Source organism: Papaver somniferum, chromosome 9 (genome assembly GCF_003573695.1).
Source record: "Papaver somniferum cultivar HN1 chromosome 9, ASM357369v1, whole genome shotgun sequence".
In the NCBI taxonomy this organism is placed as follows: Eukaryota; Viridiplantae; Streptophyta; class Magnoliopsida; order Ranunculales; family Papaveraceae; genus Papaver; species Papaver somniferum.
Window position 1 is genome coordinate 17,430,713 of NC_039366.1, and position 144,179 is coordinate 17,574,891.

At 36.3% G+C, this 144,179-nt stretch overlaps 8 protein-coding genes, 6 long non-coding RNA genes and 1 pseudogene across 17 annotated transcripts in view; 8 read left to right on the top strand and 7 right to left on the bottom strand.

Annotated features, from left to right (window-relative positions):
• The first annotated feature begins 44,050 nt into the window (after positions 1-44,050).
• Positions 44,051-45,154, top strand: LOC113310056. Its single transcript, XR_003340896.1, has 3 exons — positions 44,051-44,306; positions 44,434-44,597; positions 45,097-45,154. It is a non-coding gene; the product is annotated as an uncharacterized LOC113310056 (long non-coding RNA).
• Positions 45,155-46,284: 1,130 nt separating this feature from the next.
• Positions 46,285-48,904, top strand: LOC113311490 (annotated as a pseudogene).
• Positions 48,905-51,076: 2,172 nt separating this feature from the next.
• Positions 51,077-52,768, top strand: LOC113311491. The gene is made up of 4 exons (XM_026560324.1): positions 51,077-51,751; positions 52,001-52,106; positions 52,266-52,496; positions 52,584-52,768. Exons 1-4 carry the CDS (start codon positions 51,077-51,079, stop codon positions 52,766-52,768), a joined length of 1,197 nt encoding a protein of 398 aa, XP_026416109.1.
• A 13,138-nt stretch (positions 52,769-65,906) lies between these two features.
• Positions 65,907-66,864, bottom strand: LOC113311492 (glycine-rich cell wall structural protein 1-like). The gene is made up of 2 exons (XM_026560326.1): positions 66,842-66,864; positions 65,907-66,150 (listed from the first exon to the last, which is right to left on the bottom strand). Exons 1-2 carry the CDS (start codon positions 66,862-66,864, stop codon positions 65,907-65,909), a joined length of 267 nt encoding a protein of 88 aa, XP_026416111.1.
• A 47-nt stretch (positions 66,865-66,911) lies between these two features.
• LOC113308591 lies at positions 66,912-68,137 on the top strand. The gene is made up of 3 exons (XR_003339926.1): positions 66,912-67,173; positions 67,266-67,434; positions 67,822-68,137. It is a non-coding gene; the product is annotated as an uncharacterized LOC113308591 (long non-coding RNA).
• Positions 68,138-78,007: 9,870 nt separating this feature from the next.
• On the top strand, positions 78,008-83,182 carry LOC113309880. 2 transcript variants are annotated; one of them, XM_026558399.1, is made up of 4 exons: positions 78,008-78,322; positions 78,436-78,586; positions 79,143-79,948; positions 81,225-83,182. In XM_026558399.1, exon 4 carries the CDS (start codon positions 81,639-81,641, stop codon positions 82,875-82,877), a length of 1,239 nt encoding a protein of 412 aa, XP_026414184.1. In that variant the 5' UTR covers positions 78,008-78,322; positions 78,436-78,586; positions 79,143-79,948; positions 81,225-81,638; the 3' UTR covers positions 82,878-83,182. The 2 variants fall into 2 exon arrangements, with proteins under 2 accessions (XP_026414184.1, XP_026414185.1); XM_026558400.1 differs by lacking the exons at positions 78,008-78,322; positions 78,436-78,586; positions 79,143-79,948 and adding an exon at positions 80,333-80,427.
• A 371-nt stretch (positions 83,183-83,553) lies between these two features.
• On the bottom strand, positions 83,554-84,902 carry LOC113314084. Of its 2 annotated transcripts, XR_003342259.1 has the most exons (3): positions 84,767-84,902; positions 84,502-84,648; positions 83,554-84,083 (listed from the first exon to the last, which is right to left on the bottom strand). It is a non-coding gene; the product is annotated as an uncharacterized LOC113314084 (long non-coding RNA). The 2 variants fall into 2 exon arrangements; XR_003342258.1 differs by having other exon boundaries at positions 83,554-84,648.
• Positions 84,903-90,989: 6,087 nt separating this feature from the next.
• LOC113307612 lies at positions 90,990-91,892 on the top strand. Its single transcript, XR_003339212.1, has 3 exons — positions 90,990-91,150; positions 91,269-91,415; positions 91,834-91,892. It is a non-coding gene; the product is annotated as an uncharacterized LOC113307612 (long non-coding RNA).
• A 1,450-nt stretch (positions 91,893-93,342) lies between these two features.
• LOC113311493 lies at positions 93,343-94,280 on the bottom strand. Its single transcript, XM_026560327.1, has 2 exons — positions 94,160-94,280; positions 93,343-94,070 (listed from the first exon to the last, which is right to left on the bottom strand). Exons 1-2 carry the CDS (start codon positions 94,278-94,280, stop codon positions 93,343-93,345), a joined length of 849 nt encoding a protein of 282 aa, XP_026416112.1.
• A 345-nt stretch (positions 94,281-94,625) lies between these two features.
• On the bottom strand, positions 94,626-96,123 carry LOC113313453. Its single transcript, XR_003341891.1, has 3 exons — positions 95,986-96,123; positions 95,503-95,596; positions 94,626-94,695 (listed from the first exon to the last, which is right to left on the bottom strand). It is a non-coding gene; the product is annotated as an uncharacterized LOC113313453 (long non-coding RNA).
• Positions 96,124-105,106: 8,983 nt separating this feature from the next.
• LOC113314345 lies at positions 105,107-107,725 on the top strand. Of its 2 annotated transcripts, XR_003342375.1 has the most exons (5): positions 105,107-105,652; positions 106,316-106,465; positions 106,767-106,895; positions 107,243-107,301; positions 107,424-107,725. It is a non-coding gene; the product is annotated as an uncharacterized LOC113314345 (long non-coding RNA). The 2 variants fall into 2 exon arrangements; XR_003342374.1 differs by lacking the exon at positions 106,767-106,895 and having other exon boundaries at positions 105,124-105,652.
• Positions 107,726-108,804: 1,079 nt separating this feature from the next.
• On the bottom strand, positions 108,805-109,440 carry LOC113311494. Its single transcript, XM_026560328.1, has one exon. The coding sequence runs from the start codon at positions 109,438-109,440 to the stop codon at positions 108,805-108,807; it is 636 nt and encodes a 211-aa protein (XP_026416113.1).
• A 5,699-nt stretch (positions 109,441-115,139) lies between these two features.
• Positions 115,140-117,215, bottom strand: LOC113308838 (purple acid phosphatase 22-like). Its single transcript, XM_026557285.1, has 4 exons — positions 116,753-117,215; positions 115,766-116,337; positions 115,554-115,642; positions 115,140-115,437 (listed from the first exon to the last, which is right to left on the bottom strand). The coding sequence occupies exons 1-4, from the start codon at positions 117,213-117,215 to the stop codon at positions 115,185-115,187; spliced, it is 1,377 nt and encodes a 458-aa protein (XP_026413070.1). The 3' UTR covers positions 115,140-115,184.
• Positions 117,216-117,651: 436 nt separating this feature from the next.
• On the bottom strand, positions 117,652-120,675 carry LOC113311495 (hexokinase-2, chloroplastic-like). The gene is made up of 10 exons (XM_026560329.1): positions 120,601-120,675; positions 120,008-120,222; positions 119,500-119,644; positions 119,209-119,391; positions 119,047-119,124; positions 118,854-118,942; positions 118,596-118,708; positions 118,387-118,526; positions 118,071-118,178; positions 117,652-117,957 (listed from the first exon to the last, which is right to left on the bottom strand). The coding sequence occupies exons 1-10, from the start codon at positions 120,673-120,675 to the stop codon at positions 117,652-117,654; spliced, it is 1,452 nt and encodes a 483-aa protein (XP_026416114.1).
• Positions 120,676-143,755: 23,080 nt separating this feature from the next.
• The window catches only part of LOC113311496 (serine/threonine-protein kinase prpf4B-like), a 603-nt gene continuing 179 nt past the window's right edge, over positions 143,756-144,179 (top strand). The window contains exon 1 of the mRNA XM_026560330.1: positions 143,756-144,179. This exon is cut by the window's right edge and continues 179 nt beyond it. Within this exon, the coding sequence (XP_026416115.1) occupies positions 143,756-144,179 (424 nt within the window).

Consider the following 144,179-nt stretch of genomic DNA (forward strand, 5'->3'; position numbering starts at 1 on the left):
TGTTTTACACCCCGGAGAAATGTACCGTAGGCACCCCATAAATGCACCGGAAGCGTCCCAGAAATGTCCCGGAGGAACCCAGAAAATTACTATTTCCACCCCAATTGATATTCGCACCCCAGCACTCTGGATAAGGGGCACCTTCATCAACAATTTGAATTTGTGTTTTTGGCGGGAAATGAAGTTTTCAACTGGCAGAATTTTGATTGTCAAAATGAATGGGTTAGAGTGCGATTCAATCGCTGAAAATTGGCAGAAAGATGTGATTTGGCATAAGGAACAAAGTTTGGGGGTGGTTTCGATCAAATTTGGCTGGAATACGTGTTTTGATTCTCGAGTTCAAAACAGGGAAAGCATGCACTGGAGGATGATAATCACGCGTCATAGAGAGTTATGGACGTGTTCTGATGATGTGGAATGGCTCGAGCATCACTTTGGGTCGTGAAGAATCGATTTGGAGCGTGGAGGGAGGAAGTTTACGCAAGAAATTCCAAGTTTGGTAAGAAAATATTCGGAAAATATTGTTATTCACTGCCCGCATAATGAAGAATTATATTGGAGTTATTGGCGAGATTTGGAGCTGTTGTTGGGTATAAATAGGCTCTTTGGGTATACTAGAGAGGGTGTTGAGAGTTTTGGGAGCTAGGGAGAGCTAGAGAAGACGAAATCAGAGTTTAACAAAACTCTGTTTCTGCTGCTGCATGAAGATGAACTCGAAGAACAATAGACTGTAAGAGACTGTCGTTCTTCAACAGTGACAGCGACAGTGGAGTGTGGGTCGTAGTTTCCCAAAGACTACAGCATTTCATATGTATCGTTCTTGTGTGACGCTTCGTGTGGGTCGCATATTAGTTGTTTACACCATTTTCTCTTCTTCTCATCATTTATAAACCATTTTTGAGCCATAATAAATTATTTTGAGAGCATTTATACTATGATGAGATAATTCCCTCGTAACCAAGGCAATGGAGGAAGCTATTCACGCAACATAAATGGGTAACTATTTCATTTAATTATATAATTCACCTAATCGCTGCTTTTGCAGAGTTTTAAATTGTTTGAATGATTGTCTTAATTATTTGTTATTCAGTTTGATAGGTTATGCTTGGTTTAATCACTTGATAATCTATGCTTAAGGTTTACAAATAATGTTTGAGAATCTGTATGATTGATAGTGAATTAAAGATAAAAGAGGACTTAAGAATTGAATAGAGTTTTGAAATATTTATCATTCAATTTTGCATAATAGTGGAATCTAGTGTCTTGGTTACCTCTCGCACCCATTCTTAATAATTTTTTATATAATTTTATTAAATCTTTAAATTTAATCTTCACAAGTCCGAGAGTTTGAACCTCATTAATACAACCCACGAAAAATCATAAATCATAAATCAAAGCTTAATGCTAAAAGTGAAGAAAAAAAGACAAAGCAAAAAACAAAAAAAAAAGAGAGAAAAAGAAAAAAAAGAGAGAATTATTTTTTTTAAGAGACTTTCCATTTTTTTGTAATTATTATTATTATTATTTTTTATTTATTTATTTATTTATTTATTTTCTTTTCTTTGGACTGGACAATCGGGACATTATTTTTTTTTTTTTAACCCTACGGAAGGGTACCCTTAAATACAAACTGTTTGCAGGGAAGGACGACGATTACTATATCGTCTCGGCCCCTCGGGTTCGTACATGACATAAGAGTCGTGGCCCGAGTCGACTTCAACGGTTCATCCCCCGTCTGGTACGGGAGGTAAGTCCATCGAAACACTCGCGAATCTCCTGTAAGCGAGTTACTGTATTCCTTAAGGTGATTCATTGATTGAGGACGAATTTGGACTGTTTTTAAATTCCTAGTAAAGGGCAAGGCCTGGCCAATACAAGATAAGGGTTCGGATTTCATCAACACTCCCTTCTTGCCCGCCTTAGGAAAACGAAACCTAACGCGAACCCAAGCTTAAAATTTGATTAGAACGAGACTGATAGGGTAACGAGCTTAATAGGAAACTCGTTCGAAAAATATTGGTTGCTCTTTAAGCACACTTCAAAGTTCATGATGGTTTCTGTGAGTTGAATGCGTGACTGTGCCGCCTTCTAATGCGGTGAGGCCTTGGGTATCAAAGCTCCACTGAGCTTCTCTCGCCTCGATTCAACTTACATTAGCTCGGATTGATTCCAGAGGGGTGTGCTCAAATTGTAACGAATTCCTTTTCGAAGGAATAGAAGATGGTCTAGAAAACAATCTAAGTGGAGCCATCATGCTTTTTGTTTTCTAGATTCTATAAGTTTGATTTGGTCGAGTCAGCCTTGTTTGTGATTGTGTAGATTTCCCTTGCAATTAAGAATGTCGAACTGGTATGACAGAAGACAATACAATGAGTATCGACCTGAATTTGAATATGGACATCATCATTTTTATGATCATAGTGTGAATAGTGGTTGGGAACGCCAAACTTTTGAAAGTTATAGTCCATACCATGGTGAGCCCAATTACTATCCACATGCGCACAGGTCATACGAGCAAAATAATCCTCCTATTTCTTTATAAGAGTCTCTCAAGAGTTTTAATGAGTCAACACAGAACTTATTTTTGAAAGGGACTTATAATATTCCGCTTCCAGAAGAGTCCGTAGAGCGGTCAACTAAGATATCTCTAGAAGAGACCCTCAAGAAATTTACTGAGAATACAAATAGGATTGTGGAAAAACTTGCTCAGGATAGTCTTAATTTCCAGTGTAGTTTCCCCAATACCACCCTCGAAAATAAGGATAGTTTTTATTCACATAATCAAGATGACGAGGTTAGAATTGGTAACAATACTTGTTTTGATGAGGTTCAATCATCTTCGTACTATTATGATGAGGATAATAGTAATGAAGAATCTGAAATGTGTAGGCATAGTGATCAGGAATCTATTAATCCAATTGAGCTTTATAATGATTCTAGTTCAAATCCAAATAATTTTTATGATTATTAACCTATTCAAAAGGACGAGGATTTGATTAGGGATACCACCGTTTTAGACGATGTAGTTTTTCCTTTTGATTACGAAGCCGATAATGCTTTAGAGGAACGTGTTTATTCCGAAAATGCTGTTTTAGAGTCTAGCGACTTAGAAACAATAGTCTTAGACGAAGAAAATGAACTCGTAGAGCTATTAAATATGAGTAAGGATGCGTCGCTTGAGTATAACCTCGAAGGAGCAATTGACTATTTTCAGGATTCCAATGATCTAGAAATTAGGGAGATTGTAACTAGTCTATCTAGAGACACTGAAAACTCTAAGTTTGGGGGTGATTATCACCTTTCTAGTGCCTTACCTTTAACTCTCAGAAAGTCCCTTCACTTAGGACTTGATATCTCTGCCTCGACAATTTTACAAGATTACCTTCATACTTGTTTTCCCGAACCTAATGATGTCCAGGAAGAAGTTCAGTCGTTAGAAACCCATCCTCTGGTTGATGTGGTTTGCCCAGGCTATGATCCCCAGATTGACTTTGTTTTCCTACGAAATAGTTTTCTTCCAACTGTGGGAACGTTTATATTCCAAATGTGTCGAATATTAAGTTGTGAGACTAAACCTAAATGCTTTAGGAAATTAGAAACGACACATTTGCTTAAGAATGACCACTACTCTCATTGTGGTCAATTATGTAAGTCAAATCTTATTGACTTAGAGGATCCTCAGTTATTTAGGTTATTATTGTGCGCTTCTAAGATCATATTTGAGTTTTTCCAGACTCTAGGACCTAATGATTCGGATCCCACCTATGAAGAAACGCAGCCGATGAAAATTTTCTATTTAGACCCTTTCTTAGAACCTGAACCTGAACCACAATTAGATATAAATTTCTTAATCAGGAAACTAAGTAAGGGCATGCTAGTCTTGTTCACTTTATTGGTTCATTGCAGTTTTCTTTGGCCATCTCAATTTAGTTTTGAAGACCCACAGTTATTTCGACTGTTACTTTATGGTTCGAGTTGACTAACCCTTTCCTAAGTCTGGCTGAAGACTTTAAACTTAGCACTTCTTGGGAGGTATCCCATGCTCATGCAACACGGTAATATCTTTCCTTAACTCTTTCGCTTCAAATGGTAACAGTTTCTCCTTGTTCGTGCTTTTAGTTTCATCTTTAGAACACTGAGGACAATGTTAGATTTAAGTTTGGGGGTATGGGAGAAACTTTTTAGTTGCAATTAATAAACTCCAGAGCCTAGAAATTTATGCGTATTCAGGATGGCACTAACTAATCTAAGTGGATGGAAGCATCTTGGTTGTAGGAGTTGAGGAACCAATTTGATTAGATGGAAACATATATAGAGTCTATTCATAAAAGCACAGAGCTCAGGTGTTAGAAATAACATGATAGTTGCACCATATCTCGTTGAGTCCTTTTCATTTCTTTTTTTCATTTTATTTTTTCATTTTAAACTATGTTTCTCTATGTGATTAGGTGGGGCACACGATTCAAGTTGTTACCACTGCTAGGGTGAATTAGAGTGACTGAGTTACTAAAAAAAAAGAAAAAAAAGAAGAGACCGGACCAGTTATACCAATCGGAATAAGTATTAACACTTGGATAGCAATATGCGTGTGTTCTCCCTGTTTCCGTCGCCTAAGCAAGCGTGGAATGCAGGACCCGTGGGAACTATCGTGTAATCTGCTGACAAGAAGCATGCGCTTGGATCAAAAAGATCTATTCATGCTGTTAAGTTAACAAAAAAAAATGGTTATTGTTCTGTGTAGTCAACTGCTGGTTCCCTTGTATATGCCAGTTGTGTTGACCTAGAGTTAGGATTATTGACCACTGGTTCCCTTGTATATGTCAGTGCGTTGATATTAGTCAGACCGGTATCTCAGTCATTTAGGTTAGGCTCATCTTGGCAGAGGCCTTCAGACAGATATGGGAAACACCTTTCACTTTTCAACCATCTACATTTTTCTTTTTCCATCTTCTTGATATTTTCATGTGATTAGTTTGACTCCGAGTATGATGTCCATAGTGAAACTATCTTAGTAGAGCTCTATCACTTATATGAATTTTAGTATGCTTGAGTGCAAACTCGTGTACAACAATTGGAATTTCGCATCAGGGTTCTTCCTCCCATAAGCAATAAGTATGCCAACCAATGAGGTTCTTTAGTGCCTTCCAAGGTTCTGCGTAGATAGCTAGGGTCTGGAGTAAAGGTTTTGCGGGTAAACCTCTGGTAAACCTTCCCGAGATTAAGGGTCACTATTTTATTTTGTAGTTTTGATTTGCTCGGGACTAGCAAATAATAAGTTTGGGGGTATTTGATAGACGCATTTATGTGTCTATTTTGTTCTCAATGTTCTGTATTGTTAGACTCGATTAAGTACTTATTGTGTTATTTTGTGTTCTTGCAGGAAATTTTAGAGAAATAAGCCCTTGCGATGAAATGGGCTCAAAAAGCAGTGTTTTACACCCCGGAGAAATGTACCGTAGGCACCCCATAAATGCACCGGAAGCGTCCCAGAAATGTCCCGGAGGAACCCAGAAAATTACTATTTCCACCCCAATTGATATTCGCACCCCAGCACTCTGGATAAGGGGCACCTTCATCAACAATTTGAATTTGTGTTTTTGGCGGGAAATGAAGTTTTCAACTGGCAGAATTTTGATTGTCAAAATGAATGGGTTAGAGTGCGATTCAATCGCTGAAAATTGGCAGAAAGATGTGATTTGGCATAAGGAACAAAGTTTGGGGGTGGTTTCGATCAAATTTGGCTGGAATACGTGTTTTGATTCTCGAGTTCAAAACAGGGAAAGCATGCACTGGAGGATGATAATCACGCGTCATAGAGAGTTATGGACGTGTTCTGATGATGTGGAATGGCTCGAGCATCACTTTGGGTCGTGAAGAATCGATTTGGAGCGTGGAGGGAGGAAGTTTACGCAAGAAATTCCAAGTTTGGTAAGAAAATATTCGGAAAATATTGTTATTCACTGCCCGCATAATGAAGAATTATATTGGAGTTATTGGCGAGATTTGGAGCTGTTGTTGGGTATAAATAGGCTCTTTGGGTATACTAGAGAGGGTGTTGAGAGTTTTGGGAGCTAGGGAGAGCTAGAGAAGACGAAATCAGAGTTTAACAAAACTCTGTTTCTGCTGCTGCATGAAGATGAACTCGAAGAACAATAGACTGTAAGAGACTGTCGTTCTTCAACAGTGACAGCGACAGTGGAGTGTGGGTCGTAGTTTCCCAAAGACTACAGCATTTCATATGTATCGTTCTTGTGTGACGCTTCGTGTGGGTCGCATATTAGTTGTTTACACCATTTTCTCTTCTTCTCATCATTTATAAACCATTTTTGAGCCATAATAAATTATTTTGAGAGCATTTATACTATGATGAGATAATTCCCTCGTAACCAAGGCAATGGAGGAAGCTATTCACGCAACATAAATGGGTAACTATTTCATTTAATTATATAATTCACCTAATCGCTGCTTTTGCAGAGTTTTAAATTGTTTGAATGATTGTCTTAATTATTTGTTATTCAGTTTGATAGGTTATGCTTGGTTTAATCACTTGATAATCTATGCTTAAGGTTTACAAATAATGTTTGAGAATCTGTATGATTGATAGTGAATTAAAGATAAAAGAGGACTTAAGAATTGAATAGAGTTTTGAAATATTTATCATTCAATTTTGCATAATAGTGGAATCTAGTGTCTTGGTTACCTCTCGCACCCATTCTTAATAATTTTTTATATAATTTTATTAAATCTTTAAATTTAATCTTCACAAGTCCGAGAGTTTGAACCTCATTAATACAACCCACGAAAAATCATAAATCATAAATCAAAGCTTAATGCTAAAAGTGAAGAAAAAAAGACAAAGCAAAAAACAAAAAAAAAGAGAGAAAAAGAAAAAAAGAGAGAATTATTTTTTTTAAGAGACTTTCCATTTTTTTGTAATTATTATTATTATTATTTTTTATTTATTTATTTATTTATTTATTTTCTTTTCTTTGGACTGGACAATCGGGACATTATTTTTTTTTTTTTAACCCTACGGAAGGGTACCCTTAAATACAAACTGTTTGCAGGGAAGGACGACGATTACTATATCGTCTCGGCCCCTCGGGTTCGTACATGACATAAGAGTCGTGGCCCGAGTCGACTTCAACGGTTCATCCCCCGTCTGGTACGGGAGGTAAGTCCATCGAAACACTCGCGAATCTCCTGTAAGCGAGTTACTGTATTCCTTAAGGTGATTCATTGATTGAGGACGAATTTGGACTGTTTTTAAATTCCTAGTAAAGGGCAAGGCCTGGCCAATACAAGATAAGGGTTCGGATTTCATCAACACTCCCTTCTTGCCCGCCTTAGGAAAACGAAACCTAACGCGAACCCAAGCTTAAAATTTGATTAGAACGAGACTGATAGGGTAACGAGCTTAATAGGAAACTCGTTCGAAAAATATTGGTTGCTCTTTAAGCACACTTCAAAGTTCATGATGGTTTCTGTGAGTTGAATGCGTGACTGTGCCGCCTTCTAATGCGGTGAGGCCTTGGGTATCAAAGCTCCACTGAGCTTCTCTCGCCTCGATTCAACTTACATTAGCTCGGATTGATTCCAGAGGGGTGTGCTCAAATTGTAACGAATTCCTTTTCGAAGGAATAGAAGATGGTCTAGAAAACAATCTAAGTGGAGCCATCATGCTTTTTGTTTTCTAGATTCTATAAGTTTGATTTGGTCGAGTCAGCCTTGTTTGTGATTGTGTAGATTTCCCTTGCAATTAAGAATGTCGAACTGGTATGACAGAAGACAATACAATGAGTATCGACCTGAATTTGAATATGGACATCATCATTTTTATGATCATAGTGTGAATAGTGGTTGGGAACGCCAAACTTTTGAAAGTTATAGTCCATACCATGGTGAGCCCAATTACTATCCACATGCGCACAGGTCATACGAGCAAAATAATCCTCCTATTTCTTTATAAGAGTCTCTCAAGAGTTTTAATGAGTCAACACAGAACTTATTTTTGAAAGGGACTTATAATATTCCGCTTCCAGAAGAGTCCGTAGAGCGGTCAACTAAGATATCTCTAGAAGAGACCCTCAAGAAATTTACTGAGAATACAAATAGGATTGTGGAAAAACTTGCTCAGGATAGTCTTAATTTCCAGTGTAGTTTCCCCAATACCACCCTCGAAAATAAGGATAGTTTTTATTCACATAATCAAGATGACGAGGTTAGAATTGGTAACAATACTTGTTTTGATGAGGTTCAATCATCTTCGTACTATTATGATGAGGATAATAGTAATGAAGAATCTGAAATGTGTAGGCATAGTGATCAGGAATCTATTAATCCAATTGAGCTTTATAATGATTCTAGTTCAAATCCAAATAATTTTTATGATTATTAACCTATTCAAAAGGACGAGGATTTGATTAGGGATACCACCGTTTTAGACGATGTAGTTTTTCCTTTTGATTACGAAGCCGATAATGCTTTAGAGGAACGTGTTTATTCCGAAAATGCTGTTTTAGAGTCTAGCGACTTAGAAACAATAGTCTTAGACGAAGAAAATGAACTCGTAGAGCTATTAAATATGAGTAAGGATGCGTCGCTTGAGTATAACCTCGAAGGAGCAATTGACTATTTTCAGGATTCCAATGATCTAGAAATTAGGGAGATTGTAACTAGTCTATCTAGAGACACTGAAAACTCTAAGTTTGGGGGTGATTATCACCTTTCTAGTGCCTTACCTTTAACTCTCAGAAAGTCCCTTCACTTAGGACTTGATATCTCTGCCTCGACAATTTTACAAGATTACCTTCATACTTGTTTTCCCGAACCTAATGATGTCCAGGAAGAAGTTCAGTCGTTAGAAACCCATCCTCTGGTTGATGTGGTTTGCCCAGGCTATGATCCCCAGATTGACTTTGTTTTCCTACGAAATAGTTTTCTTCCAACTGTGGGAACGTTTATATTCCAAATGTGTCGAATATTAAGTTGTGAGACTAAACCTAAATGCTTTAGGAAATTAGAAACGACACATTTGCTTAAGAATGACCACTACTCTCATTGTGGTCAATTATGTAAGTCAAATCTTATTGACTTAGAGGATCCTCAGTTATTTAGGTTATTATTGTGCGCTTCTAAGATCATATTTGAGTTTTTCCAGACTCTAGGACCTAATGATTCGGATCCCACCTATGAAGAAACGCAGCCGATGAAAATTTTCTATTTAGACCCTTTCTTAGAACCTGAACCTGAACCACAATTAGATATAAATTTCTTAATCAGGAAACTAAGTAAGGGCATGCTAGTCTTGTTCACTTTATTGGTTCATTGCAGTTTTCTTTGGCCATCTCAATTTAGTTTTGAAGACCCACAGTTATTTCGACTGTTACTTTATGGTTCGAGTTGACTAACCCTTTCCTAAGTCTGGCTGAAGACTTTAAACTTAGCACTTCTTGGGAGGTATCCCATGCTCATGCAACACGGTAATATCTTTCCTTAACTCTTTCGCTTCAAATGGTAACAGTTTCTCCTTGTTCGTGCTTTTAGTTTCATCTTTAGAACACTGAGGACAATGTTAGATTTAAGTTTGGGGGTATGGGAGAAACTTTTTAGTTGCAATTAATAAACTCCAGAGCCTAGAAATTTATGCGTATTCAGGATGGCACTAACTAATCTAAGTGGATGGAAGCATCTTGGTTGTAGGAGTTGAGGAACCAATTTGATTAGATGGAAACATATATAGAGTCTATTCATAAAAGCACAGAGCTCAGGTGTTAGAAATAACATGATAGTTGCACCATATCTCGTTGAGTCCTTTTCATTTCTTTTTTTCATTTTATTTTTTCATTTTAAACTATGTTTCTCTAAGTGATTAGGTGGGGCACACGATTCAAGTTGTTACCACTGCTAGGGTGAATTAGAGTGACTGAGTTACTAAAAAAAAAAAGAAAAAAAAGAAGAGACCGGACCAGTTATACCAATCGGAATAAGTATTAACACTTGGATAGCAATATGCGTGTGTTCTCCCTGTTTCCATCGCCTAAGCAAGCGTGGAATGCAGGACCCGTGGGAACTATCGTGTAATCTGCTGACAAGAAGCATGCGCTTGGATCAAAAAGATCTATTCATGCTGTTAAGTTAACAAAAAAAAATGGTTATTGTTCTGTGTAGTCAACTGCTGGTTCCCTTGTATATGCCAGTTGTGTTGACCTAGAGTTAGGATTATTGACCACTGGTTCCCTTGTATATGTCAGTGCGTTGATATTAGTCAGACCGGTATCTCAGTCATTTAGGTTAGGCTCATCTTGGCAGAGGCCTTCAGACAGATATGGGAAACACCTTTCACTTTTCAACCATCTACATTTTTCTTTTTCCATCTTCTTGATCTTTTCATGTGATTATTTTGACTCCGAGTATGATGTCCATAGTGAAACTATCTTAGTAGAGCTCTATCACTTATATGAATTTTAGTATGCTTGAGTGCAAACTCGTGTACAACAATTGGAATTTCGCATCAGGGTTCTTCCTCCCATAAGCAATAAGTATGCCAACCAATGAGGTTCTTTAGTGCCTTCCAAGGTTCTGCGTAGATAGCTAGGGTCTGGAGTAAAGGTTTTGCGGGTAAACCTCTGGTAAACCTTCCCGAGATTAAGGGTCACTATTTTATTTGGTAGTTTTGATTTGCTCGGGACTAGCAAATAATAAGTTTGGGGGTATTTGATAGACGCATTTATGTGTCTATTTTGTTCTCAATGTTCTGTATTGTTAGACTCGATTAAGTACTTATTGTGTTATTTTGTGTTCTTGCAGGAAATTTTAGAGAAATAAGCCCTTGCGATGAAATGGGCTCAAAAAGCAGTGTTTTACACCCCGGAGAAATGTACCGTAGGCACCCCATAAATGCACCGGAAGCGTCCCAGAAATGTCCCGGAGGAACCCAGAAAATTACTATTTCCACCCCAATTGATATTCGCACCCCAGCACTCTGGATAAGGGGCACCTTCATCAACAATTTGAATTTGTGTTTTTGGCGGGAAATGAAGTTTTCAACTGGCAGAATTTTGATTGTCAAAATGAATGGGTTAGAGTGCGATTCAATCGCTGAAAATTGGCAGAAAGATGTGATTTGGCATAAGGAACAAAGTTTGGGGGTGGTTTCGATCAAATTTGGCTGGAATACGTGTTTTGATTCTCGAGTTCAAAACAGGGAAAGCATGCACTGGAGGATGATAATCACGCGTCATAGAGAGTTATGGACGTGTTCTGATGATGTGGAATGGCTCGAGCATCACTTTGGGTCGTGAAGAATCGATTTGGAGCGTGGAGGGAGGAAGTTTACGCAAGAAATTCCAAGTTTGGTAAGAAAATATTCGGAAAATATTGTTATTCACTGCCCGCATAATGAAGAATTATATTGGAGTTATTGGCGAGATTTGGAGCTGTTGTTGGGTATAAATAGGCTCTTTGGGTATACTAGAGAGGGTGTTGAGAGTTTTGGGAGCTAGGGAGAGCTAGAGAAGACGAAATCAGAGTTTAACAAAACTCTGTTTCTGCTGCTGCATGAAGATGAACTCGAAGAACAATAGACTGTAAGAGACTATCGTTCTTCAACAGTGACAGCGACAGTGGAGTGTGGGTCGTAGTTTCCCAAAGACTACAACATTTCATATGTATCGTTCTTGTGTGACGCTTCGTGTGGGTCGCATATTAGTTGTTTACACCATTTTCTCTTCTTCTCATCATTTATAAACCATTTTTGAGCCATAATAAATTATTTTGAGAGCATTTATACTATGATGAGCTAATTCCCTCGTAACCAAGGCAATGGAGGAAGCTATTCACGCAACATAAATGGGTAACTATTTCATTTAATTATATAATTCACCTAATCGCTGCTTTTGCAGAGTTTTAAATTGTTTGAATGATTGTCTTAATTATTTGTTATTCAGTTTGATAGGTTATGCTTGGTTTAATCACTTGATAATCTATGCTTAAGGTTTACAAATAATGTTTGAGAATCTGTATGATTGATAGTGAATTAAAGATAAAAGAGGACTTAAGAATTGAATAGAGTTTTGAAATATTTATCATTCAATTTTGCATAATAGTGGAATCTAGTGTCTTGGTTACCTCTCGCACCCATTCTTAATAATTTTTTATATAATTTTATTAAATCTTTAAATTTAATCTTCACAAGTCCGAGAGTTTGAACCTCATTAATACAACCCACGAAAAATCATAAATCATAAATCAAAGCTTAATGCTAAAAGTGAAGAAAAAAAGACAAAGCAAAAAACAAAAAAAAAGAGAGAAAAAGAAAAAAAGAGAGAATTATTTTTTTTAAGAGACTTTCCATTTTTTTGTAATTATTATTATTATTATTTTTTATTTATTTATTTATTTATTTATTTTCTTTTCTTTGGACTGGACAATCGGGACATTATTTTTTTTTTTTTAACCCTACGGAAGGGTACCCTTAAATACAAACTGTTTGCAGGGAAGGACGACGATTACTATATCGTCTCGGCCCCTCGGGTTCGTACATGACATAAGAGTCGTGGCCCGAGTCGACTTCAACGGTTCATCCCCCGTCTGGTACGGGAGGTAAGTCCATCGAAACACTCGCGAATCTCCTGTAAGCGAGTTACTGTATTCCTTAAGGTGATTCATTGATTGAGGACGAATTTGGACTGTTTTTAAATTCCTAGTAAAGGGCAAGGCCTGGCCAATACAAGATAAGGGTTCGGATTTCATCAACACTCCCTTCTTGCCCGCCTTAGGAAAACGAAACCTAACGCGAACCCAAGCTTAAAATTTGATTAGAACGAGACTGATAGGGTAACGAGCTTAATAGGAAACTCGTTCGAAAAATATTGGTTGCTCTTTAAGCACACTTCAAAGTTCATGATGGTTTCTGTGAGTTGAATGCGTGACTGTGCCGCCTTCTAATGCGGTGAGGCCTTGGGTATCAAAGCTCCACTGAGCTTCTCTCGCCTCGATTCAACTTACATTAGCTCGGATTGATTCCAGAGGGGTGTGCTCAAATTGTAACGAATTCCTTTTCGAAGGAATAGAAGATGGTCTAGAAAACAATCTAAGTGGAGCCATCATGCTTTTTGTTTTCTAGATTCTATAAGTTTGATTTGGTCGAGTCAGCCTTGTTTGTGATTGTGTAGATTTCCCTTGCAATTAAGAATGTCGAACTGGTATGACAGAAGACAATACAATGAGTATCGACCTGAATTTGAATATGGACATCATCATTTTTATGATCATAGTGTGAATAGTGGTTGGGAACGCCAAACTTTTGAAAGTTATAGTCCATACCATGGTGAGCCCAATTACTATCCACATGCGCACAGGTCATACGAGCAAAATAATCCTCCTATTTCTTTATAAGAGTCTCTCAAGAGTTTTAATGAGTCAACACAGAACTTATTTTTGAAAGGGACTTATAATATTCCGCTTCCAGAAGAGTCCGTAGAGCGGTCAACTAAGATATCTCTAGAAGACCCTCAAGAAATTTACTGAGAATACAAATAGGATTGTGGAAAAACTTGCTCAGGATAGTCTTAATTTCCAGTGTAGTTTCCCCAATACCACCCTCGAAAATAAGGATAGTTTTTATTCACATAATCAAGATGACGAGGTTAGAATTGGTAACAATACTTGTTTTGATGAGGTTCAATCATCTTCGTACTATTATGATGAGGATAATAGTAATGAAGAATCTGAAATGTGTAGGCATAGTGATCAGGAATCTATTAATCCAATTGAGCTTTATAATGATTCTAGTTCAAATCCAAATAATTTTTATGATTATTAACCTATTCAAAAGGACGAGGATTTGATTAGGGATACCACCGTTTTAGACGATGTAGTTTTTCCTTTTGATTACGAAGCCGATAATGCTTTAGAGGAACGTGTTTATTCCGAAAATGCTGTTTTAGAGTCTAGCGACTTAGAAACAATAGTCTTAGACGAAGAAAATGAACTCGTAGAGCTATTAAATATGAGTAAGGATGCGTCGCTTGAGTATAACCTCGAAGGAGCAATTGACTATTTTCAGGATTCCAATGATCTAGAAATTAGGGAGATTGTAACTAGTCTATCTAGAGACACTGAAAACTCTAAGTTTGGGGGTGATTATCACCTTTCTAGTGCCTTACCTTTAACTCTCAGAAAGTCCCTTCACTTAGGACTTGATATCTCTGCCTCGACAATTTTACAAGATTACCTTCATACTTGTTTTCCCGAACCTAATGATGTCCAGGAAGAAGTTCAGTCGTTAGAAACCCATCCTCTGGTTGATGTGGTTTGCCCAGGCTATGATCCCCAGATTGACTTTGTTTTCCTACCAAATAGTTTTCTTCCAACTGTGGGAACGTTTATATTCCAAATGTGTCGAATATTAAGTTGTGAGACTAAACCTAAATGCTTTAGGAAATTAGAAACGACACATTTGCTTAAGAATGACCACTACTTTCATTGTGGTCAATTATGTAAGTCAAATCTTATTGACTTAGAGGATCCTCAGTTAGTTAGGTTATTATTGTGCGCTTCTAAGATCATATTTGAGTTTTTCCAGACTCTAGGACCTAATGATTCGGATCCCACCTATGAAGAAACGCAGCCGATGAAAATTTTCTATTTAGACCCTTTCTTAGAACCTGAACCTGAACCACAATTAGATATAAATTTCTTAATCAGGAAACTAAGTAAGGGCATGCTAGTCTTGTTCACTTTATTGGTTCATTGCAGTTTTCTTTGGCCATCTCAATTTAGTTTTGAAGACCCACAGTTATTTCGACTGTTACTTTATGGTTCGAGTTGACTAACCCTTTCCTAAGTCTGGCTGAAGACTTTAAACTTAGCACTTCTTGGGAGGTATCCCATGCTCATGCAACACGGTAATATCTTTCCTTAACTCTTTCGCTTCAAATGGTAACAGTTTCTCCTTGTTCGTGCTTTTAGTTTCATCTTTAGAACACTGAGGACAATGTTAGATTTAAGTTTGGGGGTATGGGAGAAACTTTTTAGTTGCAATTAATAAACTCCAGAGCCTAGAAATTTATGCGTATTCAGGATGGCACTAACTAATCTAAGTGGATGGAAGCATCTTGGTTGTAGGAGTTGAGGAACCAATTTGATTAGATGGAAACATATATAGAGTCTATTCATAAAAGCACAGAGCTCAGGTGTTAGATATAACATGATAGTTGCACCATATCTCGTTGAGTCCTTTTCATTTCTTTTTTTCATTTTATTTTTTCATTTTAAACTATGTTTCTCTAAGTGATTAGGTGGGGCACACGATTCAAGTTGTTACCACTGCTAGGGTGAATTAGAGTGACTGAGTTACTAAAAAAAAAAAGAAAAAAGAGAGAGACCAGACCAGTTATACCAATCGGAATAAGTATTAACACTTGGATAGCAATATGCGTGTGTTCTCCCTGTTTCCGTCGCCTAAGCAAGCGTGGAATGCAGGACCCGTGGGAACTATCGTGTAATCTGCTGACAAGAAGCATGCGCTTGGATCAAAAAGATCTATTCATGCTGTTAAGTTAACAAAAAAAAATGGTTATTGTTCTGTGTAGTCAACTGCTGGTTCCCTTGTATATGCCAGTTGTGTTGACCTAGAGTTCGGATTATTGACCACTGGTTCCCTTGTATATGTCAGTGCGTTGATATTAGTCAGACCGGTATCTCAGTCATTTAGGTTAGGCTCATCTTGGCAGAGGCCTTCAGACAGATATGGGAAACACCTTTCACTTTTCAACCATCTACATTTTTCTTTTTCCATCTTCTTGATCTTTTCATGTGATTAGTTTGACTCCGAGTATGATGTCCATAGTGAAACTATCTTAGTAGAGCTCTGTCACTTATATGAATTTTAGTATGCTTGAGTGCAAACTCGTGTACAACAATTGGAATTTCGCATCAGGGTTCTTCCCCAAAGCAATAAGTATGCCAACCAATGAGGTTCTTTAGTGCCTTCCAAGGTTCTGCGTAGATAGCTAGGGTCTGGAGTAAAGGTTTTGTGGGTAAACCTCTGGTAAACCTTCCCGAGATTAAGGGTCACTATTTATTTTGTAGTTTTGATTTGCTCGGGACTAGCAAATAATAAGTTTGGGGGTATTTGATAGACGCATTTATGTGTCTATTTTGTTCTCAATGTTCTGTATTGTTAGACTCGATTAAGTACTTATTGTGTTATTTTGTGTGTCTTGAAGGAAATTTTAGAGAAATAAGCCCTTGCGGTGAAATGGGCTCAAAAAGCAGTGTTTTACACCCCGGAGAAATGTACCGTAGGCACCCCAGAAATGCACCGGAAGCGTCCCAGAAATGTCCCGGAGGAACCCAGAAAAATTACTATTTCCACCCCAATTGATATTCGCACCCCAGCACTCTGGATAAGGGGCACCTTCATCAACAATTTGAATTTGTGTTTTTGGCGGGAAATGAAGTTTTCAACTGGCAGAATTTTGATTGTCAAAATGAATGGGTTAGAGTGCGATTCAATCGCTGAAAATTGGCAGAAAGATGTGATTTGGCATAAGGAACAAAGTTTGGGGGTGGTTTCGATCAAATTTGGCTGGAATATGTGTTTTGATTCTCGAGTTCAAAACAGGGAAAGCATGCACTGGAGGATGATAATCACGCGTCATAGAGAGTTATGGACGTGTTCTGATGATGTGGAATGGCTCGAGCATCACTTTGGGTCGTGAAGAATCGATTTGGAGCGTGGAGGGAGGAAGTTTACGCAATAAATTCCAAGTTTGGTAAGAAAATATTCGGAAAATATTGTTATTCACTGCCCGCATAATGAAGAATTATATTGGAGTTATTGGCGAGATTTGGAGCTGTTGTTGGGTATAAATAGGCTCTTTGGGTATACTAGAGAGGTGTTGAGAGTTTTGGGAGCTAGGGAGAGCTAGAGAAGACGAAATCAGAGTTTAACAAAACTCTGTTTCTGCTGCTGCATGAAGATGAACTCGAAGAACAATAGACTGTAAGAGACTGTCGTTCTTCAACAGTGACAGCGACAGTGGAGTGTGGGTCGTAGTTTCCCAAAGACTACAACATTTCATATGTATCGTTCTTGTGTGACGCTTCGTGTGGGTCGCATATTAGTTGTTTACACCATTTTCTCTTCTTCTCATCATTTATAAACCATTTTTGAGCCATAATAAATTATTTTGAGAGCATTTATACTATGATGAGCTAATTCCCTCGTAACCAAGGCAATGGAGGAAGCTATTCACGCAACATAAATGGGTAACTATTTCATTTAATTATATAATTCACCTAATCGCTGCTTTTGCAGAGTTTTAAATTGTTTGAATGATTGTCTTAATTATTTGTTATTCAGTTTGATAGGTTATGCTTGGTTTAATCACTTGATAATCTATGCTTAAGGTTTACAAATAATGTTTGAGAATCTGTATGATTGATAGTGAATTAAAGATAAAAGAGGACTTAAGAATTGAATAGAGTTTTGAAATATTTATCATTCAATTTTGCATAATAGTGGAATCTAGTGTCTTGGTTACCTCTCGCACCCATTCTTAATAATTTTTATATAATTTTATTAAATCTTTAAATTTAATCTTCACAAGTCCGAGAGTTTGAACCTCATTAATACAACCCACGAAAAATCATAAATCATAAATCAAAGCTTAATGCTAAAAGTGAAGAAAAAAAGACAAAGCAAAAAAAAAAAAAAGAGAGAAAAAGAAAAAAAGAGAGAATTATTTTTTTTAAGAGACTTTCCATTTTTTGTAATTATTATTATTATTTTTTATTTATTTATTTATTTATTTATTTTCTTTTTTGGACTGGACAATCGGGACATTATTTTTTTTTTTAACCCTACGGAAGGGTACCCTTAAATACAAACTGTTTGCAGGGAAGGACGACGATTACTATATCGTCTCGGCCCCGGGTTCGTACATGACATAAGAGTCGTGGCCCGAGTCGACTTCAACGGTTCATCCCCCGTGGTACGGGGTAAGTCCATCGAAACACTCGCGAATCTCCTGTAAGCGAGTTACTGTATTCCTTAAGGTGATTCATTGAGGAGACGAATTTGGACTGTTTTTAAATTCCTAGTAAAGGGCAAGGCCTGGCCAATACAAGATAAGGGTTCGGATTTCATCAACACTCCCTTCTTGCCCGCCTTAGGAAAACGAAACCTAACGCGAACCCAAGCTTAAAATTTGATTAGAACGAGACTGATAGGGTAACGAGCTTAATAGGAAACTCGTTCGAAAAATATTGGTTGCTCTTTAAGCACACTTCAAAGTTCATGATGGTTTCTGTGAGTTGAATGCGTGACTGTGCCGCCTTCTAATGCGGTGAGGCCTTGGGTATCAAAGCTCCACTGAGCTTCTCTCGCCTCGATTCAACTTACATTAGCTCGGATTGATTCCAGAGGGGTGTGCTCAAATTGTAACGAATTCCTTTTCGAAGGAATAGAAGATGGTCTAGAAAACAATCTAAGTGGAGCCATCATGCTTTTTGTTTTCTAGATTCTATAAGTTTGATTTGGTCGAGTCAGCCTTGTTTGTGATTGTGTAGATTTCCCTTGCAATTAAGAATGTCGAACTGGTATGACAGAAGACAATACAATGAGTATCGACCTGAATTTGAATATGGACATCATCATTTTTATGATCATAGTGTGAATAGTGGTTGGGAACGCCAAACTTTTGAAAGTTATAGTCCATACCATGGTGAGCCCAATTACTATCCACATGCGCACAGGTCATACGAGCAAAATAATCCTCCTATTTCTTTATAAGAGTCTCTCAAGAGTTTTAATGAGTCAACACAGAACTTATTTTTGAAAGGGACTTATAATATTCCGCTTCCAGAAGAGTCCGTAGAGCGGTCAACTAAGATATCTCTAGAAGAGACCCTCAAGAAATTTACTGAGAATACAAATAGGATTGTGGAAAAACTTGCTCAGGATAGTCTTAATTTCCAGTGTAGTTTCCCCAATACCACCCTCGAAAATAAGGATAGTTTTTATTCACATAATCAAGATGACGAGGTTAGAATTGGTAACAATACTTGTTTTGATGAGGTTCAATCATCTTCGTACTATTATGATGAGGATAATAGTAATGAAGAATCTGAAATGTGTAGGCATAGTGATCAGGAATCTATTAATCCAATTGAGCTTTATAATGATTCTAGTTCAAATCCAAATAATTTTTATGATTATTAACCTATTCAAAAGGACGAGGATTTGATTAGGGATACCACCGTTTTAGACGATGTAGTTTTTCCTTTTGATTACGAAGCCGATAATGCTTTAGAGGAACGTGTTTATTCCGAAAATGCTGTTTTAGAGTCTAGCGACTTAGAAACAATAGTCTTAGACGAAGAAAATGAACTCGTAGAGCTATTAAATATGAGTAAGGATGCGTCGCTTGAGTATAACCTCGAAGGAGCAATTGACTATTTTCAGGATTCCAATGATCTAGAAATTAGGGAGATTGTAACTAGTCTATCTAGAGACACTGAAAACTCTAAGTTTGGGGGTGATTATCACCTTTCTAGTGCCTTACCTTTAACTCTCAGAAAGTCCCTTCACTTAGGACTTGATATCTCTGCCTCGCCTCGACAATTTTACAAGATTACCTTCATACTTGTTTTCCCGAACCTAATGATGTCCAGGAAGAAGTTCAGTCGTTAGAAACCCATCCTCTGGTTGATGTGGTTTGCCCAGGCTATGATCCCCAGATTGACTTTGTTTTCCTACCAAATAGTTTTCTTCCAACTGTGGGAACGTTTATATTCCAAATGTGTCGAATATTAAGTTGTGAGACTAAACCTAAATGCTTTAGGAAATTAGAAACGACACATTTGCTTAAGAATGACCACTACTCTCATTGTGGTCAATTATGTAAGTCAAATCTTATTGACTTAGAGGATCCTCAGTTATTTAGGTTATTATTGTGCGCTTCTAAGATCATATTTGAGTTTTTCCAGACTCTAGGACCTAATGATTCGGATCCCACCTATGAAGAAACGCAGCCGATGAAAATTTTCTATTTAGACCCTTTCTTAGAACCTGAACCTGAACCACAATTAGATATAAATTTCTTAATCAGGAAACTAAGTAAGGGCATGCTAGTCTTGTTCACTTTATTGGTTCATTGCAGTTTCTTTGGCCATCTCATTTAGTTTTGAAGACCCACAGTTATTTCGACTGTTACTTTATGGTTCGAGTTGACTAACCCTTTCCTAAGTCTGGCTGAAGACTTTAAACTTAGCACTTCTTGGGAGGTATCCCATGCTCATGCAACACGGTAATATCTTTCCTTAACTCTTTCGCTTCAAATGGTAACAGTTTCTCCTTGTTCGTGCTTTTAGTTTCATCTTTAGAACATGAGGACAATGTTAGATTTAAGTTTGGGGGTATGGGAGAAACTTTTTAGTTGCAATTAATAAACTCCAGAGCCTAGAAATTTATGCGTATTCAGGATGGCACTAACTAATCTAAGTGGATGGAAGCATCTTGGTTGTAGGAGTTGAGGAACCAATTGATTAGATGGAAACATATATAGAGTCTATTCATAAAAGCACAGAGCTCAGGTGTTAGAAATAACATGATAGTTGCACCATATCTCGTTGAGTCCTTTTCATTTCTTTTTTTCATTTTATTTTTCATTTTAAACTATGTTTCTCTAAGTGATTAGGTGGGGCACACGATTCAAGTTGTTACCACTGCTAGGGTGAATTAGAGTGACTGAGTTACTAAAAAAAAAAAAAAAAGAGACCGGACCAGTTATACCAATCGGAATAAGTATTAACACTTGGATAGCAATATGCGTGTGTTCTCCCTGTTTCCGTCGCCTAAGCAAGCGTGGAATGCAGGACCCGTGGGAACTATCGTGTAATCTGCTGACAAGAAGCATGCGCTTGGATCAAAAAGATCTATTCATGCCGTTAAGTTAAAAAAAAAAATGGTTATTGTTCTGTGTAGTCAACTGCTGGTTCCCTTGTATTGCCAGTTTGTTGACTAGAGTTGGATTATTGACCACTGGTTCCCTTGTATATGCAGTGCGTTGATATTAGTCAGACCGGTATCTCAGTCATTAGGTTAGGCATCTTGGCAGGCCTTCAGACAGATATGGGAAACACCTTTCACTTTAACATCATCTACATTTTTCTTTTTCCATCTTCTTGATCTTTTCATGTGATTAGTTTGACTCCGAGTATGATGTCCATAGTGAAACTATCTTAGTAGAGCTCTGTCACTTATATGAATTTTAGTATGCTTGAGTGCAAACTCGTGTACAACAATTGGAATTTCGCATCAGGGTTCTTCCTCCCAAAAGCAATAAGTACGCCAACCAATGAGGTTCTTTAGTGCCTTCCAAGGTTCTGCGTAGATAGCTAGGGTCTGGAGTAAAGGTTTTGTGGGTAAACCTCTGGTAAACCTTCCCGAGATTAAGGGTCACTATTTTATTTTGTAGTTTTGATTTGCTCGGGACTAGCAAATAATAAGTTTGGGGGTATTTGATAGACGCATTTATGTGTCTATTTTGTTCTCAATGTTCTGTATTGTTAGACTCGATTAAGTACTTATTGTGTTATTTTGTGTTCTTGAAGGAAATTTTAGAGAAATAAGCCCTTGCGGTGAAATGGGCTCAAAAAGCAGTGTTTTACACCCCGGAGAAATGTACCGTAGGCACCCCAGAAATGCACCGGAAGCGTCCCAGAAATGTCCCGGAGGAACCCAGAAAAATTACTATTTCCACCCCAATTGATATTCGCACCCCAGCACTCTGGATAAGGGGCACCTTCATCAACAATTTGAATTTGTGTTTTTGGCGGGAAATGAAGTTTTCAACTGGCAGAATTTTGATTGTCAAAATGAATGGGTTAGAGTGCGATTCAATCGCTGAAAATTGGCAGAAAGATGTGATTTGGCATAAGGAACAAAGTTTGGGGGTGGTTTCTATCAAATTTGGCTGGAATATGTGTTTTGATTCTCGAGTTCAAAACAGGGAAAGCATGCACTGGAGGATGATAATCACGCGTCATAGAGAGTTATGGACGTGTTCTGATGATGTGGAATGGCTCGAGCATCACTTTGGGTCGTGAAGAATCGATTTGGAGCGTGGAGGGAGGAAGTTTACGCAATAAATTCCAAGTTTGGTAAGAAAATATTCGGAAAATATTGTTATTCACTGCCCGCATAATGAAGAATTATATTGGAGTTATTGGCGAGATTTGGAGCTGTTGTTGGGTATAAATAGGCTCTTTGGGTATACTAGAGAGGGTGTTGAGAGTTTTGGGAGCTAGGGAGAGCTAGAGAAGACGAAATTAGAGTTTAACAAAACTCTGTTTCTGCTGCTGCATGAAGATGAACTCGAAGAACAATAGACTGTAAGAGACTGTCGTTCTTCAACAGTGACAACGACAGTGGAGTGTGGGTCGTAGTTTCCCAAAGACTACAACATTTCATATGTATCGTTCTTGTGTGACGCTTCGGGTGGGTCGCATATTAGTTGTTTACACCATTTTCTCTTCTTCTCATCATTTGTAAACCATTTTTGAGCCATAATAAATTATTTTGAGAGCATTTATACTATGATGAGCTAATTCCCTCGTAACCAAGGCAATGGAGGAAGCTATTCACGCAACATAAATGGGTAACTATTTCATTTAATTATATAATTCACCTAATCGCTGCTTTTGCAGAGTTTTAAATTGTTTGAATGATTGTCTTAATTATTTGTTATTCAGTTTGATAGGTTATGCTTGGTTTAATCTCTTGATAATCTATGCTTAAGGTTTACAAATAATGTTTGAGAATCTGTATGATTGATAGTGAATTAAAGATAAAAGAGGACTTAAGAATTGAATAGAGTTTTGAAATATTTATCATTCAATTTTGCATAATAGTGGAATCTAGTGTCTTGGTTACCCCTCGCACCCATTGTTAATCATTTTGTATATAATTTTATTAAATCTTTAAATTTAATCTTCACAAGTCCGAGAGTTTGAACCTCATTACTACAACCCACGAAAAATCATAAATCACCTTTCATCTACCTTTTGGTGAGATGGCAATAACTCCGGATGATTTTTTTAGAATCACAGCCCTACCAATTACATGAACAAGTGTTCGAGATGGATACGATCCCTAGATGAGTTATGAAGTTCTTGAAAAACTAGTCGAAAGGTGTCTAGGATGGATCTTTAAAAAGGCACAATGTGGGTTTAGGCGAGCTAACAAAGAGCCTAAGGAAGGTGATGAGTATAATGAGTTTGAGGAAGACCGCACGTACAAGAAGAAGTTGAAAAAGATCAAGCTCAAAACCTTGTTTGATGAGTTTTCAGGGACGAGAGATTTGGTTGCTCAAGGAAAGTTGGTGATGACAGAGGAGAAGACTAAGCACCATGTGACTTCTTATTTGTTATATCAACTTGGAACCATCTTCTTCCCTGACACTTCAGGCCACGTGGTTAATGCTCATTACCTCCAGCTATTGGACCCCTTGGATGAGGTGAACAACTACCCTTGGGGCATTGCGGTTCTTTCATTCGTTCAAGTGGAACTCAGAAAAGGTTCGAGGCTTAGGAGTCTATATTTTGGAGGCTTATACACCCTTGTTCAGGTACCCCATTAAATTATCATTTGTGTGTTTGAATATATAAGTGAATGAATGTGTATCGTTAATAATCATATTGCGAATGTATTATTTTTTGCCTCTTCTCATAAGTTTGGGTGTACGACCACTTCCCTAAACTGCAATTGTCTCATGCTCGCACTCCTTGGCCTTTTGGGAAGCTTACAGCTGGTAAATATGAATTTTTGAACTCACAGGAAAAGAATAAGGAAAAAAAGGTGTTGGAGTTGAGGGAGACATTGGATAAGTTAACAGTGGAAGATGTGGTTTTCCATCCTTACAACATTGCATTAGATGAAGACGAGGAGGATGTTGATGTTATTAATTTCTCACCTGTTGCTGGGTTATAATGGACCGTTGTTTCATCATGGGGGTTGTACAATGTATAATCCTCGAAGAGTACTTAGACAACTTTCTTGTGTCCAAAGTGTCCCACAAGTGGAAAACTTCAACTTCAAGGTAAAGAAAGTCGGAACTAAGAACAACGAGAAGAATTTCATCCCCAAATACGATCCTGCTCCATAAGTGGACCACTGGAAGAACTTTGTGGATTATCTTGTTCCAGTCGAAGAGTTACAAGATTCGTTTGATGAGCCAAATGCCGCTGACGATGGATATATGGAATGGTATGAACATTTTTCTCATCCTCGTGTAATAAACAGTGTCCAACAAGCCCGTGCTGATAAAGCAAAAGCGACGGCAATGGAGAAAGAGGCTCAGAAGATTATGAAGCCTACCCCTATGTGTGGTGATGATGCCTTGATCTTGTGGAATTCGGCGCTAAGATATTTACTTTTATTTTTGTTTTTCAAAATGATATAAAGTATTGAAAAATAATAGTGACTTATGTTTTTGATGAGAAAAGGTGAAGGCAAGTGCTAAATTGTTGTAGAAATTGATGGCAAAAATCCGGAGTGGAGAGCCGATGGATACTCGTGAACAAACATACCTCTACTATCAAATAACTAATGTTTTTAATCCCGACCTTGTCGATACAAGCCAGGTTGATCCAAGCCAGACCATGCCATTGAAAAGGATTCGCCAACAAGGGGAAGGTTCAAGTCGGATGGTTCAACAACAAAGTAGTGGATATGACAGTCCTAGTGACGAAGGACCACCTAAAGCTCCTAAACGCAAGAGTAGAAAAGTTTCTCGTAGTAGTCGTGGTAAATGAATTTCATAATTTAGTTATGGATTTTGGTAGTTTGTTTTCTTATGTTTGCTTCCAACATTTGGTTATATGGATTATTAATGAATTTCATAATTTTGTTTTTAATTTGTGTTTTAAGGGATTAATTTGTCTATTTGACTCATATGTGTTTCGTTAAATTCAAATTTTTAAGAAATTATTTCAAAGTTACAACAACTCATATGTGATAAACAACAAGTTCGCTTGTTCCGCAGATTTAATCAACTAACCGAACTCATTAACAACAAATTTCAAAGTTACAGTGTAATATTCAGTTACCTGGTATTATTTCGCAGGTAACCGAAAACTATTGTTCTGTTACCTACGAAATAATACCAGGTAACCGAACTATGGAGCTCAAAAATCAGTGAAATTTTTCTAAGTTCGGTTACCTGCAAAAAATACCAGGTAACCGAACATTACACTGTAACTTTTGAAATATTGTTGTTTCTTAGTTCGGTTAGTTGACCAAATCTGCGAAACAACCGAACTTTTAGACTGCCCTGTTCGGTTTTGTTTATGCATTTCCTATGTAACCGAACTCTGTATTTTGAAATTTGAATGACACAAATTTCAAGTAACGACTATTTTTCTTGCTGTTATACACCTCTTTGGTTATAAGTATGTGTCTCATAGTTAACATTTTGTCTCAAAATCTTCTAAAAATGGCAGCTAATAGTGCTAAATTTACTCTAGATGAAGATCTCTCTCTTTGCAGAAACTACAAACTATACTATCCAAAGAGGGGTGAAGAACGAAGAATGAATGGTATTATGAGTCAAAGTTATTTGGGAAAATTCATGAGAAATTTTGCTCCGACACAGGAAACCCTCATAACCGTGATCATATAGCTTTGTTACTTCGATCTGATAAGATTAAAGAGAGAGTTGTGGAATTTATGGCTTTGTTTCGGATTGTAAGGCGGTATCGACTTAGGGGTGAAACAGGCGAGGAAATTCTTTTAACAACAAAGAATGAATGGCGAAGATTGAAGACAAAGAATTTCAAATATGAAGATCATTTCCGCATCCTTGTGCACTTTTTCGTAACGCGTTTCGGATATTAAATGTTATGCAATTTTAGCTTTAGTATCGCCCACAACTTTTGTTTGTTATTTTGGTGTTGTATTTTAATTAATTATTGAACTTTTAAGTACCCGAATTAGTGAAAATGCTCTGTCCATAAGAAGTTCGGTTTGTTCATTATTCTGCGGGATCAACCGACCTGCTAGTTCGGTAGTATCTCAAATATATGTATGCCACCGAACTATATGTTCGGTTACCACCATAAATTTGATAGGTAACAGAACCTATCACTGTAAACCAAGAGTGACTTTTTGTATAAAAGCAAATTATGCAAACACACTATAATACACCCAAATTCCAAGAAACACAATCTTTAATTCTTATGATGATGTTCAAAGCATACATATTCTAGCTAAGGGTACATTTAATCATCCCCAAGGGAAATTGAACCTTCGTGTATAATTTTGTCCGATTCCTCCAAAGCTTTCCACATCTCCATGTTATGTTCATACATAATGCACCAACCCAGCATTGTGTCGGGGTTAAATCCATTGCAATAAGAGCATCCGCATATCGGAGGCAATGAAAAATTATCTTCTAACCGAAGGCCTATAAAATGGTTTTGGTTAACAAGCGCAATCACCACTCTCATACGTCTAAGTTTCTCGACACATATGGTTGTTTTGGGAGTGTATGTGAAACTAGCACCTTTTGAGAAATAGTGAACCACGCAATTGAATGCGTCGGCGATTAAGTTCCCTCATATCGGCATGGCCATCCAATGATCACTTGTGATTGGATGGGCCCCGTGGAGACGCATTTAAAACCTAACAAATTGAATATTGAGACTAGCATCACCATCGGACAACATTGTCTTGTAAAATTCTGGTTTCTCCTTTAGCTTCATCAACATCCTTTGACGGACATAAGTGATTTGATTATCATCATATAGCTTGGCACCTTGAGTGAAAGGCCCTATTTGTTGTACGACTACATGGAAACCACAATTACCATACGAAGGGACGTCATGGGTGGATATGACATAATCTCTAATGTAAGGAGGTAGCTCTTCCAAGTACCTTTTATCATCAAGAGGTGGTGTATCAATTAGAGCCTTTAGATTCACGTCTCGTTGACTTGGTTGTATCGGTTTTGACGGAGTAGGTTGAGAATGTAACTTCGTTCTTTTTTTCTTCATATCCCTTTCACTTGACTCGCCTTTTTCAATAATTTTCCTTCCCCTTTTCTTAGAATATTCTTGGTACTTCGCCGCGGTATACTCATGCCCCGAAGGATCTCTAGTAAAAGGAGTAATTTCACTTTTCCTTTTAGCCAACACCTTTGCATATTCTCTAACTTGTTTTTTTGTTTCTTTGGTTTTTGGCCTACCTTTTCCCTTGCCTTTATCCGGTTCTTGCACATTCTCCGAAGTATGCGGAAAAACGATTGGCCGCATGTCATCCCAAAAGATTTGCCTTTCGAGTTTGTTCATGTTCCGGTACATTTCGATAACCGCTCTTCTCATTTCATTGTCACCAAACTCTTCACCGAGATCGCCCTTTGGAGGAGGGACAAAACTAAATTGTTGCCATTGTGGATCAATATCGTTTAAAGGGATTATGCCATGTTCATACTTAGCTATCATGTGGCGACAAGGGAGTCCCATAGACTTCATCATGTTGCAAACACACACCTTGTCCGGCTTGGTTCCCCATATGTCAATCAAATTCACCTCAACCATTAACCTCTTGATGCAAGCATGTGAAACATTATAGTGGAGTCCCTTAAAAAACCGAAGGTCCTCCATTTTCTTGATGTTGCCATCTTTGACTACAATCTTTGTGTACTTCATGATGCGGATTTTTTGGAACTTCTCTTTAATTCTCTCAATATCGCGTTTGAAGTAACTCTCCATTGCGTTAAACACAACCACAAAATTGTCGAAACATCCAAAGAGATTTTTCTTCAACCGGTGGTGAGTCGATTCTACCAAACTTGTCGCTTGATTCCAAAAGTGTTTATAGTTGTTGGTAAAAGCATAAACGAAGCGCTCTTTGTGCGGTTCCAACCATTGCTCCACCACATATGTTATTATATCCTCCGGATATTCGGGGCTAGACCAATGTTCTCTAAATTCGGAAAGATTTAGATAATACTCTTCTTCGGTGAGAAACCAAGTCAATGCCTCCCATTCCCCGGAGAAGGCAACCCATTTAGCGTGATTTATGGCGTATTGTTTATCAAATTCCTCTTTTGCATCCGCTTGTTCATCTTCCGGTAGCTTACTAATCTCCTCCAATCCTTTCCTCTTAGGTGGACAAAGTTGAGGCTTGCACCTATTCATCACATTGCACCATATATGAAATGTACAAATCATATTATGTGCTAATGGGAAGACTTTCTCTATTGCGTTCATCAATGCTACGTCATTGTCCGTCACGATAACCCCGGGGATCTCATCATCTCGGTATATCGCCTTCACTTGTTGTAGCGCCCAAGTGTAACTTGGTTCTTGCTCGTCCTTTAGAAAACAAAAAGCAAAGGTAAACGGTGACTTCGTCGACGTACAACCAACAATGTTCAACAATGGCATCTCGTATTTGTTTTTCTTGTAAGTGCAATCCATTATAAAAACTTCATGGAATGATTGTTCATTACGCCATCATAGAACGGCTCAAAGAAACGTCAGAAAGGACATGATTTAAGAGCTTTCAAATGCAGTTGCTTTTTTTTTTATCAACGCCTTAATTTTCACTTCTAGATCGCACAAATGATGCAATGAGCACCTGTATGGTTCCGTATCTCTTTTTTTACCTATTGTGAAACCAAAATTAAACCATAAGAGAATAATAAATAATAATGATGAAACCATAAGACATACACTTGTAATGATGAAACCATAAGCACGAACAAAGTGATGAAACCATAAGCATAATTGAACCTTGTATGAAACCATAAGATTACGTAACTTAGCGCCAATCTATACAGTTTGAATTCAAATCAACAGCCAATAACAACTCTAGAAGTAAACTAATAACTAAAAATGATGAAACCAATTTTGGGTTTCATCAAGAAACAGAAAATGAAATCTGGTTTCATCGCAAATCTGTTACATCATTCTTGCAAACCTAAACCTAACAAATGAAAAGTGATGAAACCAAAAATGGTTTCATCAAAAAGACCATATTATTATGATGTAACAGATTAACAATTGGTGGAACCAATTTACTAATTGGTTGTAAAATGATGAAACCCAGAATGGTTTCATAAAAAAAACAGATTATACTTTGGTTTCATCAAATAAACAACAAATGAAATATGGTTTCATCAAATAGAAAAAAAAAATCTGGTTGCATCAAATATACAAACAATTGAAATCTGTTTTCATTTGGTTACATCAAACAAACTGAAACCTAAACCTAAACCAAAGAAACGATGTAACCAAATGAAAATAGAACCTAACCTAAGAAATGAAACCTAAAAGTAAACAGAAAACCAACCCAGAAATCAAATGAAACCTAATAATCTTTTGAATTCAAACTCGAAATTAACTTGAAAGCAAATTCGATTTCTTACCTTTAGGAGATGGTTTCGCTATTTTCTATAGCTTTTCATCTTTCTTTTTCGCCCGTTGATTTTGTTTCTTCGCCATTTGGGGTTGAAAAATTAGGTCAGATTTTGTAGCAGTGGTTGAAGTACGCACCCATAGAATATTGAAGAAGGTAAAATCAAGAAGATGATGATGAATACAGATTGATTTTGAACGATTTTGGCTTAGGGATGAGCAGATCTGAGATTTCTGGGTTGATTTTTGAAGGAGTTATAGAGGAGCGAAGGTTTTAAGAAATTTTGTCTGTTATTCAGGTTGTAAAGTAATAAATTAGTGGGTCGTTTTTTTCTCAATTTCTTTTGGGTTGAATTAGGGAGGGTAGTTTAGACAGTTTATGATATTTGAGGTTTTTGTATCACTTTTGTTTGAATGGGTTATAACCCGCGGCCCGCAATGAGAATCACCTTCTTTCTTCATCAATCCCTCTAAAAATAACTCGGTCATGGCTGAATTATGGGGAGCAATGGACGCTTTCAGAACTGCACAAGCAGTATGAAATGAAAAATATATGGTATGAATGCTACTCTATACACGTTATTATGGCTCTTTTGAAGACTTTGTTGATTCCATGGAAAATTTTATCTCACTGGGAGATTTTGATCCAGTTTAGGTTCTTGTACATTTACAGAGAAGGGGATGGGATTTGTCGGGATCAGCCACATCAATGGTAAACTCAGCCGTCTTGAAGTGCGGCTGACTGTCTGAGTCGTAATTTCTTAAACCTAGTCTTGAACAGCCATATAAAGCCCTTGGATATGTTGGTTAAATCTAAGTTATCGTCAACCGTTGGATGTCCCTCTGGCCCTAAAAACACAGTATAAGATCTCTTTAAAGATAAACTCAGCCGCCAGTAAGCTTACAACTTTCATCTTTGCTCATTTTCTTCTTCCTTGCTCAGATTCAGATCTGAAAATTTTCTCTACAAAAATTGTTTCTGAATCATGAATTCTTCAAGAATAATGTTATCTCTTGGTAGTTTACGATGATGCAGGTAAGTCTTGGGGTGATAGACTATCCTCGCATCTTGAATGAAAGGGTTTTTAGTGTATAATTACTTGTTCTTTTTATCCAATATAGTTTGATTTTAGAGTTTCGTTAAACTTTGGTGGTACATATGCGCTTTATTAATGGATTGATGTTGATCTGGCCTATAATTTGTAGATCTTGTGCTTAAGATTAGTTTGTTATTTGATATATGTTTGGCAAGAAAAAATTATCTTTTACATTGGTTTTGGTTATTTAGTTTGGGTTCTGAATTGCATAATTTCGGGAAGGTTTTAAATTATTTAGTCTATTATATGGTATTGTGATCAAGATTTTCTTCCTTTATTCCTTTAAATTAAGAAACAATGTCTCTCAGTTCTTTCTTTAGCATCCTTGTATTTGTGAATTAGAGCGTAGTGGATTAGAGGGGAAAGATGCTGCTCGTTTCTTTGTGTTATTATGCACTGATTAGCTGAAGGGTGTGGTGTTTGATTAGTATTTTCTTCTTGACAAAACAAGTCTTACATTACATGGAATATCTTGAATTGAAGAACCTCAAGGGACGACCTTACACCAAAGCAACTTTCAGATGTCAGCAACAGTGACCGTGAGAACAAATGATTGAGTATGTTTACAGATTGATATGGAACTCTGAGCAACTTTTGAACCCCAGCTGACCAGCAGCAACTTTCGGACCTCAGTGTGGTTATGATCCAGACTCGTGAGACTATTACTTCCAATAACACGAATCCATGGGCTATGTATGCAAGAATTTAACGGATAAGGGGAATTAAACTCACGCTGTGATCAATAACCAAGGAGAAGATGGTTCTACTAAAACAGGAAGCCCTGAGTTTGGGAACCCATTGCTGAAACTATGTTGTATAGCTACAAGCGCCATAGACACGAGTAGGATTGTTGATGACAATGGGGTGAAACAATATACATTATGCGAGCACCCAAATGACAACATATTTTGGGATCATTATCACCCTGGACAGGCTGGTTGGCACGCAATTTCCTCAGCTTTGAAACATTCTTTTGAGGAGTTAATTATATACGACCAGTTAAACATCTATCCACGAAGTCCCTACCTCTCTGCCTCTGTGGCTACTTGTTAAATTTCGCTTTGCTCGTTGTAAGAGAGTGCTAGGCGTCAAATAAGTGTTTTTTGAGAACATTCTTTTAATTTTCACTAGCCAAATAAGGCCTCATCAGATTTTCATTAGCTTATGGTTCCATTTTTTCGATTATCACATTTTTAAATGTTTATATTAAGTTGGACCATGACTTGTGGGGTAAAGCCAACTGCAACCAGATGGGAGATTGGGCTAGTAAATAAAGAAACTATTAGATGCGAGGATAGTATGTATAATGCATGGAGAAGTTGAGGCCACAACTTAACCAATACAAATCATACAACACAACTGACAATTAATCTAGGAATGTGCAACAACCCCATTCAATTGGGTGCAGTGCACTCTAAACGGATGCACACAAGAAATCAAATGTCAATTTCTCAGTACTAGTTCCCTTCTTCTTCAACGTTTTCTCTTATTGATCCAAGTACTAGCTGTACTTCAAAATCATACCCTCACTATAATTTGCACTCTACTTTTCATTTATATTTTGGGGTGAACAGAACAGAAGTGTTACTGTGTTAGTATAAAGAAAATCAGAGACATAAATAATCACACATTCAAGAAAATCATTACGTTCTCTCAAATATTTTTATATTTCCGCTAGCTGAGAATTTTGCGTTATTCATTATAAGACTTAATCAGTTCATATTCCATGGGTAAGTGCAAAGACCTTCACCCAACATTGAGAACAAGGAGAATTCAGGCATGCAACCTTTCTCACAATCACAAAATTAACTGCTTCTGCAATAGGACTGCACCGTAACAAAGTCCAGGAAAAACAATCTTACATGTACCGTGGTAGTTATGGCTCTGAATTAGTACTTTGCACATACTTAGAATCACCGTGATACAAGGTGCTTCCTGCTAAATTTTCTCACCACTTTGGTTATTGTCAATAAGACTACTAAGTTTTAGGATCCCAAAACCAGTGGAGTGTGTTTTTAAGACTACTGGCATCCTCCAAGGGAAAACCTATTCCACAAACAACAGGCTTGGATAGAAATTTTAAGGCAGGTTCAAGGGGAAATATAAAAATTGACACTAATTTTGAATATGAAGAAAATCATTAGCCATTGCAGTGCTAAGAAACTATTAGAAACACTTTGCCCCAAAATAAAAACACACTTGGCCTCAAATAGCTTCATCTTTTTTTACTTCAGCTATAACAAGTACTATTATCTTTGCCTCCGGCAGTTGATCCGACGATGCCTCGAACAGAAAACCATACTTGTATCTCTGGAGACCAACTTCTAAACTCCATACACAAAAGTTATTGCCAAACCTCTATTGCTTATTTCAGCTTTACCTCTGCAGGATAAGAGACATCAATGATTCAAAATTGAGTTCTGTTTAAAAATTGCACATGAAGTTTTCAACCTTTGGCGTGGAAAAACATCCAGGATGACGAATAAGATCAGATGTATTGGCGTATCGCCTCCATAACATGAATCAACACAAAAGATATGTTTTATATCCAAAATATCATACTGGTTACTTATGCTAAGTTTAAATGAATAAATCTCATGATAATAAAATAAATCTAACAAAAATAAAATAACATTGTATCATAACATTATTGTATTATTAAATAGACAAATTATTTGAAAAAACAAGAAGAACATAATGAATCGAGAAATCATAATATTACCAGACAGATTTCGAAATCCGCAGCCCTAATGCTGGGTGATCCACGGCAAACAACGATGAAAGACCACCAAGAAAGACTAGTCTGAAAATTGATTTTACTTTTTTAAGAGGAGAAATCATTGTGCTGATCAAGATATTAAAATCGAGTATGAGAAGATAATCATAGATGATAGATCCGTTTATGGTATCGGATTCAGTATTCTCTTTCACTATGGACAATGGAGGCGACGGAGGAAAATGAAACTTTCCTATTTATAAGGCTTAGATATCTGCCCTTCACATTAGGGTTAGCTGTGTTCGTCGATTATATGGCTGACCTAAATTCTGACCGCTTATTTGTTTTAGACAGTTTCGATTGTGTGTTTCACACACCCGAAACATTTTAACAAAAATGCTAGTTTTATCGGGGATGTGTCATGCTCATGCGGTTTGTCCTGCATGACACAGTCCAAAAGACCTATGCCAGAGCCAACCCGGATTCTCACAAGGCCCTGTGCGAATTTGGTAATAGGGACTTTCCAGCAGTTCCTATGATAATGTTCAAACTCAAAATTTTGTTCAGCCACGTGGATGGTCAAAGGGGTTTCTCCACTATGGTAAAGCAGGGCAAAATGAACAGATTTGGTTTTTTAAGCCCCACTAGTATTTCTTTTTAATATAAAATACTTTGTAGGATAAAGTTGAAATATAAATATAATATTTTGGTGAGATAAAATAGGATAAAGTGAGAAAAATATTAGTAAAAAAACTGAATTTGCACTGGGCGTTCATACTAGTGACGCCAGAGACTGTGCTAGTGACGCCAGAGATTGTGCTGGTGACGCCCGCGTTTCTTCTTGGCTCGCGCGTTAGTAGGGATGTCGCGCGTCCTTGCAACAGACGCGCGTCTGATGGTGTGACTCGATGTTCAAATGAACAGATCTGTTCATTTGAACATCCATTTTCTTGGTTTGTTCATCCCATAGTGGGATCAAAATGAACAAACTCTAAGTTTGTTCATCCCATAAGAATTGCTCTTACAAGGTATATAAAAATACACCGATCTCGTAATAACGATGAACTGCATGACACATTCCCCAACTGATGGTCCTATTAGTTTTCCATGGAAGTTGTTCTGGGAATTGAATATCCCCAAAGAATTTTGTATTTTCTTTGGAACTGTGTTCATAGCTGCCTACTAGTTAGGGAAAGACTAGCAAGATATATGCATAATATTGATCCTAAATGCCCTTTATGCAACAGGGAAACTGAAACTCTGGATCACTTATTTTTGGAATGCCATGTGACCAAGGAGGTTTGGGATGCTATGGAAGTAACAAATAGGAACATAACTTGAGGCCAAAACATGTCGGACTGGATAAGTAGTTGGTTCAGTAGTGGTAGTGGTACTAATACAACTTTGTGTCATATATACCAAGTTAGTCTGTATTACTCATGTTTTGTGGCATGTTTGGAAAATGAGATGTGCAGTTGCTTTTGATAATTATTAGGTGCAGGTAAATGTTACAGTACAACAGATCAAGAAATCCATCTTGGAATGGAATGAAAATGTGGCTAAATTGGCTGCTAAACAGAGGCAAGCAATAAGGAATAGGCTTAATGTGCAATGGACAGTTCTAACTGTGGGATATCATAAAATTAATTTTGATGCTTCTTTTAACAAATAAAACAAATGTACGGGACCTGGACTAATTATGATAAATGATGCAAGTTTCTTCAAAGGGGCCTAGTGTATCCCAACAGTAGCAGAGGATGCAGAGCAAGCAGAAGCATTGGCATTATTGGAGGCAGTTCAAGTAGCAATACGAAGTGGAATCACAAATTTTCATCTGGAAGGAGACTGCACCCAATGTTATCGATGCACTGAATGGAAACATTGGAGCTGTTAAATGGACAAATAATGCAATCACTAGGGATTGTAGTGAGTTATTATTTTTTTTAATAATTGGGTGATTATTTATGTACCCAGAAAAATAAAATGTGCGACAGATTTGCTAGCAAAAGATGCAGTTTCAATGGCATCTAGTTCTGTTTGGATTAATGAAGTCCCTGAGTGGCTAAATTCTCTTATTACAGAGAAACTTAATTCTTAATGCAATCTATCTTCCCTATTAAAAAAAATAATTAATTATATGATGTAGGCATCACACAACAAGGATAAGCGTGTGAACCTGTGGTTTCTCTAAAAAATGCCTTATATTCAACAGATCCCGTGCAGCGCAACAGGTTCGTCCCTTCCCACCACCCAGGGGCGGAGCCAAGAATAATTGGAAGGGGGTTAAAAATTTACTATGGTGCAACCAAATTTTTAGGGGGTGCAGAAATGCAAAACACATGCTTGTTTGTAAATCAGAATTTCTTATATGGTCTAAAATGGGCTTTGGAGCCAACTGGGCAGGGAGTGCAAGTGCACCTCCTTGCAATGGCTGGCTCCTCCCCTCCCACCACCTACTAGTTTACAGGTTTTATGCATATTTTCAATTTCATCCATGATAAAAAATCATATCAAAATAGAAACCAATCCAAAAATCCAGCGATCACGATTATTTAATTTTATACGAATTGGTACATCTCAAGCAAGTACCAATTTTCCCGCTTAGCAATCTTGACTATATGGACTTAAATTAAATCAATATCAAAATTCAAAATCAAGGTTTACTTCAATATTTGTCTGTAAAGAAAAGTAACAAAATACTGACAAAAGCATCTAGTGACCTAAAGGTCAACGAAGGGTTATAATCCAAGAATAATATATATACTCAAAATCGTGTAATCTGAATCACCACACTCAAAGAGGTTACACGCAAAATCACCATTAGAACCATGGAGAAACACCATAAGAGATCAAAGAGAATCTTTACGTATGGGAGAAGACACAAGCAAATACGGAAAAATACCACAAGAGAAACCATAAAAAAAATATCTTCCAAAAGTAGCAGAGATCGGAGCAACAAGTTTAAACATAACTATACTAAAACTATCTGTTAACAAGGAATATTGAAGAAGAAAAAAAGATGCTCAAATCTGGCCCAATTAGAATTGTAGTAGCTTGACGCCGATAATGAGTTCTTTTAGGGTTTGGGGAGTGAAAGAAGGAGACAAAGTGTTCATTTGGTTATTTGATTAATATCTATATATTATTATGAAGCATATTAGGTCATTACATGTGCGAGGGTAAATTACCCGATGACCACGTGTTAACATCTCAAGGGATGGCATCATGATAAGATGATCAGATGGAAGCATCGAATCATACTCTATAAAGGTGATTTTGTCTGACTCGAGACACCTGCTATAACGTTACATGAATGACGCGTGTAAGGAGTGGTCTAATCGACTCTATAAAAGATGGAACACATTTAATGAAGGATCGGAAGAGGCGTGGATGAATCTGCATCGTACCAAAAGACTCGGGCGATTTATACTATATCCAAAGGTGATGCAGCACGAGGTTCCCCAAGGAAGAGCAACACGATGACATACGAAACGAGATGACTCGGAAGGAGAACCGGGAAGGCCATCACGAGGGATAGTATAGAATTCGTCCGAAGTAATGAAAAGATGCACAATAGCTCCACCAGCTCGGCGATACCAGGCCTTCACTAGTCTAATTTGTCTATAAATACCAGTCCATGTAGAAGGAAATTGACAAGTTATGTAATGTTAGATGGTCTTTCTACAGAGAATTCCTGAGAGAGATCTAGATAAAGAGAGAGAGAGTAAGAAATATAAGTGATATTTGTAGCTCTTTCAAGGGTAAGACCTGACAATCAATAAAGAAAACATCTTCTTTCCCCTGGACGTAGGTCTTCATGGCCGAACCACGTTATATGCTTGTCTCAATATTTACTTTCCATGTTCTTTATATCTTGTTTATCTTTGTCTATCTTTGAATCTTGAATGTTAGTAGTTTATAGCCTTTAGATTCACTTGGATGTAGTCATCAGAAAAGATGCAACTACATTTTGGCGCTAGAAACAGGGTGGTATGATGATCTATTCTACCTCCCTAGTAACAACTCTCTATCGTTTTCATAATCTCCTTGAGAGAAGTGGATTTCATATCAATATGTAGAATTCTGTTAAAATTTATGAGTAGAGCTCAGATTCATGACGATCCACACAAACTGTTAAGTCCTGAAGACCCACAGTTACAACAGATCTACATCTTTTTGCTGATTTTCTTTAAGATTTTCGTTCTTTTAAGATTTCTTATATCTTCCTCAAGATGCTCAGGAGAGTTGTAGAGCGGAGTGAAAATGGAGTTTTAAGCACTTCGACACTCAAACGATCTCCTCCATGAAAGATCTGAGAAGAAAGTTTGTTCAGTAGACTTCATAAGACAAAATATCATCTTATGAAAGTTGAAAAGATGATCATTTATCAAACTCAAAGATAATCATCTTTATGTTCTTCAGCTTTTTAGAAACTCAAGATAATCCATAATGTCCTTCTTAGAAATCTAACTCTAAGTCAAGGGGAAGGGTTAATGAGTACATGATCATTTATCAAACTCAAAGTTTGTTCAAGATCAAACGTTTAAAGATGATGAGAAATATTTCCTAAAATGGAAAAATATGCTCAATCGTTATAACTTGATTCTTTTCCAGTAAAGGTATGACGTGTGGAAGGAGGTATTTTTCTTGAAAAAAGAGACAAACAAAAAACCTTTTTCCCATCACTAAAACTTTATACAAGTAGGGAATGTTTTGACATCCCACATGTCTCCAAAATTTATTGCAAAGCCATCCTGTACTAAACTGTCCAGTCTGAGCTATGACTTACTAATTGCACATGACCTGCAAATTTAGGGTCCCACTTTTCTAGAAGGAAAGACAAATTAAATATTATTCTGTATATCGTAGGTAAGGCGATGATGACGAGATGATCAACTCGTGCGAGCCAAACTGGTGGAACGCAACAAGAAGGAATAGACGAAATTGATCTAGGCGAAACGATTCACAACGGTGTACTCCCAGGAGAGGGACAGCCCGATAATCAATATCGGGAGGGGTTAACAAATAACTCCAGCTCTGACGAAGAGGGAAACCTCTTCGAAGGACAGGGCGATATCCATCTAACTCAACCAGGAGGGTTGAATCATTTGCCAGGGAAGATAGTAAACAATTGGGAAGAGTAGCTCAGTAGGTTACAAGTTGGCTGAAACCTGAACAGAAAACTAGCTCAAACGTATGTTTGTAACTTAGCTCATATATTAACCCAAAATAAGGAAAACTAGTTGATCGGAATTTGTGTGGCTGGAAAGGAATGACATTTTGATTACTAAGAAACAAGTGAAAAAGCATTTAAAGTCTTTTGTTGTAGACATCAAAGTGTTGCTTCTTAGTTGGTCCATTAATGTTGAATCTTTTAGAAATGTAAAATTTTACGACTTCGTTTTTGATTGGGCAAGCTTGTTTAGAGAGTAGCTTTTTGTAAGCTCTCTAGGCGCTTTGCTAATCTCTTCTTGTATCTTTTGAAGGTGCTATCTCCGCACTCTTTCTTATTTATTTCTCTTTGCCTTTATCAAAAAAAAAAAAAAAATGCAAGAGAAATTCACTTATATGCAATTGGGAATAGTATCTCAGTAGGTTACAAGTTGGCTGCAACCTGAACAGAAAAATATCTCAAACGTATGTTTGAAACTTAGTTCATACTAAGCTAAAATAAGGACAACTAGTTGATTGGAATGAGAATTTACAAAAAAGAAAAGAAAAGGGTACTGCGTAGGTGATAAATTCAGCATGCGAATGCAAAGGGCTGAAGTATAAGTATAAGACCCCAACCATAAAATGTGCAAATACACAAGTGTAATTTCACTTTGGATTCACCAAATTTTTATTTTCATTCTGTTGCTGGAATAGACCAGAGAATGAAGCAAAGAGAGAACGTTCAAGCAGTTTGAAGTCAATGGAATTTCCTTGGTCCCAGAATATTTCTTACCTGAATGCATCACAATCCTCGTAGAAAGCCTTTGACCTGTTCAGAAGAAGCTGTACCTCCGGTGCATCGAGCCTTCAAGTGAATCAACTTCTTTAATTACAGACAATTGACATGCTTAGTTTGTCGTTGAGATGTATATGTACTTGGTTTAACTAGTCTTCTTGTGGTTTGAAATTTATATCAAACCACAAGTATCTTAAAGATGGTTTGATATGTATATGCCGGTTAAAACACCAAAATCTCATTTGTGTCTTAAAGATGCTTTTGTAGGTATCATATGTTGTAAAAATGTTAATGTTTAGGGTAAGCTCATTGTTACATATAAGCAAAGACACATACATGAAATCTAGTACCCCCAAGGGATATATTGACCGTTGGATGGCCTTCTTTTATATATGTATGCCCTAAAAACATTAGGTCAAATATAAATTATCTTCTAACCATTGGATGGTCCTCACATCTCTTATATATGTATGTCCTAAAAACATTAGGACTCTTCTCTTTAAAGATAAACTTAGCCGTCAGTATGCTCAAAACTTTCTCTTTGCTCATTTTCTACGTCCTTGCTCAGATCTGAAAATTTTCTCTCTACAGATTGTTTATGAATCATGGATTCTTAGAGAATAATGTTATCTCCGGGTAATCTGAACACCATTCTTACAACTACTACTATCATAATTCCTTTGAAACTACCAGAAAAAGAAGATGAAACCCTTGTTTTGGTTTTAATGAAGATCCACTCACACAATGATTTCTCCTCTCAAAACAAAGTTTTCAGCTTTGAACTCTTTAACTTTGGCTTCTGTTAGTTGCCATTAATATTCTGTAGTTGATGGAGGTAAACTCTTTAAATTTATGTTATTTTATTTTTCAAGGGTTTTCAGTTTTTTTTTACAATCGAATGCTTTAACTTATTGAACCTTACAATGATGCAGAAAATTGCTTATATGAGAAGGACGATCCTTTTCCCGTGAGGTAGAATACCCTCTCCTCCTTTTGGAAATGCTCATTTTTAGGGTTTTTAATGTATTTATTCAATTGTTTGATTTTGTTAATTTTGGCCTATAATTTGGAGATCTTGAGCTTAAGATTAGATAGTTATTTTATATATGTAGGAAAAAATTATTTATCACATGGTCCTGATATGTGAATTTCCGAAAATGATTAAATTATTCAAATTTAGTGTAATTGAAATGTTTGATTCTTGCATTCATTTTATTCAGACTTATCCCAGTCTAGCATCGTGACTTATTATGATATGATTCCTAGCCAAAATGTAGCAGCAGATGGAGGTATTTACTTTTGGTGGTGGAGAACAACTGATGCTACATTTGACTACTGATTCATTGCACTTGGAAACTTATTGACATCTGAATTTAGCGTTCATATTAAAACAGATAATCGATTTTTTAAAATCAAAACTTCATTTTATACTTTGATAATCTTCAATTCATATTTTGGAGTGCAGGAAAACAGCAAATTCGAACTAGCAAAATTTACTAACGTTACCCGCTCCTGAAATTCTTATGATTTACTTGTGTTGCATATATAACGGAGAGCCAGACGAACTTTTTTGATGCACCGATAACAAGACTGATTAGTACTCTAGTTAGTATGACCAATGACAAGCAGCTGCTTAACAAGTGAACACATGCATTTACAGGTCACACCTCATGAAATGATCCCATACAAATTTCAGGTTCCATTTCAACCATCCCAGTTATTAACGAAAAGTTGATTCCTTTTAATTCCAGCGTTACTTCATTTGACAACTTCACCTTAGGTGACACAGATGATTCCTCTTCAATAAATCTTCTCTTCTTATCAAAAAAAAAAAAGACACAGTTGATTCCTTTTTTTAAAAATATATATTTTAGTGTATATGTATGGAGTAGAATGAGTGTTAGTTTTATTTCATGTTTAATAACACATAATCGATTTATGTTGATGTCCATATAAACCGATTCCAGATAAAAGCAAATTTCGAAAAAAGTTGTATATTTTTGAAGTTACTTTTTGAAGTTACAATCCGTTGATATACCAATGTCAACATAAACCATTCTTGGTTGGTGTTCTTAAAGAAGATTCAAAATTTTAATTATTTTTATGTTTTGATGATTCATTAACACAATATTTTTACGACTAATCAACTAAATTAATCCTAATTAATCAGGGACAAATTAGTCATTAACTAAAATAGTTAGATAAGTGGTTTTAAGACATTACTTTTTAATGACTTTTTTTTGTTTTTTAGTACTATGACCCAAATAATCACACTAGACCACAAACTAATTAACTAGGTTTTTTTTTAAGAGTAAATGACTTATCCACGAATTTTCCGAATTTCGAACAGATTCACGATCTAAATGCACTACATTACAATCATCACCATTTTATATTCTATTACAATCAAGATACCACTCTATTTACCCCTCAAAAAAAGAGTGACGTAGTGAGGAAATCATGTTTAGAACTATGTATCAATGCTGAATTTTAGATGCCGAAACAGTATATGCACTAATCAGTAATCACTTGCTTGTGCATTGCATTCTTTTGAATTTTGCATATTTCCCTGAATTTGCTTTTTATATTTGTGCACTTTTTTTTTTTTTAAAACCACCAATTTTACAGTTCACCGAATTGCTTCAAAAAACTTTATGTAGGTCAGTTTCAAATATATCCAACCCGTTGGATAAATATCTAGCATACTTTAAAAGCATATGGTTACCCTATAAATTATACTCAGCCGTCTATAAACTTCAACTTTCTCTTTGCTCATTTTCTTTTTCCTTGCTCATATCTGAAAATTTTCTCTCCACCAAATTGTTTCTAAACAATAGATGCTTCAAGAATAATGCTATCTCTTGGTAATCTGAACACCATTCTTCCGGAAGAAGAAGATGAAACCTTTGTCTTGTTCTTTGATGAAGCAAAATGATTTCTCGTCTCAACAAAGTTATCAGCCATATGGAAGTCAGTCGGCAGCATCTATTGATTTTCAACAACTTCTGTTGATTTCGGCAAACTCTTAATTTACCGGTATGGAAGCCGGCAGCATCTATTTATTTTCAACTTCTGTTGCTTCGTACGGAAGTCGGCAGCATCTATTGATTTTCAACAACTTCTGTTGATTCCACTTAATTTTTGTAATTCTTTTTAGGGTTTTTAATCTTTATTACTTGTCTGTTGTTTGATTCTCGGCTCGTTTTAAGTTTTTTGTGCTAAAAGTAGAATCTAATGGTTAGCTGAAAATTTTCTCTATTTTCCTCATCTTTATTGGAAATTTACAATCAAATCCACGCTTATCTAGATCAAAGTGGTAATGAAAGTGGGAATCTGTGTATGCTGCTTCATCTATGAAATAGCATCAACCAGTAGCAAGGTAATTACTTGTTGTAGTCATTCAATTGTTTGGTTTTAGAGTTTGGTCAAATTTTGGTAGTGCTTATGCGCTTTAATAATGAAATGATGTTAATCTGGCCTATAATTTGATGATCTTGATCTTAAGATTAGGTTGTTACGTGATGCTATGTTGGTATTTAACAGGAAATGACTTTTTACGTAGCTTTTGGTTATTTAAATTGGATTCTGATATGCTTTATTTCAAAAAGGTTCCAGGTAATTTAGTCTGTTATGATATTGTGATTGTCTTTCAACTTCTAGATTAAGAAACAATTTCACTTATGCCTCTTTCTTTAGGATGCTTGTTTTGTAAATCAGAATGCGTAAATCAGAGACGCAAAATGCTGCTCATTTCTTAGTGTTTTTATGCACTGATTAGTTTAGATTTGTTGTTTAAGAGTATGCTGTTTGATTACTCTTTTTTCCTTGAAAAATTAAGCCTAACATCATCTGGAACTGTTGAATTGTAGAACCTGAAATGACGATGTACCCAAGGGAAACTTCTGGATGTCAATAACAAGGAGCGTGAGAACATATCACGGAGTATGTTTACGGACTGATGTGGAACTCTGACCAATTTTTGTAACCTCTGCAGCAACTTTCCAGACCTCAATGGGTTATGATCCGGACTTGTGAGACTATTACTTTCAAGTCAGTCTTGCTAGCTCTGGAGTTGGGAGATGCTGAATTGGAACTGCAGCCTTGAAGTGATCATACATCTTTGATCTGTGGATTTTGCAAACTAACTTAAACAACAAATCTTGCATTTTCATGTTCTTATGCAGTGGCTTATGAATTGTAAGTTTCTGGGTTCTATAATTTTTGGAGATTCTTTCTTTTTACTTGAGACATCTTTTCTGGTTTTAGTTTTAATTTGTGCAAACAAATAATTCAGACTTTTCGGAGTCAGTGAATCATTTTATATTTGGGAAAATTGGGAAAATGCCCCGATATGAGGTGCAATGTTGGAAATCTGTCCCAATGCTAAAAAAAAGTTGGAAAAATGCCCCATTCCATTAACTTTGACATCTAACCCAGTTAAGTCACGTGTGTAAGGCCACGATCACCACCAGAAACACTACAAAAACCACCGTCGCCACCATCTGAACCTTGAACCCTAAACCTGAATCTTGAATTTTAAACCCTGAAACTTGAATTCTAAAGGGGTTTTCTTAGCATGTGAGAGCTTACACATGTGACTTAACTGAGTTTTCGACGAAATTAGATATTTTTCCAAATTTTTAAATATTGGAACAGATTTCCAACATTGCCCTTAAAAAAGCTTACCCTATGATGATCAAATCTCAATTATCATCTAACCGTTGGATGGCCCTTCCCTCTCTTATATTATATATATGTATGCCCTAAAAAGATTAGGTCTCCTCTCTTTAAAGATAATTCAGCCGTCAATAAGCTTAAAACTTTCTCTTTCTCATTTTCCTCTTCCTTACTCGGATCTGAAAATTTTCATTCTACAAAATTGTTTCTGAATAATGGATTCTCCAAGAATGATGTTATCTCTTGGTAAACTGAACATCGTTCTTACTACTACTACTACTCTCATAATTCCTATGAAACTGCCGGAAGAAGAAGATGAAATCCCTGTCTTGTTTTTGATGAAGATCTAAAAACACAATGATTTCTCCTCTCAAAACAAAGTTTTCTTGTTTCAACATTGTTGCAGAAAATTCTTCTGCTGCTTCTGTTTCTTGAGGTGCTCTCTTCATTCTTTTTTTTTTTTAATTTTTTTAGGTGCTTTAGTTTTTGGTGCCTGTCTGTTGTTAGATAGTGTAATCGAATGGTTAGCTGACCTTAACTCGTTGAATTTTAAAATGATGCAGATTATTTCTTGTGTGGTAGAGAATGCCCTCTCATCGTTTTGGGAATGGATGACCGAATCCAGCAGCAGTCTAAAATGAAAGACTTGTCTCCTTGGACCAACCTAATTTTCTAGCCCTTGCACGGCTAGAAACATCATTGTTCAGGCGAGTAAACCTGTAGCAAGGTAAACTATTCTTTCTCCAGATTTTTTTTAGTTTACAATTAGTTCTATTTATTCAATTGTTTCATTTTAGACTGTCAAATTTTCGTAGTGCTTATGTGCTTTATTGATGCATCGGTGTTAATCTGGCCAACAATTTGAAGATCTTTAGCGTAAGATTAGGTTGTTATGTGATGCTATGTGGGTACTTAGCAGAAAAAATAATTCTTTTATTTTGTACGTTGTCTTTTGATATGCATAATTTTGGATTAAGATTGTGAGATTTTATGCCATTCGATTAAGAAACAGTGTCTCTCTTTTTTTCCCTTAATATCGTCCTTGCTTTGTAAATCAGACTGTATGCACTGATTAGTTTACAGCCACGAGATGCTGCTTATTTGTTTGCGTTTTCATGCACTGATTAATTTAGAATAAATGCTGAACGGTATGCTGTTTAACTAGTCTTTTCTTCTTGACAAAACAAGTCTAACATTTTTATTATCTGGAATATTTTGAAGTGCAGAACCTTAAGCGACGACCTTACACCAAAGCAACTTTCAGATGTCAGCAACAGTGAGCGCGAGAGAAAATTATGGAGTATGTTTATGGATCGATGTAGAACTCTGAGAAATTTTGATACCTCTATAGAATAACTCTGAGGAATTACTCGTAAACCGTCACTATTTTCTTCATTTAAGCTGAAGGAACTACGATACAAAAATAAGAACACGGTCACAATCACAGCTTAAAACTCAACAAAAAGTAGGAAGTTCTGATTTGGAGCTAGCTAGCAAAATACAAAAAGCTGACTCACTATGTAGTTGAAGGAAATCCCACAACTACAACCTTTGAATAATCTATAAACAAAACTATGAAATCATGATGAAGAACACTTATAAGAATTTTATTAAGTTTAGAAATCAATACAAAGAAATAAGATAAAACCCTAACTTGGGGAACAAATAATTTTCTCTCTCCTAACGTTCTACCTTATAGTAGATTAAGGTGCTACCATCATCTTACAAACAAAACCAACACCTGCAGAACCAGCTCATGTCTCAATATCATACCAACTTGTATCTCCACTACAGTCTCTGTATCACTCTCTTAGTCTTATTTTTACATTGTTGCAATTACATAATATTGATATCTTGTAAACACCCCCTGCAACTCATTTCCATTTCAGTGCAACTAACAAACACTATCAATCCCTTACTATCAAGTGTTGATGCAAAGGCAATTCATTATCAATTCCAAAACTCAAAACTCAATTCTTGTTTCATTTCAAATATGTACCAATCCCTTGAATTCACAAACTTAACTACAACTTCATTAACAATTCATGTGAACTCAGAACTGAATATATATAACTTACTCAGTTAACCAACAAAAACCATTACCTCAAAGTAGTTCCACTCAAGAAACTGATATCAATTGCTCATTCACTTTGATTCAAATCAGCTACCCATCTCAAGACCATCAACAATTTCCCATTTCAATTCAACCAACACCTAATAAATTCTTCATCGCCATCACTGATTCTCAGAAACCTTAATATACAACCCTAAATTCTCTTTTTCCTTGCCCGAGTTCAAATCTCAATTCAGGTCTTCAAATCATGCAAACCCATCCTTTAATTTCTCAATATCCAATCCCTAGTTGAATTTCTAATTAATTTTGAAAACCCTAATTCACTGATTCATCGCTGAAAATGGAGAATCAGTTGCTACTTCAGTTTAAAGTTGTGTTGGTTGGCCTGGTATCAGTACTGTTACTTGATGAAAATGCTACATTCTCCAAGAAAGAAGAGTTCGATGGAAGAAGAAAGATCGAGAATGGAGAGAGGAAAGAAAAATCGATTTGGAACACACTGAAATTGAACAAATTAGTTCACTCTGTTCCTCAATACTAATTGTGGATGGTAATGGTGATAGTGGTGGAGATGGAGATGGTGGACTGAAGAATAAATAAGACAGAGCAGTTTCGATATGAACTTGAAGAAGATAAACGAAAAAAAAAAACTAAAAACTTTGAGGTGCGCCAGATATGAACACACGACCTTTAGTTCATTTTGATAAAAAATCCAGCCACAACAGGGGCATTCTTGGTTTTTCAGCATGGACCATTCTCAAGCCTTTTTAGGTAATTGATCACTTAGATTTGACAAAAAAGTGTCCATATAAGGTCTTCCCTCACTTCGCTCGGTCGGCCCAAATATGTTTGGATCGAGATGTAAAAAAAAAGAGGAGAGCCGAAGTGGAAGTTCAAGAGAAACTTTTTTATTTTGATGAACACCAATGACGAAATAAACGGGAGTACGTTCCTTTCGGTGATGGTTCAGTTTTAAGAAGTTTCTAGTTCTGATTGCAAGCCGTTAGATCTTCTTTATCAGCCAACCAAAATGCTCATTCATCCACCCACAGATCCTAAAACTGAATGGGTGAAAGTTTGAGAGCGGGGGCAAATAGACACGAGAATAAACTACATATTCTTTCCGTTATTTATCACATACAAAATATTTGACAAATCTCAATTGTAAAATATTGAACCACTGAAAATATATGTCCTTTGTCCCACGCCCAAAGTGTCCTAAAACCATATTTTGGACTAGTGCATTGTATCTTTTTTGGTTCTAATCATGTTTCCTGGTCATCCAAGAAACAACCAACTATCTTTAGAAGCTCCACAGAAGCTGAATACAGGTCATTAGCAAAAAATGCAGCAGAAGTGCTTTGGATTTGTCAGGTTCTAAAAGATTTACATGTCTTTTTATCTATTCCTCCTATTATTGCTTGTAATAACAAAGGATCTATTGCTCTATCTTCAAATCCTGTTTTTCACAGCAGGATGAAACACTTAGCTATAGATTTTCACTTTGTTAGGGAATTAGTTCAGTCAAAACACTTGCATGTTACTTATGTCTCATCTCTTCATCAAGTTGCTGATATATTTACTAAGGGACTCTCTGCACCAAGATTTTCCTTTCTCAGAGAAAAGATGGAGATTCTGCATCCTCTCCAGCTTGAGGGGGGCTAGTGAAATGAAAGATAGTTATTTCTGTTATAACTGTTCAGACTTCCTATAATGTAAAACCTGTGTGCCTTTAGTGTTTTATGTTAGTACAAACTATAAGCTGTCTTTGACAGTCTAAGGCTTAATTTAGTAATGTTGTGGCTTTTGTAGGAGCGCTTTTCTGTTGTGCTGTGTAAAAAAACAGTTAGGTGTTTGGTAAACTATATACTAAAAGCTAAAGCTGATTAAAAAAGTTATCAAATTGTGTTTGGTAAAATATTACTTCAGTTATTGAATTTGTAGCAAATGACTAAAATAGACATTACATTTTAATGTGAAACCACCTTACGGAATAAAGAAAAATCAAATTAAGATCAAACAATTATTTAATATTGTCTCTTATTTTTATGTTTGATTAATTTTTTTTATTAATTTCACCACATATATATTTTCTTTTAAGCTCCCATTAAACTTTTAGCGATTTCATCTCTCAATTTTTCGTTGTTGAAAGAGATGAAGGCCTAGCAATCAATACAGTCGGTATATATACACATGAAAGTGTAAAACGGATATTAGAATATATGGAAATCATTTATGAAGATAAATTAGAATTTTGTATTGAAATGGTATAGTAAATATAATTTGAAATTGAAAATAATAATTTTTAAAGAGCATGATATAGACTGAAAATAACAATCTTTAAGAAATATGATATGTAGAATAAGATATTGATTGTAAAAGATCTAAGGGAAGTTTTGGTCATTTATAAAATAAAGTAGGGATATAAAAGAAAAATCAAGTCTTAAAATTAGGTTTTTTCTGCTAGGAATGATGGTGGTTGGGAGACGACTAAGATTGATCAAGCACACCCTGTGTGTGTAACTTCAGTTTCTTGGGCTCCAGCGACAGCTCATGGAGCTCTAGTGGGATCTGCTGCTCTTGATCCGGTTCAGAAGCTTGTTTACGGTGGTTGTGATAATACTATCAAGGTCTGGAAACGTTATAATGAAACATGGAAGATGGATTTCTTCCCGGCTCTTCAGATGCACAGGGACTGGGCGAGGGGTGTGTCTTGGGCCCCTAATCTAGGAATCAACTATTGCAAGTTGTTCACAGGATGGAACTGTTATTATATGGACTGTTGCAAAGGAAGGAGGCCAGTGGGAAGGTAAAGTTTTGCAGGATTTTAATACTCATGTATGGAGGGTTTCGTGGTCTCTTACTGGTAATATTTTGGTCGTGGTAACAACAATGTTACCCTGTGGAAAGAAGCAGTGAATGAAGATTGGCGGCAGGTGACAACAGTAGAACCCCACTAATTCACGTTCCAAATTTTCATTGGGATCTTATTATATATCGTCTTGGGCTGTGTTTTTTACGTCTTTCTTCTTCTTACCCTTTTGTAGAACTTCTATTCTTGTTATTTTTCTCCAGTGATCATAGATTCCTGAATAGTGTTGTTCAATTTGAAACTCCAAATTTTCAAGGGTTTTATAGAATTGAAGTTGATGAACTAAAAAGAATAATAAATAAATATAGTGATTGAAATGTTTGATTCTTGGGTTCATTTTATTCAGACTTATCCGAGTCTAGTGTAGGAGTAAAATATCACACACGTTAACAATCAAGCGAAGTAAAGAATACAACCTAAGAGAATAGCATCGCACGCAGCAAAGTTGAGATGACACGCCAGATGATGTCAGTAAAGTCACACGTAAAGTGTGAAGAACTGTGCGAAGAGGTACGCTATGCGAAGATGAGCGATTGTATATGAGCGAATGTGTCGCATAGTGATCCCGAAAATAATGGGTTTCTTAGCTGTCATCCATTATGTAAAATCCTATATAACGGAGAGAGGTCATTACCTGTAAGGGGGTTCTAGAGTGAGTTTTGATCAAGAAATAGAGAGAGAGAAAGTGAATCTAGGTTTAAGTAAGATCGTTGTAATACTTGAATCTATTTTGTAAACATTCCCAATACTCAATTAATGAAATAAGAATTCATGATGATCACTTAGTAATTGGATTAGTTTGAGTGGAGTGTAGTTGTAAGAAAACTTACAACTATATTTTTGGTGCTAGAAACAACTATGGATGATAATTCCTGATAGTATATCATAGATTTTAAGGAAAAAAGTGAGATCTAAAAATTTAGAAATGGTAAGGATTGAATCTGTTGTTGAACAAGGGATGACAACTAGAAGAAATAATAGAATTGCTGAACGAAGATGAATTACAAATCTTGAGCAACAAGAAGAAAGAATGGAAGAACATCAAAGAAAAGAAATTCCAATTGGATCTCAGCGAGAACAAGGACAGAATAATGATATAAATTATGATAAGGTGAGTGTCCATACTGCAATAACGAATTCTACAGAGGAAGGACAGAGAATTGGGAACGAAGGACCAGTTACAGCGAGTGAAGGAAACGTGATGATTGCAGAGCTTAGGCAAAGATTACAAATTGAACGAAAGAGAGAAGAAGAAGAGCGTGCGAATCTAATCCGTCAAAATGATGATTTACGAGAAGAGAATCTTAGACTACAAGAACAAAGGTCAAGGAGTGCTACGCGCTCAAGGTCAAGATCAAGTAGAAGTTCTTCACGACAGAGTCAATCTAATCGAGGAAATGATAGGCGAAGGAAACACATGGAATTCATTGAAGAAAACTCGCAAGAAAATAAAAATTTGGAAGATCAAAGAGAAAGGACACATATAGTTGACTTAGAAACTAATCGGTATGCACATCCAAGGGAACTTCTTCGTCGCGCACATATTAATTTTGAAAGGGAAGAAGAAGATCAAAGGCAAGGACAGATGATATTACATGGCAGAGAAATATTAAGAGACGAATATGAGCGCGAACTAGAGACTGCACGTGCAAGAGATAGACATAGAAGAAGGGAAGAATTAGAAGAGAGAGAATTACAAAGCAAATTGCGTCATATTGATTATGATAATCAAGTTAGGAGACGCGAGCGTCATAACATAGATGATACAGAACAAGGTCGAGTTACACCATAAGAAAGAGAAATATCAAGACATCGATATGATCGCACAGGTAACGAAGAAAGACATGATAGAATTGATGCAAATACTGAAAGGCGTAGGCGAAGAAGAGAACAAACTGAACAAAAGAAGATACAAGAAGCAATACGCCAAAACAATCATGAGAATAGATTGAGATAAGCAAGATTAAAAAGACCCATGCGAGAGGATGTGGATCAATTATTAAGCAAAGAAATTATTAAGGAGATGGCAGAATTAAGAGAAATGATGACTACAAAAATAAATGATGGAAGAAGACAACTAGAGGAAGCAGTGGAGGAAGATGGAAAAACTCCATTTACAAAGGAGATTCAGAGACCACCAATACCATCTAAGTGCAGTTTACCGTCATTTACAAGTATATTTGATGGAAGTGCATGTGCGATACAACATGTGAAAGCTTATGCAAGATCTTTGTTGCAGTGGGAAAATCATCATGCAGTAATGTGCAAATATTTTGCTGCAAGCTTAGCAGGTGAAGCTTTGAAGTGGTTTGAAGGACTACCTATAGAATCTGTTAGTTCGTTTCATCACTTACAAAATATCTTTTTGGGGCAATACGTAAGTAATAATCCATCAAGACCAGGGATTGAGACTGCATTCAGACTTCGCAGAAGAACAAATGAGAGTTTGCGTCATCCAACGACGCGTTGGAGAACCATGTTTAGTGAAATGGGAAGACGGGTGGATGAGCGACATCTTATTCTTGCATTCATTAACGCTCTCTTTGCAACAGATCTATTATACACCCAAATTTTCAGAATAAAGGATACAATAACAATGTCGGAGCTGCGCGAATTTCAAGAAGAATACATAGCACTTGAGGAAAAGCAAAGAGACATGGAGTCTTACCCTGTCGCAATATCTGATTCGAAAGGTGGAAATACAAGTTTACTTCCGAGGCTGACAAATGATATTGTGAGTACATCGCAAGGAAATCACGGAAGAAATAGTGCACAAATGGAACAAAAGTTAGTGGCTATGGGCAGTGCAGATCAAGCAGAGTTTGATAAAGAGTACAAAGACAAGCAACTTCAAAATCTTGGAGGTACTGATGCATTTCAACCAGGAAGTTTTGCAGGACAACAAACACATTATAACAAGAAAACTGGAAGGATGGTATGGGAATAGATAAACTTTCCAAAGTTGAATACTATAGTGGATAAAGTATGGGAAGGCGCTCTCCTAATGGATGATATTCCATAACCACATAATGTAGGTGAAGAGCCGCCACCAGGAAGGAGGAGTAAAGAATTTTGTGTCTATCATAGATTCCACGGTCACACAACAAGCAATTGTATAAATGTGAGGAAGATTATATTGCGAATGATTGAGCAAGGAAAGTTGGACCATTTCTTACTAAAACAGCCAAGGAATTTGCCACCACAACCACCTCAAGGAAATACGTATGCAAAGGAAAAGGACAGGAATACATTTGTTATTGAAGTGGGTGCGAAGGAAAAGAATTTATATTGTAACTCGATCATACACTCGTTCAATAACATAGAAGATTTTCATGATAATGTCTTAAGTCGAGTATATGCAAGAGATGCTGAAGGAAGGGAAATTCTTAACATGGAAAAAACATCACCCTTGAAGGAATGGTAAAAATAAAAAATCTCGTTCAGTGCAGATGAAATACCAGGAGGAGGAGAATCGCATGAGTGTCCACTGGTGGTGCGATTGGGAATTAATCTGAAGCCATTGGAAGAAGATGAGGAAAAAAATAAGAAAAACACCTGGGCGATAAATATGATACTTATAGATACTGGCAGTTCTGTAGATATTCTGTTTTATCATACATATAAAACAATGGGTGGAAGAGATGATGAGTTAATCCCTTCAATATACAAAATCTATGGATGTAATGGTTCCGCGAACAAAACAAAATGAGAAGTGACTATGCGAATTCTTCTACAAAATTTACCAACAGATATCACATTCTGTGTAGTGGATATTGAATCGCCTTATAATGCTCTCATTGGAAGACCATGGATGCATGGTATATTAGCTGTTGCATCAACATTTCATCAATGCATCAAGTTTCCTTTACCTCAGGGTGTTGGCATTATAAGAGGAGATACAGTTGAAAGTAAAAATTGCCAAGAAATTGATGTTGACAAATGCGAAGTATGAGAATTCAAGCGAAGAAATTTCAAAAAATATGCGGCAGATAGTCAAAGAGCAGAGAGACTGATGGTTGATGCGGTGTATGAGGTTGGAGAGACAAATATTTGAAGTGCTGGAATAGATTTTTCTGCGAAAAAAATATGTTAATCAAGATTAGCAACAGATTCTATGAAAAGAAAAAAGCGTAGAGGCAAGATATCAAAAATTGGAGGGTACAATGACTTTCGCACAGAGCCAAATAAATGGTTATGCGAATGAATATTCTGAAAAACATACGCGAAATTAAGAAGATTCAAAAGGTGCAGAAGATAAATGAGTAGAAAAAATAGTGTACCTGATTTTATTCGAGCAAGTTGATTCGATAAAAGCATTTATGTACTAGAGTTGTACGAATTAAAAGATTGGAATGAGAAATTTTAATTTCATATGGTAAATCCATATAAAGAAAACACAAAGAGAAATCTTTATAATAAGACCTTTATAAAAGGCTACAGAAAATGATATTTATTATCAGATTGGCTAGGAATCCAAATATGGCGTGCACCCTAGTTCGCTTATATGCAAGAGGCAATATAGTAAGACCTATCGCACGTCATAATTGGAGAAACCTAGAAGGCATGACTCAAGGGAAGGCTACACCGACCACGGAACTTGAGTTGTGGAGATTTGGGGTGAGAATCAAACGATAATGCCCATCCGGGAGAGATACCTTAAATTTTCAGTCTAAGATAATAATCTTAGATTGAGAGCCTAAGGTGAGAAAGGCTCTCCCAAGGAGTGCAGAAACTCGATCAGGGCGCCGAGATACACGGTTGAGTCAAGAGTGCCCGGGACGTCTGGAGCGTACCTTTCCACTCTTGACAAGTCCTGACTATGATGCACTCGGTCCGAAGAAACCCCAGTTAGGGTGTGGTCTTGTAGATGAAAGGTTACAAGACTGCGAAATCAACTGGTTGTTGACAAACTGGATGGGAAGAGCCATAATCTTAACCCGATAGAGGTAAGCTTTCTTGAAGGGGCAACCAGGGGGAAGATAAGGACTGCACCCTCCATTAGGGAGCTGAATTGTGTCAAAAGTCGTAAATGTCACAAGACTTTTAACTCATACGAGTTTTAAGACTTGTGATATTTATGCGAATTAACCTGAAGAGGAAATAATACAAGAAAATGATAAGACGAGATCAATGGGTCAATACACTACGGTGTAAATATTTCCTGCGACTTCTTCGCACGTAAATAGAGGCAGCGTAAGACCTTTACATAGGAAGGCAAAAATAAGACCTCATGAATAATACAAGAAAATAAATTAATCATAAAGTTCCACATATGCTCCCACAAGAGAAATTTATGATAAAGTATAATAACTATGGTCTATCAAGATATGCCAAATAAAAAGAGGCAAGAATGAGAATGCAACAGAAGTGTTATTTGCTCCATTTTGATAGTCTTGTATGCATATGAAGAGGTCATAAATATGAAGCAAAGAAAAGAAAAATTATATTAAAAAAATGAAAGCTGAATTTACAACAAAAATTACAACAAGAAGAAACGATCAATTTTCATCTTCCTCATTTCGCTCAGTTTCAGAATCACTAGTTTTTTCTTCAGAATCTTCTTCTTCATCATTAACATGGATATCAGGAATGGGTACATTTTCAGGAATCACTGGAAAACTGTACTTTGATAAAGGAATACCATTCTCCAGACAAACTCTTTTAACAGCATCCTCACGAGAGCGATTAGCATCGTTACTATTGTTTTGAACTAAGTTGAACCAATTTTCCTTCAATTGCTGATAGTTGGAGTTACGAGCGGATGATTCTTTTTCTTTAGCAGCTAAGTGAGTTTCTAACTCTACAATTTTCTTTTGATACTCCTTCTCTTTATCTGCGAAGTATCAACAAATGAGTTAAAATAACAGACAATTATTCTTAAGAGTATGAGTGAAGATCAAAGAACAACAAATGACCTTCAGAAATGGAAATAATGTCTGCGACCAGTGTAGAATGCTTAGTGTGAAGGCTAACATTTACACCTAAATTATTTCTAACATCGTTCAGAACTCTAGCAGCCCAATTAAACTCAGCTTCACTTTCTATAAGGAGTTGAGATCGAATTAAGTTTCTTTCTTCAATAAGCATGTCCCTCTAACAAAAAGCTGAATCACGTTCTATTTTAACTTCAGAGGATTCTTAAAAATGTTCTTTCGCACCCCTAAGAGCGATTTCATCTTTTTCATTAATAAGTTTGTTCTTCTTCGCCTCCGATACTTGAACTGCTTCTCTCCCCTCATAAAAACCTCGTTTAAAATTATTGGCAGTGGATAATGCACTTTTATGGTGTTGTCTAAGGGTAGTATATTTTAGGGGATTTTAATAAAGTGCCACACTTTCAATTTCATGTTTAACAAAGTGCCACCGGTTTTTTCAGAATTTATTTAGCGCCACATATTTGACCTTTTTCATCCAGTTTTTTTCAAACAAAAGTTAACATCCGTTAGTGCATAGGTGCAGTAGTTCAGCTTAGTAAAAGACATTTATACCCTTAAATCATCTCATTATATTTCGTGTATTCTTTGGGTTGTTTCATCGAACAGATATAACACGTCGAGCTCATCCGACAGCAACAACTTCAAGTTCGTCTCTGCCGTCTTCACACTGCCCAAATTCAGTAACATACAGACTAAAGTCTACTCCATACCAGAGAGTATAACTTCAACCTCTGTATCATAGTTAGTTGTTGTGCCCAAACGAACTTCAAACCTCCATTGCAGCATCAAATTCATTCTAGTATCTTCATTACCAACAGCACCACACTCCCTTGCAAACAACAACGACAAGTTCTCATGTAGAACTATTTTCACGACTTGAAATCTCTGTCCAGAACTCAACCAAATTCCGAAACCCATTTTAACCATCAAACCCATTCAGGAACAACAATTATTCACCTCCTTCTCAGCTCAAGAACCCATCTCCCTATTTCATCCACTTCATCAAGCACGTTCGTACAGCTACACTCAACATCATTAGTTCCATTCTCTTCCACCCAATTTCATTGAACTCTTATGACATCCACAACAGCATGGTCAAACTCCAGCCAATTCATCCCCAGTTCAGATCGAACAACTGCAATACCATTCAGTGAAACCATACCAACAACTCCATTATCACCACCAGTAACCATTGCCTCAAGCCATAGCATCACCACCAGTATCATCCACCAATACTACTTCATCACGAGAACCATCATAATCAAAACAATTTCCTTATTTGTTTACGATTCACAATAAAAACAATTACACACCCTATTAACTAAGATACAAATTTAACATATGAAAATGAAAACAAAATGAAAATCAAGCTAAACCATTTTCTTAAAACAACTTAAATTCTATGAATTAAACCTAATTTTGACAAACCCTAAAATTCTTTCCCAAAATTTTAAGAATTTTTTTTTGACAAACATAATTTTGACACCATCTCGTCAGTGTTCTTGCTTCATCACCAAATCCTAACCAATTATCAATTTGATTCAAACCCACATTAATCATCAAAACATCCATCATATGAATATCCTGATCTCTATCGGCAAATCAAACCCAATGTTCAATCTGTTCTCAATCGTCTACGGCTGTAGCTCAGTTCAATTTCATAACCATACCCCACCAATTCTTCTTCATCTTCCATTTCTAGAGATCGAAAACAACATTAACTCCAAATATTCATCTGAATCACCAAGAAAACCTCCAATTTCATAACAAATCCTCAATTTGAACCTTCACAATCTCAACAAATCTAATTCTCAGACCCATCTTCATTTTCTGCTCGATTTCCATCTCTCTATTTCTCTGTCTATTACTCTATCTAGTTTCTCGACAATAACAGCAGCTGCTGCTTTTCTCCTCTCTTTCAGATAAAATTGCTTGGTTCATCGTTAAAACCCAAGTGAATAGCGGCTAATGGATATGAATGAATCGTATTTTCTTCTTCTTCTTTTTTAATGGTTTGTGAAGGGTAGATAAGTAATATTGACGCATTTTCTTGACTTGATCAACGATTATAGACTAGTTTGGTGGGACCTGACGGAATACATAACAGTTGTGACACTTCATAAATTAAAAAAAAAACGGTGGCATTTTCTTAAACCGGAAATTGGAAGTGTGGCATTTTCTAAGGTTTTCAAATCCTCGAGTAGGATAATTATTTAAAGAGGAATTGAGGTGCTCTAAAATAATTTCAGCATCGGTAAGATTAGTCGCTTCATCTGAAAGGTCATACAGGTCTGCGAAGATAACTAAGTAAGAAGTGCGAACGATCACATAAAAGAAAAGAAGTAAGAAAATATAAGTTGCGTACCAATGAGTTCCTTGTTCTTTTCTCGAGTTTGGAGAACCAATTGAGAATTAGTTAAATTCTCATTTCTAAGTTTTGTATTCTCGCCTATAAGATTTGCATTTGCATCCGAAAGATTGGAATTCTCATGTCTCAGTTTGGCATTCTCATCTTGCAACTTGCGAAGCTTTCTTTAATTGTCTAAAGAAATCGCATAAGATATGTGAGCATTCTGTGAAAATGTAAAAGAGGCATTATAAGTAAAATAAGAAATATTAGGGAAAAGATAAAAGACAAATGTTGCAGAATATTACCAAGCCATTCATCGCAAATTGAAAATCTGGGTTTATCGCAAAGGAAGCTCCACGAAGAGATCGATCTCCCCAATCTTGAAGTCACGATTGAAGCAGTACAGATCCTTGAGACCATATTGAAGTCACGATTCGTTTCATCATCCTCAAGAGTAGCAAAAGCATCTCCAGAAAAAAGATCAGACAACTTCTTCCGATACGAATCGATCGATACCTCTTCTTCAGAAACAAAAGTATCTCCATCTGAAGATTTTGAACTTGAAGAAGAATCATATCTCGCACGCTTAACGAAGTTGTCTTGGATACAGATTTTGACGTGGGTTTCTTAGGAGTGCTCTTGCCTTTGCCTAAAGTTTTGTCATTCAAAGGATTCACCTACACGAATAATCAAGATAAGAAACAGAGGCAACAATATTGTTAAAAATAGAAAGTGTGTTTCTTACTTCCTTATTCTGCGAAGTTGATACCTTGCGCGAAATACTGACCTTTTTGGCATTCTGCGAAAGAGAAGAAATAAGAGATAAGAAAGAAAGTTATGAGAATTTACAAATTAGATCAAGAGGATCACATACCGCTACTTTTTTTTCCTCATTTGCGAGTAATTTAAGCTCCCAAGGTTGGTAAAGAGAGAAATCTTCGGGCAGAGGATTGTCAGAACCGTCCACATCTTTACCAGATACAAAGGAACCTTCTAAGATGACAGGGCAATTAAGCCAACTAGAATCATTGGATCTACGAGCAGCACGGTTAAAATTTCAATTCCAATCAACATCTCGCATAATTTTCTTATCTTCAGCGATACCATCTACTCTCCTTATGCGAACATCCCATTTAGTTACGTTACTTTTCATAACAGTGACGTAATAGTTATTAAAGAAATTATCGAGAGTATAGTCAGCAGGATCTATAATTTTATCACGATGACCCTCTTTTCGCACTTCATCAGGGTAAGCATTTCCAAGACCAGTTGCGCGACGAGCATACTCTAAAGGTATCCTAATAGCATCACCACTCAACTGAAATATTCCTCGTGCGAATATATCATCAACAAGAATTCTATAGAAGAGAGAAATCTCGGGGTTATATAGAGGAATTGGTAGAAATTGAAGTTGACCTAACGCAAAGATGATTTTTCGATTATTCCATTGATCATATTTGATTAGATCAAGGTTAAGTTTTGATGCGAAATTAGATGAAGGAGGAATAGAGAGTTCATAACCCCTCTGATTGAATTCAGTTTTTAATCAGCTAAATTCAATCTCCATGTTTTTACCACCAGGAGCCATTGAAGAATGGGAATGAAGAGTATAAACTTGCAGAGAAGGTGAAGAAGAATAAAAAAAATAAAAGGAGTAAGGTAGAGGAGAATATATAGGAAAGCGCGACCCATTTTTCAAGATTTATTCTCATTAATGCGAAGAATTGAACAGAAAGGATCATATAGTTAAAAAGGACGTGTCGAAAGATGAGTGGTTAAAAGGACACGCGTACATAAAAAGAGCTTGAAATAAGGGAAATTGTCGGTAAAATAAAACATAAAAGGATTAACATGTGCGATGATATGAGATGGAAGTTTCTCATATCGCTCACTCTGAAGAATAAGCGAAATGAGAAGAGGAAAAATGTAGGAGTAAAATACCGCACACGTTAACAATCAAGCGAACTAAAGAATACAACCTAAGAGAATAGCATCGCACACAACAAAGTTGAGATGACGCGCCAGATGATGTCAGCAAAGTCACGGGTAAAGTGTGAAGAACTGTGCGAAGAGGTACGCTATGCGAAGATGAGCGATTGTATATGAGCGAATGTGTCACATAGTGATCCCGAAAAATAATGGGTTTGTTAGCTGTCATCCACTATGTAAAATCCTATATAAATGAGAGAGGTCATTACTTGTAAGGGATTCTAGAGCGAGTCTTGATCAAGAAATAGAGAGAGAGAAAGTTAATCTAAGTTTCAAGTTAGATCGTTGTAATACTTGAATCTATTTTGTAAACATTTCCAATACTCAATTAATCAAATAAGAATTCATGATGATCACTTAGTAATTGGATTAGTTTGAGTGGAGTGTAGTTGTAAGAAAACGTACAACTACATCTAGCATCAGGACTTATTGTGATATGATTCCTAGCCAGAATGTAGCAGCACATGGAAGTATTTACTTTTAGTGGTGGAAAACAACTGGAGACTTATAGTTGACACAAAACTAACATCCGAATTTAGCATTCATTTAAAAACAGGTCAGCGATTTTAGAATACTTAGCAAGTTCCGAATTCAAGCTAGCAACATTCACTAACGTGACACACTCCTGAAATTCTGATGATTTACTTGTGTTGCATATACAATGGAGAAACAGACGATTTGTTTGTTTTTGTTGCACCTAACAGGAGAACATGTCGGATTAGTACTCTAGTATGACTAATGAAAATATGCAACTGCTTAACAAGTAAAAACATGCATTTATACAGGTCACGGTAAGAAAAGATCCCATGCCAATATCAGAGTCTGTTGAAGGATTGCATCATTGCAACGGTAGGTTCCGCTTCAACCATCCTAGTCATTAACTAATCGACGATTCCTTTTAATTCCAGCATTATTACTTGCTTGCCAACTTCACCTTCGGAAACCCAGAAATCAAATCGGTCAGCATTTCTAAGCCTTACCTTCTTCAGCTGCAAATTCTTAAACGCCTGCACATTTGTGTGCCAAACACCTACAACCGTATCTACCATCTGAAGAGTGACGAGTACTACTATTGCATAGACCATCTCAAACCACCTTTAACATTAGAATCCAAGGTTGCGGACTCAACTAATTGCCTCGAGCTAGTTATCTTCCCAGCATCGCCCTTCACTGACGCTGGCAAAATGTGCTAGCTGTGCAGTAAAATGAATGAAAAACTGATAGGGTTAAATGGCAAAATGCCCCAATTTGGACTACAAGGTTGTGAAAATGCCCCGGACGTTAGGCAAAAGATCAAAATGCCCCAAAACAGAATCAAAATGCCCCAATCTGTTATGTTTTCCGTCTGACATGGTTAAGTGGTCAAAATGGTAAGCGTGTGGCCCCGCACGTGTAAATAAATATCATTTATACCCTTCTGTAAAAAAGCCCCACAAGCACGTGATTTTGATTCCGTTTGCCACATTTAGTTAGATTGCGACACATGGCTAGACTAAAATTGGACGGCCATAGATGAAGTAGTTATATTTACTGAAATGGATGTTTCTTTTTCTAAAATGACCAGCATGTCCTGTTAACTAGGATTGCGACACGTGACTATTCTTTTAGTTGGACGGCTGGAGATTTGGTTGTTATATTTACAACAATGGGTTTTTTTTTAAGAGAATGACCACCGTGTCCTACAATCTAAGATTGCAACACTGAGTTCAAATCAACGGCTACAGATTTCGACCGTTTTAAATCCGACCGTTCTACATTCCGACCGTTGTAATAACAGACACTTTCTTGTTTCTCCTGACTTATATAAATGGGGAATTTTCACAACCTTAAATCAGTATATTGGTTTTTTTTCTTCAAAATGTCTGCTAGCTCAAGTGAGAAAATGAAAATGGTAAGAGCAATTTCAAGATTTTTTCAAAGAAGAACATAGTTAAGGGGTGAGTATCTTATCCATCTTACTTTAATTTTTACTTAATTTGCAGGAATGTGAGATGTGAAACCAAAGTAATCATCAATCAATTGATTGTCCTTGGATCTACAATAGGTGTAAATTAGTTCCTTGTAATGGTATTCGGAAACTTTTAAATTAAAGGTCAAAGAAGGTGCTAATTCAGGGAAGAAATTCTTCTCTTGCTCTAATCCTATGTGTCCATACTTCGAATGGTTTGATGATGCTATTAAAACCATGACACCTCAGTATAAAGGAGGATGTAAAGCTTGTGTTGGTGATCACAAATTTGATGATTGTCCTTGGTCATATACTCCTTGTATCAACCCCAAATGCAATTCAACTAAGGTGAGGATGTTAAACATAGCTCAAACATCATGGAATTATGGTATTGGCTACCTAAAATGCAAAAAATGTGAAGATTTCCAATGGGTGTCTGATGCTATCTTTGTGGAAAAACAAAAGCAATCTTATAATTCTGAAGATCAAATTTGTGCACAGTTTAAAGACAAAGTGAAGGTAAAGTGCATAATTAGAAGTTAATGTATGTAAACAAAAGCAATGTAACAAAATATTGTCAACATTCATAAAACAGAACTGAGTACTACTATCTCTGATATTACTGATATTTGGAGTTAGGCTTTCTAACCCTTTTTGATGGTGGCTCAGAAATGTTGATTGTTTGGCTAGAAATATTAACAGTACCATGATAAGTCTGGTTAAAACAGGCAGATGAAGGTGTAGAAGAAGTTGATGGATGTGTTACCTTCCTTTTGGTTGCAGTGGAGGAGGATGTTGTTGATTTCTTTGATGTTGATGCAGTTTTTCCTTTTGACAATGGTGGTACCTCAGCTGATTTCTTTGATGCAGATGATGTTGCTTTCTTTGATGCAGATGATGTTGCTTTCTTTGATGCAGATGTTGATGCAGTATTTGGTGCAGACAAGGCCTTCCTCATCTTCTTTGTTGGTGCAGCAGTAATACAGAACTCTTCCCCATTAACAGAACACTCCATTCTCACTCCTTTCTTCTTGGGGTTGGATCCAACTGGAGGACCTTGACAGGTTAGAATGTTATGATCAAGACCTTTACATACACTGCACTTTGTTACTCTTTTGCGCGTCTTGTTCTTCTCATACCAGGACTTCTTTCTTTTGACACAAGGTCTTTCCTTATCTCTCAATCTGTGTGGATGTATAATCTTGATACCAGTCTGCAAAAGAAATAAGGTTAGGGTTAGTATACTTTAAATGCACAGATCTAGAGAATAATGAAAAAATAATAATACAATAAAGTAAATGGACAAAAGATTCTCAAAACAATGAAAAAAAGATTCTCAAAAACAAGAATACTTGAAAACAGACAATGGAAAAAGTTAAAGAATTTGAAAGAAATTTATGGTTATCAAACCTTATTGGGATACTCATCAATGTCTCCCAGTGGTGTTATTGACCATGAGTAGGTGGTCCTATAGTAGTCTACTGTGTAGTATTTACTGCAGTACCTGCACACATAATAGATCCAATCACTCATCATACATTTATTGCATAACCACATTCAACTATTTAGGTCTCATATCACTTAGCCCACTAACACTAACAGTCTTATTAAGCCTTGGACTCCTCCTAACCTCAACCCTTTTACTAACAGTTTTCTTCTTCACTGGACTCATAAAATTAGTCATACCACTTACCTCACTAACACTAGTAGTATCGCAAACAAAACCCCAATGTCTAATTGTAGGAATAATTATAGTGAACCACAGTCTTACCAAATTGTCTTTATCTAGTTTCCCTTTATTCCAAAATGAAATAAACATCTCATCTGATTCACACTTATCATATGGATTCCCATTATCATCATTAAATAAAAACAGTTCTAGTGTAGAATTCATACCCTGTTCATTCACCAACCTGCTCTTTAGCATAGCCATGAAAGCTTCTCCACCGGTACCAACTTTACAACCAAAACAATAAAGGTCCTTAAACCTCTGTCCTATATCAGAAATCCAGAAATTCCTATCCTCACTACCCATTCTGAAACATTTAACAAAAATGAAACAATAATCAGTTATAACAGTACACACATGCACTATCTAAACCAAGTAATACACACATACACTACAACACTTTCAAGTTAATACATCTACAGAGAATTGAATAATCTGATATCTAAAACAAAGTAAGTAAAGACTTACTGACAAAACCAATACAAATTGTAAGTCTCTAATCTAGCTTACTTACTAGTATCAAATGAAGTTGAATTTCCAGATTTCAAATGACTAATATATTCCAGCAGATACATTATTGAAATTCACAACTGAAATTTCATATCCAATTGCTCACACTTAACCAAAATTCACAACTAAAATTCTCACGCACAGAACATGACTAATATATTCCAGCAGATACATTATTGAAGAGAACATGACTGAAATTCTCATGCCATGCCATCACAGTAATCAACAGAATAGACAGAGATACACAGAATTCATAGACAAAAAGATGGAAAACCCCCTAAATCATCTGCTAAAAATTCAATAACCCAAAATTCCCCTAAAAATGGAAAACCCCCTAAATCATCTGCTAAAAATTCAATAACCCATTTTTTTTTGAAAATAATCCAATACCATCTGAAAAACAATCGAATTAAAAGAATCAGAAGAGATGAAACTTACCCCAATTGTTGGAATTGGTTGATGAACCTCTTTTTTTTCGATGATGTTCTTCACTGAAAAGAAAAGAGATGATGAAATACTGAAACCCTAAAATCTCAGACAACAGATAGAAACATATACCTTCTAAGATGAGATATAAAATCAGTTAATCAAAGCTCCAGATTCGACGAACCCTAAAATGAAATCGAAAAAAAAAGATATTAGATAAAACCCTAAAATCTGATTTAACAGATAGGAAAACCTAAAATCGAAAATCTGATAATGACTTACACAGACCGAAATCCTAAACTCGATTAACGTTACACAGTTCTTCAAAGATCAGATGATTAACCTTACAAAATTGAGAGGTCATCTTATAGATTATTAACGTTACACTGTTCTTCTCCGTCTCATCTATCTTCTCGATCTGCAATTTCACTATTCTTCCCCGTCTTCAATGTCTCTCTATGTCTCTCCCTGTCTCTCGATCTCTCTATCTCTCTCTCACTCTCTATATCGATCTGGTATCTCTCTTTCACCAAGGTTGAAGACACGAATTGAAGTATTCTTACGAACCACACGTGTGGTACAGGTGTCTCAGCCCACTTGTCCATCACATTCCACGTGTTGCCAGTTTAGATTGCACGCGTGTCATCTGTTTGCAGTGCACACGTGTTATGAATTTATTATCACACGTGTGACATCATGTCGGGCGGTATTTATGTACAAGGGCAAAAAAGACATTTCACAACACAGTTGACCAGTCAAAAGTTATCAAAATGCCCCATTTTGACTATTATAGGTAAAAATAACAGAATGGGGCATTTTGATCTTTTGCCTAACGTCCGGGGCATTTTCACAACCTTGTAGTCCAAATTGGGGCATTTTGCCTCTTAACCCAAACTGATAAAAGAAGACTTCACCAAGTTGATACCCCTATGCTGTGGCAGTATTTAAAATGAAAAAGCTGGATACCAATCTCTTTAACTTCCTTCACTACAACTTCCCATTAATTCTTGCTACCGGCATCACTTCAACAATCACAATTGCAACTAGTGATTTATCATTGACTCAGGTTTTTTAGCCGTACACTTATGTATATTCCTTTTGACAGTATAACAAGAAAAATGTCAAAACCACCACTTCTGAATGTAATGATTTGTTTAGTCCATTCTTTTCTGGCCCATCAATGACAAGTTATGGCTTTTTTTTTTCTTTCGTATAAGAAAAAAACTAGATCAGTAAGAGTTAAAAACTTAGGGTACATCCCATTAACGCTCGATATAGAGTTTAGGGCAAAAATTTCTGTCCAGCGTAAGGATTTCAAAAAAGAAAACTAGGTGGAAAGCTATGACCGGTTGGTCAAGCGACCTAGGAAATGAAGCTACATTACCTATGGAGCCCCGGGGATCTTATCCTAAATACATTTAGGGCTAAGTGGCAAAATGTCCTAAAATGGACCCTAAGAGCAACTGCAGTGGTGCGAGTATAACCAAAGATTAAAGACCAAAAAAAACGATCAAATTTGAGTTTAGTTTGGTGTGTGACGCTACAGGTAGAAGACTAAATTTGGTCGAGCGTGCACTATACGTTCGCCTGGTGTGGGGCGTAAACTATACGTACGCCCGATGAGATTCCAAAAAAAAAAAACAAAAAAAAAAATATGGGGCGGAGGTATAAAGCCCGCCCCATATACAAAGTAAATTAAAAAAAAGAGTGGGGCGGAGGTATAAACCCCGCCCCACCCAAAAGAAAAAAAAATAATAAAAATAAATGGGGCGGAGGTATAAAACACGTCTGGTGTGGGGCGGGATTTTATGCACGCCTGGTGTGGGGCGGGATTTTATGCACGCCTGGTGGTGGGGCGTTAACTATACGTTCGCTCGACTATAATTGGTTTTGGTCTTGGTCTTGGACCAAATATAGTCTGAGATTTGGTCTTTGGTCCGGATTTTAATCGATAGTCTGTTCGCTGTGTCTCGTTTTTTAACCAAATATTTGGTTATACTCGCCCACTGTGGTTGCTCTAAGGTTGTGAAAATGCCCCGCACATTAGGGAAAAGATCAAAATGCCCCATTCCATTAATTTTGGGGTATTTTGATCAAAAATGGGCATCTTGACCGGTCAATGGAGTTTTGAAATTCCATTTTTATCCTTCTTAACCAAAACGCCCCAATCCGCCACTATCACCGCCACCACCAAACGAACAATCACCAATCACCATCGCTGCCACCATCACCACCACTACCACCGCCACCCCTACCATCACCATCCCCAACACTACCACTAGAACAACCACCACCAACACCACCGTCATCGCCATCGCCGCCTCTACCACTACCACCGCCACTATCACCATCGCCGCCACCACCACCACCATCAACGCCACCACCACCTCCACTATCACCATCGCTGCCACCACCAATACCACCGCAGCAGCAGCACCACCACCACCTGGATCATAAATCCTGAACCCCAAACCCAGAACCCTAAACCCTGAACCCTGAATTTTAAACACTAAATCCTGAATTGAACAATGTACCCTGAAGTGCAATTTCGATTACTTAACTCTCTCTAACAGAAAATCTAACGGAATTAGGCATTTTAATCTTTTCCCGGGGCATTTTCACAACCATTGGATCCATTTTGGTGCATTTTGCCACTTAACCCGTACATTTATATATGAAATTTTTGATCCAACGGGTGGTTTGAGTATCCATATGTACTTCGAAAGGGAACGGTTCGGGTTTACAGTACTCCCTTGAATAAGGTTTGAACGGTTCGGGTTTACAGTTCAATACGAGGTAATTATCAGTTGTGTTAAATTAATTTGGTGGACACCCTATTAAGTCCGTTTTCAGCTTAAATTATTGGTTGCGGAATCAGGTAAGTCAAGTAAAGGTTCTATGCATAGTGAGCTAGCTGATTTATATACATCCTATGGTTTTTCCAACACTGCATCTAAGTTGGCTCATCCGCCTAAAACCATTGAGGTTACTTGGTATCATCCGTTGTATGGATTGTCTAAGTTGAACGCCAACGGTGCGATGTGATAGTTTGGTCTTTTTGAGGTCAGACTGACCTCAGACCAACATATCTCTACCCAATAAATATGTTGGTCGAATCTCATCAATTATCTTCTAACCGTTGGATGGCCCTCTCTTCCATATGTATGCCCTATCAAAAATATTAGGTCTCCTCTCCTTGAAAACAAACTCAGCCGTCTTATAAGTTTAAAACTTTCTCTTTCCTCATTTTTCATTCCCTGTTCAATTGAATCAGATCTGAAAATTTTCTCCCTATAAACTTGTTTCTGAAATTGACAGAAGAAGAAGATGAAACTCTTGCCTTGTTTTCTGATAAAGATCTCATTCACACGATGATTTTTCCTCTCGTAACAAAGTTTTCATTCCCAAATACGGCCTTGTGAAATGGTCCTTTTCTTCTGTTCAACCTCATCACCTTCTTTTGATTCTGGTAAACTGTTCATCTATTTTTTCTAGGGTTTTTAATTTTTACTACTTTGATGCTTAGCTGACTTTGACTTGGTGAACTTTGCAATTATACAGAGGCATCTTGTGCGACAGAGGAAGATCCATACTCTTTTGCTTGACTTTTTGGAGGTTTTGTCGACTGCAAATTCATCTAGTATAATCCACCATAAAAAGGGGTAATGAAACTGAATGGTGCTGTGCGTTTATGCCTTCATCTGTTGAATATGGATCAACCAGTAGCAAGGTAAACTCTTCATTTTCCTTTTTTTTTTCTTCAGGATTTATAATTATTTGTTCAATTTTTTTATTTTAGAGTTTCGGCAAATTTTGGTAGTGCTGATGCGCTTTACTAATGCAATGATGTTAATCTGGCATATAATTTGAAGATATGGATGTGTAATTTCGGAAAGGTTTTAACTTCTTAAGTCTGTTATGACATTTTGGTAAAGATTGTCTCCATTTTATACCTTTAGATTTAGAAACAATGTCGCTACATTTCTTCATTGGGATCCTTGTTTTGTAAATCAGATTGTATACTGTAGAATAATTGCTGAAGGGTATACTGTTTGATTAATCTTTTCTCCTTGGCAAAACAAGTCTATAATATAGTCTGGAATCGATTGAATTGCAGAATCTTAAGTGACGACCTTACACCCAGGCAGCTTCCAGCGTGTGCAAGAATTTAACTGACAAAGGGAATTAAATTGGAACTGGAAACTTTATATGTGGGATGCCAGTGTTGCTAACGTTGGAGTTGGAGCGTGTGCAAGAATTTAATTGGAACTGCAGCCATAAACTGATCGTTCATACCTCTATGATTTGTGGATTTTCCAAACTGACTTAAATATCAAAACTTGCATTTTCATATTATGTTGTGGCTTATAAGTTTTATATCACTTTGACAGTTCTATATGACATTTGGATCCTTGCTTTTTACTTGGACATCTTTTCCTGTTTCAGTTTTAATCTTTGAAGTTTAGAGTAATTAGACTTATCTGAGTCTCTGAATTGATTGAAATGTTTGGTCGTTGCATTACCCACTACTCTCTATTAGCCTTTGCCTATTAAATAAGCTTCATTTTGGATTGATTTTTTTGGTTCCCCAACCACAAGCTAGTCATAGAACATGAAATGAGGCTATTCAAAATTGTTGCGTGCATTGGGTTTGCCTCAGGTGTCTGCTAATTGTTGCTTGTATTGGGTTTGGAAAGAGGACTAGCTGAGTAGGTTACAAGTTCACTGCAACCAGATGTTTGTAACTCAGCTCATACTACCCTAATTTAAGGAAAACTAGTTGATCGGAATGATAATCACAACTATGAGATCAGTGGAACCACTAAAGTTTTAATTTTTTTTTTCTGTGCATCGCATAGGTGATAAGTTCACTATGCAAAGGGCTGAAGTATAAGACCCCGACCATAAAATGCACATATACACAAGTGTACTTGAAAAATTTCAGTCTCACTTTGGATCCACCAAATTTTTATTTTCTATCTGTTGTTGGAGTAGACAAGAGAACCAAGCAAAGAGAGAACGTTCAATGGAATTTCCTTTGTCCCAGAATATTGCTTAACTATATGCATCACAATTCTCAAGGTTATACATAAGCAATGACATGATACATGAGCCTAATCATTTATGGGCAATTTTTTCAAACCTCTTGAAAGCCTGTACCCACAAGGCCAAGGGATATGCTGGTCAAATCTCAATTATCATCTAACCGTTGGATGACCCTTATATCTAAAGACTTAAAGGCCTAGACAAAAAAGACTCTCACGTTGAACGGTGAGGAAATCCTCGCTTCTTATTGGCCGAAATACGTTTTTTTTTGAGTTTTGTGAAACGAGCGTTTTGGTGAGGACACTTGGCAACGTATGATTGGTTTAAAAATTTCTTAACTTAACGTGTTTGGAATTTTATGGAAGTCCAAATTCGAAATTGAATACCTAGGACTTTTTTTTTCTTTCCAGACGCAGCTTTCCTAACAGGATTACCTAAACTAGAACATACCCAACTTGAAACAATTTCCCAATCCGACTTCTAGTGTCTTGCTGCACGTCTTCTATATAAGAAACCTTCACTGTTTTTCTCCCTTTCCTCATGCAAGCTTATGTTGCAACCGTAACAATAAAACACTAAAAGAAGATGTGAAGAAGTTAGAAATAAAATTTCTGAAAGGTAAATAAACACTCAATTGATAGTAAACAGAGGACAGAGTCACATGTTCAACACGTTGTCCTTAACACAATAGTTGACTGTACGCCTCAAGAATGAGTGATGCCTATACCCTGTGGTCAAGTTGTATCCAGGATAAAACTGCCCGTTGCAAGTATTGTTAGCACTACAATACTTACCCACTCATACGAACTCAACAACAATGGCACAGAAGAAATGAAAATACCACACAGAGGGAGAGAGACGAAAAGAAGAGGATAGTAGCTCTTCTGGACACAAATTAGAATGAAGAAACCAGAAGGTTTATATAGTGGAGAATAGAGATAATCGATAATAATGTGCATTAAGAGTGAATTAAAGAGAATATAATTTTGTAATAAAACCAAAATAAATTTTCACTAATTCAAGATTTTCCAAAATGTTAAAAACAGTTACGCAATAAACTACACATTATGTCGACATAAAAATAAAAACGGAAATAAATAAATCCTCTCCAAGTCATATGCCCCCCACATTAAATACAAAATTTATTTTGATATTAAAATATTTAAATAAATATTTCAAAAGAGTTTTGTCCAAAAAGGTAAGTCTTGTTAACCTATATCCACGGTGCAAGAACGAGCCCGAGTCCAAAACTCAAGCCTTAGTGGAAACAAATATTGTTTATCCCACCCGTTCCACCCACATTGTTTGTCTAACTATCCATAATGGAATAGTTAATAGTGGAGCTCCTCTTTAGTTATACCCTATGTAGAACTAAATGTCATATTTCATTCACTCATAAGAAAATGAGCAAGTGTCCTTAGAGACTCAAAGGTCCATTCCTACTAAGACTACAAAACCGAAACAATAAAACTCAGTTTCTCCAACAATCCCCCACATTAATGAAATATCGATAAAAATCAGAAAAGGGAAAGCGAGAAATACCACTTAGACAAGAGGTGTCTATGAGGTCTTGAATCTTTGCTTAGTGAGAAATTGTCGGAACTACTTGATGGACAGTGAACGCGATGTCTTGAACTGCCATCGTTTGGTGTAATCCGCGATAATAACCACACGTGATATCTCTCTAGGTGTTGTCAAGTTCGTGCCGTTGTGTCCTTTTTGGCCCTGGACAAATCCCGTTTCTGTGAATGCTCTAGAGAATCAGCTCTATTCTCATAGGAAGCGACCCACTTCCACATTCAGATAGGTGAGTTTCATCAAGAGTGTTTACTGCTACACCCCACTTCAATCTTAAATTGAAACTACAGAGGTCATTAAGACTTAATTGAAAGTCATCCTTCACATGCAGTCACACTATCACGTCTACACCATAGGGAAGGGACAGAGAATGAAATTCTCTGATAGAGTTTACCTAGACCCGCCACAAATTAGTTTTCTTATTCAAAACCTTGGCAAGGTTGAGTATCCTTCATGGAAATTGAAGTAATTGTACAAAATAATCTCATTAAATAATATCAATCTAAATCTAAATCTAAATCTAAATCTAATAGTGTTTACCCTATGAACCCACCACAAATTAGTTGTTTCATTCAAAACCTTGCTGACTGGAGACCCTTTGACATTATATTATCTGGAACTTACTAGTTTGTTTAGAGAAGTGAATCTCAATCTAATAACATCCTTTAGACACAAGTTCGTGTTATTATCCAACGAAATATCCGAAGTTTCTAAAAAAAATCGGATTTGTGTCTCAGAAACTGATTCGTGACTCGAAATCTTCCGATTTGGTGCATTTATTGTTATTATCCAACGAAATATCCGAAGTTTCTAAAGAAATCGGATTCGTGTCTCAGAAACTGATTAATGACTCGAAATCATCCGATTTTGTGCACTTAGTGTTATTATCCAACGAAATATCCGAAGTTTCTAACAAAATCGGATCCCTGTCTCAAAAACTGATTAATGACTCGAAATCTTCTGATTTTGTGCACTTAGTGTTATTATCCAACGAAATATCAGAAGTTTCTAACAAAATCGGATCTCTGTCTCAAAAACTGATTAATGACTCGAAATCTTCTGATTTTGTGCACTTAGTGTTATTATCCAACGAAATATCAGAAGTTTCTAACAAAATCGGATTCGTGTCTCAGAAACTGATTAATGACTCGAAATCTTATGATTTTGTGCACTTAGTGTTATTATCCAACGAAATATCCGAAGTTTCTAACGAAATCGGATTCGTGTCTCAGAAACTGATTAATGACTCAAAATCTTCTGATTTTGTGCACTTAATGTTATTTTCCAATGAAATATCTGAAGTTTCTAACAAAATCGGATTCGTGTCTCAGAAACTGACTAATGACTCGAAATCTTCTGATTTTGTGCACTTAGTGTTATTATCCAACGAAATATCCGAAGTTTCTAACAAAATCGGATTCGTGTCTCAGAAACTGATTAGTGACTCGAAATCTTCCGATTTTGTGCACTTAATTCTTATTAGTATCAACTTCTTTGTGTTGTTATCCAATGAAATATCCAAAGTTTATAACAAAATCGAAGAAAAAAGCTTCATTTTTTAGCCCTCTGTTTCATTTGATCTGTATGTGGGAAATAAAAGGATTATTGACCATTGATAAAGGGAAGTAAAATGATCTTTAGCCCTCCATTCCATATTGGATCCGTATGAGGGAAATAAGAGGATTATTGACCATTGATTAAGGGAAGTAAAATGAATGGTAATCCCTCCATTCCATATTGGATCCGTATGAGGGAAGTTAGAGGATTATTGACCATTGATTAAAGGAAGTAAAATTAATGGTAATCAAATATCTAACATGGCTCTTTGTTTTACCACATCTCTTTTCATTAGCCAAAACTGAAAGTTCGAGAAACACAGAAATCCCCAAATTTCCCCCATTCTCTCTTCTCCCGCTCCAAAAATCCCCAAAATTTCGTTTCCCACCAAGATTTTCCGCCAAATCACTCTGAAATTTTAGAATGATTTCAAATCTTAGTTTTAGTGCCCCCCTTCTCTTTTCTCTTTTCTATATAATCCGGTCTCTAGACTTGATTCAATTGTTTCCAAGAAACTTAGGGTTTCTAAGCCTGTATATCTTTCAAATCAATTCTCACAATCGCTGCTCTCTAAGGTGATATCGTGAAAACCTTCTTTTTGTTTATGTTTCACATCATCAATTTATGGTATGAAGATTTGATATTAAGGTTTCAATTTAGTTTTATCAATTTCATGATAATAAGATTTTTTATATTCTCAATTTCAATTTCAGTTTCAGTTTTATATTAATTTCAATTTCAATTTCAGTTTCAGTTTGTTTGAGTTTTGGGTTTTGGGTTTTGCTATTAAGATGTTAGGGTTTTAGTTTATTTGAATGGATTTTGGTTCTGTTACTAAGATTTTAGGATTTATGTTTGTTTTCTGTCAATACCCATCTTTTTACTGTTTTTTCTCTATTTCTATTACAGTTTTTTGGAGATTCATTTGGAAGAATCTTTGGATTTACATCTGAATCTCCTTCTCTATGTAGCATTGATTGATTTTAGTGATATTTGAAGTTTGTTTTCCTTTTCTTATGCAACATTGGTTGGTTTTTCTGTTTCTTCTTGACATGAATTGAGTTAATTTTGTGAACCTATGGGTCTATTATGTTTAGTGGTAGTGTTTGAGGAAATTTGGTTTTGTGATTCTGTTTATTTTGGGTTCTTGTTTTGTTTTTGAAAAGGGGTTTTATTCTTTTGACCTCTTCATTATTTGTTGTTCTGCAACAAGTCATATCGCAAACTTGTCAAAATTTTCTTGTTCTGCAGCTATGAACAATATGATATGCTTGTGTTTAGGTTTCAATGTTCTGTTTATTCTCCTTCATTTACTTATATTTTCTAGTACTGATAAAGTCTACGATTTAATGTTCTTATAGTTTTTCTCTGTGTTGAATGCAGATGGATACTATTGAAGCCTCTAATAGTGTGCATACAACTGTTTCTTCACCACAAACTAGTGATCCTTCTTATTCTTCTTCAGCGACTGAAACTAATGTTGTTTATAAGCCAAAGTTGATGGTAACGGTTAATTTGTATGGGAGACCTGTAGGTGACAATGCAGACAAATTAGCTACTCGGGATGGCAAACTTGTCCGTGCCTACTGTCCAGTCAAATATGTGGATTGGAGGCAGGTTCCGGATAACATCAAAGAAGATGTGTGGTTTAAGTTGTTGGTATGTAATCTATAGTTTCTTTCTTTTTCTTCTATCCTGGTTTTATGAATGAATGGCTTGATGAATCTTGTTGATTTTCTGACTAGAAACTTGTTTATTTCAGCAAGAATTCGAGTTCAATGTGCCAAATCATTTAGCCAAGATGATTGTTATGGGGTCTCTTCCACAGAAGTTCAGGACATATAAACATGATCTAAGAACTGGTCTTCCTAGGAAGGTCACTATGCAAGAGAAGTTAGATGCACTTCCTGTTGATTTTGACTCGGATTATTGGAAAAATTTTGTCGAGAATGAGAGCATACCTGGCATTAAGGAAAAACATGCCAAATATTAAGAAAATCAAAAGAAGAGGACTATACATCACACATGTGGTCGAGAGTCATATGCAAATAAAATCCACAAGCTCGTAAGTACATCATATTGCACTTTGACACTAGTTTAATGTTAATTGTTTATACTTATCCATATAATGTATGTACAGGCTGTAAAGGAAGGTTTGGTAGCTGAGGCTGCACGAGGGCTTGCTTGGATGGATGGCCATGTTGGGAAAGATGGAAAAGTAAATCCTTCGACTGTTGAGAAATATGTGAGTATAGTTGGCCAGGTTGAATGAAGCTCGTAGTTTACCTATTTACTCTGAAATTAACACACGTTGTTCAATGTATGTTAATAGGAGCAAGTAAAGGCCGCTAGAGCTAGGAGGCAAGAGATAATTGATGCAGGATTGGTATCCGCTTTAGACTATGAGAATGATGAGATTGATGAAGTATTTGGACCTGACAAATGCAGAGCTGGTTTGTTGGGTTATTCTCCACTTGTCTCGAAGAAGAGAGCCTTATACGCAAGTGTTGCGACCGTGGTTATGGCTGCAAACACAAACCCAACAATTAATTCGCCAAGGACTGATCATATGGTTGAGGCTCTACTGCCAAAGCATACTGAACTAATCACTAATGTGAGCATTTACAAGTTCTGCTTTTGATTATCATTATATCTTAATGCTCATGAAATATGAATCAACTAGGATAGTTCATTAGTTAGTGCGATTATATTTCAAAGGATAGATGCATGATAACTTTTGGATGGTACATATATGTTTTTATTTATCATTACATCTTAATGCTCATGAAATATGAATCAACTAGGATTGTTCATTAGTTAGTTGCGATTATATTTCAAAGGATAGATGCATGATAACTTTTGGATGGTGCATATCAAATACTAGCATTTCTGTATGTTTTCGTGGATGCTTTGAAGATACATATAGTGTTGTACCTTTCTTTTTCCTTGGGACATCCTTTTGATATAAATGTGTGAATGTTTGTACTAGATTGTAGGTATACTAGTGGTACATATAAAACACTAGCATTTCAAATTGTATGTTTTGGTGGATGTTGTACCCTTTTCTTTTTTCCTTGGGACATCCTTTTGATATAAATGCTTAAATGTTTATGGATTGTAGTTATTATTCCCAAGTGGCAAACCTAATTTGTGTTCTTATGTGGCCTCTATTTCAAACGAGTAATCCAAACAGACTCGAATTTCTGCCAGAGCAATAGAGCAAGGGCACAAAAATTAGGCTTATTTTTGAAACACTTAATAAAAAATCTGTATGCAAGTTTCCTCTTATACTCTTGCACGTACTTAAGCTTTAGGGGGGGGGGGGGGGTGCTTTCTTATTTAGGGTATTCACTGCCTTGTAAAAACCTGTGTTTTTTTTTGAGTATTGATTGCATATATGTAGCTGTCATTATCCAATAACTGTTTATGTTTGTATATGCTGATGACAAGTCTTCTTTAGCAGTCAATTTTTCTGTTGATGAAAATTAGTATTACAACTTTATTTACATGTTAGTCTCTTATCTGTTGTAGGTGACACAAGCAATTAACTCTTTTCTATGTTGTTATAGGTTGTGCTGCAAGTTATGGCAAAACAACAAAAAAACCAACATTTTGCCAGCACAAACCCAGCTGGTGGTGGTGTTGAAGATCCTAATGGAAATCAATTTGTGCGCCTTTACAAGAGAAAAAGGGAAATTGTTGACACAGGTTATGTTGTGTATGGCATAGATGGAGAACATTGTGAGGGACTCTTAGTGCAACCAGAAGAGAGAAAGGTATGTCTTGAAACCATCGAGGATGGTAACTGTGTTGTACCTGACAGTCCTCAAGGTGATCGCTTTTATTTGAAAGAGTATGTTGCAAATGAATCAGTAATTTGGCCCGTGTCTCGTATCGAGTTTGTGGATTCTACCCATGAATGAAAACTTCTTGAGTAACTACTTTTTGTGAAGTGGAAACACTTTATGGAGTCTGCCCATGAATGAAAGCTTCAATAAATATTTTTTGTGCAGTGAAAACATATCCTTATTGGAGGAGCACACTTTTTGTGAAGTGAAAACTTCTTTAGTACCTATCTAATTTTTCAGTCTGTAATTTGTAATGTAACTATTGGGTAACTACTGCTCCTTTGTATATAATCATTATGGTTCTTAATATATATATTTTATATATCCAGTGTTCGATTCTTTAAATTGTAGCTTAAAAAGTAATTTTATGGGTACTGAATATTGTCAGTCCCGACGACCGAAAACCGTCAGTTCCGGCGACCGGAAACTGTCATCAGTTCAGGCGACCGGAAACTGTCAGGCCGGAAAAGTGCCATTTGCTAGGTATCATACCTAACAAATTTTCTAACAGAAATAATGTTACAAACGTCTAGAACCAAAAGACACATGTCATTTGTCTATTGGTCATTTTAATAGTAATAGAAAGAGTTAGTAACGGTTGTAACATAATATTTGCATTACAAAGTAAATATTAAGAGTAAAATATAAATAGTTATGATAAATATTGTAATTAACTTAAAGTGTTAGTCTATTTAATTTTCCTAATAGATTAAAAGAGTGAGGCAAAATTCTCACACATTATATTACTCCCTATCAATAACCATTTATTTTAGTAAGGGAAATTAGCTTCTATTTTTTTGTAATGCTTTTTTTCAATAAGGAAATCCTAGATTTGGTGTAGTGACCATCAAATATTTAACCAGAAAATATAAATAAAAACCCATTGTTCTAAATCAAATAAAACCCATATGGAAATGAACGAACCCATGTTCGAAAAGAAAATATGAATAAAAACCCATGTTCCAAATCACATAAAACCCATATGAAAATGAATATGGATGAAAAATTATACCTGAAGATGATGATAATTCTAAAAGAAGCTTTTAGATCATTTGAAAAAGATGGAAAGATGAGATGGGAGTGACGATGGAGATAGAAATTAGTGGATTTGTTGAGAGAGATAAGGAGATATCAGTTGAGAATAGATCCAGAGTTTGGTTCCTCATCTCCCATCTCTGCTTTTGACGGAACAAACGAAGAAAAATGAGAAAGGAAATGCAATTTTCTGATGTAAAGCTTCGAGGGCATTTTTGTCGATTTAAGCGAATCAGGCGTTTGAGCGTGCGACTTAGCAGCATTTCCGCGCCTGACTCCATAGGGCCTGAGTCAGGGGCTAGGTTCGACTCAGATGCCGAGTCAGGAGTTGTCAAATTTACAAAACACACAGTCTGACTGCTGACTCGGCGCGAGTCAGGTGTTGACTCAGACCCAGACGCCGAGTCAGCTGCAAACAAACAAGGTGTTACTTATCTGAGTCTCTGAATCGTTTTTTTATATTTTTCCTAGTGGTTGGAATGTTTGATTGTTGCGTACATTTCATTCTCATGTATCATCCACTGCTCTCCATTAGCCTTTTCCTATAACAACCCTTTATCCAAAAGGATGGATTAATTTGTGAAAAATGAATTTTTTGGGTTTCCCAAGCTGGTCATAGGCCCCTGAGGTATCTGCTTAGCCCAAGAGAAACTCACTTATATGCAGTTGGAAAGAGGAGAAAACATACTCAGTAGAAGCTGTTTCTGGAAAGCATGTTCAAGCAGTTTGAAGTGAGTGGGATTTCCTTCGTCCCACTAACTCAATCCTCATGAGAAGCCTTTGACCTGTGCAGTAGAAGCTGTAACTCCAGTGAAACGAGCTATCAAGTGAATCAACTTCTTTACGATTGATATGCTTAGTTTGTGGTTGAGATGTATATATGTACTTGGTTTAAATAAATAGCCTATTCTTGTGATTTGATCTTAAAACACCAAAATTTATTTGTATCTTAAGATGCTTTTGTAGGTATTACCCCATTGTAAGAAATGTTAATGTTTGGGGTAAGCTCATGCTTATACATAAGCAAAGACACGATTCATGACCCTTGTCATTTATAAGCAATTTTTCAAACCTCTCGACAGACTGTATCCCCAAGCCCAAGTGATATGCTGGTCAAATCTCAATTATCATCTGACCGTTGGATGGCCCTCCCCTCTTATATTATATATGTATGCCCTAAAAGCATTAGGTCTCCTCTCTTTAAAGATAAACTCAGCCGCCACGCCAGTAAGCTCAAAACTTTCTGTTTGCTCATTTTTTTTTTCTTCCTTGCTTAGATCTGAAAATTTTCTCTCTACAAAATTGTTTCTGAACAATGGTTTGCTCAAAAATCATGTTATCTCTTGGTAATCTGAACATCATTCTTACTACTACTTCCCCCATAATTCCTATGAAACTGCCCGAAGAAGAAGATGAAAACCCCTTTCTTGTTTTTGATGAAGATTCACCCACACAATGATTTCTCCTCTCAAAACAAAGTTTTAATCCTTAATCATTTCCTCCTAGAATAATGTTGTGTCACTGCTAATTTCCACCAACCTTCTGTTCACTCCGGTAAATTATTTAAGTTTATATTTTCTAAGGTTTTTAGTTTTCACTGTATTACTTAGTCTGTTGTTTGATAGTATAATCGAATCGTCAACATGTTGGATTTTACAATGATGCAGGCAACCCTTAGGGTGATAGACTATCCAATCATCTTTTCTCAATTAGGTGATCAAATCGAGAAGTAGGGAGTGTAAAAATTTTTGACCCTTGCACGTCGAGAAATATCACTGTTCGGGTGTATGGTGCTGCTGCGGATCGGCCAGTAGCAAGGTAAACTCTTCCTTTTCCTGATTTACATTTTTTTAGGGGGTTTAATGTATAATTACTTGTTCTATTTATCCAATATAGTTTGATTTTAGAGTTTCCTTAAACTTTGGTGGTGCTTATGCGCTTTATTAATGAATTGATGTTAATCTGGCCCATAATTTGTAGATCTTGAGCTTAAGATTAGGTTGTCATTTGATATATGCACGGCAGAAAAATTATCTTTCACAAGGGTTTTGGTTATTTAGTTTGGGTTCTGAATCTGAATTGCTTAATTTGGGAAAGGTTTTAAAAATTATTTAGTCCATTATGGTACCGTGATCAAGATTGTCTTCCTTTGTATACCTTTACATTAAGAAACAATGCCTCTCGTCTCTTTCTTTAGCATCCTTGTATTGTGTGAATTAGAGCTTAATAGATTAGAGGTGAAAGATGCTGCTCATTTCTTTGTGTTTTTATGCACTGATTAGTTTAGAATAAATGTTGAAGAGTATGCTGTTTTATTAGTCTTTTCTTCTTGACAAAACAAGTCTAACCTTATCTTGAATGTTTTGAATTGCAGAACCTTAAGTGACGACGTTATACCCAAGGAACTATCAGATGTCAGCAACAGGGAGCATGAGAGCAAATGATGATGGAGTGTATATGTTTACAGATTGATGTGGGACTTGCGAAGCCTCTGCAGCAACTTCTCAGATCTCAGTGGCGTTGTGATCCTGACTCGTGAGATTATCCTTTTCAATAACAATAAGCTGTGTGCGCAAGAATTTAAGTGACGAGGCGAGGAGAATTAAACTCTTGCCTCATCTATTTATAGATGTGACAAAAGGTCTTGGCTAATGCCACAACAATTATGCAGTGAGGCTAAAAGCTACCTATTGCAGCATTATTTATATATATGTGGCAATGTAGTGCGGCAATAGACTCATTTTGTTGTAGTTAGTGGGGTTGTGATCCTGACTTGTTCAATGACAGTAATCCAGAGGCTATGTCTGCAAGAATTTAACTTGCAAGGGGAATGAAACTCGATGCTGTGACATGGGGGACACTTAGACATGGGCATTGTAGCAAGAGCCAGCCTTGCTAGCTTTGGAGTTGGTGATGCTGAATTGGAACTGCAGACTTAAACTGATCATACCTCTTTGATTTGTGCAGACTACTTTAATTAATTAACAATCAATTACATTCAGAACAGAAAACAAGCTAAAATATGTTTGTAACTTTGCTCATACTCCTAAAATAAGGAGAACTAGTTGATCGGAATGAGAATTTACAGCAATGAGATATCTCAAGTCTACTGAACTTTTCTCTGATACCACACACAAACCGGAGTCGTTACTATGAACGGAGTCTTCCCGGTGATCTAAGGTATTATTTTCTACTACAATTAACTCATGAATCTGTTCAATATAATCCTTGTTTCAATTAGTTCATTTCCACTAATTAAGTTTAAAATGTTGTAAGGAAATCTACGTATTTGAAAAGAGATGATCATGATGGAAACAAGTGATAAACATTGTTTTTGAATAATCACCATTGAATTGTTATAGTTAAATTACGGTTAGGGTTTAGTGTATAGAATTCAAATCACAAATTGTAAATTGATTCTAATTAGAGGATTTCATTTAGTGTGAAGGGAAGAAAGAGGGCAGAATTCGTAGCGTTTGGGTTGATGTTTGATGATAATGTTTTCCTGCCAAAATTTTCACCCTTTTTCAACACTCAATCTGCATCTTGCTTATATGTTTTTTCCAGATACAAATAATAAAAAAAAAAAAAAAAAAAACCGCCTGGCGAAGTACTACAATCCTCTTGAGGAATCTGAGAAGCACAAGGTTGAAAATGAGGTGATTTCCTCAAATTCTTTCAATCTACTTTTTTCATTTTGATTGTATCTCGGTTTTGAGTTTGATTTCACCTTACAGTACACGAATTTCGTCGAGGTTGGTAGTTCTTCGGTGTTATTATAATTACACATAGTTTGCCGTATCCTGATTTCCTTTACATTTTGTTTGAACAAGTATGAACTGAAGGGATTTTTGCTTGTTCTTCTACCTAAGATACAATCTACATCTTCATCAAAATCATACTGCAATACCCAATTCAAAAAGTTTGAATGCTTAAGCTCCCTGCTCTGAACATATTAGAAGACAAGATACATTCATTTACCACTTTGCAACTGTATATCTGATGCCTTCTAGGTTCTGTCTAGAATTGGATTGATTTTCTGCCCATGTCAACCCCAGAATCATTTATGTGATGCTGATTGTACGGAGTGCATGCCGATCTTTGTCCCTGTCACATGTTGTCTACTGAAAATGCTTGCGAACTTAAGCGCAAAAAGTTGTGATATTGGCTAAAGATCGTTGCTGTTTTCTCCGTCTTTTCTCTTTAGTGCCATTTATATTTTCTATCTAGTTTGTCTTGGTTGTTAGTTTTATTTACTGTCATTAATGGGTAAGAGAAATATGTGGCATGCTTCCAATATACACTCTTTTTTTTTTTTTTACCTTTCTCAAGTTCTCCTTCAACTTCCCCTCTGGTTAATAAAGAATTTACTTTATTGGTTAGAGAATTTTCTTTACTGGATAGTTTATTGCACATCTGTTGCGTAGAATTAAGTATTGATTGGTTTTTGCCGTAGGTCAATGATAAAGCAATGTTGCTACATTCAATTCCAGCACTCCATCATGTTTGGAACCAGGAAACAGTTTCATCTTCTGTGAGCAGATATTATAGAAGTCAAAAAAGGTCAAGGAAGATAAGTGTAACAGGTAAAAATCTGAGAGTTAATAATAGTTGTAAGGAATTGTTACTTGTTGGATTGGTCAAGTCACTTGGTGGTGAGAGTTCTGTTGGAAAAAGCTGAAATTGCTCCAGCTTCTGTTTTTTGATTCTGGGGCTTAATTTATACTTGAAGTTGTCCTGACAGAAGTTTTAAAGGAAGTCAAAGAGTGAAGTTAAAGAGATTGGTGTGCATCTTTTCGTTTTAAATACTACACCTATTAACTTGCAGAACACGTTTGAGAAGTTACAGAAAGTGAGTTTAGGTCTTCCAATGGCATACATACCTCCACACAAAAGGCAGTCTAAGGATAATGATAATAGTCCTGTTCCAACACCTTCATTGCTTGTTCCTGATCAGTTCAAGAAAATCTCATACTTGGGGTCTTCAGTTGGTTCTGGATCAAAGATGAAAAATGATACTGCTCCAAATGTTAGAAAAATCATTTACGCGAAAGATGCCATTTCTAAATGGTTTATAGAAGGTGGTTCTACATCTGATGCTGATCAGCTTCCTGCACATTCAGTTCGGATGGAACCTTTTCGCCGTCTCAAGTCACTTCAGTGGAAACGCTGGGGAGAACCATTTGTTTTGGCTTCCGACTCCCTCGACTGCAGAGGATTTGTGCAAAGTACTCCCTGGGTATCCATAACTGAGAACATACGGTCTGAGCTACTTGCTTCTTTTGGAAATCTTAGAGAAGAGATGGGTTCGGGAGAGGTTGGAGCATTACTAAAGCCTATTTTCGTAATCAGAATTGGTAAAATTCTCTTTCATGGAAAGAACTTTTCAGGAGGTGTAACTAGTAGGGCAGCTGCCGAATCTTATTTCAGTCACGTCGGAAAATCATTTTGGACAAACCTTCCTGATTCTTACATGGAATTTATTCTTGCTACAGTTATTCCAAAAATCAGAGTTGATTCTGAGCACACCAAGGAGTACTACCATGTGAAGGTATTTGACAAGTGCAACCCTGAATCATCTATTTCAATCAAATGCCGAGTTATTTCCGGACACCTTAAAATACACAAGATTGAGCTCAACCAGAAGAGGTGCCTAGTAGTGGATGTATCTTGCCTTGATAAGGATTTGGACCTGAGATTGATGTTATCCACCAAGAGGGGATTGACAACGTCAGTGAAGGGCGATGCTGAGAAGTTAACTAGCTTAAGGCAATTGGTTGAATGTCCAACATTGGATTCTAATGTGAAAGGTGGTTTGAGATGGGCAATGGGAAAGAAGTACTCTTCAGATGGTAGATATACGGTTGTAGGTGTTTGGCACACAAATGTGCGGAGTTTTAAGAATTCACAGCTGAAGCTCAGGCTTAGAAATGCAGACCGATTCGATTTCTGGGCTTCCGAAGGTGAAGTTGGCAAGGAAGTAACTCTTGAATTAACAGGGATCAACGATTCGCTAATGACTGGGACGGTTGAAATGGAACATACCATTGCAGTCCTTCAAGAGACTCTAAAATTGGTATGGGATCATTTCTTGAGCTGTGACCTGTAAATGCATGTTTTTACTTGTTAGTGGCAATACTAGTGCACTAATCAGTCGTTGTCCTGTTAGATGCTCCAAAAAGATCTGTCTCTTTCTCTATTGTATGCAACTCTGGTAAATCTTTAGAATAAGGAGCGAGTCAGCTTTTTGTATTTTGCTAGCTTGAAATCAGAACTTGGTACTTCTTTGCTGAGCTTTAAGCTTTGACTGTGACTGTGTATGCTTATTGCATAGTTCCTTGAGCTTAAATGAACCTTGGTGTTTTAACTGGCATATATAAAAAATGCTGCAGATCAAATAAGATTTCATATATATATAAATGCTTGAATGTTTTGGTGTTTTAACTTGGAGAAATGTTTTCATTTTCTCGATGGCTAGTGCTGGTATTATCTTTACTTTGCAAAGAAATGCTAGATGTAAATCCAGAAAGGAGGAGTTACACAAGCAAAAACTTGTAACCCAATCCAATTGCACATGAGTGAATTTCTCACACTCCAATTGCACATGAGGCAAACCCAACAATTTCTAACAGCGGCATTTCGTGTTCTAAGACAAAGCTTAGGGAACCAAAAGGATTCCTCAAAAAACTAAGCTCTCATTTTGAACGAATGGTCTTTTACGGAGAGTATAAATGAAACCATCAAAACTGAATGCAACAATCAAACATTTCAACCACAAGGCAAAATATAAAAATCGATTCAGAGACAAGTCTGAATATTTGCTTAAAACGTTACATTAACGTTCAAAGTTCAACTATGAAACCAGAAAAGATGTGTCAAGTAAAAAGAAAGCATCTGAAAGTAACCGGAGAAACCTACAATTCATAAACCACTGCATAATAATTTGAAAATGCAAGTTTTGCTATTTACGTCAGTTTACAAAATCCACAAATCAAAGAGGTATGAGTGAGTGATCACTTTAAGGGCTGCAGTTCCAATTCAGGAGCATCTCTTTAAGGCTGCACTTTGAGTGAGGTAATTGTTTAATTCCCCTCGTCCTGTCACTTAAATTCTTACGCACGCAGCTTATTGTTATTGAAAGGCATAACCTCACGAGTCAGGATCACAATGCACTGAGGTCTGAGAAGTTGCTGCAGAGGCTTCAAAGATTGCTCAGAGTCAGGATCACAACGCCACTGAGGTCTGAGCAGTTGCTGCAGAGGCTCCACATCGATTGTTAAACATCATTTGCTCTCATGCTCCCTGTTGCTGACATCTGAAAGTTCCTTGGGTATAGGGTTGTATCAAACAGTCTTCAGCATTTATTCTAAACTAATCAAATGAGTAGCATGGTGGTCTCTAATCTACAGTACAGTCTGATTTACAGAACAAGGATGCTACAGAAAGTAATGAGAGACATTGTTTCTTAATCTAAAGGTATAAAAGGCACAGAATCTTGATCCCAGCACCAAAACAGACTAAATAACTTCAAACATTTCCGAAATTAAGCATATCAAAACCCAAACTACAAAAACCCATGTGAAAAATAATTTTTTCCTACATACTGTATATCAAATAACAACCTAATCTTAAGCGGATCTTCAAATTATAAACAATTGAATAGATAGAACAGGTAATTATACATTAAAAACCCTAAAAAAAGAAAAAAGGAAAAAGTAAAGGGAAGAGTTTACCTTGCTACTGCTTGTACGTTTCCACAAAAAATGAGGGTGTTCAATTCTACCACACAAGAAGAGGGACAGGATCGTGTCCTTCTCTACTGGTCGATTCGAGTGTGGATTTGGAAATAGATCAGTAGATATTCTCACACCTGCAATTTTCTGCATCATTGTAAAATTCATCATGTTAGAAGCATTCGATTGTACTATCAAACAACCATCTAAGTAACAAAAACTAAAAACCCTGAAAAAAATAAAGAAAGAAAATTAAAGAGTTTACCTCCATCAACCAATGATTGATGGCAACTAACAGAAGCGAAAGACTCTTTGACAAGGATATGTTCATCAACCAAAAAATTATTTGGGTGAAATGTATTCCTGTTTTTTTTTTGTGCGCATACAGATGTATCCCGTTTTTTTCACTTTTACAAATGTACCCCAGTTTTGACCGTTTTTTTTTTTGAGAAAACGGTTAACGGAAAGTTATTCTCCATGTCGGCAGTTAAGTCATGTTAAAAAGACCTTCCAGCCCCTTAAATCGGTTAGTGTACCGGTAAAAGAGAAGATCTCCAACCTGTAGGTTTTTCTAAAGGGTTGAATCTCATACCCGTGAAATTCACATAACACTAGTAGTCATGAGTATTTTACTTGAGAGGGAGATGTATTTCATGGCATTGGGTGTTTTATGTGTTGCTTCAATGACTGAAGCTTAGAAGCTGCTAACATGCTTGATTACGAAATCTCGCCTACTAGCCAATGCTGCTGCTTGACAGCATCAATCCATGGGAATCAGGGATGATTCAAGTGATCACTAATAAGCAAACGACCAATTTTAAGATTTGTATAATAGTTCTTTTACTTCGATGTTACCTTCTACGTCTCGTTGTCATAAATGATTTTGTGATGTAACTGCCAAATTACCACATTATGTAGATTGTAGCTCTAGAAATCAAAGAAAATAGCAATTAAGTCAAGAAATGAAATGTCTTGATTTTCAAATGAATGTGGTGGTACCAACATAGCAAAAAGTTGACGCTCTTACTAACACGCATGGCAGGAGTACGTACACTAGCAATTATGTTCACTGTTGTTGCTACGGTACGCATGGCAGGAGTACGTACACTAGCAATTATGTTTACGACCGTGACTACCTCCCAGTCCTGCACGACCACGGGTTTGAGCACCTTCAGTTGGAGCAGCTTCAGCGCTCGATGAAGCTCGAGTTCTTTTACCCGTCTTTGATACTGCCACCTTGGGCTGATGCCTCTTCGTGACTTTCTCCCCAAACTGGGCAGCATAATCTTCGTTATCCATATTATCAACTAGATCTCTAGCCTCTCTGATCTTCTCAGCTGGCATGGGATCTCCGCTCTTCAGGCATGCAGTTAACATTTTGGAAACACGCTTGAACCTATTCACCTGTTTTTTATACGTAATGACATAACATCAAATGGTAATCACCTAAGATTTATAGGAATAATATAAAATGAACAAAAATATAAGAACACGCACCAGTCTATCATAACCAGCTGGTTTGTCTTTGATGATACAATTATAACTTGAACCCGCCGCAGTAGTGTTGGATTTGATTTCACGGATAACCAAAGGATGTGATACCTTGTTATACCAACTCATATAGTCTGGAGAATTTTCATCACCTCGGGTGGTTCGTCTACCAGTGTCGATAATGAAGTCATTCCTCTTATCCCAGTTATCAAGAACAGTAGGTGGGCCTGTGTGAACAATCGTGAGATTATCACCACTAGAAGAGCACAACTCCAACTCCAATTTGTAGTAATCCCCCATTTTCTCCACAGGTTGCTGTTGTATATACCCGTGTTGTCGCATCACCCTAGAGGGGTTATACATCACATATCCTGTAGGGTGCCACAACGGTCCAAAATAAAGGGACAAGTCCGACCGAACATTTATATGCCCATTGGATCGATCTTCCTTGTATGGATCAAAGCATACGTCCGAGGCCTTCAATTGGTCCAAAATCTCCCTCATGCGAATCAACTGCTGCTCTTTTTTCCTAGAACGGTTTTCAAATATATACTTTGTTCCTCTAGGAGTACCTTTGCACCACCCCGGGTTCTCTCCGGCCAACTTCAGGATAGGGAAGTGGTCATAGATCCATGCCTATCTACATAAGAAACCAAGTTTTAGTAAATAGATTGTGTATATTCGGTAGTAATTTCCAAACTGTATTTCCGATTATATATAATCGGAAATAAAACTGAATACCTATCCGCCGAATACCAAACATTCGGAAATATAGATGGGTCATATCCTACCGAATATGAGTCATTTGGAGTTCAGTAACCTATAGTTTTTTTGGCCTGTATATTCGGTAGTAATTTCCAAACTTTATTTCCGATTATATATAATCGGAAATACAATTAAGTACCTAGCCACCGAATAACAAACATTCGGAAAATAAGATGGATCAATTCCTACCGAATATGCGTCCTTTGGAGTTCAGTAACCTCTAGTTTTTCTGGCCTGTATATTCGGTAGTAATATCAAAAACATATTTCCGATTATATATAATCGTAAATAAAACTAAGTACCTAGCCACCGAATAACAAACATTCGGAAAATAAGATGGATCAATTCCTACCGAATATGCGTTCTTTGGAGTTATGAATATGCGTCCTTTGGAGTTATGAATACGCATCATATGTATTGTCTACCGAATAACTATAGAGTGAGTTATAGAGTTAAAGAAAAAACCTGCAATAGAGCCACGTTCCCGGAAACTTGGTAGGTTCCTAGCCTCGACGCCTTTCTCAACTCTTCCATCAAGAATGCTAGGCATGTCGTGCCCCAAGAATAGTCACCGACTTCATGGAGAGGATCCACAAGTTGTATAAGGTTGGCGTTGATCCGGTTGCCAGAAGTATTGGGGAATATGACACATCCCAATACACAGAGGAGATATGCAGTGGCAGCGTGGTTCACTTGCTCATCAGTTAACGTTCCGTTCTTTTCCTTCTCCAAGGTGCCTCGGAACATATTCATCAAAGCTGTAATGTTGATCTGTCTTGTTCTATAACTGGCATGCCTCCTAAACTCTGCTGTTGTTGTCTCTTCATCCCAACCTAAGCACTTGTTAGTTAGAGAATAAAGTTGTGCCCAACTTAACTGCTTTGTGTAGTTAAACTTCACAGCTGTGCCTTGGTCGGGAAGGTTAAGAATCTGCACAACATCATCCGGGGTGATCGTCATCTCCCCAAACGGCATATGGAAAGTATCGGTCTCAGGATACATTCTCTCCACGAACGCCGATATGGCCACATGATCATGTTCCAACAATGAATTCTCGGCGGCATTAGCTAACCCCGAGTTGGCAACAATTGTCTTGAACCTTTCACATTCACCGGATAAAGGCCACGCAAGCATTTTTGTTGGTGCGGCGGTAGGTTTGAGTAGACGGACCGCATCTTGATGATCCTATTAAAGTACATAAAAAAATCTTTAATACAAGTATTACGATATAACACATAGACAATACATTAATAAAGAATAGTAATTTTATTACCTCGGTTTCATATATTTCTCTGGCCCATGAGTCTTTGTATCCAAATAGCAATTTTCCTCCATCCGCTGGTAGTCCAAGGATTGTGCCTTCTGGAATACCCTTCTTCTTCAAGTGCTGAGGGACAAGATGTGATGCTTTCTTAGCAATATCCTTCCTTACAACATCTTTTCCTTTTTTGGCTTTTTGGGTACCACTTGGTTGTCCTTCTTCTTCTACTCTTGCCACTGGATCAACTGGTTCAACACTTGGTCCTGCACTTTGTTGAGCGGCTTGTTCAACACTTGGTCGCACCCCTTGTTCACTGCCTTGTTGTTCAACAGTTGGTTGCACTCCTTGTTGACTGCTTTGTTCTTGTTCGCTTTGTTGAGCACCTGAATTATCTTTGGCACTCCTTTCCCTCCTAGCACTAGCTGTCACTTTCTTCCTCACTTCTCGAATTTGTCTAAACAACAAAGAAAGGAACAATATTTACAAACTATACAATCGGAAGACCAAGTATGGAAATATAACCCGAATGTACACATTCGGACGTAAGAAGACACATATTGTTCCCGAAGACAAAACAATCGGAAGCTAACTAAACATATTTGCAACCGAATATACATCAATTGGAGTTCAGAAGCTGTAAATTTTTCATCCTACACAATCGGAAGACAAAGTGCACATCTATAACCCGAATGTACAAATTCGGAAGTAAGAAGACACATATTTTTTACGAATGAAAAACAATCGGAATATAACTAAACATGTTTACAACCGAATATTCATCAACTGGAGTTCAGAAACTCTAAAATTTTATCCTACACAATCGGAGGTAAAAAACATTATATTATCTTCCGAATGAATACTGGCCCCAAAATGAGATTTTTCCTATATCAGAAATTTTGAGATTTTTTCAATATATACATTCGGTAGTGAGTGTTCTTCCGAATACTTTCTGTCTACTTTAATATATTCGGTAGCCAAAAAATTCATTAAACTACCGATTATTAGCAGTTTGTATCCAGGAAGATATGGCCATCAATATTCGGCAGATAATCATCAAATCTTTCTCCCGAATACTGTCGATGTTCTTGAAAAATGAAGAACACGACTACATTCGGAAGTAAATGAACATGCATATCGTCCGAATCTGGATAAATAACCGAAAACCCTAGAAATTTTTTTTCTCGATTAGACGAATTAAAGCGAAATAAACCCCAAAAATGATAGATTCTTACCTAATTGGGGCCATTTGAAGTTGACGAAGTGTTTGAGTCTCGGAATCGCCACCACCGACTACATTGCCGGGTACTTGTTCTTCGCGTTTTTCTTCATTTGCAGCAAGAATTTCTTTATTTCTTGCTAAAATTCCAATGTTTGGATCGACACCCCGAGCAACATTTTTGGTTCTAGGTCTGTGGGTTTCATTTCTCTTATCCATTGTTTTATAACCGAATCGACGATGTTTTGATTTTACGATTCGCGGCGATGTTTCGGTTGAATGAGGAAAAAAAAAATTTCTTCCACAATCGGAAGATAATATGAAACCGGAAGAAGAAGAGTTGAAATGAGTAGAATTGTTTTTGATTTGGTTTTTATACAGTTTTACCAGAAGGGCATTTATGTAACTTCAATATCATATAGGGGTACCCCTTAACTAGAGTCTTTGGCTGGGTATAAATTGATGGCCCCTAAATCCTTTGGGGTGGCCCCTAAAAACGCCAGGATATTTTGAGAATCACAGTTTAATTATTCAATTCGTAATTTTGATAACATAACTAACAAGAACTGCAAATAATGAAATTAAGAAATTTCACTCGTATCTATCCACAGATACATAGATAGGATACTGCGATTTGGAGAACAAGAATCTGAGGACTATTACTGGACCGAACACACAACAAAGATATTATATTTAACCTGAAGACGTACAACTTTACAAAACCAACTTCATTGTTGAACCCATTAACGTCTTTCTGGACACCACAATCACTAGCTTGCTTTATCTCGGTCTTCTAATTTCTTCCCCATCTGGTTGCAACCAACTCAACACTTTCCATTGTACCAGGAACAAACAAATCAAACCATTCCAAAAGTCCGACCACAACATATTAACCTTCCATTTCCTGCCTCTCTAGAATTCTTCTTTCAGGCAATTCGTCGAACAACTTGTGTGCAGTTTTATGTTCGTCTCAAGGTATTTTTAAGACTGATTTGGGCTGCTCCTTATAGCTTTCTTGACCTGAAAACACTAGATTCATCCACACCACACATTCATGATCATTTATGTACCCTAAAAACAACTTAATCTAGACCAAACATCGACCTAAAACCATTGGAAAAGTGGCCACTCAGAGCTGTTTTTCAGGCATAAAATCAGTGCAAAAGTGAAACAAATCTGAACCCAAATCAGCATATGCTTCGAATTCCCGTGCTGGTGCTGATTTCTGATACCCTTTTTAACCTCTCGAAAATAATTACGAAATCACAGCAGCAAATCCTTGGCACATAATCACCAGTTTCACTTTTTAGTTTAGTTGGTCGAGAGATAAAGAACAATACGTCTGTCACCAACCTCATCTCTACTTCTCAGTACAACTCCAATTTCACGCCATGAATGTCCCTAAGCTCCCACCAACAGATGTGAAAGAAAACTAGAACGCCTTCTCCTTGATTTAAGAAATGCAACTTTCTTTTGTTTTGAGAAAGTATAGAAAGTGCTGAACCTAAACGGACATAACTATAATTTGACATTAAACATCTCATCTCGGTCAACGAAAAACCTACAGGTTGGAGATCTTCTCTTTTATCGGTACACTAAGCCATTTAAGGGGTTGGAAGGTCTTTTTAACATGACTTAACTGCTGACACGGAGAATAACTTTCCGTTAGCCGTTTTCTCAACAAAAAAAAGATCAAAAGCGGGGTACATTTGTAAAAGTGAAAAAAACGGGATACATCTGTATGCGTTTAGGAACATATCCAAGTTTGCGTTTAGGAGAAAAACGGGATACATCTGTATGCGCACAAAAAAAAAACAGGAATACATTTCACCCAAATAATTTTTTGGTTGATGAACATATCCTTGTCAAAGAGTCTTTCGCTTCTGTTAGTTGCCATCAATCATTGGTTGATGGAGGTAAACTCTTTAATTTTCTTTCTTTATTTTTTTCAGGGTTTTTAGTTTTTGTTACTTAGATGGTTGTTTGATAGTACAATCGAATGCTTCTAACATGATGAATTTTACAATGATGCAGAAAATTGCAGGTGTGAGAATATCTACTGATCTATTTCCAAATCCACACTCGAATCGACCAGTAGAGAAGGACACGATCCTGTCCCTCTTCTTGTGTGGTAGAATTGAACACCCTCATTTTTTGTGGAAACGTACAAGCAGTAGCAAGGTAAACTCTTCCCTTTACTTTTTCCTTTTTTCTTTTTTTAGGGTTTTTAATGTATAATTACCTGTTCTATCTATTCAATTGTTTATAATTTGAAGATCCGCTTAAGATTAGGTTGTTATTTGATATACAGTATGTAGGAAAAAATTATTTTTCACATGGGTTTTTGTAGTTTGGGTTTTGATATGCTTAATTTCGGAAATGTTTGAAGTTATTTAGTCTGTTTTGGTGCTGGGATCAAGATTCTGTGCCTTTTATACCTTTAGATTAAGAAACAATGTCTCTCATTACTTTCTGTAGCATCCTTGTTCTGTAAATCAGACTGTACTGTAGATTAGAGACCACCATGCTACTCATTTGATTAGTTTAGAATAAATGCTGAAGACTGTTTGATACAACCCTATACCCAAGGAACTTTCAGATGTCAGCAACAGGGAGCATGAGAGCAAATGATGTTTAACAATCGATGTGGAGCCTCTGGACTGCAGCAATGCTCAGACCTCAGTGGCGTTGTGATCCTGACTCTGAGCAATCTTTGAAGCCTCTGCAGCAACTTCTCAGACCTCAGTGCATTGTGATCCTGACTCGTGAGGTTATGCCTTTCAATAACAATAAGCTGCGTGCGTAAGAATTTAAGTGACAGGACGAGGGGAATTAAACAATTACCTCACTCAAAGTGCAGCCTTAAAGAGATGCTCCTGAATTGGAACTGCAGCCCTTAAAGTGATCACTCACTCATACCTCTTTGATTTGTGGATTTTGTAAACTGACGTAAATAGCAAAACTTGCATTTTCAAATTATTATGCAGTGGTTATGAATTGTAGGTTTCTCCGGTTACTTTCAGATGCTTTTTTTTACTTGACACATTTTCTGGTTTCATAGTTGAACTTTGAACGTTAATGTAACGTTTTAAGCAAATATTCAGACTTGTCTCTGAATCGATTTTTATATTTTGCCTTGTGGTTGAAATGTTTGATTGTTGCATTCAGTTTTGATGGTTTCATTTATACTCTCCGTAAAAGACCATTCGTTCAAAATGAGAGCTTAGTTTTTTGAGGAATCCTTTTGGTTCCCTAAGCTTTGTCTTAGAACACGAAATGCCGCTGTTAGAAATTGTTGGGTTTGCCTCATGTGCAATTGGAGTGTGAGAAATTCACTCATGTGCAATTGGATTGGGTTACAAGTTTTTGCTTGTGTAACTCCTCCTTTCTGGATTTACATCTAGCATTTCTTTGCAAAGTAAAGATAATACCAGCACTAGCCATCGAGAAAATGAAAACATTTCTCCAAGTTAAAACACCAAAACATTCAAGCATTTATATATATATGAAATCTTATTTGATCTGCAGCATTTTTTATATATGCCAGTTAAAACACCAAGGTTCATTTAAGCTCAAGGAACTATGCAATAAGCATACACAGTCACAGTCAAAGCTTAAAGCTCAGCAAAGAAGTACCAAGTTCTGATTTCAAGCTAGCAAAATACAAAAAGCTGACTCGCTCCTTATTCTAAAGATTTACCAGAGTTGCATACAATAGAGAAAGAGACAGATCTTTTTGGAGCATCTAACAGGACAACGACTGATTAGTGCACTAGTATTGCCACTAACAAGTAAAAACATGCATTTACAGGTCACAGCTCAAGAAATGATCCCATACCAATTTTAGAGTCTCTTGAAGGACTGCAATGGTATGTTCCATTTCAACCGTCCCAGTCATTAGCGAATCGTTGATCCCTGTTAATTCAAGAGTTACTTCCTTGCCAACTTCACCTTCGGAAGCCCAGAAATCGAATCGGTCTGCATTTCTAAGCCTGAGCTTCAGCTGTGAATTCTTAAAACTCCGCACATTTGTGTGCCAAAACACCTACAACCGTATATCTACCATCTGAAGAGTACTTCTTTCCCATTGCCCATCTCAAACCACCTTTCACATTAGAATCCAATGTTGGACATTCAACCAATGCCTTAAGCTAGTTAACTTCTCAGCATCGCCCTTCACTGACGTTGTCAATCCCCTCTTGGTGGATAACATCAATCTCAGGTCCAAATCCTTATCAAGGCAAGATACATCCACTACTAGGCACCTCTTCTGGTTGAGCTCAATCTTGTGTATTTTAAGGTGTCCGGAAAATAACTCGGCATTTGATTGAAATAGAGATTCAGGGTTGCACTTGTCAAATACCTTCACATGGTAGTACTCCTTGGTGTGCTCAGAATCAACTCTGATTTTTGGAATAACTGTAGCAAGAATAAATTCCATGTAAGAATCAGGAAGGTTTGTCCAAAATGATTTTCCGACGTGACTGAAATAAGATTCGGCAGCTGCCCTACTAGTTACACCTCCTGAAAAGTTCTTTCCATGAAAGAGAATTTTACCAATTCTGATTACGAAAATAGGCTTTAGTAATGCTCCAACCTCTCCCGAACCCATCTCTTCTCTAAGATTTCCAAAAGAAGCAAGTAGCTCAGACCGTATGTTCTCAGTTATGGATACCCAGGGAGTACTTTGCACAAATCCTCTGCAGTCGAGGGAGTCGGAAGCCAAAACAAATGGTTCTCCCCAGCGTTTCCACTGAAGTGACTTGAGACGGCGAAAAGGTTCCATCCGAACTGAATGTGCAGGAAGCTGATCAGCATCAGATGTAGAACCACCTTCTATAAACCATTTAGAAATGGCATCTTTCGCGTAAATGATTTTTCTAACATTTGGAGCAAGCAGTCATTTTTCATCTTTGATCCAGAACCAACTGAAGACCCCAAGTATGAGATTTTCTTGAACTGATCAGGAACAAGCAATGAAGGTGTTGGAACAGGACTATTATCATTATCCTTAGACTGCCTTTTGTGTGGAGGTATGTATGCCATTGGAAGACCTAAACTCACTTTCTGTAACTTCTCAAACGTGTTCTGCAAGTTAATAGGTGTAGTATTTAAAACGAAAGATGCACACCAATCTCTTTAACTTCACTCTTTGACTTCCTTTAAAACTTCTGTCAGGACAACTTCAAGTATAAATTAAGCCCCAGAATCAAAAAAACAGAAGCTGGAGCAATTTCAGCTTTTTCCAACAGAACTCTCACCACCAAGTGACTTGACCAATCCAACAAGTAACAATTCCTTACAACTATTATTAACTCTCAGATTTTTTACCTGTTACACTTATCTTCCTTGACCTTTTTTGACTTCTAAATATCTGCTCACAGAAGATGAAAACTGTTTCCTGGTTCCAAACATGATGGAGTGCTGGAATTGAATGTAGCAACATTGCTTTATCATTGACCTACGGCAAAAACCAATCAATACTTAATTCTACGCAACAGATGTGCAATAAACTATCCAGTAAAGAAAATTCTCTAACCAATAAAGTAAATTCTTTATTAACCAGAGGGGAAGTTGAAGGAGAACTTGAGAAAGGTAAAAAAAAAAAAAAGAGTGTATATTGGAAGCATGCCACATATTTCTCTTACCCATTAATGACAGTAAATAAAACTAACAACCAAGACAAACTAGATAGAAAATATAAATGGCACTAAAGAGAAAAGACGGAGAAAACAGCAACGATCTTTAGCCAATATCACAAACTTTTTGCGCTTAATGTTCGCAAGCATTTTCAAGTAGACAGACATGTGACAGGACAAAGATCGGCATGCACTACCGTACAAGCATCATCACAATAAATGATTCTGGGGTTGACATGGGCAGAAAATCAATCCAATTCTAGACAGAACCTAGAAGGCATCAGATATACAGTTGCAAAGTGGTAAATGAATGTATCTTGTCTTCTAATATGTTCAGAGCAGGGAGCTTAAGCATTCAAACTTTTTGAATTGGGTATTGCAGTATGATTTTGATGAAGATGTAGATTGTATCTTAGGTAGAAGAACAAGCAAAAATCCCTTAAGACAGTTCAGTACTTGTTCAACAAAATGTAAAGGAAATCAGGATACGGCAAACTATGTGTAATTATAATAAACACCGAAGAACTACCAACCTCGACGAAATTCGTGTACTGTAAGGTGAAATCAAACTCAAAACCGAGATACAATCAAAATGAAAAAAGTAGATTGAAAGAATTTGAGGAAATCACCTCATTTTCAACCTTGTGCTTCTCAGATTCCTCAAGAGGATTGTAGTACTTCGCCAGGCGGTTTTTTTTTTTTTTTTTTTTATTATTATTGTATCTGGAAAAAACATATAAGCAAGATGCAGAATTGAGTGTTGAAAAAGGGTGAAAATTTTGGCAGGAAAACATTATCATCAAAACATCAACCCAAACGCTACGAATTCTGCCCTCTTTCTTCCCTTCACACTAAATGAAATCCTCTAATTAGAATCAATTTACAATTTGTGATTTGAATTCTATACACTAAACCCTAACCGTAATTTAACTATAACAATTCAATGGTGATTATTCAAAAACAATGTTTATCACTTGTTTCCATCATGATCATCTCTTTTCAAATACGTAGATTTCCTTACAACATTTTAAACTTAATTAGTGGAAATGAACTAATTGAAACAAGGATTATATTGAACAGATTCATGAGTTAATTGTAGTAGAAAATAATACCTTAGATCACCGGGAAGACTCCGTTCATAGTAACGACTCCGGTTTGTGTGTGGTATCAGAGAAAAGTTCAGTAGACTTGAGATAATGAGAGAAAGAGGAAAGTGGGTTAGAAAGAGGGAAGAGCTGGGATCGTTTGGGAATAACCTGGAACTGGAATAAAACTCTTTATTCTATTACTGGAATTACAGGACTACCCTTACCCATCAGCTTACACAAACCGAAAAAAAATAAAACTAATTAAAAATAAGATATTACGCACAAACCAATATATAAAAGTAAAATAAATAAATATTTTTTACATCTTTTCTATTAGAGCATCTACAATGTAAAGAGTCAAGATCATCCTAAGTGGAGGTCTTGTTATCACCTTTTTCTGGTGGGTCATTTGGTAAAAGATAAAAATAAATAAAGATAAAAATTTTGATATAAAATTCATCTCCAATCTTCAAGGTCTTACCTACACCTTTTTATTTAAATTTAGAGACCAAGTGATTATGTGGACCTAAGACTCAAGGTCATGAAAAAAGTCATATTTAGACTTTCTCATTTACCCTCACTTAGCCAAGTCATCTTTTTTTATAACCTTTATCCTTGCATTGGAGAAGAAACTTTGGTGAAGTTAAATCCTAGGTGTCATACTAATTTAAGACCTTTACCCCTTACATTGGAGATGCTCTTATATAAAGCCAACTATCCTTAGTTGAAGCTGCAATTTATGTTTCCCATTTTGCCCCTATTCCCATAAAATATATGTACACTTTATCTAAACCAGTGAGGGTATAATTGTAATTTCAATTTATAAAATCAAAACTTAAGCCATTTTCTCATTACAAATTAATTCTTTATTACATTTTAGATTCAACTTCACCCTTCTACGCTTATCACTCTTTCCCTATAAATCATTTTACCGAGGTACTAAACTCTCTAGAATTGTTCTATTCCATTACATAAATAAACAATTTCACCCTCTCTGAACTCTCAATTTAATTTTTTGCTTCAGAAAAACGGATAAAATTTTTAATTTCCAAACTGATCAAGATTTCAAAAATTATTACTGGATTTATCAAGAGTTCGAATGATGGAGAAACCACTCTTGTCGTGACAACATTTTCCAATATCCACCATTTTAGCTTTCTCAAACTAAAATTCTCTCTATACTTTAGAACTCTTCGAATCCTAACAAACATACATACAATCATCAAGAATTATTTAAAATCGCAAAGCAAGAACATACTATGAGGTTTAATTACTATAAAACTACTTATTAAACAATAAGAGAAAGGATTTTGTTTCTCTTAATTTATGAATGTGTTTATGCCTTTATGGTGGAAGGACGAATAAGAGTTGGTAAGAGATTCAACTATTGTTTACTAGAATAAAGATCAACAGTTGGTATTTGAGTTTATAGTTAGGGGTTTTGTATTGCAACAATTTGCTTCGATTTTTTTTTGTGATAATCAAGCAAAATGCCTTCAGTATTACTCAAAATTGCGTTAGATCTGAAAATTAATGATTCTATCACGCGCAATCGCGCGTGTTAAACGTTTTTGTTAAAACAAAAAGATATCTCGATAAGAGCAACACAACTCGTGATTTGTGTTTCGTTCCACCTAGAAGCTTTGCAACGACTATCCATCACACTAGAAAAAAGAGCGGTACCCCACGAGTACCTAGGTACCTCGTTTGTTTCCGGATTGAGATTGAGAGACTTCAACCACTGCAAATAACAAGCATTTACCTTATTTCCTGAGAAATCGGGGAAAAAGACGGTCCCAAGAGCGTGCAACAAGTAAGATATAGCCGTATGTCTAGATCTTTCTGCGTCAATCACCACCTCTCCACTAGCAGTCTTGCGGTCAGAATCTCCAAACTTCTCCCACAGACGAACCAAATTTATCTTCCTTGTCATATTAACTGTTTCACTAACTTCACCTGGTTGACTAAATTCCCTTTTAGCTCTATGTGCGGCTCCACTCCCTATCTCAAACTCTTCTTCCGCTTCATCTTTTCCCACCCAAGACAGTGTCTCCCAAGACACAAAGCTGATCAAAAGGAATAGAATTGTTGAAACCCTCAAATACGACATTTCCTTCCAAAGCAAGACCAGTGATTTGTTTCGAAGTCATAGTAATCTCGTCGAACGGGAGTAGAAAGTCATGGTTTCGGGCCATAATCTTTCTCTAAAACCACAAACCGTCACAACATCATAGGTCTTCTGCAAAGCCTCGATTCCAGACCACAACTCCGAAGCTTTTACCAAAGCTACCACATCTGGTGCTCTTTCTCCAACGGCCAAAACCTTCCTTGTTGGTGCTTTAGTTTAGGGACCGCTTTATCGGGAAACTACATACAATATCAAATTTTGGTTGTTACAATTAAATATCATAATAAAATGAAAACAACATATATTAAGTTTGATTTATTACCTTTGCGGCACAGACCCTAGCAACCGATGATGACTGGTAACCAAACAAGACGGTTTTATATATTGGCTCACCCCAAGGTCTCCCATTCTTCTTGGGAGGTAAAAACACCATAGCATCAATGATTTGTCTTGTCATTTCTTTTGGTGGATACTTCTTCTTTCCCTTCTTCTTATCCTCTTCAACTACGGATTTACCTTTATCAATAGCAGCACCACTAGAAGTGCCAACTTCAGTTCCTCCGGTAACAACAAGTGCACCTTCATTTCCTCCAACAACTCCAACTTCAGTTCCTCCAGTAACAAAAACTCCAACTTCACTTCCTCCACCAATTCCAACTTCAGTTCCTCCAGTAACAATAACTCCAACCTCACTTCCTCCACCAACTCCAACTTCACTTCCTCCACCTGTGGAAACTACAACTTGACTATCTAAAGCAGTTCCAGATCCAACTCTATCTCCTCCACCTTCATTTTCTCCATCAGTCACAACTCCACTTGCATTCCTTGCGTTTGCACCAAATGGGTTTTGTGTGACGAGGTTGCGAAGTCGGGTCACTACGAGGTGTTACTTCTTGTGATCTTTTCTTCTTGTTTTCTTTTGCTCTGTTCAAAGACACTCAAGGACAAAAACCAAAAGTAGATAAGTAAAAACGTCTGGGAAATTTTGACATAACCAAGCCGTGACACTGAAAACGACTAGTAAAAATGGGCAATCCCAGATGCAAACACAATTACGGATGGGAAATTAAGTAATCGACCTATACGTAAAAGAAATAACGTCTAGGAAACATAATTTGTGGATTGGTTACTCCTATTACGGATAGGAAAACTTATATGTGAAAATACAGTTGGTTTAATATTCAGCACAGTTACACATATGGCTAGAAAAAACCAAGCCGTAATATAAAATAGGCTAGGAAATTAAATATTACGGTTAGGAAACAAAATTACGGATAGAAAGACCGAGACGTCAACACTACCGCTGAAAAAAATCGAACGCAGGAGAATATATGCGGATAGGATTTCTGAATCTCGTATGCATCGACTATGTTACGACTGAGAGTTCTTATAAATCTCAACCGTAAAACTTACAAACGGATGGGCCGGGAATTCTTAGATATCCCAACCGTAAAACATATACACGGATGGGAAAACAATAGATCCCAACTGTGAGGCCTATTTACGGATGGGAATACAAGAACTCCCAGCCATAAGCATTTTCAGAAACTGTTTTTTCAGACCTAAAATTTTCGAAACCAACTGAATAATCAATAAAACACTTAAATAAAGAGTGTGTTTTTCAATTCATACCTTATTGTTGTCATATCAGGAGTCTCGGCGGCTGGTGCATATCCTTCATTCACTTCTTCTTGATCTTCAGTTTCATCTTCATTTGATGAAGTTGGTTTCTCTGCTTCAGAAGGAGGTGGATTCGACGAAGACTGACCTAGCTTTTCCTTAGGTTTCATGGTTTTATACAATGAATTTAATCGACAACGATTATTTTTTTGAATCCACGATTAATTGTTTCAAACGAAGAATGAAAGAAGAAGAAGAAAAAGAAAAAGAATAAAAAGAAGAAGAAAAACAGAAAAAGGAGAGTGCGGGAAGAAGAAGAGGAAGAAATAGGAGAGCGAGGGACAGTTTTTTTTTTCTTTTAATGATTTTCATTATTTTTTCTTTTAACGGTTTTTCAGTTTTTTTTTATTATATTGATTAGTTAATGGAAGGGTAGAAGGGTAATAAGTGAAAATGATTGAGGATATTTTTGAACTTTTGCATAAATCTGGTCTCCCCACATAAAGTTTTGGTTCCAATTAGTAATTTAACCCCCAAAATCCTAGCCCCCTACATCCCCAATAATAGGATTCTGGATAAAACTCTTTATTCATTTTTAGCGCCTTTGGATTTACACTTTGAAGTTACTTTTTTATTTTTTTAAAGTCAAACAGCAAGAAGTCAGTTTGTATTTTATAACACTTCGGATAGAAACATGCTTCTGACTCTGCTTCTCCAGAAGTACAAGTCAGAAGCAAAATTATTTTGCTTCACAAAAAGATGACTTTTTTGCTTCTAGAAGTTGTTCTGAAAAATTATTGATAAACTGACTTCTGACTTTTCGACTTCCAGTAATTTCTGAGAGTACATCCAAACACCCTATTAATTTAAAGCGAATTTTAGAAGTAAAGAAGCAAAATAGCTTTGCTTCTGACTTTTACTTTTGAAAAAGTATAAGTCAGAAGCCGATTTGTTTCCAAACGCGCTATTAGTCCATTTGTTTCGAGATAATAAACTAGTTTTTTGTGTAGTATATATTGCTTAAATTACATAACTACAAGTGGGGTAATGGATAATCATCCGAATAGATATCAGTTGTACCGTGTCTTGTTACGCTAAAAAGTTATTGTCGGATGGACTATCTGTATCCTCACCTATATGGTTGTGCCGAGGGTGCGACGAGTCGGCGTAAGAATATGTTATGTTTTTATGAGATAAAATCTCTAACCCACCCTGATTTAATCGCGGAAAAGGGTTATATTTTCGATTTTCAGACTATATGTACCCGATATCCGAACCTATAATTGGTATCCCAAAAAAAGTTATTGTGCAATAAATCGTTTTGTATCCGATACTCAGCTATGGAAACACATTTATAAGCATAGATAAGCTAAAATGAAAATGAAAATTCTAAAGTTCTTTTGACAATGACTAAATACAGCGCACGTTTGGGCTAAATGTAATAATCTTTCCAAATTCGAAATAATGTAACCCTCGATGAGAGGTGATGAGCAAAACCCATCTCATATTTATTTATTGCGCTTGAATATGAACATTTTTTTTTGTTTTTTTAAGCAAGAACTTGGATTAATAATAATTAATACGGAATTACAAGTGAGAATGTTGCTCCCCTGGTGTCATTTAATATAATTTGTTTCAGAAAACGGGAACCATGTATTCCCATATTTTAGTTTGCAATACTCCATGTTCACTATTATCTGCCGCATGATTAACAAGAGTGTCCGCTTGGTTTGCTTCCCGGTAATTGTAAAGAATTTTGTAATGGGGAATTTTTTCTTGTCTTTTGTTGATCTCAGCAATCATATCTCTCAGATACTATTAAGGATCAGCCAGTTTCTTGATGAAATGAATTAGTATCTACGAATCTAATTCAATGTAAATTTTAGTCCAATGGTACAGTGCGACCGTTCTTAGATCCATGAGTAGTTCCCATGTCTCAGCTAGTAGCGCTGTTGTGATCCCCAACGGTTGGGCCATAGCAACAATAACTGAGGTTGTTGAGTCTTTGCAAATAAAATCACCCCCCGCGGGTATGGACAACTCTATCAGTGTTGATTTTGATCCAATGCGGTTCTGGCGGTTTCCACCCAACCTGAATACCTATAGTCATCTGGAATTATGAAGTGTCAGGTGTTGTAGCATTCACGCCTGGTAGGGGTGGAGGCAGCATTGAGTTTGCCCAATTGTGTTCTTGGTGCATGTGGTTTGCTAGTTTGACTAATTTAAGATTTTTCTTGCACCTGCATTACTTTCTTGATTTTAATTATAATTTCTTCCTCCATTTTTTTTCAATTACTTCTTCATTTCACAACTTATAAGATCTTTTTGCAAAACAAATGCCCCATGAAAATTAACATTTTGATTTTTGATATAGGTTTTCTTAACGAGATTGAACCACAGGAGATAATAATGTAGCCAAAGACCACTCTTCCAAACCATCAAAAAAAAATCACAGGAAAAATATAAGAACCACGTATCTGAACAGTCAAAGATCAAGGAATTCCATGTTTAAAGTATAATTCTATTTTCTGGAATTTTGACACACGAAGTTATTTGATGACGATGATTATAATTATTTGAGGAAAATGATTATAATTATGATGAAGGATTCAATCAACCAAGGAGATTAAGTATAAATTAAATGAAAAGGAAAGGAAGCAAACAAACAACATGGAATGATTCTTGTACCCCGTGAAAGAAATAAATATCAGGTCAAATGGATGAAGAAGAATAGGATGCATGACGATTAATCACCCACACCATTCGACTTAAACATGGATTACATTTAGTCTCAGCCTTTTGAAATGTTCCTCAAAAAAAGAAAACCTCTCAAAAACTACTTTAGGGCATCATAGACTTTTGGGGGTGACTTGCATCCCAAGCCATCCCATCCCTAGTTTCATCCTTGTGGAGTCCATATGGATTTTCGATATGGATTCTTGTCGATACCAGATATAAACCTTTAGAGTTACCAGATATAAACCAGATAACACTACTTAATCATTGGTGGACGTCACATGTTTCTAACTCTTCATTTTTCTAGTGATTCACATTAGTGATGCTAATATATGTAATATTAATCCCATCTGGTCCTGTAAATTTGTGTACAGAAGTTGTAATAAAGCTGCAGATGCTTTAGCTAAAGCAGCTCGTAAACTTAATCTATATGGGGATTGGTGGTTTCAACAACCTGATCTTTTAAATCCTTACATAAGTTATATGATGTAACAAACCTGGTTATTGTATAAAGGCTTGCTTCTTTGTTAAAAGAAAAAAACATTAGTGATGCTATATTTGATTGAGCTCTATTTGATTGGCAATTGAGTTTCATTTGGAATATTTTAATAACATAAAACTAGAGTATGTGTTGTGAGTTTGTGAGTACGGTGAATGCACGAAGAGCACGTGCGGATGTAAGGGAGTTGAGAGCAGGGTCGTCTTTGGTGGGGATAATAGTTCCATACTTCCATTCCCACATGGACCAAACCCCAGCCTTTATTTGAATTCTTCTTTTTAAGGACCATGGTTTTTTTTTGAGCGGATCAGGGTTTTATTAGGCCATCTTCTCTATAGTTATAAGGAGTGTCCTAAAGCGTGGAATTGACTAATCTATTCTTAACCTAACCTAATAACCACCTATATATATATATATATAACCTAACTAAATCATTAACAAAAACTAAATCAAAACTATAACAAACCCATTACAAGTAATTTTTCACATACCCATTGCTTTTAGAGGGTTCATTTTCTTCTCTTCTTCCCTCTTCCTTGTCTTCGTTTATTCAATGAAATTTCTACAAATCTATTACTTTTGTTTTGTTTTTGGCTGAAAAAATGAGTATTAACCATCAAAATAAGTAGAAAATGGAAGTTGTAGAGAGAAATTCAGTTAGGAATTATGTGAAAAACTTTGTCGAACTAGCCGAACCTAATGGAAATGATGAACATGAAGAACAATTTGGCTATTTCGCAATCAGTTCGGTTACGTCGCAAAATGTTTTTCCTAACCGAACCTTAGTTCAGTTACATCAAAAAAAAAAATTTCCTAACCAAACTAAAGTTTGGTTACTTCGCAATTTTTTTTCTGCTAACCAAACTTTTCTCAGAAAACCTATATATTGAGTTCGGTTACGCTGCAAATTTTTTTCCTATCCAAACTAAATTTCGGCTACGTTGCAATTTTTTCTCCTAACCAAACTTTTCTCTGAAAACAAGAAGTCCAATAAAACTAAGTTCGACAACCTGCACCTTCAGAAATATTAGATCTGGTAGCCTAACGTGTTTGACTTAGACCAAATTAAGCTATAAAATATCTCATTTTTCAGGAAATTTTGGCCAATTTAAGTAACAAAAAAACTAACATTGACATATACCACAGTAGTTTGAAGGTTCAGATTCAATTTTTATTTAAAAAAAAAGAAACTCTTATACTTCTTCTCTCAGTAATTTAATTTTTTTTTTTTTTTGGTTTTATCTTACACTAATCATCAATTATGTTAACCTAATGATTCAACTAATCATTACATTAACTTAATTGAAATGGGTAATTTTGGTATTAAGATAAACATATGGATAAGGGGTGACTTAGTTTTACGTCAAATACCTTTCCAGAATATAAAAAACAGTGATGTCCATAAAAACATTCATTTATTTCCTATATAGTTGAATGGGCTACTCCATATGCGAGCAAGCCCAACGGCTACCCAAGATTGTATAGGAGCTAGTCTGTATGTGAGTAAATCCAACGGCTACCCAAGCCCAACTACTACCCATACCTTATCCAACAGCTCTACCATGGAGGGATAGAGGCTAAAAACTCCGCCGTACGCATTGAGGGGGATGTTAAGGATAATAATAATCCAACAGCCTTCATCCTCTTGGAGGGGAGGCCGTTTATTATTGGAGCCAATTTTTTACGCCAACAGTATATGCATATTTTACGCCGAATAACAAGTTATGATCTCTTGAATATCGTATAATCACGACTAACGACTCAAAGTAGATCAAGTCAACTACGTCAACTGCGTCAACTCCTTCTGTGTCTAGACAGTGACACTGCTTGGATACTAGTAGTACATCATATGTACCCCACATGCAAATGATAAGGTTTATATATGTGGAGGAGAATAAAAGGGGTTAGTCTTGTGTGGTAAAGATCGAATCAATGTCCCGCATCATACTTAATTTTGCCGACAATCACTAATGCTATGCGAAGAAAAAGAGCTAAATTCTGAATGTCTAAGTCACTAAGTTTCTTCTTAGAGTTGTAATGCTAATAAATGATAGTGTATACATCTAAGCCATTCTGCAGTATTATCAACGACCCAAAACTTGCAACTGATAAAGCATTTCTTTTGGTTTTAGTACGTAAGTAGTCATGAATTCATTTCATCTTCCTCATCTTATGTTTTTCTTGTTATCTATAACTCCGGCTTCACCTCTACGTCATATTTTTCACTATTTTTCTTAAAAAATTCTCTACTGTTGGAGATGGTTTTTAGATATGAGGTCATATATTTACTCTATGTGTAGACTCCATAAATAAAAGAACTAAAAACATCTCCAATGGTAACTTGGTGTGCATCCTATATGTACTAGTTTTTTAATGAATGTGAGATAAAATTTCTCTAATTTAAGGATGTGAAAAAAATCCATCTCCAACCATAAATCATATATATTAGTTGAAAACATTTTAAATTATTGATTTGAAACCTAAATATTTAACTCTTTAATTAAGAACCTTTGATTTTAATGGTTAGAATGTTTACATCCTCTAAGGAAACCTCTAAAACCAGAGGATGGAGTAGAAGATGTGAGAATAACTACCTGACACATCATCCTCACATTTGTCTTTAAAGTTTCCATTGGGGAAGATTTTTTTGTTAAAACTCTGAAAATCCTATGTGGTCTAAAATATAGGAATTCTTCGTTGTGTAACGGGTAAGTCTACTTGAAACTTTTCTATCTCAAATTAACGGAGTTCGGATTATATTATTGATCAATTTAAATGCGGGTTTAAGGTTTAGTTCGGAACTGTTGATCCTATAGCAATCTATTGTGCCCACTTGGTAATTTTTATATATTCAGGGAATTATTCGTCAATTTGTTTCATTTGTTAAATTGGTTTTGTAGGTTGGTAAATTGAGGGAATTGTATTTTTTAGTGGTTAGATTTTGCAAATCATTTGGTTAAGTTCGGTTAAGTTCAATGCCGATTTTGTAATCCTCGAAAACAAGAGGTTAGGAATCTTTTGGTATATATATTGCGCACCTGTATAATTATTCCCTGGGTGCAAACCGCAAAGGCTCTCCAGCAGCACCATCACTGACAACAGATGAAGCCTGTCATAAACGCTAATTGCATACAAACATAATTAGTAATAAACGGCAACTCCCAAAGGCATCTAGTATCTATCGGTTATATTATTTATAAATCCAAACTTGAGCTTTCTTTTCCTTATTCAACTAAACTCTCATGTTTGTGTTATTTGTTTTCATCAAGCATATGAACTAAAATCAACAGGAGACTGAAACAGCAAAGGTCTTTTGGTACGATGGTCCTTACCGTATGCATTTACTGATCCAATGTTTTTTGTTTCTATAGGATTTGATGCGGAACATCCAGTTGAGCTTTCGAAGGGAACTGTTGAATTCATTGATCCAACAGAACATATGGTGCGACCTCTAATACCACCAATATGGTTTTCCTCATTGGTGTATCAATTTCTGCTGTTAAAAAATTTGGATGATGGGGGTAAGCACACTATATTGGTAGCCTTGATGTTATGATGATGATAATGTCCAATTGGATGGATCTTTTGAAATGGTTATGATCATGAAGTGAGTTTGAGTTTACTTACTTCATGACCTGCATAACCAATTAAATTTTTTATTGGTACACAAGGTTGTTCTAGAAAATAACTATAGGATTTGATTTCTCTCTATTCTCTATTTGCACCAACTGGATTTATTTATTACTTCAATGCATCAACATCTCTTTTTTCTTTGATTGGAATATGGGAAGACTCTAATGTACCAGTGCATTCACTTCACAGACATATGTAAGCTTCAGAAGTCAAATTGATTAGATTGGTGCAACCAGACATAATAGCATGCCTACATGGGAAGGATGTCAAACACTAGCTATCGTTCTTACTTATGAAGCGATATTAGAACTTCTTTAGGTAAAACTTCTCTTGATATATTCCCTGTTGAAGAACATACAGTAACTTCCCAGGGTGTCTCTTTTAAGAATTTGGATTCTGAATATGGTCTACTATAAAAGCTTGAAATGACTTATATGTGGAAAAATTTGAGTCTGGATATTTTTCCATTTCAAACATTATAAGAAAGCCATTTTAGGAAGAAAAACAAAAAACTATAGTTCAAACCTATATTCAACAAGAAGGCTCAAAAAACTGTAGATTCCATAAGAAGGTTTAATGTTTCCGTTATCTGGATTCTTTTGCATCCATGGAACTTTGTTTGATTTCTACATTCTATTTTTGATTCTTTAAATTCCTGCACTCAGTTGTGGAATGGAAAACTACTGGAGATTGTCCATCTTGAAAAAGTGCAGAGATTCATGAGGTAATTATTATAACGAATTGGTTTTAGTTCTTTCCACAGTGAAACAAATTAAGAGCTTTGCCATTTAGTATAACGTCCTCATCTCAAAAAAGAATATATTGTGGATATATATGCATGCACAGGGTTAATGGGAGGAAACAATCAAGTCAGAAGAGATAATCATGTACGTGGACCGCAAAACAGAAATGATTTAGGTAATTAGAAAAAACACTTCCATATGCAAATTCAAGAAATTCATTGCTTTTGAACTCAAGAGTTTATTAATCTGTAAAATAGTCTTTCAAAAATAGTAGCTCTGACAGAGGTGAAAATCCACATAAAATATTTCAGCATCGAGAATTTACAAAGCAGTACAAGAACTGTCGGTAGTTTGTAGGTTGTTTGCTTTGTTGAGTAATAAGATTAAACATCTGTGCTCGTACCAGTATTTGATTACACCAGTTATAGGTAATTTAAAAAGCAGGAGTCCCAAAGGCGAAAGTCTGATCATGACTCTCTTTCTATAGATGATTGCTTAGGTGCTGTGAATTAACCGACTGTATACCCCGTTCTGCTATCCCTTTATGCTTTTTAATCATTCACACTTGACTTTTATTGTTTCATTAGAAAATAGTACACGCTTTCTTATCTCAAAATTCAGAGCACATGGTTCTAAACCATGAAGTTGTGGGTTCGACTCCCACAGATGGCATACATAGAGTAGGCTATAACATTACATGCACTCAAGTTCCTATGGCAATATTATCTGAAGTGAAACAAATGCCTCTATAACCTTCGAGTTTCAATGAGAAGCATTAGCTCAAAGTGCAACACATGCACACTCAAGTTCCTACGACAATATTAGCTTAAGTGCAACAAATGCCCCTATAACCTTCGAGTTACAATGGGAAGTATTAGCTCAACGTGCAACACATGCATGCATTTAAAAAGCGTCATATAATAACCTTACATGCTTTTGAGTTTCTATGGCAGTATTAGCTCACAGTGAAAACACATGCATACATTTAGAAAGCATTATATATCATCTTGGTCATGATTAATGGCATTAACTAGAGTTGTACCGGTACCAAAGGAACACGAAAGATAGAAACCTTAGCATTAGGCAAAGATAAAACTGGCGCCCAGGGCGCCTTTTACAACATAATGTAGTTTTCAATTAACTTAACCCGTGCAACGGACGGGCAAAATACTAGTAACCACTTACTATGGTTCCATTTTCAAGCTAGCAAAACACACTCTCAATACTTAAATTCTAAAGTACTTGTGCTGTTGCGCATGGTGCGTACAAAGGAGAAACAGACGAATTAATTAATGCATCTTACAAGACAACATGACTGATTAATACTCTATATATCTTCAGCTGCGAACTCTTAAAACCCTGCACATTTGTGTGCCAAACACCTACAACCGTATATCTACCATCTGAAGAGTACTTCTTCCCCATATCCCATTTCAAACCACCTTGTACATTGGAATCTAATATCGCACAATCAACCAATTGTCTTAAGCTAGTGAACTTCTCAGCATCCCCTTCACTGAAGTCGTCAGTCCCCTCTTGGTGGATAACATCAACCTCAGGTCCAAATCTTTATCAAGGCAAGATACATCCACTCTTAGGCACCTCTTCTGGTTTAGCTCAAACTTGTGTATTTTAAGGCGTCCTGATATAACTCGGCATTTGATTGAAATAGATGATTCCGGGTTACAATTGTCATATACCTTCACATGGTAATACTCTTTGGTGTGGTGGGAATCAACTCTGATTTTTGGAATAACTGTAGCAAGAATGGCTTCCATGTAAGAGTCAGGAAGGTTTGTCCAAAATGATCTTCCAACGCGACCAAGAACCATTTCAGCATCTTCCCTGCTTACACCGCCTGAAAAGTTCTTCCCATGAAAGAGAATTTTACCAATTCTGACTACAAAAGTAGGTTTTAGTACTACTCCAACCTCTCCTGAACTCATTTCTTCTTTAAAATTTCCAAAAGAAGCAAGTAGCTCAGACCTTATGTTCTCAGTTATGGATACCCGTGGAGTAGTTTGCAAAAAGCCTCCTCGACCGATGGAGTCAGAAGCCAAAACGAATGGTTCACCTGAGCGTTTCCATTCAAGTGACTTGAGAAGATGAAACGGCTCCATCCGAACTTATTTTGCAGGGAGCTCATCACCATCAGATGTTGCTGAACCACCTTCTATAAACCATTTAGATATGGAATCTTTCGTGTAAATTATCTTCCTAGCAACCTTTGGAGCAGTATCATGTTTGTTCCATGATTATCTAATTCCAGTTGATGACGACCCCAAGTTTAATCTTCTCTGGAAATGAGGAGCAAGAAAAGAAGGTGTTCGAACAGGAGGACTATTATCATTACCCTTAAGACTGCCTTTTGTGTGGAGGTATGTATGCCATTAGAAAACTGAACTTACTTTCTGCAACTTTCTCAAATGTGTTCTACAAGAGAATGAAAAGCTGATCGGAGATTCACAAAGTTTAATACCTGTAGGAGTATTTAAAAATGAAAAGATGGATACCACCTCCCTCTTTGACTTCCTTGACAACTTCTGTCAGTACAACTTCCGAGTATGAATTTCAGCTTTTCCCCGCAAAACTCTCACCTCATTATTTCTAGGAAAAATTATTGTTTGGTCCTAGACCCATATAGTTATTTATAGTAGGGTCCAACCGAAATTTTTTTTATCCGGAGGTCCAAAATTAATTAAAACATGGAAATGTCCATAATGCCCATTACCAAACGTGTGTGTCTACACTGCTTACAAATTTGAGTACATATCTGGTACACTGCTCACAAATTCGAGTACATATCTGCTAACAAATTTGAGTACATATATGACGCACTGCTTACAAATCTGAGTACATATCTGTCGCACTGCTTACAAATTCGAGTATATATCCGCTGCTTACAATTCGAGTACATATATGCTGCACCGCTTCCAGGTAAAGTACATATCTGTTAGAATCAATTATAAATAAATTAGAAAACGTATTACATCACATATATTGTAGGATCATACAAATTAATCTATAATATTTCTTCAATACAGTATTAAATCATAGAAGAAAAATAGAAAAACCTACAAATCCACAATAAACACAGAAAAAACTATACAAAACTAGCACATATTTCAGTATTGCGCATACGTACTCATGGATCGAACCCAAAAACAGTGGTAAAAATCCAAATAAAACAGAATCAAAAGAAGTTTATATCAGTACGCCATATACGTACTGCATATTCGTGAACTAAAAAGTCAACTGTATGTCAAGAAGAAGTGATGAATCCATGAATATAACCGAATCAAATCACATACTTCAGTATTACACATGTGTACTAATGGATCAAACCAAAAAACAAAAATGGCAAAACTCTGAACAAACAGAATCAAAAGAATTTTATATTAGTACACCAAATATGTACTGTCAATTCATACACAAAAACAAACTCTAAACAAACAAAATCAAAAGAATTTTACACAAAAAACAAACTCAGTACACCATATATGTACTGTCAATTCATAAACATATTTCTGTATTACCTATATGTACTAATGGATCAAACCAAAAAAAAGTGGCAAAACACTGAACAAACAGAATCAAAAGAATTTTATATCAGTACACCAGATATGTACTGTCAATTCATACACAAAAACAAACTGTAACAAACCTAAAAACATAAAAACGTCATAAAAATCAATTTCATCTTCATAATTCAACCAAAAGAAGAAAAACGAAAAAAAAATAATCAAAGAAGATGATTAGAAAACATACCTGGAAACACAACCAATCTTCTTGTCGTAAGTCATAACGATGCATCTTCTTCTTCTTCTTCATTCAAAATAAGCTAGGTTTCTGTCAGTACAGGATATACGTACTGTTGTTTCATACAAAAAAAAAACAAATCTAAAAACAACAAAATGGAACTAGTATGATCAAATCTAATAACGAAATGAACCAAAAACGTGATTATTCATCTAGATCTAGTAAATAATCAAGAAATCAAACATGGAGATCAAAATCTTAATCAAACAAAACAACGATTAGACCGTGAAAACCCTAAAATAAACATTACAAAAGAACACTCTTCATTTTAATCGGTAGAAACCAAAAAATTGAAGAAAAATCTCCATCTGAATCTGCAGCACGGTGAGAGGAAAGAGAAGAAAAAACAGATCTGAAATATAAATAAGATTTCTCGTGCTTATAACCCGTTAAATAGGAAAGGTTATTTTTGGTATTTTCAAATTACGTATACCTGATTTCGCACATGTACATGACCTGGGCTTAAAAAATTTGGTCCATTTTCATGTTTTCTTTTAATTATGGACCTCTGATTAGTGGGCTTTAATGGATGGACCTGCTACTAACTAAGAACACTATAATGGTACCTATTGGTAATTCCTACTTATTTCTATCAGTGTACCACATCTAACAAGCAGTAACAATTACTATGGGTAATTATTATTTACTCTTAGAGCATCTCCAATGTAAGGGGTAGAGGTCTTAAATTAGTATGACACATAGGATTTAACATTTTTTTCACCAAAGTTTCATCTTCAATGTAAAGGTGAGGGTCATAGGTAAGATGACATGGCTAAAGCTGGGGTAAAGGAGAAAGTATAAATAAGACTTTCATCATGACCTTTGGTCATAAGTCCACATCATCTTTTGTGTCTAGATTTAGACAAAAAGTGTAAGATAAGATCTTGGGGATTGGAGATGAATTTTAGGTAGAAAGCATTTCTCTTTACTCCCTCCATTCCGATTTACTTGACGTTGTAGAGTTTTTCACGGAGATTAAGAAATATCAGAGAGAGTAAAATCTTTACAAGTTTACCCATATTAATTCTTCTTAAAGATTTAGATGACCTAGTTTTTAGTTTCTAGATTCTAGGGAAAGTTATCAATCCCGTAGTATTTTACTTGGGATGTATTACCAAATTCTCTATCATTTTGGAACACAATAAAAAATTAGAGTAGATTTAAAATTAGAGTACTGATTTCAATAAAAATTAATAATATTGTGTAATTCCAAAGCAAGGACAAATTAGTGAGAATATGAGAAAAATACCAAAACTATCATCTATTTTGGAACATAGAAAAAACCCTAAAACATCAAGTAAAATAGAACGAAGGGAGTATTATTTTTTATCTTATAGTAAATGACCGACAACCAAAAGGTATAAATTAGACATCCACACGGGATGGCGTTGACATGCAGCATTGGAGATGCTCTTACTAGCTTCTTACTAGAGCTGGCAAACAAGCCAAAACCCGCGAGTTAACCCGTGCCCGGCCCGTGAAAACCCGAACCCGGCTCGGCTGGTTCCAAAACAAGCCGGGTTCGGGTTGGAGAAATGTCGGCTTGTGAGTAAACGGGTTAACCCATCCCGGCCCGTGAACCCGCGGGTACAACCCGTAAACCCGTCTAAATTGCTTATAATAAGTTATATTTAATTATAACCGTCGGATTATCTAGGGCTAACCATATCCTTACGTTTAAGGTATAAAAAGGAAAGGCTAAACCTAAAACATCATTCTCTTTTTTTCTTCTGCCTCTTCTGCTCGTTCTCTTCTTCTGTGTTCTTCGGCTGGTGGAGAATTAGAAATGATAGTGGGAGATTGAGACCGAGAGTTGAGGAGAAAGGTTTCGTTGGTGTTAATAATAGTGTTACTGATGTTAATTAAGTAAAAAGAAGATGATGAAGAAGTTGTGAATTAAAAAGGAAAAAAGTTGGGTTTTCTCTGTGGTTAAGATTGAGTTTGAAATTGAGGAAATATAGATCGAAGTATGGTTGTTGGTAGTGTTGTTGAGTCGAGAAATTGATTCCAACTCAAAAGGGGGAAGTAATTTAGATAAGATAAATTAGGGTTATATGAGTTGAGGATTGATTATCAAATTCCAGATGGGATTTAAGATCGTGAGATGTAGAAGAAAATAATTATTCTTATTTGAAGATTGATTTACAGAAAAAAAAAAAGAAGATAATTATTGTAAACTCAGTATGAATTTAGAGTTAGGGTTTTATTATAAGAATCATTATGAATCTTTTCTTTGATTGCATGTTGTTCAACTGTGGTTGTTTTATCTAGTAGATTTATTAATAGTTTCTTATGCATTGAGATTGAGTTGAAATTCTTTACATACTTCTGCAGGCCAAAGAAGGTGATGGATCCGCAACACTTTCAATGGTCAGTAGATCATCCTTCCCGTTTGCATTCCTTTTTTATTTAATTTTTTCCGCTTTAATTATGACCTACGACAAATTGCAAAAATATGAGTTACTGGTGTGATCGAATTACTAGTAGTATTGTTGAATGAGGTATGCCTTTGTTTGTTGATAATTCTAATTGAAGTATATATGGTCCTGTGGATGTAATTGCAGTTCTTGATGATAATTCTAATTGAAGTATATATTCTAATTGAAATTGATTTTCATCTCTGTTTTTATTTCTTTAAAGAGTGGAAGATGATTTGGTTAAATGGGATTGTTCTTGTTTGGAAAAACGAGAGAAATAGAGAGCTACTGATGGCAGTAAGAGTTGGTGACTAAAATGGCAAGGTTCGTGCTTGGAGGGTGGTTGAAAAATTGTCTCAACAAAATCCCTTGTGATTTGAAGGAGCTAATGCACAGATTCTTCTGCAACATTTTTGTAGTATGTTTTAACTAGCAGTACTCAGTTCTAGCCATCACGGGGGTTGAACATCTAAAATGGTATTGCACTCTGAATTTTATTATCTAGTTTTGTGACTATATGGTGTCATTTCTTGTAAAGTTATCTACTAATTCTAAAAGGGGTTGGTGACTGATTCTTTTATGTTTCCCGACTAACTAATTTTTTTTTATTTTGTATATAAGTTGGCTCAACTGAGGGAAGAGTTAGTGTCCATCATTTGGATTTGGATGATTCTCAGCAAGAGAAAAACTTCACCTTCAAATGTATAGAATTCTTGCTGCGATTGAAGCAACGATGGGTTGAGCTGAAAATGGACTGATTAGATGTATGTTAGGTGTTATAGGGAAGGATTTGGAAGGATTTGTGTTTGCTTATTGTAATACTTGTGTTTGATCTTTGTAATTTGTCCTAAACTAATTTAATTAAAATTTGATTTGATTTTTAATCTAACAAGCCGGGTAACCCGTGAACCCGCAAGCTTTACCCGTTACGGGCACGGGTTGAAGAAATGACTACCCGTGAAGAATATCAACCCGCGAGTTTTGGCCCGTATTAACCCGAACCCGTGTAACCCGTAACAAGCCAGCCCCGGCCCGCCCGTTTGCCAGCTCTACTTCTTACTATCTGTTACACTTATCCTCCTTTTGACTGTACAACGAGAAAAATATCAAAATGAACAGTGCTAAATGCAATGACTTTTTCTTGTTAACCACTCTTTTGTGGCCCATTACCAACAACTGAATAACAAAAATGCTTCACAAACCGCCAAAAAAAACTACACCAAAACAACGCCCTCACATACAAAAGTTTAAGGCGGGTCCCAGAAACAGCACTTGGCTCCTTGGTGTAGATGTCGCATGTTTTCGACTCCAGGGTTTCCTAGTTATTTGCATACAGTTTGACAATTTACGGATCAAATTAAAGGTGATTATAGTGTTGGTAAGGGTGTGCACCAAAAAAACATGTGCACCCTATGGTCTCTAAGACCCTAGCACTTATAAGAAATGTTGATGTTTGGAGTAAGCTTATCGTCCTACGCTTCATACAAATGTTTCACTGGATAAGCGCATAGTAGATTCTCTTAATGGAGAAGCTAGATAATTGATGCTACATTTGACACAAAACTTTATCCCAGTCGAAGACATGTTAAAAGCAATATCTCACTTATTAATAATCATTGATTCAAAATTTAAAGTTCGTCATTCATGATAACATTATTTGACATATCTTCTCCATCATCATCTTGAAAAGCAAGCTTCTTGTTGCATCCTTCATTCGCGCTTATATTTGCCAACCAAACTTCATCACTGACTGATGAATTATGGTCGTCGTTGTTCCGATGCCAAGTCCAGTGGGCATGCGTTTGGTTCACTATTCTCAGTCGTCCGTGTCCAAAACTGGCTTCTCGAAACAACGATAGAGGAGACGTTGGCTTCTTAAACCTTCACCATGACAAACACACAAATGATGCAACCTTAGTACTCAAATCACCAAGACTCTAACACAATTTTGCACACAAACAAAATGTAAACAACTTGAAAATGAATCAGTGACTTACATCAATGCAAGACCTTCTCTATTTCCACCATCTCCTACTGTCAAATGCATTGGACCGCAAGGGTTAGCTTGATTGTCGTACACCCGAGCCTAGAAAACGTCATATCGAAAAGCAAAAATAAGCGAACCATACATAAAATATGCACACCAAAACCATTGACGCTCCTGACCAAAACTATAAAAAATGTACTATAAGAAAGAAAGAAGACTTACAAAGCGTTCATAAGCATGCACATGACCAGCAAAAACAATATCAACTTTAGCTTTATAAAGCAAATCCTCCATTGCTATTCTCATTTTCTCTCCTTCACCTTGATGAGCAATATTAGTATTATACCAAGGCACATGAACTATAGTAATCACCCATGGTGTTTTCTTTCGATTGATCTTAACCAAGTCATTTTGAAGCCATTCATATTGAGGTGAGCTAATACCAAATTCAGTATATGATCCTAACATAACAATGTGGACACCACTTACATCAAACGAATAGTATAGATTTGAATGTGACCCACTCTCTTGATAAGGCATGATCCATCTAGTGTTGTAAGCTTTGAATGATTCGATTTTGAAGAGTGGAAGAAATGCTTCAACTTCATGGTTTCCTTGTGTGACCATCCATGGACGTTTGCTTGCATATTTTTCTACGAAACGTCCAAATGTATCCCAGAGGGGTTGTTGACTATCGGCGTATGACAAATCGCCGGGTAATAAAAGGACGTCGTAGTCTGTTTTGTTGACGTGAGCTAGTGTTGATGCTGTCCATTCTGTTTGCCCTAGATCCCCTGGCAATTAAAAAAGATCCCATTAAATTAAGTACACAAATGCTATATTTGAAGTCTTGTTATAATTTAATTGACGAAAATGGTATGTATGGGCAGTCTATACTCTATATATAATGTAGGGCTCCAAAAGTCATTTATGGTTAGAAGTTAGTTTCAAGCTTACGCTTAAAGCAACGACCAACTTTAACTTTCCAACAAACAAAAAGAGAAGTTGTTATATTAAGATTTCAGCCAATTCACGCTAAAGTCTAAAGCAAGCGACAGGTAATTTTTAAAACCAAAACCAAAACAGCCTGTCGGATTCTAAAACCGACAAGTAATTTTATATACTTATGAGAAGCGCTGTTGGGATATATTTATGGCAGGCAGCAAAAACTTAAAGAGTAAATAAATTTACATGTAAAAAATAAATTACCTGCAAGAGCAAATTCAATGGGGAATTTTGAAGGAGGTGTTCTGAAACTAAACTCATCGCCAACACCACCGCACCGGTAATAATAAACAGTGTTGGAATCCAACGGGCCGATTTTTACATGATGAATTTTCCCGGAGTTATAAAAAAAGTAACGGTACGTTGTATGTTCCCCAGTACTTGACGATGCATTATATTTCCCCGAGACTTTACCATATTCAACTACGGATGGAACACTTTTATCATTTGTAATCCATGAAATTCTCATATGATCATTCCCTGCTATTGATATATGAACCTGTTGAGGATGCGAATCTGGCCGGTTATGTGAAGTGGAAATGATTTTTCCTGGTGGTGGTCGAACATATTCGACCGCAGCGACTTGTTGGAAATGAAGCAGTAGAATTGAAAAGAAAATTATTGGGATCAGTTGAAGAAGCTCGTGAGAGCAATACAAAGATTTCATTTTGAGTTTGATTTGAAGTAAAGAAATGATGAATGTATTTATATATATTTCGAAAAGATAAATCCATGGCGTCAAGGAAGCACTCACTGTTGGGATATGCTTACAGCAATGTCAAAAATTATGACATCTCTTTATTTTGTTTGACTCACTTTATTTTGAAAACACTCGATTGAATTTACCTGCAAGACAAGAAACAATAGGAGGGTTTTGAGGGGCGAGTTTTGAAACAAAATTCTTCACCAAAAAGCAAAACCCACCCTACTGACAGTACCAAACATAAATAAAATTTTGAAGTGCTTTCCGGCAATTACACACATAAATAAAGAAAGGCACACCAATTCCGTTTTTGCAAAATAAAGCTTCGGCCTTCTTCTTCTTCTTCTTTGGTTGGATTGTTTGGGGGTCTCTTTGGCCCTGCCTGCTGCATGTTAAAAAATTATTCGATCCCAGACAATAAAGCAGCTCCAACTCCGGAAGCATCCGGGAATTGTTTTATAAACACGAATGGACCAAGTAGCTCGGTGACTACTTCTTTGAGATATAATTGGTACTGTTGATATTGTTCATATAAACTTCCATCAATGGCCACCACGGTCCTCTTCTCATAAATAAGTCCTGGCGTATCTTGTTCCATTTTCTTAAGAATTGCGACTATGCCTGCACCAGCTAATCGTGCTGCTCTTTTGACAATAGTATCAATCACATTTACAACAGTTCTTCTTACGTCCAAGGAGGTCTCTACCTGTTCACAGATTCAAATTACATAACACAATAAGGAAGGTTTCGTTGATGATTTGAAGTAGAACATCCGTCAGTTGAGAATTGGATATCAAACAGACAGACAAGAGAATTTACCTTGAGTCTTTCGTTTAATATTAATCCAACAGTTTCGAGTCCTCCTGAACTGTCACCAGTACCACACAGTTCACAAGCCACTTCGCGCAATAGTAGTAGAATGTCTTTCTTTTCCAAAAATAAAATAAAAATAGATTTGTTATTCTTATCAAGGTCGCATTTGAAGTTTTGACAATATATTCCGAGAAAACAAAGACATTCTACTACTATTGCACGAAGTGGCTTGTGAACTGTGTGGTACTGGTGCGCCCAGCCACCTGTGACCACAATTGAATATGTATGTAAAAGAAGGGTTAAGTAATATTTGCCTTAGAACAGGAGCTGTGTAGTATTTACCGAACAAATTTTCTGATTCAGCCATCTTGAGCAAAATTTTGCTCACAAGTACGCCTAGGTATTTACCAGATATCATCTTCTCATATATCTGTTTAAGGCAATTGAAAACATCAAGCATTGCTAAAAAAAACTAATTTCCAGTACGGAAGATTGAGGGTATTCTTACTCGTCCTACATCACTATCAGTACTCAAGTGTTGATCAAATTCTGTTAAAGGAAGTACTCCTTGATCAAAAAATGCTCCCCACTCTGTATTAATGATCTGAAATTTAATGAAGACATTATTCTCGTCAAGGTAACAATCAAACCAAAAAGTGTATGAGTACGATGTACAAACACATAACACTGATCTACTCCCTCCCTCCGCTTTATATAGGTTCAGAAATGTTTTTCTCACCGTACTTCCAGTAAGTGGTGCCTGATCCCCCTGCCTATTTATTTTTGGAAGCATTAGTCCCAGTGCCCAAAATGACAGCAACTTTCACATCGCTGTCCTTGTATCTTGCTCCAGCGAGCGCTCCCACAGAATCATTGATCTGCATTCAACAAGTATATTAAGTCGTTGCTCTAGGCATCATTGACTTAAACTTTGTGTAATAGCAAAAACGCACGCTAAGCTACAGAAACCAACATAACTTACCAGCACAGTTACTGAAAACATATCAAGTTGTTTTACTACAATAGCTTCTTTCAAACAGGCAACTACATCTTTTCCTATCTGCACATTTCATCAAGTTTTTGATTCATTAAAACCAACAAATTGTTTAGGAACATCGACAGAAGAAATAAGCGTAATACGCACTGTATCTGAGATATTGAACCCTTTTGTCCATTCGATTAATGTCCCTTCATTAATAGACGTCTGGTTTGTTGGGAAGGAAAATGTAAAACCTATCTCCCTTTTCGTATCTAATGGAATCTTGTATTTCTCACATTCCTCTACTATAAATTCCGCTAGACCCGAGGCAATAAAACCAAATAGTCCCTGGCATAAGATAAATGTTAATCCGTATGAGCTCTAGATAGCAGAGAAATCAAACCAAAAGAAGAAGAAGAACGATGCAAAAGCAGTGAAACCTAAGACATATTTCACCTCTTGGGTACCAGTCCGCCGGTCTTCAGGTATCTCCCAGGAATTTTTTTCAACGACGACGTTACCTTCCCCATCCAACTGTACCCTTAACACACGAAAATTTGTCCCTCCAAGATCCAGAGCATAAAACAACCCCTTCTCCTGCCTAATCATCCATTTACAAAAACATAATTTAACAAAAAAGATTAATAGTCAAATCTTTTTTTAACACGGTCTATCTAGAATTATTGATAAATAAATTACCGAACGGCAGGATCATCATCTCTTTCCTGGTAAATAATGAAAATAAAATGAGAATTATTGAAGACTACTATATACAAAAGATTTCATATGAACAAGGATAACAAAAGTGTTGCTATACACAAAATATTGAACAAGGATGATGTTTGAAGCCGCATGATTCACAAATACGAGCAAAAACAATCATATAAAGTGTAGGAATTAGCTTGCTATATATATAGATAGCTATAGGCAGGTCCATATTAGGATTAGTTGAAGAGGGACATACCCAGTACGCAAGCTATTAACGTAACTGAGAAGCATCTGAAGATCACTTCCACCATGATCAAGTCCATCTTTCATTTGAGCGATCATTGAATCCGCAATGTTTCCAAGTACATTTAGAGGAGTAGCACAATCTGTCTGTAGGTTTTCTAGGATCGATTTCTCAGAAATGCTACTTGAACTATCGGCCATCCTCTGCCGTTGACCTCGTTTCAGGACCTGAAAATACACTAATAGTGATTTTTCAGTAAATAATCGTCTAGCTATGATCAGAAAATGATGAAAAAATAGAAAATTTGTCTAGTTTCCTATACAAAAGAAAAGAAAAAGACTGCGTCCTAGTTTTGGATTATTTTATGCAAGTCGTCTTATTTTCTTTTCTTTTTTTGTTAAAGTGTCTGCGCCCCCAAGTTGGCTTCATTGGGAAGATATTTAATTGTTTCGGTGGAGTATAATCTAACAAGCACGATGTAACGATAGTTTTCGACAGATGCAAAGGAGATCAACTTTTGATAAAGAAAAGAAAAGATCTAAAGAAAGCTGAACATACTGTGGACCAGACGGAAATTACCTTGGGAGGCCCAACGTCGGATATACCTTTGCGGCCCAATGCCTATGCTTAGATTCAGGGGAGCAACGAGTAAAATCGGTGGATTTTGATGCCACCCACATCCGTAGATTACTTGAGACTAGTTTTCATACCTCAAATTTTCTCTCTCCTCTCTCTCGCTCTTTCTTCCGCGAAACTATCAAGAACAATCTTTCAATGCTCAGGTCCATTTTGGATCGGATTTGAGTAGATTTTTTTACTATTTTTTTTTCTAGACTAGTTAGTTGTTTTAGCTTAACTTTTATTATGTTTTCTACTTATCTACACTATTATGCTGGTTTTATTTATATACGCTTTAATGACGATTCTTAGTTATTGGGTTGGGTTCTAAGATCGATAGTGATGCTCTCCAACAACGAAATCTTCATCTTCATCGGTGATTTCTTTGGCGACGGAAGCTTCATCACTAGTTATAATAGATTTGAGCAAATCACTCTTATTTAAGGATCATATCTTTCTAAAGAGGAAAAACAAACTAAATGGTTGGAATTTACTTCCGAGAAAACCATTCTTCCTCTAATTTAATCGGATCTTATTCATACTTGTATTTGTCTTACTCCGGTAATCCTTCTCTTTCTCTTGTTGGATTTCTCGGTATTGTACTTTTGCGGTATGTTCTTGTTATTTTGTATTCTCTTATTTTCGATCTTAAACTCATTGTAACTTCGAATTTTCATTAATGAAAAGGTTCCTTGTTTATCAAAAAAATAAAAAAAAATGCATTATACCCCTTGCCACTCAATTACTGAAAAATGTTAGGATGCACCAAAGAAACACCATAATTCTCCCATGAATTCCCTGCATAACTGATATACTTGCATTATGAGGCAAAGTAAGAGTCTTCTTAGTTCACGAAATAATTAAGTTATAACTTGTAAGCATAATTACATGTTGGGGACACTGAAATGAAATTGTGTGGTATCGTAAAATAATTAAGTTCTGAGCATAATCATGGAACCCAGAGTTAATCACATGTTGGAGAAGATAAAGACCATTACAAATAAATGTCAATGAGCAGTTGTTATCAGAGGTAAACTTGTGAAAAGAAAACAAGTTTTGAGCTCACATAGGAACTAGCAACACATTATTAAGCACATAAGCATGATTATCTAAGTATTTTGTACTAGAGCCAAAGTGAGAAATCTCCATACCTTCCTCAGTTGCAGTACACTTATCACTTCTGAACCAGTAAAAGGAGAGTTTATTGTTAGTGAATCATATGTTGGAAAACGGTTAATAAAATATGATTTTTAAAGTTTTAATAAAAATTATAATTTATTGTTTTGTTTTGTGAATAAAAAACTTATCAATCCCACATCGTGGAGTTTCCACTTTTTAGTTGTTTTAAGAGACTATATAAGCTTTTTAGTCTCACATCGGGGGGAGTTCATCTTTTTAAGTTGTATTATTCCATTATATAAAGAAATTCACTACTTTTGTAAAATCTATGGGGAAGGGGTTTCTCTATATTTTAGAGGGACACCCCAAGGGAAGATATTTTATATGTTTTCTTATGCGTTTGCGATTTTTCTTAAGGGTTTTTCGGAGTGGCCAAGCTCAAGTTGATCATCTACTACATATGTTAGTAGTAGGTGTATTAGGGTGTTTTATCCTGGAGATATCCGTCCTGTGAGCGCTATAGCCGGACGCTAATGTCTTAAGGGCAGCGTGTTGAACACGTGACTCACTCTGTTTTTCCAAAGTTTTTCCTTATTGTTGTTGTGGAGATCTGGAGAGCTCGTCTGTTTCATTAAATCGATCACTTCTATTATAAAGGAGTTAAGTATCAATAAATTTGGCTTATTTGATTTTTCCTTGATTTTGATTATTGCACACCAACAATCTTAAGACATTAGAATTCGTAATAATCATGGATATTAATTGTGAAGTAAAAAAAAAAAACAACAAATTTTTGGTCAGCTGTAGAGTTTCGAATTTATCCTTTAACCTAGAAGGAATTCCGATGAACCATTTTGATCTAATGTAGTAGACATCCTGATAGTTACCAACGTAAAATTTCGGAATTTTTGGAGTTGTAAAAGTTTTTTTTTTTTTTTGATATTTTACAAAACAGAGAAACGTTTCCGAAAAATTCTGACGAACAAAAATTTGTTGTTGAATAAATTAGTTTTTATGGGGTACCCATGAGTTTTTTGAAATGGTGATTCAAAGGAAGTTTGTAGATATAGATGTTATCTTCAAAACTCATATTTTATTTTCTGATTCGGAACTAAGGTTTGTGAGATGTGGTGTATTAGTTGATTGGGAAATTATCGTCTCCCTAGTCAGAGTATAAAAGAATATTGTGACATGAAACTGGAAAGGAACATGGCTAACAGGCGCACGTGGATGAACACAATTTTTCCAAAGCTGACAATGGTGGGAACATCAAACACAACTCTAAGCGTAGACTTCTTAAGAAAGGTATGTTTCATAAACCTGAATCTAGCATTACTTTAATTAAGGGTGATTGTTATGTTTGTAAAATTCATGGCCACACGGCAGTAAAGTGTAGACAAGCTAGAACGAGTTCAGTGGCATGATGTCGGAAGTTATTTTAATAACCAATGTGAGATATTGTGGTGGACTCTGGAACCACTAAGCATGTTGGTTGAAACAGAGACCTGTTCACATCCTGTCAGAGGATAGGGGATGTCGAGAAACTCTTTATGAGTAACTCATCTGCGACAGAGGTTGCATAAAAGGGAAAGGTCGAGCAGAAGCTCATATCTGTAATATTCTCACATTGAATGAAGTTTTCATGTTCTGAGCATATGCAAGAATCTTGTATCTTGTTTTGTTGTAGATAGTAAAAGATTTAAAATTTTAATTGAATCAGGAAAATTTGTTGTAACTAGGCAGTGATTTCTTTAGGAAATTTATAGGACTTTGGTTCTATATAAGCTTAACGGAAAAAATGATGAAGTGAAAATAATTGATTCTTGTGTTTTCTTTTGTGTGATTGAATGTTTTGCATGGTAGACTTGTAACCGTAAACTTATAAGTCAATGCATAAACTGGCTAGCATAGGCTTGTACCCAAATTTATTTTGGATATTTAACACAAACGTAAAATCTTCGTAGAATCAAAATATGCTCTAAAATCTTTTAACAAAATTGTTCAGAGTAATTCTAATCCCTTAGAATTAATTCAGTTACACTTAGTTGACATGAAATCAACCCAAACTAAGGTGGTAAAAGGTTCTTATAACTTTCATAGATGATTGTACGAGGTACTATCTTGTATGTTTACTTAGGGGTAAGGATGATGCCTTATAAGCCTTAAGAATATAAACTTGAAATTGAAAGCGAAGTATATGTTACCACTAAAAGGGTTAGGTCTGAACGTGATGGAAAGTATGAAATTCATATAGGAGAACTTTAGTTTTTAAAGGGAATTATTCATGAAATTGCACCTCCTTATTCACCATAGTCTAATAGTATAGTAGAACATAAGAACATAACCATTAAGGACATTGTTAGAGCATTGATCGGTCGAACTCACATCCGTTTCTATGTCAAGCATGTTTGTCAATATTAGTGATCAAAACTATATGTCTTGATTTCTAGTATACTTATGACTAGGTCTCAGTCTAGGATACTTAAGTGTAGTTGAGCTCCAGACTCCATGACGATCATCTTACGAAGACGAAGAACTACTCGAGGAACCCGTGGAACTTCATCCGACTAAAAAGGTATGTGGAGACTTGAACTTATATGTCACTCAAAATTATACTCTATCTCCTACTCTTGAGACAAAGTCCTATATGTATGATAGTTTTCATACATACACATTTGCTATTTCGAGCCGAGTTTACTCTCCTATCTTTTTCTCGAAATATGTATTGGTAAGATTTTTTTTTAACCACATCCATCTTCACTTTAACCACATTCATCTTCACCCTTGACGAATGTCATTATGACGTTTCAGTCTTGAAAATAGCTTTGATGACGATAGTCGTGAATAACGATTGTTATAACATTATAGAAGAATGTTTCAATGATTGAAATGTGGAGTTGAGATTACCACCCATGGATATAAGCATATATAGTGTGTTCCCACATTAGTGTATAAATACATGTGCTGGAAACCAAGTGTGTGCATACGGTATTGGTGAAGGAGACAGGTTGGGTACGTATACCCGTACGCGTAACAGTGGAAGTTTTCAAACCGAAAAACTCTGTTGAGTTTGTAGTTTGTAAACTAGTAAACTAGTCACCTTAGGTACGCATACCCGTACGCGTACCCACGGAAGTTTTCGAATCGAAAATTTATGCTGAGTTTGTAAACTCAAACCTGGTAGCTAAGGAACGCATACCCGTACGCATACCCAAGATGGTTATTTCTCAAATCGGTAGTTCATGAACTTAAAACAATAAATTATAAGGATGCAATCTTTGCATACCGTGGGTACATTATTCATGAATTTATTCAAATGGATCAAATCGATTTTGTTTCAATTGTGTCTATGAATAAAGACCTAAGCAATTAAACAACTCTTCAACTAGTTCTTGTGAGTCATTTGAACTAGTTATGAGAAAGATGAATACGGTTAATATGAAAGTGCTCATATGGATAACCATTGGTTAACTATTTGTGAACCAACTAAGTGTACACGTTTAGGTATGGTTACTCAAACCTAAATGAAATACATTTCATTTGTATGACAAGCTAAGTTTCGATATAACGGTTGAAATATATTAGTTTGGTTAAATAAGGTTTTCATCTAACGATGAATATTGAATGCTTTGTTACCAAGGTAACTTGGATTGCAAACCCTGATTTGAAAACTATATAAAGGAGACATCTAACAACTGGAAAAAACTAATCCCCAAACCTCTTGTGTGATACTAGTTGGTTTTTCTAGAGTCGATTCTCCTTTAACCTTAGGTTTCTTCTCGAGACCCTGTAGGTTAATGAGTGAAAGACTTCATTGGGATTGTGAAGCCAGACGAAACTACTTCTCTTGTAGTTGAGCGATCTGATCTTGCTATTTTCTGTCGTACGAGTTCAACTGAATAATTGTATTGAGATTATATCTCTGATAGGGCAAGATAAAAAGAAATCACAAACATCTTCGTCTAATCGTTTGTGATTCTGTAATATATAGTTTCACTACCATACGATTTAGATTATTGCGAGGTGATTGATAATACTAGGCTGTTCTTCGGGAATATAAGTTCGGGTTATCAATTAGTTCCTGTTCACCTTGATTTATCAAAATACGGAACAAAAACTCATAGGTTTATCTGTGGGAGACAGATTTATCTATTATCATAGACTTTTCTGTGTGATACAGATTTGTTTATTAAAGTCTTCGACTTTAGGTCGTAGCAACTCTTAGTTGTGGGTGAGATCAGCTAAGGGAATCAAGTGCGTAGTATCCTGCTGGGATCAAATACGTAAGGAGCGCAACTATACCTTGAATCAGTGTGAGATTGATTAGGGTTCAACTACAGTCCAGACCGAAGTTAGTTTGTAGTAGGCTAGTATCTGTAGCGGCTTAATACAATGTGGTGTTCAATCTGGACTAGGACCCGGGGTTTTTATTCATTTGCGATTTCCTCGTTAACAAAATTTATGGTGTCTGTGTTATTTCTATTCCGCATTATATTTTGTTATATAATTGAAATATCACAGGTTGTGCGTTAAGATCAATCAATTAGAATATCCAACCTTTGGTTTATGATTTAAATTGATTGACACTTGGATATTGGTATTTGGTACCATTCAAGTTTATCTCTCTAGTATTTGATAAAGACTCGCAGATTTCCATTTGCTTGAGTATAGATCAAATCGAGAGATTGAGATATTAACTCTTTGATGTACTTTTATCTAGATTGAGTCTGTCTGTCTAGTTGATTCTCTAGAAAGTATATTGGAGTTAGTTCATACAGACTGCTAATCGAAATATTGGGTGAGGTTGTTAGACCCACGCTTTTTCAATTGGTATCAGAGCAGGAAAACACGTTAAAGACCTTATAAGTATTTGTTTGTAGCGATCTATTTATGGACAACTCTATCTCTAATAACGTACCAGTTCAGAAATTACCAGATGATTCTAAAAGCGTGGATTCACCTGAGAGAACTATCACATCTAAGTCAATATCTAAACATTTTCTTGATGTAAAAAATGTTGATTGTAAAACTCTCCTAAAAGAACAGTTGGATGAACTTTATGATGAAGGTGATTCAGATATTGATGGAGATGTTGATGAGGAAGCCTCAGAGTATGTTAAGTTTTTGGATTCGTGGAATATGAAGAAGATCACAACTTCTCATGTCTCACCTCTTCTGACTCCTCTCTATCGAGAAAATAAGAAATTGAGAAGATGTTACGCAGGTGTTTATTTTTTGAATCGTTCTAACGAATCGATCCTCAAGGATTCTGAGGAAAACCTACGTATGAAGTCACTTGAATGTGATAATCTTTATCAAAAGTATGGAAGAGAAACTTGCAGATTCTGAAGCAAGGCTTAACTCTCAACAAATTAGTTTTGATGACAGAGAAAGTGCTTGTCTCGCTCGAGAAAAATGCCTTGAGGCTGATTTAGCTACTGCTCTTGATAAAATCAATATGTTGGAAGATGACTTGAAAATGTTCAATACTAGTTCAAGCAAATTAATCACTATGCTAGGAGAAAGTAAAAATCATCGTGATACACGAGGATTGGACTATAAGGGAATAGATGCTCCAAGTATTAGAAAAGAGGTAAAATTTGTCAAGGCTAGTGATTCTTCTCAACAAAAGTTTCCACTGATGGAAAAAGTAAAACCTTCACCGGCAATTAAGGTTCGAAAGAGCAAAGTATATCAACCTCCAAAGTCAGCACATACGGATCGAGGTAAGAACATTCCTTATATATGCCACTATTGCGGAAATAAAGGTCATCTAGAAAGGATATGTCATTTCCGTATAAGGAATGAGAAACTTCATGATGTTCTTGTTTGGGAATCACAAGAAGTTGTGAAACCAAGATCATATGTTAAGGCTATTCCCCTTAATGCTGCAAGTTGCAACTCTCCAACCTTTAGGCAAAGGAATCAGTGTTGTGATAAACATATTTTTTCCTATAAACGTCATATGAATCCTTTTCACAGTCGTAATGATTATCAAAATAATAACTTCGTAAATACGAAGACAAGATCCGATGTTCCCAGTTGGAGAAAGACTAACCTGCAAAAGAATAGTAAATCTAATCCTCTTTCGAGAAATCTTGAAAAGAGTAACGGGAAGAAGGTTCTGGTTGTTTCTAAACACACTCATAAGTGGGTTCCAAAGAAAGTCAATGACACTTTGAGTGTGAAAAGGAATGATCTCCCTGAAATTCCATGACTATGGAGAAGGCAGTATCCATGATGTTGGAACTTAAAGAGTTCTTTTGGAAAGATGGATTTGGATATGAAAGGTTATAAAAGTGATCTCTTTCATGATAATCCAAAAGTTGCTTGTGATGAGCAAGAAATTTTTCACCTCAACACAAATTGAGTGTGTTTTAAGTGCATCCTCACCAAGGAATGCCCTGTTATGTATACGGTGAGGGAAGCACCAAAATTGGGGCGCACAGATTATGTTTGGTAAGGATGTAGAATTCAATTGGTTTCATCTAAAAAGGTATGTCTATAAACTTGAGTAAGATTTGTGTAGGATCAAAATCTCTCAGCAATAATGCCTCAGCGAAATCATCAATAAGACAATACAACAGCGTCGCAGAATAATTTTAGAAGTGGCATAATAAAAGACGTCAGCTAAAATCATGAGAAAAATGTAATGATTCTGCGAAAATAAGAGAGTTTGCGAGAGTAACATTTGTAAGGTTCCAAGAATGTCGCGAGACATATCCGAAAATAAAGGACAAATTAGCTGTCATCCACTAGGTACTTCCCTATAAATAGTCGTTCAATTGTAAAGGAAAGAGAGATCTTTTTTTAGTAAGAAACAAGTAAATAGGAGAGAGAAAATATAGATCAGTGGTTATTCTTGATTCCTTTATCTTTTCTTGTAAGATTGTTCAAAGATTCATCAATAAAATTAAGATTGTTAATCTAAAATGAGTTGAGTGTTAATGAAATCATATGAGGGATGTAGTGTAGGATTTCCTGCAACTACAATTTGTGCTTTTATTTGCTTAGAGAACTTATAATGATTCACGTACCTTTCTTATCGTTATTTTCTACCTAACTTGATATGTGTTTAAGTTTCTTAAATGTTTAGGTTTGAAAATAATAGTTCGGGATGTTTGGACTACATGGTACACATACCAGTTATGCATAACGTCATTTAAAATCAAAATCCAGGGTTTTAGAAATGAAGACAGTCGAGGAAAAGATAGACAAAATTAAAGATCCAAGTGCAAAGGACTTATGGATGGAAACGAAGAAGAGGGTTCAGAAGAAGCCAAGAACCGAGTGATCTAAGATATTTGTTAATGTTTCCTTTATGTTTTTTGTGCGTCTTGCTAAACTTTGAACATCTTTGTTTCATTTGTTTTCGGTTTGGAACATCTTAACTTTACGTATGGTTTGTTAAACAATCTAGTCTTTGCTTATGTTATTTTGTGTGTCTTGCTAAACTTTGGAGAATTTGATTTCTTTTTTTTTTTGCCTTAGAAATATTATATTGGTAAATCTATGTCAATTTTTATGTTTTCTTTTCAGAACCGGCATGGTCGAAATTGTAATAACAATGCCGGTATACTGATTTCATTTCCGGAACAAAGGAATTTAGAATTCCGGCATGGATACGCTTTTCTCGACAATGCCGGTACTCATCTGTGTATAATTCCAGCATTATTAGGAAGCTAATTTCAACGGCGCCACTAAACCTGAAATCTCTGTGTACTTATGGTGATTCTCCGGCATAAAAGAAAAAATACTTTCTAATTCGGGATCAATTCCCGACATCGTAAAGTTTGAACTAAATCATGCTGGCATGTCCATACCATATGGTTTAATGATTACAATTCAGATGTAGGATCAGAATCTCGCAACTGTAATATCTCTGCGAAATTATCAACAACACAACACAACAGCGTCGCAGAACTATTTCAGAAACGATATAATAAACGACGTCAACTAAAATCATGAGAAAGATGTGATGATCCTGCGAAAATTAGAGAGTTTGCGAGATTAATATTTGTAAGGTTGCGAAAATGTCACAAGCCATATCTGAAAATAAATGACAAATTAGATGTCATCCACTATGTATTTCCTTACAAATAGTCGTTCAACTGTGAGGAAAGAGAGATCTTTTTTGAGAAAGAAATAAGTAAATGGGAGAGAGAAAGTCTAGAACAGAGGTTATTCTTGATTCTTTTATCTTTTCTTGTAATAATATTCAAAGATTCATCAACAAAATTAAGATTGAAAATCTAAAAATGAGTTGAGTATTAATGAAATCATATGAGGGGTGTAGTGTAGGATTTCCTGCAACTACATAATGATGCTAGAAACAGGGACACATTGAAGATTAATATTGAGATTTGTGAAGATTTGGAGTGATTGATTAAGAATTTTACATAATTTCTTGCAATTCGTTAACATTGAAGAAATGGAAAGGAGAATAAATACATCAGAACAACCAACTACTTTTAGAAGAAGCAAGAGAATTGCTGGAAGAGAAAGAAGTGAAATGGGAGAATCTACTAGAATGAGAAATAATTGAGAAAATCAAATTCAACCACCAGTTCAACAAACACTAGTACAAGGAAGGAATATAGATTATGATAGGGTGAGTATACACACTTGGCAATCAAATTCCGCAGAAGAAGTAGAAGAAGAGCAGCAAACCAGAAACCATAGATAGGTAGAGAGAAATCAAGAAGCATATGAAGGAATAATTCATGGATATGAGGAAATTGGAGCGTTAGAAACGTTGAGACGAAGAATACATGAAGAAAGAAGAGCTGAAGCAGAAAGAACGTGCAAATCTAACAAGACAAAATCACGAATTGAGGATGGAAAATATGAGACTACAGAGTAGAAGATCGAGAAGTATTACAAAATCATATTCAAGATCGACTAGAAGAGAGATGAGGCGAAACTCACCCACAATTAATGCTGGAAACAATATTCAAGAAGAAATATCAAATCCTAATGAAGAATATCACGAAAATAGAGAAAGAGCTGATGATCGTTATGTTACACAAAATGAAACTTTTGATGATAGGCAAAATGGTAGAAATCAAGAGAATGGACAACGTCAGGGACGAAATGATCAAGATGGCGAAGGAAATCGAGAGGAAAGAAGGAGAATTTTACATGAAAGAGAAACTCAAAGAAATCAACAGACGATTTAAGAAGAAATTGAAAGACATTATGCTGAACAAGCACGTTTAATTTGCGAACGTGAAAGATTGAGAACGGAAATGGAAGAACAAGAGTTTCAGGAGACAATTCGCCAGAACAACCACGGCAATCGAGAAAGAAGGCGTACACAAAACCGGAATAACGTTAATATCAATGAAGAATATGATAGAATACAGAGGATGGCTGAAAGACAACGAATGGAATTAATAAGAAATGAATAAAATCATGAAGGGGAAAATGAGAGACATAATCATATGTGAATTCAAGATAGAGATGAAGAAGAGACTCACAGAAGAAGACGAGATGAGGATAATGAAGAAGAAATGCAAAATTTCGCGAGAGAAGAAAGACATAAACGCATAAGAAAAGAGGAGAAATTAAAAAGACCAATGGATCAAAATTCAGGTGTAAATAAACAAATCTTGAAAGAGTTAGAAGAAATGAGAGGAATGCTAAATAATAGAGGCGAAGTAGGCAGAAGACAATTGGATGAAGCTATAGAAGAAGCTGCGAAAACTCCATTTTCAAGGGAAGTACAATTAGGAGGAATACCACCGAAATGCAATTTGCCCGCATTAACCAGCATTTTTGATGGAAAAACTTGTGCAATTCAACACATTAAAGCCATATGATGGGAAAAATCATGATGTTGTATTATACAAGTATTTCGCATCCAGCTTAACAAGGGAGGCGTTAAAATGGTTCGAAGGTCTACCAAAGAATACAATAACATCCTTCAATCATTTGCAGACTACATTCCTGGGGGCATATATAAGTAATAAATATTCGCTACCTGGTATTGAAGACGTGTTTGGATTAAAACAAAGGATTGGTGAAAGTTTGAAGCACCTAACTAAAAGATGGAGGATTATGTGTAGCGAAATGGATGGCCATGTAGATGAGAGATATCTTTATCATTTATCAATGGTATGTTTGCAACCAACCAATTGTATGTCCAAATTTTCAGAGTCAAGAATACGATCACAATGACTGAATTGCAAGAACTTCAAGAAGAATATATTGCTTTGGAGGAAAGGCAAAATGAAATGGAATCATACCCAGTTGCGAACACCAGTTCACAAACAGCGAATGCAAGCTTATTACCCAATCTAATAAACACAGTAGCGAATACTTCGCAAGTAGACCAAGATAAGGTGACAGGTAACAATCAACAGAAACTGGTGGCTATGGGAAGCCGAGATCAAGAGGAGTATGAAGGAGAAAGAAATTTCTACAATCGTGGTGGAAATAACAAGATTCAAAGACTCGATCAACCACAAGAAACTTATGGAGGTCAAAGACAAAACTATAATAGGGGACAAGGAGGTCACAAGGTAGTATGGGAAGAAATCAAGATGGCACCTCTAAATGCAAGTGTGGAGAAAATATGGGAAGCCGAGATCAAGAGGAGTATGAAAGAGAAAGAAATTTCTACAATCGTGGTGGAAATAACAAGATTCAAAGACTCGATCAACCACAAGAAACTTATGGAGGTCAAAGACAAAACTATAATAGGGGACAAGGAGGTCACAAGGTAGTATGGGAAGAAATCAAGATTCCACCTCTAAATGCAAGTGTGGAGAAAATATGGGAAGCTATAATTTTAATGGAGAATATACCAACACCATGGAACATGGGAACGGAACCACCTCCAAACCACAGAAGTCATGAGTTTTGTTCTTATCATCATTTTCATGGACATACAACAAATGATTGCAGAAATGTAAAAAGAATTATTATGAGAATGATAAATCAAGGAAAACTAAACCACTTTTTGGTAGGACACCCACAATCTCAACCATTGCCACCACCACCAGAGCATCAAAAAGTAAACACGATGAAAAAGAAGGAAACATTCTTCATAGAAGTTGGTGCAAAAGCAAAGAATCTATTATGTCACTCTATCGTGTATTCATACAAGACAATTGAAGATTTTCATGACAATGTTTTAAGTAGAGTGTTCGCAAGAGATAATGATGGCAGAGAAGTTATGAATATTGCGAAAATATCGCCACTAAAGGAATGGCAGAAACAGATCCTTTATTTTACCGCAGAAGAAATCCCCGAAGGTGAAGAGGTACATGATAATCCATTGGTAGTAAAATTAGAAATTAATCCAAAACCAAAAGAAGATGAGGATGATGAAGCTGAAGATTCATGGGAAATTAATAGAATTCTAATCGATACTGGAAGCTCTGTGAACATCTTATTTTATCATACTTATAAAACTATGGGAGGAAGAGATGATGATCTTATACCATCGACATATAAGATATATGGTTTTAATGGTACTACTAACAAGCCTAAAGGGGAGGTTACTATGCAAATTCCATTGAAGGGAATATCTTCTGAAATCCTATTCTGTGTCGTTGATGTAGAATCACCCTACAATGCATTAATTGGTCGACATGGGATTCTATGTGTAGCTTCAACTTTCCACCAGTGCATCAAATTCCCTCACCCCAGCGGTGTAGGAATCATAAAGGGAGATTGGGTTGAAGGAAAGAGGTGTTATGAAACTGAGATAGAATCTTGCGAAGAAAGAGCAAACAAGAAGGAAAATTGGTGACACAAAATCAAAGAGACACAAAGAAGTGAGAGGTTGATGGTGGATGTAATAGAAATAAAATAAGAAGAGATGTTGCGAAACTAATGCTAGCTCAAAATAAAAATGATGAACATACCACTACCAAGGAAGCAGTAGCAGAAAATAATAAAGAAGCAGAGGATGGAAAAGGTAATAAAAATACGAAATGTATGAATGATTAATTTGTTGCGACACTCTCGCAATAAGTAAAATTCTCAAAAATACATTTTATTGAATGACAAAATTGAGATTGCGAAATGCAAATACGATATGATGACGTGGGAGAATCTCGCAGAGATAATGAATTTTACAGAAGACAATCAAAGAACAATGACAAAAGAGAAAGGGGCGAACCTTTATGGCGTACACCTTAGTTCGCGAATAAATTTTCGCAAGAGGCAAATATAAGACCTAAAGTACGTCATATAAGGGGGTACCTGTTGCATGGCTCAGCGAAAGGCTACACCGCCACCGGAACCTGAGTCATGGAGATTTGGGGTCAATAATGCCCATCTGGGAGAGGCACCTTGGATTCTCAGCTTAATCATATGACTTAGGTTGGGCGACTAAGGTAATAAGGACTCTCCCAAGGAGTGCAGATCTGATCAAGGCGGCGAGGTACACGGTTGAGTCAAGATTTCCAGGGGCGTTTGAAGCGCACCTTGCCATTCTTGACAAGTCTTGGCTTATACTGCACTCGGCCTGAAGAAAACCCCACTTAAGGTGCAGTCTTGTAACCATAAGCCATATAGGTAAAAGGGATAAGAGGCTGCGAAAACAACTGGTTGTTTTTAAGACCGGATGGGAGGAGCTAACCTTGTATCGTAGAAGTACGCCTCCTTGAAGGGGCAACCAGGGGGGAGATAAGGGCGGCACCCTCCATTAGGGAGCTGATAAGTGTCTTAAGACGCAAATGTCATGAGGCTTTTTATTCGCAAGGATATTAAGGCTTTTCATATTTGTGCAACAATCCTAAAGAGGAAATAATACAAAATAAAAAGATAAGACGAGATCAATGGGTTTTCGCATGAAAGTGCGAAGACGTCCTGCGATTTCGTCGCAAGACGACAATGTCATGGGGATTTATTTTCGCAAGAATATTTAGACCTGTCATATTGTCGCAACATTCCTGAAGAGGCCATAATACAAAAGAAAAAGTTAAGACAAGATCAATGGGTTTTTGCATGAAAGTGCAAGAACGTCCTGCGATTTTGTCGAAGAATGAGATTTTGGAAAGAATCAAAATTCACTTCGCATATGAAAAATCTGCAAAATCTCTCATTTGGATACAAATAACAGAGGCAAGTATGGGAATGAATGAAATTAGAAAATGTTAGTTATTTCCATATGATAGATTTACACAAAAATTCAAAAAATTAGATTATATTGATTAACTGTATTGCAAAGAAGAATTGTTTTAATGAATGCGGGTCAAAATGAAAAAAATTCATATATTAAAGAATATGGGGAACCAAAAGAATTCACAAATATACATAAAGAAGGAATAAGTGTACAAGTATTACAGAAGATCAAAGAAAGAAAAAAAGACTACTTCTTAGTTGATCCTTCATCATCTTCATCAGACTTGTTCCCTTCTTCGTCTGTGTCAGAACTTTCACCTCCATCAGAATCTTCATCACCATCAGATTCTTCATCATCAGCTTCGCTATCAGAAATGAACAGACTGGGAATATTCTTTGGGATCTCTTCCAAGAGACAAGGATAATCAGAATGAGGAATACTATGGTCATCACAAACCATTTGGATAGTTTGATTGCGAAAATGCATAACATCATTCTTAAAATTCGCAACAGTGATCTTGATTTGATTCTTTAATCTAGAATACTTGTCGTTGCGAGAAGAAAGATTCTTTGTGAGTTCCTCTTTTTCATCTTCAAGCTCCTCAATCTTTTCACGATATCTACTTTCAGAATCTTGGAGCAAAAGACCATCAATTATTAACTTGATGAAAATTCATAAGAAACAGAAGATTTCGTAAAGAAGAGAAGTTAATAACCTTCTCTGTCAGAAATCATATCTCTAATCAAGGTTGTATGCTCAACTTGGAGAATAACATTTACACCTAAATCTTTTCTGGAATCATCTAAAATTTTCCCAGCCCAAGCAAATTCATCCTCATTATTTAAAAAAAGACGAGACCGAATTTGGTTTTCTCTTTCGCAGAGCTCGATGTTCTTGCGGTTAGCTTCATCTTGTTCAAGTTGAACTCCAAGAAGAGTCTCTTGGAATTTCGCCAAAGCCTTAGCACCTTGATCATAGATGTGATCCTTATCATCTATGATACCGCTAATTTTGGTTCTCAACTCATTGATTTTATCTTTAGAATTAAGAAGGAGACGCTTAAATCGGTTAACCAATCCTAAACTAGATCTATGCTCAATTTCGTAGAGGCGAAATTTGGATCTAAGTTCATTCATAGAAAGAAATGAAATTCTATCATTTGAGAAACTATTTAAAGATTTATTAAGACGTTCAATAAGGGTATCATTATCCAAGGCATTAGGAAATGAACGAAGAATGGTAGCTTCATCAGAAAGACCATAAATGTCTGCAAAAAGGATCATTTAAATAAGATAAAATAACAGGATGAATGAATGAAGGGAAAGGAGAAAAGTAACATACGGTAGAGTTGATTATTAGCTTGTTTAAGGCTAGAGATTTTGTTCTTATACGAAGAAGAATCAATTTCTAGTTGTCTGTTTTTCTCGCGAAGACATTTGACTTCAGCTTCCAGTTCTTCATTCTTTGTACGAAATTGAAGACTCTTCTTTTCAAGATTTTCGCGTCTCTTCTCTAGATATGAGGCAACAACGAAAGAAGCTTTTCCATCCTGCGAGAAAATATAGAAAGAGATTCTGAGTTACAACAATGAAGAAGTAAAAGGATGAAAGTATACCAGACTATTAAGGGAATGCAGGAAATCGGGAGTCACTGATCTAGAAACTCCACGAAGAGAACTATCACCATCCAGTAAAGGGACATCGCAAATTATAGCGAGAGCTTTGCAGGTATTAGCGAATTGGCTATCTCCCATTCCTTGCGAAGAATCAGAAAAGAGGCCAGAGAGCTTAGCCATAGAAGATTCAGGTGGAGAATCTTCACTTGCGGCAAGGTCATCATTATCCTCATCATCGTTGTCACTTTAGAAATTTTCATGAGAAGGAATAGTTGAAGGAGAAGAAGAACGGATTTTTCTCTTCTTTGAAGGAGGAGCAATTGATTTTTCCTTGCGAAGAGCACCTTTTCCTTTATCACCAGTCTTCGCAACATTGGCAGGTTCTTCTATTTCAGCAATAATCTTCACACACAAATAGAAGTAAGAAATGGAGGCAACAGTATACTGTTTAAAATCATAAAAGGATATTTCTTACCTCATCTGTGTATGAGCGAAGAGCTAACAAGGTACTAGTCTTCCCAGTCCTATTATAGCTATCTTTCAGTTTTTGGATCTGTAGAATTTCGCAAGAGTTAGCGAATAAAAGAATAAAAATAAATAAAGAGATGGACATGAGCGAAACTGGAAGAAACATACCTCTTTCTCCTTCTCGGGATAAGAGAATACCCAAGGTTGATAAGTATCGAGATTCTCAGGAAGAACATTTGACCCAGCAATGTAAGGTCCTTTCAACATCAAGAGAAAAACACACCATTTATCATCTTTGGATTGGCGAGGAGTTGTGTTCTTACCAGAATGCCAATCAATGTCTTGCATGAGTATTTTAGCTTCATCAATGTTATCTTTCCTTTTCAAACGAATGCCCCAGCGAGTATTCTCTTTATTCAAAGAAATCAATTCATAATGTTCAAAGAAACTCGCTACTGTGTATTTATCAGCAATTATCTCCAAGTCTGCGAATTTAGGATCCTTAAGTTCTTTGGAGTACAGAGATCCTTTACCAGCACCACAGTTAGCGAATTGTTAGCATCATACGGATGCAATCCCCACTCAACTGGAAGATAGCTCGCGAAAATCCTGAATGAGCGAGAATTTCATAGAACAGAGGAATATCTTGATCGTAAAGAGGAATGGGGAGACCTGCGAGAATCTGACCTAGCGAAATTATGATTGATTGATCATCACAATATTGATCAGAAAAAAGTTTGGCAGAAAGAATTGACTTGGCACTTTCATCAAGATCTTTTTGGACGTCTTTTAAGTTTTTCTCATGTTTATGGCCACTTGGAGGCATATTTGAATATAGAGTATGGGAATGAATATAAAGTAAGAAGATTGAAGAAGGAAGGATTACAGTAGCGGAACTTACGGAAGAACAATGGAGTTGCAGAGATGAGAGAATAAAAAGAGAAGAGAAAGTAAAAAAAAAGTGGAAAAAAGAATAAGAAGAATATATAAAGAAGATATTTTACTCGAAGAAATAAATATCATTAAGAATAAAAGACATGAGCGGTTGAAAATCAGCGGTTACAGAAGACATGTCAAGAAACAGATGGAAAAAAGAATACGTGTGATAAATGCAGAATATGAAGAGATGAACAGCTGCGGCATTTCTCACATCATTCTCTACTTTGCAGAGAAGATATGAGAAGAGGCAAGATGTAGGATCAAAATCTCGTAACAATAATGCCTCATCGAAATTATCAATAAGACAACACAACAGCGTCGCAGAACAATTTTAGAAGTGGCATAATAAAAGACGTCAGCTAAAATCATGAGAAAAATGTCATGATTCTGCGAAAATAAGAGAGTTTGCGAGAGTAACATTTGTAAGGTTGTAAGTATGTCGCGAGACATATCCGAAAATAAAGGACAGATTAGCTGTCATCCACTAGGTACTTCCCTAAAAATAGTCTTTCAATTGTAAAGGAAATAGAGATCTTTTTTGAGTAAGAAACAAGTAAATAGGAGAGAGAAAATCTAGAGCAGTGGTTATTCTTGATTCTTTTATCTTTTCTTGTAAGGTTGTTCAAAGAATCATCAATAAAATTAAGATTGTTAATCTAAAATGAGTTGAGTGTTAATGAAATCATATGAGGGGTGTAGTGTAGGATTTCCTGCAACTACAATTTGTGCTTTTATTTGCTTAGAGAACTTATAATGATTCACGTACCTTTCTTATCGTTCTTTTCTACCTAACTTGATCTGTGTTTAAGGTTCTTAAATGTTTAGGTTTGAAAATAATAGTTCGGGATGTTTGGACTACATGGTACACATACCAGGTATGCATAACATCATTTGAAATCAAAATACATGGTTTTAGGTATACATACCCGTTTGCATACTGCTCCAGGATACAAAAATTCATTTGCAAACCCGTATGCATACTTGACGTCGATATGCGGTAAATTTGTTTTGGCCGTAATTTCTTCGTCCGAACTCGGAATGACCTCTTCTTTTTGAATTCTCTTCCTATTTGAAGTATCTTCAAAATAGTGATGAGAAATCCTAAATGTGAATGATTTGAGGCTGGTCTTTGTCTCGTATCTTGTGTTTTGAGTGTTTTACTCCGTTTCGTTGCACTTGTTCTACTGGACTTGGGCACTTGGATTCTTGGAGTAATTCTCTTCTAAGCTCATTTGTATCTTTCACAAGAATTATGTTGGTGAATCACAAAGAAGGAAATTCAATAATGGGCAGTAGTACGCATTTCTACGGGATTCTTGAATGTTCACAATCATCTTATGTGAACTATGATGCATGGTCTTTAATGACTTTGTATATTATTCTTTGTTAAGAAAATATTTTTATACGCTTTTGGTAACCACTCTTGGTGTAAATCCATGCGAAAAAGATTGATTTTACCTTCTAAGGACAAAGATTGATTTTTGCAGTATTAATCTTTATGGTTTTATATATTGCAATATGTTATGGGATATGTGTGTCCGTGAACTATGATTGTCCCATATACCCTGTCAAAAGTTATGATATTCATATGTCGATATGCATGTATTGATAAAAGATCGACGAACTTTTGACAAAACAAAAATTGAACCTATTATGTCGTTATGCAAATAATTGATGGAAGATAGGATGAATTTTTTGTCTACAAAGATTATGTCTATTATATGTCGTTATGCGAATAGTGATGAGAATAGAATGAATCTTTGTTCATTCCGCAGTATTGATCTTCCCTGATCCATATTTCATGTATATATACTGTACGGCTCCTTAAGTATTCTTATGTGAGCATTTCCAACTAAACTAATCATGAATTCGTTTGTGGTTAACTTGGTTTTGTATTCCGATTAAATTAATCATGGGTTCTCTTGTGATTAGTTTGATTGATAATTTTTGGATACAAAATCATTTCCTTATGGTTTTTGGTGTCCAAAGAAATCCTTCTTTTCTTATAAAAGTAAGGTCGCTCTTGTTGTTCTTTCGGGAATGACATCAAATGGGGGAGAGTTCTTTTGAACTTGCGCTTAATTTCCATATCTTTGTGGGGAGTGCGGATGTGGAATATTTTAGGGGTTATCTTGTATCTTTATAAACTCCTTGATGAATGCATTTAGCTTCGGCTTTATGATTGCATCTAAACAAGTTGATATGTACTTTTCTTTGGTCTTGAAGCATCTCCGTGTAAATTTCATTAGGATCTCGTTTTCGGACCTTTGCCAATTTTATTGACAAAAAGGGGGAGAATTAATATGTAGTTCACACTACAAATGCATATGGTTTTCGGATCATTATGTAAGGGGGGTGGTTTTCGTGTTGAGACGAAGTATTGACTAAAGGGGAGTGGTACATATTACCATGGTATTGTTGTCAAAGTTGTGATACAATTGAAAGTTGATGCTGTGTAATAATACTATGACACTGTATAACAATAATCCAGAACTTTTGTTTTCTCATTGTTATGGCTACAGACAACTATGATGCTGAACTGAACATCTATGGAATCATGAGAGTAATTGGAAAAGATGAATTTTTCGAGTAATGTTGAAGCACCAAGGAGATCAAGCATATGGACGAGAAGCTACAAAGTTTTATCTATTTTGTAATCCATATGTATTTATAGTTTTGTCACTAAAATTGACAAAAGGGGAGATTGTTAGAGCATTGCTCGGTCGAACTCGCATGTGTTGCTATCTCAAGCATGTTTGTCAATGTTAGTGATCAAAACTATATGTATTGATTTCTAGTTTACTTATGACTAAGTCTGGGTCTAGGATACTTAAGTGTAGTTGAGCTCCAGACTCCATGGCGATCATCTTACGAAGACGAAGAACTAATCGAGGAACCAGTGGAACTTCATTCGACTAAAAAGGTGTGTGGAGACTTGAACTTATCTATCACTCAAAAGTATACTCTATCTCCTACTCTTGAGACAAAGTCGTATAAGTATGATAGTTTTCATACATACACATTTGCTATTTCGAGCCGAGTTTACTCGCCTATCTTTTTCTCGAAATATTTGTTTGTAATCTTTTGCTTTAACCACATTCATCTTTACCCGTGAAGAAAGTCATGATGACGTTTCAATCTTGAAAATATCTTTGATGATGATAGTCGTGAATAACGATTGTTATAACATAAAAGAATGTTTCAATGATTGAAATGTGGAGTTGAGATTACCACCTATGGATATAAGCATATATAGTGTATTCGCACATTAGTGTATAAATCCATGTGCCAGAAACCAAGTGTGTGCATACGATATTGGTGAAGGAGACAGGTTGGGTATGCGTGCCCCTACGCGTACCAGCGGAAGTTTTCAAACCGAAGAATTCTACTGAGTTTGTAGTTTGCAAACTAGTAAACCAGTCACCTTAGGTACGCATACCCGTACGTGTACTCATGGAAGTTTTCGAACCGAAAATTTTTGTTGAGTTTGTAAAATCAAATCCGGTAGCTAAGGTACGCATACCCAAGCTGGTTATTTCTCAAACCGGTAGTTCATGAACTTAAAACAATAAATTATAAGGATGCAATCTTTGCATACCGTGGGTACATTATTCATGAATTTATTCAAATGGATCAAATCGATTTTGTTTCAATTGTGTTTATGAATAAAGACCTAAGCAATTAAACAACTCTTCAACTAGTTCTTGTGACTCATTTGAACTAGTTATGAGAAAGATGAATACGGTTAATATGAAAGTGCTCATATGGATAACCATAGGTTAACTATTTGTGCACCAACTATGTGTACACATTTAGGTATGGTTACTCAAACCTAAATGAAATACATTTCGAAATGATTTCATTTATGTGACAAGTTAAGTTTCGATATAACGGTTGAAAGATATTAGCTTGGTTAAATCAGGTTTTCATCTAACGGTGAATGTTGAATGCTTTGTTACCAAGGTAACTTGGATTGAAAACCCTGATATGAAAACTATATAAAGGAGACATCTAGCAAATGGAAAAAACTAATCCCCACACCTCCTGTGTGATACTAGTTGGTTTTGATAGAGTCTATTCTCCTTTAACCTTAGGTTTCTTCTCGAGACCCTGTAGGTTAACGACTGAAAGACTTCATTGGGATTGTGAAGCCGGACGAAACTACTTCTCTTGTAGTTGAGCGATCTGATCTTGCCATTTTCTATCATATGAGTTTAATTGAATAATTGAATTGAGATTATATCTTCGATAGGGAAAGATAAAAAGAAATCACAAACATCTTCCTCTCATCGTTTGTGATTCCGCAATATCTAGTTTCGCTGCCATACGATTTAGATTATTGTGAGGTGATTGATAATACTAGGATGTTCTTCGGGAATATAAGTCTGGGTTATCAATTAGTTCCTGTTCACCTTGATTTATCAAAAGACGGAACAAAAACTCATAGGTTTATCTGTGGGAGACAGATTTATCTATTATCATAGACTTTTCTGTGTGATACAGATTTGTTTATTAAAGTCTTCGACTTTGAATCGTAGCAACTCTTAGTTGTGGGTGAGATCAGCTAAGGGAATCAAGTGCGTAGTATCCTGCTGGGATCAGAGACATAAGGAGAGCAACTGTACCTTGAAATCAGTGTGAGATTGATTAGCGTTCAACTACAGTCCAGACCGAAGTTAGTTTGTAGTAGGCTAGTGTTTGTAGCGGCTTAATACAATGTGGTGTTCAATCTGGACTAGGTCGCGGGGTTTTTATGCATTTGCGGTTTCCTCGTTCACAAAATTTATGGTGTCTGTGTTATTTCTGTTCCGCATTATATTTTGTTATATATTGAAATATCACAGGTTGTGCGTTAAGATCAATCAATTATAATATCCAACCTTTGGTTGTTGATTTAAATTGATTGACACTTGGATATTGGTCTTTGGTACCGTCCAAGTTTATCTCTCTAGTATTTGATATAGACTCGCAGATTTCCATTTGCTTGAGTATAGATCAAATCGAGAGGTTGAGCTATTAACTCTTTGATATACTTTTATCTGGATTGAGTCTGACTATCTAGTTGATTCTCTAGAAAGTATATTGGAGTTAATCCATACAGATTGCTAACCGAAATATTGGGTGAGGTTGTTAGACCCTCGCTTTTTCAGAGATGACTTATGCCATGTTGATTAAAAGATTAACCGCCATCTTGTGGTGGGAGGTCGTCCTCTAATTTTGCTATTATATCCTGACAAAAGTAACCTTTAAAGGATCAAATAAAACTCCATATGATTACGGAAAGATAGACAACCTTCTTATGCATACATCTAAGTATGGGGGTGTTTGGATAAGATAGTTATTCCTTCTCCTAAGAGAACTAAGATAGGACCCAAACTTTTGACTGTGTCTTCATAAGGTATTCTGAATACCTTGTTGCATATAATTTTTGGTTGTGACTTCTGATTTTCTGACGTTGGTGTGAATACTTTTATGGAGTCTAGGGATGTTGAGTTCTTTGAACATGTTTATTTTGAAACTTGTCTCTTCTTAAGGATGTGTTGTTGATCCCCTAGATTTCTTTTCAACTAGTCATAATTTACCTTCAAAGGAAGATGAAGTAGAGTTGATCCTATGAGAAGTAAAAGGATTAGAACTGAGACTTCTTATGGACCTGCTTCATAACATACCTAGATTAGTCTGAGCCCAGACTTGTAAAGAATCCTTGACATATACTCAAACTCCATTCTGGTAAGAAGCTTCATTTAGTGAAATGGACTCAATATGTCGGAACCAGACTTGACCATGGGATGTAAATGAGTTTCTAAGAGGAAACGTTAGTGTTTGTAACCAAAATATTCTACACCAAAAATGGGCTAACTTAGGCCTACATAGCTCCTCCTATTAGCTAAGCATAGTTCATTGGGACCTAAAAACACTCTATATGCAAGCCCATGTACCCACTGGAAACAGGCAGGGTCAAAATCGTGCTCATGACAGAGCCTTAGATCAAGATCGTTCTCGTACTCGTAACATATCCCTGGATCATGGACGAGATCGAGATCGTTTCCGTGAAAGAAATCCAGATCAGAACCGGATAAGAGAAAAACAACTGGTGATTGAAGACGAAGCGATGGATGTGGATGGGGAAAACCCACAAGTTCGAGGAAACAAAGATCGTGTATTCGGCAGTCCATCAAGGAGGAATGGCGATCGACATGACATGCGAGATGGACGCACCGCGACCCCTAGTACAGAGGAAGAACTGTTACTCAATCGGTTGAATGAGCTGGAGAAGGAGAACGCTCTCCTGAGGTTAGAACGTGAAAACCATCCTCGACTTAAGTCTGGTAATCTGAACAACCATA

Bases quoted from the DNA above. Each gene is read 5' to 3' on its own strand.
- LOC113311491 (XM_026560324.1), top strand. From the start codon at position 51,077: ATGTGCAAATATTTTGCTGCAAGCTTAGCAGGTGAAGCTTTGAAGTGG. The intron at 52,107-52,265 runs GTAACTCGATCA...CGTTCAGTGCAG, and splicing joins GAAGGAAAAGAATTTATATT to ATGAAATACCAGGAGGAGGA. The intron at 52,497-52,583 runs GTAATGGTTCCG...CATTCTGTGTAG, and splicing joins AATATACAAAATCTATGGAT to TGGATATTGAATCGCCTTAT.
- LOC113311492 (XM_026560326.1), bottom strand. From the start codon at position 66,864: ATGGAAGAGAGGGCCATCCAACG. The intron at 66,151-66,841 runs GTTAGAAGATAA...TTTATGATCCAG, and splicing joins GAAGAGAGGGCCATCCAACG to GTGGTGGTGGTGCTGCTGCT.
- LOC113309880 (XM_026558399.1), top strand. From the start codon at position 81,639: ATGGCATACATACCTCCACACAAAAGGCAGTCTAAGGATAATGATAAT.
- LOC113311493 (XM_026560327.1), bottom strand. From the start codon at position 94,280: ATGGCATACATACCTCCACACAAAAGGCAGTCTAAGGATAATGATAAT. The intron at 94,071-94,159 runs GTTCTGGATCAA...AATGGTTTATAG, and splicing joins ATACTTGGGGTCTTCAGTTG to AAGGTGGTTCTACATCTGAT.
- LOC113311494 (XM_026560328.1), bottom strand. From the start codon at position 109,440: ATGGAGCCGTTTCATCTTCTCAAGTCACTTGAATGGAAACGCTCAGGT.
- LOC113308838 (XM_026557285.1), bottom strand. From the start codon at position 117,215: ATGAAATCTTTGTATTGCTCTCACGAGCTTCTTCAACTGATCCCAATA. The intron at 115,643-115,765 runs GTAAGTCTTCTT...GACGTTTTCTAG, and splicing joins TGCATGCTTATGAACGCTTT to GCTCGGGTGTACGACAATCA. The intron at 115,438-115,553 runs GTAAGTCACTGA...GTCATGGTGAAG, and splicing joins AGAGAAGGTCTTGCATTGAT to GTTTAAGAAGCCAACGTCTC.
- LOC113311495 (XM_026560329.1), bottom strand. From the start codon at position 120,675: ATGTGGGTGGCATCAAAATCCACCGATTTTACTCGTTGCTCCCCTGAA. The intron at 119,645-120,007 runs GTATGTCCCTCT...ATGGATGATTAG, and splicing joins GTTAATAGCTTGCGTACTGG to GCAGGAGAAGGGGTTGTTTT. The intron at 118,179-118,386 runs GTTCTAAGGCAA...TTTTTGGAAAAG, and splicing joins GTAAATACTACACAGCTCCT to AAAGACATTCTACTACTATT.